Raw genomic sequence first — 126,703 nt, forward strand, 5'->3', positions numbered from 1 at the left:
GACAGAAGAGCCTGTTGGTTTACAGTCCATGGGTTTGCAGAAGAGTCAGACATGACTTAGTGACTAAACAACAACATTATTAGAATTAACATTCATTCATTCTTTCAATATTTATTAAGCTATGTATCAAGCACCATGCTAGGTTCTTGAGATTCAATATAAAACCGAGCATAGTTGTACCAAGGAAGCCATCTGAGGAGACAGTCACATAAACAGACCATTCTGATATAAAACATGTACAAATTATGTTTTTAAATTTTAATATTTTATGATGTGTGACATCTTCGGGGGAACTTGCTAGCTGGGGAGGGACTGCTGCTTCCAGAGCTAGTTATTTCCTTGAAATTGTAACAACTTGTTGTGAGCCAGACTTTTATATACAAAAACCCCTCAATCCCAAGTCCATATCCCTAGTTGCCTCCTTGTGGTTCTCTTTCATTGTTAATAAATGAAATCCTTTGCTTTCTATATTATTCAAGGGAGAGAAAGAACAAGGATGAAAGAACAATTGAAAACCTTATGCCATTAAAGAAAAAAATCCCCTTTCCCTTAATGCTGTAGACATCAATACCATAGATAAGAGTTTTTGCTAGATTAGAGTTTTGGCTTTCTCTCTTCCCCTGCCTATGACCCCTTAACCTGACAGAAGGTGATGAGTGAGACCTTGATCCACTAATGGGCAGCCAAAGGAGATGAAGTCATCAAGGACCTATCTGCCGATCATTCCCTAAGCAGTCCTGAATTGATCCATGGCAGAGAAGAGGTTAGGCCGTTCTCGCCCTGCACTGAGTCACTCAGGGACTCACTATCAAAGTTCTGCATGTGACCCACTCACTGATGAAATTCCAGAGTCATGCAATTTCCTGTGAAAAAGACAACACTGTGGGGAGTCTGACTGGTCAAGGCCAGAATGACCTGCTATTTATATTCACTGTCTCCTGCTGTCACAGTGGTGGTTGCTTTGTTAATAATTCTGGAGACATAGGGTAGAGGTTAAGAGCCAGTTCTCACGAGTCAGCAAGAGACAAATTAGAGGACTTCCCTGTGGTCCAGTGGTTAAGAACTGCCTGCCAATGCAGGGGGCGTGGACATGGGTTCAATCTCTGGTTCAGGAAGATTCTACATGCCGAGGGGCAGCTAAGCCCACACACCACAACTATTGAAACTGTGGTAGAGCCCAAGAACCACAGCTACTGAGCCTGCACTCCCTAGAGCCTGTGTTCCCCAAGAGAAGCCCCATCAATGGGAAGCTGCACACTGCAGCTAGAGAGTAGCCCCTGTTCCCTGCAACTAGAGAAAGCCAGTGCACAGCAACAAAGACCCAGCACAGCCAAAAATAATTAATTATTTTTTTAAAAAGAAACAAATTAGAGTATAAGCATGAAGATGGTTGGATGTCATCACCGACCCGATGGACATGAGTTTGAGCAAGCTCCGAGAGCTGGTGATGGACAGGGAAGCCTGGCGTGCTGCAGCCCATGGAGTCGCAAAGAGTTGGACACGAATGAGCCACTGAACTGAATGAATAGTGGAGGTAACAAAAAGACTGCGTCTTGCCAGCCAGATACAGCTGGAGCGATATTCTGTAGCCATTCAGAATTTTGATTGCTAAATGCAGAGAAGAACCACCCAGTCCAGAAGTCTTTCTGTTGACAAGAAAAAAAATTGTGGAAAATAATGAAGAGTTGTGATATGTGGGGATTCCCTGGTGTTCAAGTGGTTAGGACCCTGGACTTTCACTGTTGAAGGCTTGGATTCAATCCCTGGTTGGGGAACTGAGATCCCACAAGCTGAGGCCTTCGCTCCCGCTACTCGCAAAAAAAACCCCCAAATTTATATATAACTCTACTTGGGTTACTAAATGGTTAACTCGGGAATACAGTAATTAATTATAACAAGCTACAAAGTTATACCTTGGGGTTCTGAGGTAAAAATCTGACAGGGACTTCCCTGGTAGTCCAGTGGTTATTTAAGACTTGCCCTTCCAATACAGAGGTTGTGGGAAAACATAAAACAGAAACAATATTATAACAAATTCAATAAAGACATAAAAAAAAATCTAAAAAAAAAAAAACCTTCTGACATACACAGCTAAGAGAATGGCTGTTTGATCCAGTTTAGAGTTCTCTCTTCTCTTTTTCAAAAATGCCCTAGGTCAGCTAAATCTCTCCTGTTGGTTCCTCTGCCTTCTTGCATCATCCTAGTCTATGCCGAGTGCAGAAATTCTCAATTGCAACATTATTCAAAGTTCACCCTTGAGTACCAACTCTGGAATCACTGTAAGGAGGTTCTTTAGGGTTAACTGCCCACAACTGGCTACTTACTAGGGCCCAGTGACCTCGCCTCTTACTGAGACAGCCCTGAGGTTCACAGCCGTCTCCCCACTTCCTGAAAGCAGCTACTTGCGTTTTAACTGGAAGGTCAACTGTCTCAAAACAGGACAGAAATATGACTTCCTGACCCTTCCTGTATTGCACCATAAAATGTTTACTTGCACTGGTCAAGGGTGTTACTGTTTAACCGTTTCATTTCAGCACAGTTATGAGTGCTATGGGCTTCCCTGGGGGGCTCAGATGGTAAAGAATCTGCCTGCCATGCAGGAGACCTGGGTTTGATCCCTGGGTTGGGAAGATCCCCTGGAGAAGAGAATGGCTACCCACTCCAGTATTCTTGCCTGGAGAATCCCTTGGACAGAGGAGCATGTCGGGTTATAGTCCATGGATTCACAGAGTCAGACACAGCTGAGCGACTAACACTTGATGAGTTCTATCAGGATATATTCTGGAGCCTTCAGCTCAGTAACTATCTGAGCATGAGTAGAGGGGGAGGGTAGAAGTTTCTGGAAGAAGTGACTTCAGGACTTGTGCGGTGCTCTGAGCACCATCCTTCCATCCTACAAGGCTGAGTTTGAACATAGAGTAGAAAATGAGTAAGAAGAAAATGCCTGGAAACTCAGATGAAAGGGAACAAAATGGGCTCACCTAAACTGGAAGGTATTTTGAAACTAAAAAATGAGACAGGCAGCTCCAAATAATCAGTGAATCCATCTGCTACAGGATAATTTACTCACTGAGTAGGATTAGGTGCACAATGACCCAGAAGCATTTATAGCTGCACTCCACATCACTGAGGGGCCATTGAGGCAATTTTATAGTTAACCTAGAATATGGAAGGGCTTCCTTGGTGGCTCACACAGTAAAGAATCTGCCTACAATTCAGGAGACCCAGGTTCAATCCTTGGGTTGGGAAAATCCCCTGGATAAGGGAATGGTTACCTCTCCAGTATTCTTGCCTGGGAAATCCATGGACAGAAGAGCCTGGTGGGCTACAGTCCATGGGGTCACAAAGAGTCAGACATGACTGAGTGGCTAAGCATGCATGCATGCATGCATGCATGCAACTGGTCTCATGGTTCACCAGGAATATGTCAGAAAAGGTCTTCATCATTGGAGGCTAACAGAGTACCGAGGCCACCTGGACCTAACAGTCATTAAACAATATCTATTAGCTACAAAGCCCTTGATGATAGAGAAGTGATTTCCCATGTACTACAGTCCTGGGTAGGGTCAGTGGAAGGACAGGAGGAACTGTATGAGACCAAGATGGCATCAGTTATGTCAGCAGCCATACACTCCACCCTCAATATTGTGATGGGTCAACAATCTTATCATTATTCTTGTTGAGAGACCCTAGGGTCAGATACCAGAGGTGGCTTGTGCCCCAAACCCACAGTAACAATATGAGCAGCAGCAAGAACAAAAAATTCCTACTGATGATAAAAGAATACTAAGAACTATGCTTCCTCATTTAGCTAGAGAGAAGTAAGCCAACAATAAAAGCATCAGCAAAGGGAACTGACTGATGGCACATGTTTCAGTTCCTTGCTGGAACCAGATGCATGTTTGCATCTTTGAAAGTTTGCAACTTGAAGGTTCATATGTAGGAGACTTACTGTATTTTATAAAAAAAAAAACAACCTCAGGCATCACTTCAGTCTTACCAGTACACATCATTCCCAAGAACTTTAGTGACTCTCCTGGTCCTTGCACCTTGTCAGCATTTGCCTCCCATCCCCTTGCTTTTAAATATCCCTGAGGTGATGCAGCAGCTTGAGAAGAGACAGCAAGTCTTCATGGGTTAATGTGATGTCATCAGTGTAATGACAGAGAGAGAAAGAGGGAGGGAGAGCCCATTTCTCCAAGTCCCAAGCCAAATCCCATGACATATAGTAGGGCTGTGCAGATAACCTTGGGCTAAGACAGTAGAAGTGCATTGCCTCCCTTCCCACATTAAGACTAACTGCTCCTGATACCCCTTATCTAAGAGAATACTGAAAAGGGCATTAGACTATGGGACTTCCCTGTAGCTCAAATGGTAAAGAATCTGCCTGCAATGTAGGAGACCAGGGCTCAGTCCCTGGGTTGGGAAGATCCTCTGGAGAATGATATGACAATCCACTCCAGTATTCTTAGAGAATCCATGGACAGAGAAGCCTGACGGGCTACAGTCTGTGGGGTCGCAAAGAGCTGGACATGACTGAGCAACTAACACACAATTGTAGACTCAGTGATTTGTCTTGAGAGAAAAGGAGATTTGTGTCCAAGAGTTCAGCTGTATTTGGAACTGCTGCATAAATACGGGGTGTTATTGTGTTTAATTCTCTACAGTCTATTGTCATGAGCCAGGTGCCATTTGTTTTTTTCCACTGGCAACATAGGCTTTGTGCAGTCTTATAACCCTTACCTTCTCTAATACTATGATGGTAGCCCATATTCCGTCCTGTCCCGCTGGTAGGCGATACTATTTTATTGTCACCACTCTCCTAGGGATGGACAACTCTACAGGGTCCCATTTAGTGTTATCCACCACTACACACTTGACAGCATGGATTCATAAGCAGAACTTGCTGGTGGTGATTGTGAAGTCCAGGTCTTATAGGACATCTATACCCAATAACATATCCAGGTATGGGTATTACGGATGTGAGAGTTGGACTATAAAGAAAGCTGAGCGCCAAAGAATTGATGCTTTTGAACTGTGGTGTTGGAGAGGACTCTTGAGAGTACCTTGGACTGCAAGGACATCAAACCAGTCAATCCTAAAGGAAATCAGCCCTGAATATTCATTGGAAGGACTGATGCTGAAGCTAAAGCTCCAATACTTTGGCCACTTGATGCAAAGAACTGACTCATTGGAAAAGACCCTGATGCTGGGAAAGATCGAAGGCATGAGGAGAAGGGGACGACAGAGGATGAGATGGTTGGATGGCATCACTGACTCAATGGACATAAGTTTGAACAAGCTCCAAGAGTTGGTGATGGACAGGGAAGCTTGGCATGCTGCAGTCTGTGGGGTTGCAAAGAGTTGGACGTGACTGAGCAACTGAACTGAACTGAACTGAACTGAACTGATGAGTGAAATATAAACCAGAAAGGGATAGGGAGGCAATCTTCCAATTTGTAAATACAAGTTCATATGTTTCATCCATACCGTTCAGCCTCCATATCCATCAGTGGGTCATATTGCCCCTTGGAACTTGGATGGATTCCCATAAATCTGGGTGCACTGGGCACAGATACCTCTTAAGCCAGAGTGGTCTTCCTATTGGTGCGAGACTGATAAATAGTTCAACATGGGGCCTCCACAGTTATGTATCTGTGGCCCTATGGCCCACACTAAGGAGCAGCTTTTACCCCAGCCCTGATCCCCAGAACTGAGAGTATCAACCCCTATTCTTCATCTTCCCGAAGTGACAGAGTGCAGGCTTGTGCCTCTTCCTCTTGCTTTCAGTAGAATAAACGGTTTTTCTTTGAATAACACTTTCCATAAGGTTAAAAAGACCCCATAAGATTGTTTATATTCTTTTCAGGGGTCCTGATTAATACAAGGTCTTGCCATAACTGTTTGTAGGAAATTCTAGTCGAGCCCCCTTTAATTTCCTCACTTTTGTTGTTGTTTTTTCTCTCTCTTTGGCTTTATCTACCTGTTTATTTGAGCTTCCCTGGTGGCTCAACAGTAAAGAATCCACCTGCAATGCAGGAGATGGGGATTCAATCCCTGGGTTAAGAAGATCCCCTGGAGGAGGGCATGCAACCCACTCCAGTATTCTTGCCTGGAGAATCCCCTGGACAGAGGAGCCTGGTGGGCTGAGGTCCATGGCGTCACAAAGAGTTGAACATGACTGAAGCGACTAAGCATGGCACCTGTTCATTTCCCTCGTGCCAGATCTTTTCAGTCTCACTTAATTCAGCTGTCATAGCCACCATAGTCTGAATGGGTTGATGAACCATCCCAGTCAAAACTGAAACTAAGGTCCCTATCTCAGGTCAGCAACCAAGCTCCTGGAGTGGACTGCAGGATATTATCCTTCATACCTGCTACAAATAACTCCTCAACAGGTCTTGGAAATTAGGAGCATAGATAGCATGCTTCATTCCTGATTCCCTCACTGTTTCTTGTAAATCTTGCAAAGATGCCATCCTAAGGGTGGGTACAGTATGCCTCACTCATTTGGCTAAGCCAGACAAATGCTTGCATGTACCAATTCAATCAAGTTAGCTAGGCCACCTTGGCCACATACAAACATTGCCAGAGGCTGCACTATAACTGTGGTAATTTTAGACATCTTAGACATTTCTGACCCATTTAACATGATGCCATCTCCCCAAGTATCCCAAAATGGAGCCCCCAGGCTGCCACTCCTTCTCTACTATTTTGGTTAAACCTGACAGTTAATTCTATTAACTCGGGAGAGGAATATGCTGGTACTGCTGTTTTGGAGTTTGTGAGGGTCTCCTCTCAATTATCTCCTGGTTCCCTAGCGGCCTGTGTTTCAGCTTGTATCAGAGGCCGTGCTTCTTCTTCCTCCTCTATAATTATGTCCTCATCTTCTGACAAGTCTTTATCCCAAAGATCACACCTCTAGGTCCCAGTTCTGCTGTGAAATAAGAGTCCTCACCTTTGAGCCTACTGCCCTGCATTTTAGCTATCTTACCTGCCATCACTTCAGTATGCTCTTCCTGTTGTATTTTCTTTGATATGAAGTCAGAAGTGGTAAAACATGGGTTTCCCTGGTGGCTCAGTGGTAAAGAATCTGCCCACTGATGCAGGAGACACGGGTTTGATCCCTGGTCTGGGAAGAGCCCTTATGCCATGACGCAGCTAAGACGGGTGCCACAACTGTTGAGCCTGTGCTCTAGAGCCCAGGAGCTGCAACTACTGAGCCCATGCACTGCAACCAGTAAAGCCCACATGCCCTAGAGCCTGCACTCCACAACGAGAGGGTAGCCCCTGCTTGCCACAACAAGAGAGAGTCCACATGCAGCACACTGAGACTCAGCACAGTCAAAAACAAATAAATCAATAAAATTATTTTTTAAAAAAAGAAGTGGCAGAACACACCCTCTAGTCATCCCCCTCTAACACCAAAATCTCTTTCGTTTTCTCTGGTTTCCTGCTGAACTGTAATTCCTTTTCTGTGCTAATCCTTATAGGATATAACAAAGGCCATGCAATAGCTAAAATAGTTTGCTCACTTTCTTTTTTTATCCACTTTCCCTTTCCCACCATTGCAGTTAATATATCTAGGAAGCGCTTTGACATTTTCCAGGTGTCCTGAACTCACACAGTAGCCCGAAGAGTCCCATGAACATAGCTAGGTCACCCCACACAGAAGAGATGGCCAGCCTGGGTTTACCCCACCGCACCTGGCTTTCCCCCAGCATGGCCCATTCCTGTCTCATTTTCAGTCTCCTGGCTGGCTCACCAATTGTTGGGGCATGGAGGGGACAAAAAGTGCCCATGAACTGAGAAGGTATCTTGACACCAGAAAATGAGGCAGGCAGCTCCACATAATCACTGGATTCATTTATTATAGGGTAACTTACTCAGAGGATAGGATGGAGGACAAAGAGAGAGAGATCCAGAATTCACAGCTGCTTTCTGCACCACCCAGGGACTATTGGGACAATTCTACAGTTAACCTAGGGCATCAGGGTAAGTGCTTGGAGACAGAAGGTACAGTCCTAAGTCAAGAGTTATGAATGTGTAACTAGTCTCATGGACACTGGGAATACATCATGAAGGTCTTCATCACTGTTTGGAAGCTAATAGAGCATAGATGCCACCTGGACCTAATAATCATTAAACACCTATTAACTACAAAGCCTGTCGTGACAGATATGTGATTTCCCACATAGTACAGTCCTGAATAGGGTCAGTAGATGGACAACAGGAACTGTACAGTTCCCAAAGTACATCATTTACACCATCAGCCATACACTGGCTCATACAGGGGCTTCATGCCAATTAAAAAGCACCCTCTCTAGGAGAATGAACTGCTAAAAGAAGTTCCCTCTGTGTGGACCATTGGGAAAAAGGAGCATTTCTGGGCACCAAGTTTTAAAAAGAACAACAGCATCTTGCAAGACACAGGGTTTGGCCAGTGGAGTCTGGGCAAGATGTTAGCCCCATTCAGGTCCCCTCAGCAGGCATGAGGGCACAATTGCTTAAGGTGACTCTAGAAGGAGGTCTTGGGACATTCTGGGCACGGTGACTCAATTTTCTGTATCAGGACAATTAGTTAAGATTATTGCTAGAACATTATTGCTAGGTGAAAGGAACATCTCCACTCTGCGACCTAACGGGTCATTTTAAGTAATATGATCAACAGCCCTCTGAGACTGATTTAAAGACGAGGAAAATGAGGCTGGGGTCAAGTATATGTCTTGCCTGGGGTCATATGGTGTCATCAGATTTTTATCTTCATACTGCTATTTTCCTCGGCATTTATTAGCCTCATTCATTGCTGCTAATATGTACTAGATATTTCACCCTTCATATGTATATCATTGGTCTCTCCCCAGTAGAATATAAGTTGACAAGCATAGGGATTCGTGTCTGTTTTATTCCCTGCTATACCCCCACAGTGCTTAGAACAGTGTCTGGCACACAGGGGGTTCATTCAGCAATACTTACTAAATGAATGCATTGTTTGAACATTGGGGTACTTCCTCCTGTACCAACTATTTCTAAAATCCCCATTCAGTAAATACTTATGTAATGCATTGAAGTATTCTAGAGAAAAAGCTCCCATCATCATAAAATGTGCACTGTCATCAGGATTTTCTTCACCTAAAAAATAAAAAGTCTTTCACGCCAAAATTCATGTCCACATCAAAGAGAGAAATTCCAGGTTAATAAACTAGGTCTTGGGCTTCCCTGTTGGCTCAGGGGTAAAGAATCCACCTACCAATGCAGGAGGCATGGGCTCCATCTCTGGTCTGGGAAGATCCCACATACTGTGGAGCAACTAAGTCCATGTGCCATAACTACTGAGCCTAAGTTCTAGAGCCTGGGAGCCGCAACTACTGAAGCCCACCCACCCTAAAGCCTCTGCTCCACAAGGAGAAAAGGCACTCAATGAGAGGCCCACGCACCGTAACTAGAGTAGCCCCTGCTCACTGCAACTAGAGAAAAGCCCATGCAGCAATGAAGACCAAGCACAGCCAAAAATATGCAAATAAATAAAATAAACGAGGGCTCTGTCCATTTACTAAGGGCAACTTTTGCCTTTAAAGACAGGTTTATTTGTTTCTGATTTTTTCAATAACTAAAACAGTGTCTTCAACTCCCATTATCCTCTGCTAATTATTTTTACATAGTGATACACAATAATCTGATTAACTCTCTATGTAGATGTGTTTGGAGCTTACAAAATAAGTAAAAGTTTCCAAATAAATTGTTATTTGGGGGTACTTAAATTTGGCATGCTAAATATCATGTTTTGTGTCTTGAATATGTAACTAGGTTATTGTTAGACTTTTCCAAAGTAAAGAGCTGCTTATTTTGATTCATTTTGCATAATTTTCATCCCGATGTATTAAAAGTTCACTGTGTGCAGGGCATTTTATTGTAGCATATTGTTGGAAGAACAAAGGGAACATTAAGACATGATCTCTGCCTTCCTGGAATTTACACAATGAATTGTAGAAACACAGACTTATGCACACTCCAGCGCCTCCAACAATAACTGTTGACTTTTTATTTGTAATTAGAGAACCCAGGCAGTGGAAAACTAGGTTTTTCCTGGGTTTACGAGAACTGAACCAAAGTGGAAAATGTTATTTGCTTTAACGAAATAATTCCATCTTATGCAACATAACATTCTGTCAATCAAGCAAATAAAGAAAGAAAGCCTTATTTATAAAGTTGCCTGCTTCTGATTTCATTCCATTGCTTCTTGGGCTCCAAGAGGGGAAAAAAAAATGAAGATTTTCTTGCTCTGTATTTTTCTAATTTTATGTGGTACCTCAGCCTGGGCGAAAGATAAGCATTATTACATTGGAATTATTGAAACAGCTTGGAACTATGCCTCTGACCACGGGGAAAAGAAGCTTATTTCGGTTGACACGTAAGTCATTGGTTTTTCTTCTTTATAGACCAAACCTAAATTATCAATTAAAAAATAAAGCCAATAAGATGAAATATTTCTTTAATTTGTTATATACAAAAACTGGAAAATATGAACTTGAAACTCTGGACACTAATAAATCTCTAATTCCTGGGATTTTGTTTGTTTTTTGGGATGCTGCCTTATTCCTTCCCACTTGGTCCTGAGGAACTGTGTGGGTTTCTTTTAACCCCTTCTGGTCGTTACATCTCCCATCATGGTTCAGTCTTTTTGTCTGTTTATGCAGGAGTTCTTTCATCCAAAGAATGACTGCATAAAAATTTCTGTTTACTATTCCATTTCTGATTATTAGAGGTAAAAATTAAAGGCTTTTTTAATCCTTCAAAAAAATATTTATTTTATATATCAAATACAATCTTAATATGACTCCACCTAATACTTGTTGGATGACTCTGGACAGATAATTACATTCATCTTTCTCAGACTCAGCATCCTAATCTGTTGACAAAGACAATAAGAATACTTCATAGGGCTGTTTAACGAGTGGTGCCTGGAAAGCTCTTCTTACAGTGCTCGGCACATCATTCATGTGCAAAAAAGCTCTATGTAACTTACAGGTTTTCTTTACGGTTTTCTTTCTTAAAGGTTTTCTTTGTTTCAGTTGAAAAGCCCCTTATTTCAAGCAAAGTTCATCACACAAAAAAACAGGTTCTCCTTGAAGATTTTTGTAATGGAAGATGATCTATATGAAGGTCATCACTTTTAATAATGTTAATTAAACATTTAACACCAAATTAAAATTTGTTACTCAAACCCATATTCATTATATTTAAAGATGTATTTTCAGAGAAGGCAATGGCACCCCACTCCAGTACTCTTGCCTGGAAAATCCCGTGGACGGAGGAGCCTGGTGGGCTGCAGTCCAAGGGGTCGCTAAGAGTCCGACACGACTGAGCGACTTCACTTTCACTTTTCACTTTCATGCATTGGAGGAGGAAATGGCAACCCACTCCAGTGTTCTTGCCTGGAGAATCCCAGGGACGGCGGGGCCTGGTGGGCTGCCATCTATGGGGTCGCACAGAGTCGAACACGACTGAAGCGACTTAGCAGCAGCAGCAGCAGCAAAGATGTATTTTAATGGTGAAAGTGTATTTTAATGGTGAAAGTGTATTTTAATGGTGAAAGTGTATTTTAATGGTGATAAATGTGTTTTAATACTGATACTTAAAAATGCAAGTTAATGGTGACAAATGAACCCAATGACCATTTGCTGCTAACACTGTATCTTTGAAAAATAGCTTAAAAGGTATGCCAAATTTCATAATGTTGACTCTGTTGATGGGTATACATTATTCTCATTAATTTTATGTATGTTTAAAGTTTTTCAAAGTAAAAAAAATAAATAAATGCATAGATGATAATACCTAATTGCTAAGTTATTAATTTAGTAATAATCAGTGAGGAATGTTTCTGACCTAAGAATAACTGTTTGTAAATAAAACTAGTATATTTTGCAATTATGTTTTTAAAATATTCACTTATTTGACTTTGCTGGGTCTTAGTTGCAGCATGTGGGATCTAGTTCCCTAACCAGGGATCGAACCTGGGACCCTGCATTGGGATCACAGAGTCTTAACCACTGGACCACTAGGGAGGTCCCTGCAATTATTTTTATAAGCTTGGTTTTGAGCTAGTGTTCTCTTCTTTTGGAGATGGCATATTCTTAGGCTTCACAAGAACCATTATTTTGTATGACTTCAGCATTTTCCCTAACTAAACAATTATACACGTTTTTTAATAGGAAATCTAGATACATTTTTTGAAAAGGTCAGATACATTAGGAAAAAAAATACTGTCATACAGTCCTACTCCATGCCCTCACCCATCCTGCTGCCATTATTCATGGTCAAAAATCCAATCAGTTTGATTGCACATCAACCAAGTGCTAGACATTGCCCTGACCATACTTTAACAAAGTCTCTAATTCTAGACATTTAGAAAAGAAAAGGGCTTCGGTAAGAATTTTTTTGCAGGGAGGGAAGAGAATTTTTTATTTTTAAACAGCCTAGCATCCTGCGTATGCCGGGGAGGTTATACAACATTGGCTCGATCATCTCCTGCTTCAACAACAGCCTACAGTTGTGCAAACTATAGCTGACACTGCTCACTCTGTCTGTGATATTTTTTAATATATCTGAACAGCAAATATTAACTAGATCTTCAGCAATTTTGCCAATACTATGCTAACGTTTGCATCAGATTTGCAGAATGTCCAGCTGCTAATACATTCAGCCTTCTATAACAAAATACACCAGACAGGATAGCTTAGCAACAACAGAAATCCCTTTCTCACAGCTCAAGAGGCCAGGAAGTTCAAGGTGCCAACATGGTCATGTTCTAGTAAGATCTCTCTTCTGGGTTCATAGCCTTTTCACTGTGTCCTCACTTGGTGGAAGGGACTAAGAATGTCTTCGGAGCCTCTTACTCCATTTATGAGAGCCCCACCCTCATGACCTAACCACCTCCAAAGACCTCATCTCCTAATACCATCACATTAGGGATTAGGATTTCAATATATAGTGGGGGATAGGACATAAATATGCCAAAGGATGATGTGATATAACCAGATACAATTATTGACACTCATTGTGTGAAGGCTAAAAAGGAGTGCAGATATATAGGCTGAGAAACAGGTTGAAAGAGGTCAAGATGGTTGTTAGGCAGAGAATTAGGTTTAAGCTGCTGTTGACCTTGAAGATCTGGAACAAGGAAGAGGAAAGTATGTATTGAGATGGCAGAAACTCCATCTGCTAAACTCACTGGTGATCACTAGTACCTAGAATTTGGAAACACTAAAATATTTTTTAATTAATGAAAATGAATGTATAAAAGGTGTGTAGGAAGCTAGACAAAATTATAGGCTGTGTTGTCAAAATTTCCCCTTGTTTCTAATGTAGAGAGATATACACCATAGAATAAATCAGAAGATAGAATGAAATAAGAAAAGTCAGTTTATGGAGTTATACATCAGTTAGTGGAACAGGAAACATTGGCAGATAGAAAGGAAAAAATGTGTGGATTCTTTTAATTAGGAAAATAAGAGTTCACTTCTTTTTATTCTATCAGAAGTATTTCTTTCTAGTGGGGTAAGTTCAGTTTGGTTGCTCAGTCGTATCCGACTCTTTGCAACCCCATGGACTGCAGCATGCTAGGTTTCCCTATACATCACCAACTCCCGGAGTTTACTCAAACTCATGTCCATCAAGTCTGTGATGCCATCCAACCAACTCATCCTCTGTCATCCCCTTCTCCTCCTGCCTTCAATCTTTCCTAGCATCAGAGTCTTTTCAAATGAGTCAGCTCTTCGCATCAGGTGGACAAAGGATTGGAGTTTCAGCTTCAGCATCTGTCCTTCCAATGACTATTCAGGACTGATTCCCTTTAGGATAGACTGGCTGGATCTCCTTGCAATCCAAGGGACTCTCAAGAGTCTTCTCCAACACCACAGTTCAAAAGCATCAATTCTTTGGCACTCAGCTTTCTTTATAGTCCAACTGTCCCATCCATACATAACTACTGGAAAAACCATAGCTTTGACTAGATGGACCTTTGTTGGCAAAGTAATGTCTTTGCTTTTTAATATGCTATCTAGGTTGGTCATAGCTTTTCTATGGGGTAAGGTAGAAAGTAATTTCCTTATATTTATCAGTGCCTCATCTATCACTTTAACACATCAATAAACTGTTAAAGATCTGTGAAATATACCTTCTGTTCCTAAGTTGAAGTGAAAATTAGAGTATTAATCGCTTTAGTAGTGCCCGACTCTTTGTGACCCCATGGACTATTATGGCCTGCCAGCCTCCTCTGTCCATGGAATAAGTTATTTGTATTTAAGGGCGTCTCTGGTGGCTAAGACAGTAAAGAATCCACCTGCAATGAGAGAGACCTGGGTTTGATTTCTAGGTTGGGGCATGGCAACCCACTCCAATATTCTTGCGTGGAGAATCCCCATGGACAGAGGAGCCTGGCAGGCTATGGTCCATGGGGTCACAAAGAGCCAGACACGACTAAACAACTAAGCACAAGAATAAAAAGGGCTTCCCTGGTGGCTCAGTTTGTGAGGAATCTGCTTGCAATGCAAGAGACTGTCTGCAGTGCAGGAGACCCAGGTTCGATTCCTGGGTCAGAAAGATCCCTGAAGAAGGAAATGGCAACCCACTCCAGTATTCTTGCCTGGGAAATCTCATGGACAGAGAAGCCTGGCAGGCTACAATCCATGGGGTCGCAAGAGTGAGACACAGCTTAGCGACTAAACTACCACCACTACCAAGAATAAAAGACATACATATAAAAACAATTAGCAGACGCAATACTGTGATCTGGGCCCATGGTAGACACTAATTAAATGTTTATTGAAAAAATAAATAGATAAATGTTTATTGATTTTGTTAGCTGTATAGTAGCAATAAGTAAAATGGTCCAGTTTTCTTCAGATTACTTCTTTCTCCTGGTGACCTTAGGAAGCTAGAAGTAAGTGAAAACTTCCTTAAACAGAAGAACTATCACAAAACCCTTTTACACTAACTTCATAGGCTCTTATTCAGGCTTGGTGATTTTAAATACAGTTCTTGCAAACATTGTTAAACCTAGTTTTCCAGCCCATTGTAGGTTTGAAAAATAAATCAGAAATACTACAGTGAAGTAGTATGCATAAGCAGACTCATTGACCAAGAAAAAAATGAAAGCCCAAATTTTGACCAAATGGAGAACAAGATAACAACATTGCACTCTATGATATAATCATAAGTATTATAATAGTGAGTGATCAGGGTACCATAACCATTCAGTAAATGTTTATATTTACTATTATCATCATAACAGAAGTTGAATTTTTCCCAGTACATGATGTTTAAAAAAACAAGGATGCAAAGAAAACATTTTAAAGAAAAAAAACTTGCGCAAAGGCATTCATTTTACCCCTTCCAAAACGGTCTTAAATTTTTAAATGATTCTTAAAGAGGTAAAATTATGAGCTAAAGTTATCTGGAAGTCATTTATGATGCCTTATACTCCGAGGCTGCCAAATAAAAAATAGTAAGCAAAATCTGGTGTGGTATAAACATTTCACATAAGACCGTCCACATGCAGAAGCTAATGAAGTAACTATACCATTTCACACTTTTTAAGCTCTACAATTTATTATCACAGTTGCTATTTTTCCCTAAGAACATATCCAAAAGAGGGCTAACAGCTAGATAGAATTTCCATGCTGTGCTAGTGAAGCCAGGCTAGTTAGAACCTACAGCTCACTCAAGTGTGCGCTGTATAAACCCAGGTTGAGTCTTTGCCTACCAAAGTAGTCTTTGCCTACTTTTGGACTTTTCTTTGTGATTCCTGTGTGTAGTAGGCAGAGTTTTTTTAATTGCCCCCAAAGACATCCTAAACCTAAAATTCTAGAACCAGTGAATCTGATGATCTATCACTCCCATGGTTTATGTTATATTCAAGGATACAGTTGACTTTAGGGACATGATCTGGGTGGGCCTAGTCTAAAGCAGAGAATTCTCTAGCAGAAGAGGAGGAAGTCAGAGAGATTCAAAGAGGTTTGAGGGGGATTCAACAAACTGTTACTGACTTGGAGATGGAAGAAATCACTTTGGAAGGAATACAAGTGGCCTTAAAGAACTGGGAGAAGTCTTCAGCTGTGAGCTAGCAAAGAAGCAGGAATTTCAGTCCTATAACCACAATGAACTGAATTCTGCCAATAACCTGAGTGAGCTTGGCAGTGGACTTCTCCACAGAGCCTCCAGACAAGTACTTGGACAAGCCAACACCTTGATGTCAGCTGTGATAACCTGAGGAGAGAATCCAGTCATGCCATGCCAGACTGCTGATCCATGGAACCGTGAAATTAATAAATAGGTGCTGTTTAAAGCTGCTTTGTGATCATTTGTTATGCAGCAATAGAAAACTAATATACTGTGTCTCAATTAGTAAAGCCAAGAATCCAGAGACTTTTCACATACATTACCCACACTTTAGTAAATCATGTCTAAACATAAACCAAGACCTCCTTGAGTGCATTCTGAATTTATGGGAGGGAATAGCATTATTACTGTTTTACTAAGGCAGTGTAAAAATTGTTTTAATTACCCTACCATTAAAAACTCACTTCTGGGTCTGAGCTTACCAGAAATTAGAGGAATTGCTATAGGATTATAGGGCTTCCCTGCTGGCTCAGATGGTAAAGAATTTGCCTGCAATGCAGGAGACCCAAGTTCGGTCCCCTGGAGAAGGAAATGGCTACCCATTCCAGTATTCTTTTCCTGGGAAATCCCATGGTCAGAGGAGCCTGGAAGGCTATAGTCCACGGGGTCACAAAGAGTCAGGCATGAATGAGCGACTAACACTTTCACTTTCACTATAGAATTATAAGAACTGGGGAAGCTAAAAAAGTAGAATGTGATTACTGAGAGGGAGACATACCTATTGAAATGAAGTAAAACAACATATCACAATTTCCAACAGAAAGAACAACAATTAATGTGAATCATTTGTTCCGGTCAAAGAACAACCATAATAGATCCCTTTGACTGGATGTCTGACTGGCAAACTTCCTGCAAGCTTCCAGTAACTGACCCTTTGTCCCCAAAGCTGTGCTCTTGATGTTAAATAGACAGTCCCTAATGACCCTTTGATGTGTCTTTGGAGACACAGCATAAACAAACAGACCTCCCCCAAGTTATCGCATTATGTGAAATATTTACCAATTTGCTTAAGACTTAATTTTGTTTCAGAAAAAAAGACAAGATGGGAAACACATTTTGCACATTGCTATGTGTATACAAGAAATCCAAATGTTAAAATTTCTGAATAGGTTATAAATTCAGATCAGTTATTTTTATAGTATTTTTCACCACCTCCCCCCACCTCCAAAAAAATCTTTGTATACACAAAAAGAATCCCAAAGCTTAGGCAATACTCCCCTTATTTCAGGAAATAATGAATACAGGAGAATTTCAGTGCAATGAAAGCATTTTGAGAAAGTCCGCTGCAGTTTATTGAAATGAAATGTGACATATTCCTTAATTAGATTCAGAGGCACATTCAGGAAATATAAATACACATTGTATCTAAAGGAAGCCTCAAGAATTTGAGGGCTATTTTTAAACTTTGGCTTTATTTAAAATGTGGATCAGGCTTCCCTGGTGGCTCAGTGGTAAAGAATCCACCTGCCAATCCTGGAGATGAACGTTCAATCCCTGGGTCAGGAAGATCCCTTTAAGAAGGAAATGGCAACCCACTCCAGTATTCTTGCCTGGAGAACCCCATGGACAGAGAAGCCTGGCAGTCTACAGTCTGTGGGATCGCAGAAGAGTCGGACATGACTTAGTAAATAAAACAGCAAGATGGGAATCAACAGTGCATGGTGAAACACAGATTAGAATCTCTATTTAAATATCATTGAAGGTGAATCTCTTAGATTCATAGACACTGGTGAAAACTTTCCGCTAGGCTTAGACAGGTCTGTGTGAGACTGAGTGGCCCAGGTTCTGATGTGACCCGAGAGGAATTCCATCTTTGAGCTATAAGCTTTCCAGCTGCCATTGTGTGCTTGACTGAACTGCCCTCTTCCTGACCTCCTCTCAGCAAAGTGGACTGGATGAATCTGTCTTTAATCTCAGTGGCCTTCAGGGCTTTGGAATTTTGCTGCTGTTACAACATCTATTCATTAAGATTACTCCTGTCTGTACTAATGTGGCAGTTTAGGGGGAAGAAGTCACACCCCTTCTCATTGTTTTTTCATGTATTTTAATGTGCTTAAAGTCTCTCAGAGCTTTTCTCAATATTTTTTTTTTTTTGGTTTGTTTTAACAAAATGGAAATTGCAACAATTAGAAAATGAAAACAAATATGACGAATAATGGCTTAATCATGGATTTGCTGTATTGGTTATAAAAGATGTAACTTTATTTTTCTAACTTCCAATTTGGCCCTTCTCCCACCACGATAGGGGAAAGAGACTCCCATCTCACTCATTTTTTCAGTGAACAAGTTGAGAATCCCAGGGCTTAAACAATCCAGCATGACAACTATAAGGTGCTCATTGTAAAAGCTCTCTGGTCAATCCAGAGCACAGGGCTCTGCTATTTTCAACATCTGTTCCTGCTGCCCAAATGCAGCTCAGAGACCCTTCTTACTGGTCCCCTCACTCAAGCTCAATTTGGTACCTCCATGCCACCATGCCAGGAGAGATTTGGCCACGACCGGAACCAGCCACCTTTCTGTCTCAAGGCATCCAGGAATCCCTCTGTCCCTGGGATTGGGCCGCTTTCTCCCCCTGCATCTGGAGCCTCCCCTACTCGGGTTGCCCATGAGCACAGAGAGGCATCAGAACACATGGGGGTTATTTGTTAGTAAATGCAGATGCCTAAACTCCACCCCAGCAGCACAGAAGCAGAATCAATGGGGCTGGAGCCTAGGAACTTGCATTTATCAAGGTCCTCAGTAGATTCCTATACATGTGAAAATTAAGAAACACTGGGCCAGAGCCTTAGATTTAAAAAATAAAAACAGGCCTTTAAACTCTGCAACAGACAAAGATCAGCATTCCCACACAAGCTCTGCTCTCATCTGGAAAAAAAAATAAAAAGGAAAAATATTCACTCTTTCTGATGAGCTTACCACTGAGAAAACAAGCCTAAATTTATTCCTTAGTCAGGTTATACAGCCTCACAAGGGTTGAGTGGAAAATAGTAAGACACCAAAAGTCACTGAGATCAAAGCAGGCAACACACACACACACACACACATGCACACAAACCATAGATCATTAGCCAGAATGTTAGCATTTTTTATTCTAGTGGAGGAGACCTCAAGTGTGGAAGGGCTGCCAAAGCCCAGGTTTTAAGTGGGTTCTCCTGAACGACTAGAAGCCACTGCCCACAGGTAGATTCCACTGACCTATCCCGGCTTCCGTCAAAGACAATAACTTAAGAATCAGTTCAAAAGTTTGAATATCAAGCTCAATTTCTTTCTTTTCCTTTCTTTTCTTCTCTTTTTTTTTTTTTTCCTGGCTACTATTCACTTTGCTGATATTTTCAGGAAAGTTTTAAGCAACTATTAATCAGGCACTAACCAGAATATAAACTTTCAATGTTCAAGTACTGTTGCTAGCAAGGGATTAAAAAAACCACAGGGGTAATTTGAAATCAAAGGTAATTAAAAAACCCATATACATTATATGCATCAAGTCCAACTTTGATTTAGTTTTGCTAAAAGAAATTAAAACAATAGCATTACCTTAGCATTATTAGCTTTGCTGTAGGAAAACAAATATATACACACAATTTGACATCTCACACATCCAGATTGATTGCTTGTAAACTCAAGTTTTCTTCATGACTGAAAGAGGTGCACAAGAAGTGAGAAATGTCTTAGCTCTATTTTAATAAATTTATATATTTATATGTATTCATAAGGTCTCTGTGCTTTAACATTAAAATCTTGTAAGAAATACTCTGGTAAGATGTATTATATTTTTATGGAGCATTCACACATGGTTGTCTGCCATATAGCTAATGTAGGACACCTCACATTATTAAAATAACATGGCTAAATGCCAGCTCTTCTCTTCATTTTTTGGAAGCATCCTTACAACAACGGCAAACATTTAATATCATATGGTTATTCGTTTCTCTTTCATTATAATGTTATCCCTGGAAATGATGGCTTCTACTAAGGTTGTCTTCTTTTCCTTTGCAGGGAACATTCCAATATCTATCTTCAAAATGGCCCCAATAGAATTGGAAGCGTTTACAAGAAGGCTGTGTATCTTCAGTACACAGATGAAAACTTCAGGACTGTTATAGAAAAACCTGTCTGGTTAGGGTTTTTAGGCCCTATTATCAAAGCTGAAACTGGAGATAAAGTTTATGTACATCTGAAAAACTTTGCCTCTAGGCCTTATACATTTCATGCACATGGAATGACTTACTATAAGGAGCATGAAGGTCAGTTCAACTCAAAATCTTGCTGGAATCCTCTCTTCCTTTTCAGTAGCGCCATTTTTTAACTTCCAAGATTATGGACTTTCCTCCTGGATAAGACCTGTAATAATGTTCTTTAGCTCTGAACTATTTTATGAATAAGTGTTTTGGTTCATCCTAATAATGCTGTGCTCCTCTTGGTTATGCTTGCTTATGTAGAGTGTGAATGTGATAGGATTTCTGGAGTCAAAGAGAGCTGGACTTCCTTCCCAGTGCCCTACACCTTTCCAGATAAATAGTCAAACTAAGAGAAATAGTGCACATTAAAGCCTGGAAAAGACAAAAATCCTGAAGGAAGAAACAGGACTCAAGATGGGGATTGTCTTATCTCTAAAGTTCCTACATGTGAACTTACTGTAACAATTGTCACCTTCCATCCTAACTTTGTCCCAGCTAAGGCAGCACAGTCATCTCACACAGTAACCAGATAGTGCACATGGCTGGATGATCCTGGAGTCATACCTGAGACACAATTAACCAAAAGGTCACTTAACTATAGGACTTGGAATCCTTAAAGACGGTACGGGAAGAACAAAGATTATATTTGGTGCTTGTGATCTCATTCTTAGTAGATGGTGATGGTGATGATGGTGATGATGATGATGGAGACGAAGATGATGACAGGAGATGATGTTTTATTGTGGTTAAATGCAAGGACTTCAAAATTAACGGACCCGTATTTCAGTGCAGCATTGGCTTTTACTTGGCTGAATGACCTTGGACAAGTTACTTAAATTCTCTATGCTTCAGTTTTCTCATCTATAAAATAGGAACAGTGAGAGTATATAATAAGAGTTCTATAAATGTCAGTTATAAAAAAAATGCTGAGGCCATGCTACAGTTCATGGGAATTATAAGGATCAAGCTTGGAAATAGACTAAAATTCACCTTAACTAATTATTGGCTTTGTATTTAAAAGAGGGATTGCTTTACAAGGTCAATGTTTTGATCTTTTATATATTTATGTGTTTTTGTAAACAAAATAATTATATTCATAGCATAAAAGTTTACTGCCATCTTATTTTTTACAATTTCATGTCATATTAGGATATAAATAATTTTTACGGATGATCATTGTATTGTGGCTGTGTTAGACGAAAAAAGAGTACTTAGCTTTCAGAGACACATACTCAGTTATTTATAAATGAAATGACATGAGTCAGGGGCTCACTTTAGAATAATTCACTGATGATGGGGATTAGAGTGGGTGAGAGTATAGATGAAACAAGATTGGCCTTGAGTTGATCACTGGTAAAGCTGAGATTTTGGGCACATGGAAATTTATCACATTATTCTCTTAATTTTTGCATATGTTTGGAAAAATACAAAATTAAAGTAAAAATTAAAACAATTTCATGGTTATTTCATAGGCAAAAATCTGATATCATACAAGAAACTTCAAATTATAGCAGAGGGTAGCCATTTTGCTCTTACTTCCATACCATAACCCCAGGGCAAAAACATTTTTTTGTTTTTGTTTTTTACATACAGTTGTATGGCATTTTAACATGACCCTAATTCTGAACTCTCAGAAAAAGTGTTTTTTTTTAAATTGCAAACCCATAGTCACTATGGGGCTTCCCAGGGGGCGCAGTGGTAAAGAAGTTACTTGCCAATGAAGGAGATGGGAAGATTCTCTGGAGAAGGTAATGGCAACTCACTCCAGTATTCTTGCCTGGAGAATTCCATGGACAGAGGAGCCTGGCAGGCAGGCTATACAGTCTGTGGGGTCTCAAAGAGTCAGACATGACTGAGCACCCAAAGTCACAATGCTCCTAATTCATCTATTACTGCTTCTTGAAGACTCAGTTCAGTTCAGTTCAGTCGCTCAGTCGCGTCCAACTCTTTGCGACCCCATGGACTGCAGCACGCCAGCCTCCCTGTCCATCACCAACTCCCGGAGTTCACTCAGACTCACGTCCATCAAGTCAGTGATGCCATCCAGCCATCTCATCCTCTGTCGTCCCCTTCTCCTCCTGCCCCCAATCCCTCCCAGCATCAGAGTCTTTTCCAATGAGTCAACTCTTTGCATCAGGTGGCCAAGGTATTGGAGTTTCAGCTTTAGCATCATTTCTTCCAAAGAACACCCAGGACTGATCTCCTTTAGAATGGACTGGTTGGATCTCCTTGCAGTCCAAGGGACTCTCAAGAGTCTTCCCCACTCAGTCAAGTATAAAAAATGACATTTTCTATGAAACTTCCAGACCTTGTTGCCATTAGCTTCTTATTCTTCTGTGCTCAAGTAGAATATCACTGCATTCCCAGGGGATACATACTAGATATTGAATAAATGTTTGCTGAATGAATTAACAGACCATCTATTTTTTTCTTTTAAGTTCAAGCAAATTCAAATTCAACCTGTCATTTCATTGCATGTCGTTTCCTAGGGGCCATTTATCCTGATAACACCACAGATTTTCAAAAAGCAGATGACAAAGTGCAGCCAGGTGAACAGTGCATGTACATACTGCATGCCAACCCCGAACAAGGTCCTGGTCAGGAAGACAGCAACTGCGTGACCCGGATTTACCATTCCCACATTGATGCTCCAAAAGACATCGCCTCAGGACTCATTGGGCCTTTAATACACTGCAAAAAAGGTACATTTTCTCATTATTAGTCTCAATAAATTACCAAAGACAGTAGACAGGGAGGTTTATTCTTTAAATATACATTAAGTCTTCTGTGTTATGACTGAGTAGGGAAGGTAGAGGGGCGGTGAGTCTAGAAAAAAAGGAAGGGAAGGATAGGCAAGGGTAAGGAGAAAAAAGGGTGCATGAAGCAACATTTAGGTTACTGAACATAAATTCCCTAAATACTTCCAAGTCTATAAAACAGGAATGACTGGTCCAGATTTCTGGTCTGTTCGGAAAATAAGTACTAAAATTGTTTAAAGCTATATGAATCACATGCTAAAATTCATGCTAAAAATTAAGGTCTACTGAAATAGTAATTTTCACTTCAGATTCTCTGGATGAAGAAAAAGAAAAAAATATTGACAAAGAATTTGTGGTAATGTTTTCTGTGGTGGATGAAAATCTCAGCTGGTACCTAGAAGAAAACATTAAAACCTACTGCTCTGAACCAGAGAAGGTTGAAAAAGATAATGAAGACTTCCAGGAGAGTAACAGAATGTATTGTAAGATTACACAGTATCTGTTAACTTTATCTTATTTTTCTCAGTCCATGAATTATGCTAACCTTATTCCCTTACATGAATAAGTAGTGTATTCTAATCTATGCCCTTGGTAACAAAGCATATTGGGTATGCAAATAGATATTCAGCTAAACAGGTCCAATCAGAACTCTAAGCCAGGTAAAGCCAGATATATCAAACTATTTCAAAACTAATAAGGATAAATCAATATCAGTTATGGTTAAATATATATGTGTGTTATATCTACATATTTTTTATTCTCCCGACTCCTAAAAATTAAAGCAGCCTAAAATTATTAAATTATATTTTAAAGCATTGCACTATAGTTAAGAAAATAGTTCAAACCATTAAGTCTAAAAGATTTCTTTTACATACATATTATCCTTCACTACCACCCCCAACTTTGTATCATTTTCCCCTACATTTTAGCTCACTTTATTTCTTCTAAAAATGCTTTCTTTACTGCCTAGGCTTCTCCTTAATTCTCAGACACAAAATAATGGGTTTAGTAAGATAATCTATCACTTAGAATTTGCATAAAATTTCAAATCCCTTAATACCTACTAGACCAATAAGTGTAGATTTTTGTTTGTGTTTAGCTTCTCAAAAATAGCTCTTAGGCAGAAACTGAGAATGCAATAATAACTGTACTATCAAAGCAGAAAAATAAACAAATTAAACACGGGACAGATTTTTGTTTCCAACTTCTGCTTATTTCTGGCTGGAAGATCCTCTTTCCATACTTTAATCCAGCCTCTGTTCTGTGCTAAGCAAAATAGATGTTAGAGACTCAAACATCCAGCCTGGCTAAGCCTGGTTTGGTATCCCTGTTGCATTTGGTTCACTCACAGTACTTCCCAGAACTGATTTCTGCTTAAACTAAGACCTCCCAGTTTGAACAGTGACTCTCAGTTTTTTAGAAGAATCTCGGGCCATCCTGCTTTTGACCTTTTAGATCTTTTCCTCCTTCACATTTCTTCCAATTTTGTCTTTCAAGTTAAAAAAAAAAAAAAAGCTTACTTTGTGTTCTTATTGAAAGAGCAATTCACATCACTGTAGAAAATTGGAAAAGTTCTCATAAATAAGCGAGAAAACTTTGACATCATCCATACTGCCACTACCAACATGATGCATATGGTTGATTCATAAATAAGCATGTCTTTTTTCTATTTACTATATATGTGTGTGCATTTATATGTATGTATGAGTACACACATTTGTATTTGCAAATATACACTTGAACATACCAAGGTGTATAGTTTATAACAAGGACAGCGAATAGGTTTCATCTTCAGTGTTCATGTGCTAATACTGTGTTGACAAAAAACCTGAGGCTGAATTCAGGTCCAAAATGAAGAGTGCTGTGATTGATTAATAATGTCTGATGTGGGTACAGAAGGGAAGAATAGTGACGTGTGTGCCAGGTATTTTCAATCTCAAATTGATTTTATTTTTGTAGCCGTAACTATCAATACTCCAGGCACCAATATATATTAGTCACAGTCTCTCCTCTTGACTTACAGCTGTGAATGGATATGCTTTTGGAAGTCTCCCAGGACTCTCCATGTGTGCTAAGGACCGAGTGAAATGGTATCTTTTTGGTATGGGTAATGAAATTGATGTGCACGCAGCTTTCTTCCATGGGCAAGTGTTGACTAGCAAGAACTACCGTGTTGATACAATCAATCTCTTTCCCGCTACCCTCTTTGATGCTCTTATGGTGGCTCAGAACCCTGGACAATGGATGCTTAGCTGTCAGAATCTAAACCATCTGAAAGGTAAGGCATCTATACCTGAAATTAACTGTCAGTTGAGAAAAGAGACATGTCTCAGTTACAATATTAATGGGTTGACTATTGGAAATTAGAATCTAAAAGCTAAATATCTTTGGAATGATCTGAACTTTGAACTGTTAATTTTATTCCTCTGAAAGTATGGATCATAATGTAATTTTTTTAAAAAGACAAAGACTGGAGCAATTATAAAGTAATTAAAGCTGAAAATACGTTAATTTTTGGAAAACAAAAATTGGTCCTGAAGTATAGTCTTACCGTAAAAGTATAATACTGCTTGTAACTACTCAGATTTGTAAAATATACAATATCTTAAACACCAGAAGATGTGTATATTGGTGCTGAAAAGTAACTTGTGTTTTGACTTGATTCTGTTAAATACAACCAACTTTGTTCTTTATGAGTTCAGCTATTCCTTGTTTTTACATGCTAACTCTCTTTTCCATCTCTTTAATATAAGGAAAAGAAATACCCCAGTTCTTGGAAAATATTAGTTTGTAATATGGGTTTCCTGAAGAAACTAGGTCTAATGTGGGTCTTTGAGTAGGTTACTTTGAACTTCAAATATAATCTCACTCATCAAAGGTGACCTTGGCTGCAGCAGGCCCAGCACAGCAGGTGCATAACCATTTTATCCAAGGGAGCGATACAAATACATGATCACTCTATTCCTCCTCCTCTATTCCATCACATCCCTTGAAATATGGCAAAGCTTCTCTTCACCACTTACTTTTTCTCATGAAAGCATTGTCTATTTCAATGCTGACTCACTGATAACATAAAAGAGTGAGGGATTCCTGGCAGTCCAGTGATTCGGACTCTGCCGTTTCACAGCAGAGGGCAAGGCTGCAATCCCTGGCCAGGGAATTAAGATCCCACAAGCCACGTGACATAGCCAAAGAAACCCCAGTGAAATAAAATAGTGAAAGTGCTTTCTCCCCACATCACTGATCTATTAATGTGTCCTATTCTTTTTTCTCATCAAAAGATGGTCACAGTGAAATCCCACTGAAGTTCATTCCACATTTTTGAAAACACAAGTAATACCACTTCTCTGTGGCATATAGGCTTTTTTCCACTGCTTGAATTTTCCATGACTGATTCATTTGCAGCTGTTTACTCGTTCATAGTATTGTTTGTAGCTGTCTATTTCTTCAGTTTCTGTCTGTTGTTTTACCGGCAGCATTGATAAGGCAATAGGAGAGAGAACAATGGCTTCATTAAACAGTGGCGCCTCTGTGTGGTTTTCAGCTGGTTTGCAGGCCTTTTTCTGGGTACAAGACTGTAAGAAGTCTTCATCTAAGGACAATATCCATGGCAAAATTAGACACTACTACATCGCTGCTGAAGAAGTCATCTGGAACTATGCACCCTCCGGTATAGATGCCTTCACCAAAGAAAATTTAAGAGCACCAGGAAGGTAATTCAGAAAAAAAATGATATTATTTCAAAATATGACTCCTCCTCAAAAAATCATAAAAGGCTATTCAGCAATTAAAATTTTAACTGATACTTGAAGTTAACTAGACTTCTAAGTAATTATTGAGGTGTTTGGTAGTGAGTTCAAGTTGGAGAAATAGGACTTCTGAGTCCATGAAAAAGAATAGAAATGTTGTCAGATTCTCAAGAAAATCCTCAGAAAATGTTGAAAACAAGATTGATTCATTAGCTTTCCATTCCTGAAACCAGCCTTGTATAATCTAGCAGCATTGGGTATATTCACAAGGTTGTATAATTATCAGCACTGTGACTCCCAGAGCTTTTTCATCATTTCAAGTAGAAATTATGTTCAACAGGTCAATAGCTGAGCTCTACCCAAGCTTGTGACTTCTGAAGCAGAGATTTAAGTCCCTGCTACACTGACAGCCAGATATAATGACTCCCTAAACTGTATCTCCAGCCCAGAAGGCTCTTATAAATGGCAGATTTTCATTCTGAACTTCTTAGTGGACACCTCACTCGGATGAGGCCCTCTCCAAATCAGTATGTCCAAGCCTGAACCCTCTGACTTCCCCACAATTCTGAGCTTTCTCCTCTACACGAATGGTACTGCCATTCATCCATCACTCAAATCCCAATGCCTGAGCATTACCCTTGACTCCTTCCCTCCTTCACCAATCCCTCCTTCTCTCATCAAATGCTGCCTCATTATATCCTAAATATTTTGGGAAATTTGTTTGCATCTCTCTAACCTCTTTGCTAGTACCTCTGAAGTCATTACTACCCTCATTGAGATTTTAAGAGAAGCCTACTGACTTGGCTCCCTACCACGGTCTTCCAACCACTTAAGGAATCCTCCTAAAACACTAATCCTTTTAAACATTTTTACCATGCAGTGTGGCACATGGGACCTTATAGTTTCCTTACCAGGGATCAAACCCACACACCCTGCATTGGAAGCACAGAGTCTTAAGCCCTGGACCACCAGGGACATCCCGTAAAACACTAATCCTTACTGCTTACATGTTTCAAAGCCTTGAGATGTACTGAAACTTTAACTAGGTCCTCCCACCCATCCCCCATTTCTCTAAGCCTCCTTCTCCAATCCTCTGTCTTACCCTGCATGCTATGGTCCTGCCCTATGTTATAAGACATGCTATGCTCACTCATCTCTGAGCCTTCCCACAGGCTGTTCCCTCTTTGTAAACACCTCCCCCATTCTCCCCACCACACGTATTCCATCTTTTTAACGCCACTTCTCCTCTAGCTAGTTCTTAAAATCTCTTCCTTTGGAAAGCCTTTGAGGCCTCTCCCCGCTCTCCATAACTCCAGGAGAAATGTTTCATAACACCCTGTGCTTGTTACATGTTGTTATATTGAACAGTCTGTAGTTTGTCTTCTGGGACAGATGCAAAGTCCATATGCGGACAATGATGGGTCCATTTGCTTATGGGTATGTCATCATCATATGGCAGGGTTCCTGGCAAAGAGCAGCTGTTCAGTACATTTGTCTGTACAGGAGAAGAGATAAACAGGGCAGCTTTGTCAGGTCAAATGCCTTTCTGAGATTTAATTTCTTCATCTGTAAAATGAAGAGACCGGGGAGGGAGTGATTAAGATGGCAGAAGAGTAGGACCTGGAGCTCACCCCCTCCCACAAATACATCCAAACTATGTCAAGATGTGGAACGATTCTCACAGAACATCTACCGAATGTTGGCAGAGGACCTCAGACTTCTGAAATGGCAAGAAAATCTCCACATGATTGGGTAGGACAAATGAAGAAAAAAGAGAGAGAGAGAAAGGAATTGGGACAGGATCTGTGCCCTCAGAGGGAGCTGTGAGAGAAGAAAGGTTCCTGCACCCTGGAAGTCCCCTCACTAGTGGGACAGAGGGGGAGCTTCACCTCAGAGGAGAGCGCAACAACCAGTTTGCAGAAGGAAAAATGGAGAGAGGCCTGCCTGCACAGACAGTCAATACCAAGGCCCTGAGCTCCCCAGCCTGAGATGCCTGATACAGACAGGGGCTGGGTGCTGAAGCTCAGGCTTCAGAGGTCAGACCCAGGGAGAGAACTAGGGTGGGATGTGCCGGAGACAGCCTGAAGGGGCTGGAGTGTGAGTGACTGAGAGTGTAGAGCGCCATTGTTGGGGGCTGTGAGAGGGGAGGGGTGGGACCCCCAGAGGAGCATCTTTCCTTGCATGCTCTCAGGCAATGGGACACATCACAGGATCCCAGGAGTGCTGGCAGGCCACTGCATCTGCACACCCTCCTCAAGGGGATAATGGGGGCATGCCCTGAGCAAAGAGGTGGAAGGCATCCAAACTCAAAGCAGCCCTTGGGCCAAAAAATATTAAACCCACACAAGCTACGCAGGAGCGCTTCCACATGTGTACAGCCTTCCATGACTACGGTAGATGACTGTTTCTCCTAAACTCAGAGTGAGGGAAATGTAAGTACAATGAAGAAGTAGAGGAACCACTTCCAATTAAAAGACCAAGAGAAATCACCTGAAGGAATAAAACAGACCACTTCAGTGTAACAGACACCAAGTTCAAAAACGTGGTCATGCAGCCATGAAAAGGAACGAATTTGAGTCAGTTCTAGTGAGGATGAACGTACAGCCTGTTACACAGAGTGAAGTAAGTCAGACAAATATTGTATATTAACACATACTTATGGAATCTAGAAAAAATGGTACTGATTAACCTATTTGCAGGGCAGGAATAGAGACTCATATATAGAGAACAGACTTCTGGACACAGCAGGGGAAGGAGAGGGTGGGATGAATTGAGAGAGTAGCATCAAAATATGTGCATTGCCATATGTAAAATGGATAGCTAATGGAAAGTTGCTGTATGAGACAAGGAGCTCAGCCTTGTGGTCTGAAACAGCCTAGAGGGGTGGGATGGGGTAGGAAGTGGAAGGGAGATTCACGAGGGAGGGAACACATGTATGCTTATGGCTGATCCATGTTGATGTGTGGCAGAAAGAAACACCACATTGTAAAGCAATTATCCTCTAATCAAAAATAGACAAATTAAAAAAAAAAGAAAGGATATCATGAAAATACTGAAGAAATTAAGAAAGACTATCAACAGAAATGCAGAGTACTGTAATATGGGGAGAATAATACCAATTTTGTTGCATCGTCATGTGAGTTTCAGACAATAAATGAACGTTTCTGAGTGCTAACATGCAATAAACAGTAGTTACTCTATTTTTAGACAGTTCATAATTTATTTAAAAGATTCTATTGTAGGACAAGTTATTATCTGTTAGGGGTCGACATGGGTCCTCTTGAAATTTTTTTCACTTCACTTGAAAAAAAAATTAAATCTCTGTGCCATGAATCTCCACCCGCAGTCTTAACATCTTTCTACAGAATGCCTAGTACTATCTGCTTGTTTGAGTATTTGGCAAATCATGGGTAATAATTCTAAGCCTTGGTCAGAACTTTTCAATTAGTATCCCGTGTGACTACTGGGCTCTGTTCTGCTCTCAGCTCCAGAATTAAACCCTTTCTTTTTTGGCAGTGCTTCAGAGGCATTTTTTGAACAGGGTCCTACAAGAATCGGAGGGTCGTATAAAAAGCTGGTTTATCGTGAGTACACAGATGCCTCCTTCTCTAATCAAAAACAGAGAGGCCCTGAAGAGGAACATCTTGGCATCCTGGGTAAGTCTGCACAGAATACATAAATACTAGCGTACTCTTGGGCTTTCCCGGTGGCTCAGCGGTTAAGAATCTGCCTGCCAATGCAGGAGATGCAGGTTCTATCTCTGGGTTGGGAAGACCCTCTGGTGAAGGAAGTGGCAACCCACTCCAGTATTCTTGCTTGGGGAATCCCATGGACAGGGGAGCCTGGGGGGCTACAGTGCATGGGGCCACAAAGAGTCAGACACAACTTAGCAACTAAATGACAACAATGTACTCTTCCTCTAAACTACAACCAACTTAAGAACAGAAGCTTCAGAACCTGAAGCATGATTTCTACATACAAACTATTCATGGAGGAGCAAACATCAATAAAATGCAGTAGCCAATCACTTTCCCAATGTAAATTTACTCACAGTAAATCTTCAATATGAAAAGCCAGGCTGACTTCAATTGAGTGTCTTTTTTCTTTCTTCAAAGAGGTAAGGGGTGACTTTGTTTTACTAGACAGTGAAGCTATTAGCTTCTGCTTTTAGTTAAAGGTACATTCCCTTAGAAATAAAATCCAGCTGCTACTAATGAGACAGGTGGGTTTGTTTTAGAGCCTCCTTCTCCCCAGGCAGAACCCAGAGATCTTTTCTTGCGAAGGCACATGGGCAGAATAGCAAGCGCGTGGATTCAGTCTGTTCTCACTGTCTGTCCTCACCTATTAGCCATGTGACCTTTGAAATACTCAACTCTCTGTGCCTGCCCCCTTTCTATAAAACGAGAATGATAGTAACAACAGTATCCCTACCTCATAAAGCAGTCATAAGGATTCAATGAGTTAATTCATATAAATACTCAGGAGAACATATAGGAAACTCTCAATAAATATCATTTTATATATTACATAAAATACTTGTGTACTATGTATCTGTTTTTATTCTTTTTTTAGTAATAATATTAATTTTGGTGATGGAAAATACACAACAGTGTTGCTTTTCACAGCCAAGACAAATTTAACTTACCCCCTTTGGGTGGTCAATGTTTATGGCATTCTCTTAGAGGTCCGTCTAGTCAAGGCTATGGTTTTTCCAGTGGTCATGTATGGATGTGAAAGTTAGACTGTGAAGAAAGCTGAGTGTCAAAGAATTGATGCTTTTGAACTGTGGTGTTGGAGAAGACTCTTGAGAGTCCCTTGGACTGCAAGGAGATCCAACCAGTCCATTCTAAAGGAGATCAGTCCTGGGTGTTCTTTGGAAGGACTGATGCTAAAGCTGAAACTCCAGTACTTTGGCCACCTGATGCAAAGAGTTGACTCATTGGAAAAGACCCTGATGCTGTGAGGGATTGGGGGCAGGAGGAGAAGGGGACGACAGAGGATGAGATGGCTGGATGGCATCTCCGACTCTATGGACATGAGTTTGAGTGAACTCCGGGAGTTGGTTGATGGAAGGGAGGCCTGGCATGCTGCGATTTATGGGGTCTCCAAGAGTCGGACATGACTGAGCGACTGAACTGAATTGAACTGAACTTGGCTCTTGGGACCAAATAGCACACGTCTGGTCCACAGTAAACTAGGATGAGGAGATGCAGGTACTGAGTAGTTTTATAGATGTGTGAAGCTTGTGAACTGACTTGGTTAAACATGGTAACACATTTCATTACTTGAAGTTAACTCAAAAAACCCTTCTCATCTCTTTCCAGACTCCCCATGTCAAATTGATAATGGACTTTAAAAAAACCAAGCTTTCCATTTGCCACAATAAGCATGTTGCTTCCAGAGGTTCTTTTTAGAGTACAAGACAGAGGAATCAATTGTCTTATGTATTCTGTAGGTTAGATATCAGGGAGGATAATAATTCTCTCTTTATCCCCAGGTCCCTGTCATTTCTGCAGAGGTGGGAGATACCATCAGAGTCACCTTCCATAACAAAGCAGCACATCCCCTCAGTATTGAGCCCATTGGAGTGAGAGTTGATAAGAAAAATGAGGGCACATACTATTCACCAAGTGGAAGTGAGTACAATGTTTGGTAATCAAGCAATAATGTTTATAACCCACTGTGCTGGTCACCTCAGGAAAACGGCCCTGAAAAAACCAAAGTCAGGAACTTCTGAGCAATCTTCTCATATACCATCCTCAGGCATCATGCCAGGAAGCAAGTCAATCTCCTCTCCTACCATTTGCAGTTGGTTTGTAGAATTCTGTCCTATCTTAATCGGGTGATTATTGACAATACTGAAAGTAACTTACTTGGATTGTATCAATTACACATTTCCAGAGTTCTATTTGGGTAACTGCTAAATTTGAAAAAATATTCTTATAGTTATAAGATTAGATGTACATTTTAGAATGTTTTAAAAATATAAAATTTGTAGCCAAACATTATATCCATAGTTCTATAGCCAACCACTATTATATTTTTGTATAAATCCTTCACTCTTCCATCTGTGCACATAATATTTTGATATCATAGTATTTAAATATGAAAAAGTGAAAGTGTTAGTCACTCAGTCATGTCTGACTCTGTGACCCCATGGACTGTAGCCCTCCCTGACCCAAGCTCCTCTGTCCATGGGGTTTTCAAGGCAAGAATAATGGAGTGGGAAGCCATTCCCTTCTCCAGGGGGTCTTCCTGACCCAGGGATTAAACCCATGTCTCCTGCTTTGCAGGTGGAGTGTCTATAGTCTGAGCCAGCAGGGAAGCCCTAGTATATAAATATACTTATTGCTATAATTTTGTACCCAGGGTTTGGTTTCTTAACATTATAAATATTTTATAGGTATAATTTTAACGATACAAAATATTCCACTATATGGAAGTATTTAGGTATTTTTGTAGGTCAAGGCTAGCCAATGAAGACACTCTTCTGGGTCTTTGATTTCTTATATCCTCACATGTAGGAAGAGGCTAGGGAGTTTTGTGGGATCTCTTTTGTAAGGGCAATAACCCCATTCAGAAAGGCTCTACTCTCATAACCTAATCACCTCTCACCTCAAATACTATCATATTGGACATTAGGATTCCCATATATGAATTTTGGAGAAACATAAACATTCAGACCATAGCAGGCACCAATCTCAGACAGAGGTGTAGAGAAGACTTCCTGGGGGAAATCATACTTATTTGTGACCTGACACCAGTGAACAAGTAGGATTCTAGTCTAATTTATAAAGGAGCACAAAAGTGGGTTGTCCTAGACTAAACCCAGTCTACTCCATGGCTCAAATGACCACATCAGAAAGCAAACTTAACCTCCCCCATGTGACCTTTCTTATAGGTGGGCCTCCTCCTTCAGGCTCCCATGTGGCACCCAAAGGAACATTCACCTATGAGTGGACTGTCCCCAGGGAAGTGGGACCCACCTACAAGGATCCTGTCTGTCTAGCTAAGATGTATTATTCTGCTGTGGATCCCACCAAAGATATATTTACTGGGCTTATCGGGCCAATGAAAATATGCCGGAATGGAACTTTACTTGCAAATGGGAGACTGGTAAGTCCAATGAGGGAAAATGAAAATGATTTTCAAATCCCTTTGAATTATCATTATTATAAGGAAGATTCTGCGGTTTGAGGCAGTGAGGGTTCCACGTGCATGCATGCATGCTCAGTAGCTTTAGTCATGTCTGGCTCTTTGTGACCCCAAGGACTGTAGCTCACCAGGCTCCTCTGTCCATGGGATTCTCCAGGCAAGAATACTGGAGTGGGTTGCCGTACTCTCCAGGGGTTCTTCTCTACCCAGGGATCAAACCTACATCTCCTGCATTGGCAGCAGATTCTTTACCACTGAGCCTCCAGGGAAGCCCAAGGGTTCCACACATAATATTTGTTACAATTTTTTCTTAGGCTTATATCTATCTGTATTGTGTGGAGACTCTCTGACTAACAGGATTGCTTCAAAATGAGTTGGAAACAAGATTTTCCTTGGAATCCAAAGTCTTTTATGATACAATTCAACACACACATTTTAAAAAATCACCTAAGTGTCTGGCTACAATGCAGGAGACCTGGGTTCGATCCCTGGGTTGGGAAGATCCCCTGGAGAAGGAAATGGCAATCCACTCCAGGACTGTTGCCTGGAAAATCCCATGGGCAGAGGAGCCTGGTAGGCTACAGTCCATGGTGTCGCAAAGAGTCGGACATGACTGAGCGACTTCACTAAGACTAATGATAATAAGTCAGTTAAGATTCACTGAGGAAAATATTGCTTTAAATATTTTTTATATTTGTCTGAAGGAGACTGGCATATTACTATTTAGTTATACTGCTAATTAACCTTCAATTATTTGTATAACATGTAAGAAATAACACTGCTCACACATCCATAAATATTTTTTAGAAATGGGAAAATGACCCTCTGATCTAGAAATAGAAATACTTAATCTAACCATTGTTTTTATCTCTAAAATAAATATTGCAATATAAATCTTTAAAAGAGAAAGATTCCTTTGAAAATGCATTCAATACAATTACCACACCTTAAAGCATCAAAAAACATACATTTTTATTTGGTTTTGCTTAAAATAAAACATTTCAGACTCTCAGTTTATGTTTAATTATATTCCATACATTATGACTTATAGTATTCTCATAGACATTACTTATTAAATTCTTAGAAATTCATTTTTGTTTCTTCTTTGATCTAAGAGTTACTTGAACCAAATATGATCTTTTACTTTTTAAACTCTTTGTCCTTTATGAGTAATTTTCAGTTTTATTGCCTTATAATTAGGAAATATGACTTGTAAACTTTTCTCTGTTTTCAGAGAAGTTTATTCTCTGAAGAAACTACAGAGAAGTTTTCTCTGTAGGTCAGCATGTAAGAGATTATAGCAGCTCCCTTCTGGAATCCTGACACATCTGAAAATGTCACTTTGTTGTTCTTTGCTTGGTGTCAAGTTTTTCTATCATAATCTTTTCCCCTCAAAACAGTACTTGCTACTCCATCTTACCCTGACATTTATTGTTCTAGAGAAGCCTGATGTTCATAACTTTTAAAATGGATTATTCTAGAAATTTGTCTATCTCTGAAATCCAAAAATTTTAGCAGGATATTTTTAGGTATAGGTCTATATTACTAATTTTGTCTTGCTTTCAGTGAAGTTTTTGGATCTGAGTAGTCTTTCCCTTTTATAGTGGTGAACATTTCCACTATTATTTATTACTATTAGGTAATAACTTCTCTCAAATAATTACTATGTGCATATTTTTCATCTTTAAATCTTTTCTTCTGACTTACGGGAGCTTTCTTAAGACCATCTGCATCACTATTAATAATTCAGTTTTTTTACAGGGTCTAATCTTAGATTTTTAAAGTTTGATAATCATGTTTTTTTCATCTGCAAAAATGATCTCAGGGAAAAGATATGCCATTAATCCCTCAAGTTTTCTCTTCTTTAAGAAAGTACTTGTTCTTGGGGACTCATATGCTTTGATTCCCCAGTCCAATTGCCTTCTGATCAACTACTGAATTATTACAGATAGCATTTCCACTTCCTTACTTTTCACCAGGGACAGGGAGGGGAGGGGAGAATGTCTAGAATGTGTGAATTGTTGCTCCAAATCACTTGCAGGCTACTTCTTCTCTTAAGATGTATCTGCTTCCACCTGCTCTGTCTTACAGGAATTTTTCAAGCTTTCATGACTATGGATAACACGTTCTCTAATTTATAGCACAAGTACATATCACCCCTCCCCTTTTTAACAATTTTGAGAGGCAAGTTCAAGTGGAATGAAGAGTGTCAGAACTTTTAGGTGCAGAAAGAGGCTTAGATTATTGTGTTGAACTAAAAATCCACTACGCAGGTATCAGTCAGCAATGTGGATGGACCTCAATAGAGACTGTCATACAGAGTGATGCAAGTCAGAAAGAGAAAAACAAATATCATATATTAAGCATATATGTGTAACCTAGAAAAATGGTACAGATGAACTATTTGAAAAGGAGAAAGAAAGACACAGATGTACCGACATCAAAGAGGGGAAGGGAGATGGGATGAACTGGGAGACAGGGATTGACATATATATGTTACTATGTATAAAATAGATAACCAATGAGAACTTATTATATAGCACAGGAAACTCTATTCAATGCTCTGTGGGGACTTAAACGGGAAGGAACTCACAAAAAGGGGGTGATATATGTATCTGTATGGCTTGTTTACTTTGCTGTTCAGCAGAAACTAACACAACATTGTAAAGCAACTATACTCCAATACAAATAAAAAAACTCTGGTGGTCAACAGGAGTATTTTGTGAGTTCCATTTACAAAGTGGAATGGAAACTTGAGTTCTTGTCCTTCTTTTAGCAGGTTTATCCATAAATAGTATTGTGTATATGGAAGTGTTTCTGCTTTACTCATTCTGTCTTCACCTCATTGTTCTTTATTTTGATTTTCAGAAAGACGTAGACAAGGAGTTCTATTTGTTTCCTACAGTGTTTGATGAGAATGAGAGTTTACTCCTGGATGATAATATTAAAATGTTTACAACAGCACCTGATCAGGTGGACAAGGAAAATGAAGATTTTCAGGAATCTAATAAGATGCACTGTAAGTACTGCATCATCCACCAATATCAGGCTATTTCAGCACTGCACATGTAATGCTTTTAATTAAGCTGATACTAATAGCTTTGCCCACTGATTGCTTTAATAAATGATTAAATACCATAGTGCTCTAAGGGTAATACTGTTAATTATTTTATATATCAGTCAACTGAATCTTAGTTTCACTTAACTCAGAATAATAAAACATATAATATATGCCAATTAGATCAGTTCAGTTGCTCAGTCATGTCCAACTCTTTGCAACCCCATGGACTGCAGCATGTGAGGCCTCCCTGTCCATCACCAACTCCCAGAGTTTACCCAAACTCATGTCCATTGAGTCGGTGATGCCATCCAATCATCTCATCCTCTGTTGTCCCCTTCTCCTCCTGCGTTCAATCTTTCCCAGCCTCAGGGTCTTTTCAAATGAGTCAGCTCTTCGCATCAGGTGGACAAAGTATTGAAGTTTCAGCTTCAGCATCAGTCCTTCCAATGAACACCCAGGACTGATCTCCTTTAGGATGGACTGGTTGGATCTCCTTGCAGTCCAAGGGACTCTCAAGAGTCTTCTCCAACACCACAGTTCAAAAGCATCAATTCTTTGGCGCTCAGCTTTGTTTACAGTTCAACTCTCACATCCATACCTGACTACTGGAAAAACCACAGCTTTGACTAGATGGACCTTTGTTGGCAAAGTAATGTCTCTGCTTTTTAAAGTGCTGTCTAGGTTGGTAATAACTTTTCTTCCAATAAGATTCATAGTCCTTAAAATGTAGTCCCTAGGTCAGATGTTTCAGCATCACCCAGGACTTATTAGAAATCCAGATTCTTGGACTCCAATCCCAACCTACTGAATCAGAAACTTTAGGTGCAGGGCTTGAAACTTGTGTTTAACAAATCCTCTCTGTTATTCTGATGTATGCTTAAATTTGAGAGTTACTAGATTAGATACTTTTCTTATCTGTGGCTTAATAAAGACAGGCTTCTTTTTGGTTTCTACTCTTAAATGATTCTCATCTTTGACTACCCATAAGAATCCCCTGAGAGTTAAAAAAAAAAAAACCCAAAAACTATTAAAACTGTTTTTTAAATGCTCAGCACAATCTACAGATATTTTTATTTCACTGAAACAGCATCAGATTTACTTTTTAGCTCCCAGTATAATTCTAAAATGCAGTTAGAGTTTAGAGATAGTGAACTAATTGTTCAAAATATCCACACTACTAATGCACAACATGTGAAAATCATTGTAACTAGAAGGAAAAAAAAAGTAAATTTGTATTACAAACTGAACTCCTCCTCTTTGAACTCCTTTTTATGGTAAGTCATGTCCGACTCTTTGGGACCCCATGGACTGTAGCCAGTCAGGCTCCTCTGTCCCTGGGATTTCCCAGGCAAGAATACTGGTGTGGGTTGCCATTTCCTCCTCCAGGAGATCTTCCTAACTCAGGGATCGAATCTGTGTCCCCTACATCTGCACTGGGAGGTGGATTCTTTGCCACTGTGCCACCTGGGAAGCCCCATACAAACTGATGTTGTTTTCCAAATTGGATTGATAATAGTCACACTACCCATAACAATCTTTATTTTGCATTTTGGAGGAGTCAAGAATATTATCTATTAAAAAGAGCAATGAGAGGAAACTTCCTGCACATACTCTTCCCTGTTATTCAAGATGAATCAGAGAATTTTCCATCTAGGGCAACAAACACATTCGCAGTCTACAGTGCCTAGGAAGAACTGTTATTATTCATCCATTTGGGTGCTCACAAATATGGCCCTTGGGAGAACTGAAAAATGACTCACTGAGAACAGTGAGATTCCCAGGGCCCAGAACTTTAAGAACCCAGCATTCACGAGACTTCCCTGGTAGTCCAGTGGTTAAGAATCCTCCTTGCAACGCAGAGGACATGGGTTCTACGCCTGATCGCAAAACTAAGATCCCACATGCTGCAGAGCAACTAAACTCTCGCGCTACAACTGCTGAGCCCATGCACCTCAGCTACACAGCCCATGTGCCACAACTAGAGAGTCTGTGGGCTGCATCGAAAGATCCTGCGTGACACAATGAACAGTCCGTAAGTAAGACCCTACACAGCCAAATAAATATTTAAAAAAAGAAGAAGAACCATGCATTCAGCTCTATGTCTTCCACCCAGGGCTTGCCTGGAAGTGTTGAGTTCAGCAGGAAGTTCTAGAGACATTGTTGACATGTAAAGGGGTGGGCAGGCCCAAATGGGTCTTTTAAAAATTAAATAAACCCAGTTGGCTCTGGAAAGTCCGAGAGGTTGTCATGAAGTAGGACATATGGTTAAACCAGTTTCAAAATATCATTTTCCAACTTTTATAGCCATGAATGGATTCATGTATGGGAATCAGCCTGGTCTCAGTATGTGCCAAGGAGATTCGGTCATGTGGTACTTATTCAGTGCTGGAAATGAGGTCGATATACATGGGATATACTTCTCAGGAAACACTTTCCTGTCAAGAGGAGAAAGGAGAGACACAGCAAACCTCTTCCCTCAAACAAGTTTGAGTCTCTTCATGAAGCCAGATACTGCAGGTGAATTCCGTTAATGTCAAGGCAAATTTCTGTTGGGTCTACTTGTGTGGTTTTGGTTCAAAATGCTGTGTTGGATGTTAGCTCATCCCTTCCCCAAGCCTCCTAACTACCCTTTCTTTACTTGATTACTGTCAACTAAGTATTTGCCAGGTAGGTCCATTTTCTGTTTTTGTGGTGGGGAGAGAAGGGAGTGACAAAAGAGGACTGAGGTTTCTCCCACTGGTGCTCAGTCACTCAGTCATATCTGACTCTGTGACCCCATGAGCTGGAGCCCATCAGGCTCCTCTGTCCATGGGAGTCTCCAGGCAAGAATTCGGGAGTGGATAGACATTCACTTCTCCGGGGATCTTCCCCACCCAGGGGTTGAACGGGTGTATCTTATGTCTAACCTGCACTGGCAGGCGGGTTCTTTACCACTAGCAACACCTGGGAAGCCCATTTCCACCCAGTCAAACCCTCAAGATGGTCTCCTTTTCAATTATGTGCCTTTAAAGATAGCTGGCAAATCAGACTAGAAAGGAAATGTGTCCCATAAAGGCGCTGCATCTAAACTCTGTGTCATGTCTCTGTATCCTACGTGTGTGTGTGTGCTCAGTCGTGTCCAGCTCTTTGCAACCCCATGGACCGTAGCATGTAAGGCTCCTCTGTCCATGGGATTTCACAGGCAAGAATATTGGAGTGGGTCGCCATTTCCTTCTTCAGGGAATCTTCCCAGCCCAGGATCAAACCTGCCTCTTGTGCATTGGAGAGGAAAGGCCACCACTGCACCACCGGGGAAGCCATCCTAGATGTAGTGTTGGCTTATTGCTGCTGCTGCTACTGCTGCTGAGTCGCTTCAGTCGTGTCCGACTCTGTGCGACCCCATAGACGGCAGCCCACCAGGCTCCCCTGTCCCTGGGATTCTCCAGGCAAGAACACGGGAGTGGGTTGCCATTTCCTTCTCTAATGCATGAAAGTGAAAAGTGAAAGTGAAGTTGCTCTAGGGAGGGCCAAAAGGAAAACACAGGGGTGAAGGGTCAGATTCATAAGAAATGTTATTCTTTCAAATAAGAAGTTGGAGACTATGGAGTCAGAGAGAAGCTGGGAGTGTTTTGTTTTTATGGGGTTAGGTGGGATAACTAAGAAACTGAAAGGATAAGCCTCAAGAAGGAAAAGTATAGAAAAGAAATTAGGTATGCTCCTTTCCATACAATCTGGCATATGTAGTCTATGTCCTGAAATGTGACTAATTCCTAATTCTTGTTGATGGGGCAATGGGTCTTAAACGTAGAGGGCAGGTTGAGCAAGTCTTGGTGAGGCCATTCATTCAAGACAACTGGATTTGAAAGACCAGATGTTCTATTCCTTCATCCCTCTTTTGGCCAAATATCAAAATATGCAAGGAAATTGGGATGTGAAGTTGGATTTCTGCTTTCTTGACTCATGGGTTTGTGTTATGTCCCTTCCCATTTCTATCTTAAAATGACAAAATCTCCTCAAACTTGTGCTGCAAGATGATAAAGCTTATAACACATTTTCTATTTTAAATATTTCTGGAAAATTTCTTCTCGGAATTATTGAAAAATGTTACTCGAAGCACTGATATCCTGGAGTCAGTCATTAGGCCCTCGCCCTCAGCCTACTGAGAGCAGGTTTAGGTGTGTTTGTGAAAAGATGGGGTATTGTTAGTAGCAAACAGGTTGCAGAAAGCCCATTAATCTTAGTAGAAGACTCTTCTACTAAGAACGTTGTATGATTAGGCTTGTTGGCTTATTAGTCATCTACAATTGAATATCCTATATTAGAACTATAGATATGCAAACTCAGAGATACGGATAGAAGTGTCTCTGAATGAATAAAATAAAAAACTAAAACAAAAGAGAATTTTACCCAAACATGAAAATATGCTAACTTGCCTCAGGCTTTATTTGGTTCATCAAATGCCACTAAAATGCAAGACAGGTCCTATGTCACCTTTTCCTTTATTAGACAAATGTAAATACAACATTTAACAAAAGAGATAAAGGTGTCTGCTTTCATGGAGCTGAAATTCTAATGCAGGGAGACAGACAATAAGCAAGTATATTAACATACACACACACATACACACACATATATATATAAGTGGTTATAAGTGCTAAAAAGAAAAATAGGGCACGGGAAGGAGCTGATGACAGATGAGGGAAAGTGGTCAAAAATACTCACAGGAGGTGACATGCCTTTTTATTTACCATTCCAGGGACTTTTGATGTGGAATGCCTCACAACTGATCACTACACAGGTGGCATGAAACAAAAGTACACTGTGAGCCAGTGCAGCCAGAGGTCTGAAGATTTATACCTCTACCTGGGAGAAAGGACCTACTACATCGCAGCGGTGGAGGTGGAATGGGATTATTCCCCAAGTAGGAAATGGGAAAAGGAGCTGCATCATTTACAGGAACAAAAGTAATTCTCTAGACTCTGACTCCCAATTATTTTTTAGCTTTTTCTTTCAGAGAAGTAAGAATTATGCTAAGTTAAGAAGCAATGAACAATTGCATTACACAATAACAACAAAACAGCAACAAAATGCTTTCTAGGGGCCCTTCCTCATTCATTTCTGCTTCTCTCAACTATCTCTCAGAAAAATTTCCATTGATCTCCTTTGATTCTTTGTAGTCATTCATCTTACTCTCTTTTCTGTTAGACTGTCTTCTCATACCTGCATACTCCTGTCATTGTTTTCAAACTTAAACCAAAATTAATGCCTACATTCAGAGCTAAAATAATTTTCTTTACTAACCATTTGTTGCTTATGTTTCTTCCAAAGATTTTATTATGAGTCTAGTAATCAGTTACTTCATATTTTTCAAACTATTATGTATGGAAGCATATTTTAAATTCTTGAGGGCACTAGAGCAGATATGGTCTCTGCCCTACAAGAACTTACAGGAAAATATGGTTCAAAACTACCAATAACATGTACACTATGAAAATATAAAAGTGAGTTCAGTGAATAAGTGTAAATAAAGGGTGGTTATTGGAGCTTCAGAAACAATACATTTAGAGACACATCACCTGACACTTCTACGTATAGCTCTTCTATACTTTGCCAAGTACTCTCCCCTTTACCATCTCTCATCAGGCACTAACCCTTGGGGGATATGATTTAAGAGATTGGGGTGGAACGTGTTCAGAGCTGAGGTGTACAACATGACTGGTAACTTGCAGCTAAATGATGCCTAGCTGGTTAGTTTGATTGCCATGAGAAGTATGATTTCTTGGGGGATGTTTGTTGTTTGTTTTTATTTGGCTGCCCTGGGTCTTAGTTGCGGCATGCAAGATCTTTCAGTTGTGGCATATGGGATCTAGTTCCCTGGACAGGGATTGAACCTGGGCTCCCTACTTTGGAAGCATGGAGTCTTAGCCACTGGACCACCAGGGAAGTCCTATGAGTATGATTTGTGATGGAAGGGAGTAGATAGCTATTTCAGTGATTAAGGTATAACTGTCAAAATATACAGTCATTAGGAGTCAGTGAAAGCTTCAGATCAAGGGAATGGCTGGATAAAAGGGCCACTCAGTTCCTATAGTCTAAAAATACTACAGTAACCAGAGAACACTTCACTGATGAAATCTGGACTCATAACATTTCAGAGCCATAAAGTAACCTTAGAGACAACCTCACTGAATACCTCATTTTAGAGGTGAAGAAATGGAGGCTCCAACAGGCAATGAGTAGCTGGAGGTCATTTTAGCCGGTGACAGTCAGGGCCAGGACTCCTAGGGCTCCACTGCTAGCTAGGTGTAAAGACTAGCTACACTTTCTACCACACCTCTTTTTGTGGGGCTATTTTGTTTTTTATTTTACTATTGTTTTTTATTGGAGACACTTGTTTATTGCTAGTCTTCTTCTTTCTTGTTCAAATGGGACAGTGATATTAAAAACTAGCATAATGAAAACTATTTTTATTCAAAATTTAAAGCTCAACTTTCACTTTTCTTAAGCCAAATACTAACCTTAATTGTGTGTGTGTGTTTTAGTCTTTCAAATGCATTTTTAGATAAGGAAGAATTTTACATAGGCTCCAAGTACAAGAAAGTTGTGTATCGGCAATTCACTGACAGCACATTTCAAGTTCCTGTGCAGAGAAAAGGTGAAGAAGAACACCTGGGGATTCTAGGTACTGTCCTAGCTCCAGTTTATCAGGTGTGGGTTGGTGATATGGTGCTCTGTGTGGTGAGTCAGTCCCTGTCTATGGGCTTAATGTTCTTAGTTCATATATTAATGTCATTCATAAAATGAATTTTTTATTTACTCATTTATAAAAATAAAAAACAGAAGCTACTTAATACAATGAGAAGCCTATACTTAATAAAAATATTGCATAAGAAAATATACAAAAAAAAGAAAATATTACTTATTTCTGTCAGAAACAATGGCATTATATCCCATTTACTAATAGAATTATATATATTTGGTGTTTATCAAATTGATGCCTGTAGTTTTGATGAAATTGCTAGAGATCCCTTTCTACCGAGATTCTTAACCAAATTCTCCATTTTTCTAGTCCACCAAAAATAAATCATAGCTATTTACTTTTAAAATTAAGAAGTAAATGATTAACCTCAAGAAGAAATATACATATAAACAAGCAAATAAGGAAAAGGAAAAAAGTGTTATGATGCACACAGCCAGGGGAAAGTTGCCTTCAATTTTTCAGGAATCACTTTAGGACCGAAAGTCTAAGAACTTCTCCAACACTGGTCTTGGGAATATTCTTGAAAACTGTCAAGTGCAGGGGAAGCTAGTCCGAAACCCACTAACAGAATTCCCTGGACTTTCTTATCCTCAGTCCCAGGAGTAAGACACCCAAGGAGAGTGGCATTGTTGTTGGGTCACAGAAATTTTTTGTCAGGAGAGAAGCTAAAATTGGCTAGAAGGCAGGAATGGGATGGCTACCCCACCCATCCTTTCAAAGGCAGCACTGTCCTTAATTCACAGGAAGGGCTAGAAGTTCTGATGATGAGAAATGACTCCCGGCCAGGGTAGGGTCACAGCTGATGGCTATGATTAGGCCACTATCCTGCAGGAAATTTCAGGCTAAAACCTCCCCTAGGACCCTTGATTAGAGATACACCCATAGTCTCTATCTTTAGAGACAGCCATAACTAGTGTTTTTATCCTGAATCGTCAGGGACCAGGTATCAATCCAAGAGTACAACTGCATGAAGCCGGAGGGGAAAAACAAAAACAACATCCTTAATGACTTAAAAAAAGTTACCTGAGTTAGAGCTTCCAATCTGATGGGTATATAAGCCAGTCTTCCTTTTCACTTTTCCCAGGTCCACAACTTCATGCGAATGTTGGAGACAAAGTTAATATTATCTTTAAAAACATGGCCACAAGGCCCTATTCAATACATGCCCATGGGGTGAAAACAGAAAGTTCTACAGTGACTCCCACTGCACCAGGTATTCATGGTAGGGGGAGGGATATGTTTTAGTAGACTTTACAGCTTTCCACAAAAAACTGCTATCCAGATGAGTGCGTCTTGAGGGAGTGAAGGAGGTGGTAAGAGGGCACAAAGGCAGTTGCATCTGTGTGAATGTATACACATACCAAAAGTTTAAAAATCCACAGAATTGTAAGGAAAAGAATCTGATGGTTCTGAACACATACTCAAGGTTGCATCAGCAGAGATGATCTCTGCAGGCTCAGCTAGAATACATCCTGGACAGCACCTACCACGTGGCTGACTGTTTCCATGCCTCTATCCAAAGACAGGGTCCTAAGGGCAGAGGCTGCCATTTGGAACTTTAAATCTTAGTCCAATATCTGGCTTACTAAATGTCTCTTTAATTCAGAGTTAAAAACTGCAATCGATTAAATATATAAATATGCATTTTCTTTAATAAGAACTATAACTTTCTTCTATTCATTCGAAAGTTGGCTTCAAGGAAAGGGCCATTTCTCAGTAACTTAGCAGTTCTCAAATTTATCAAGTGAGAAAAAATACTCTCTAGAGTTGGTCTTGTCAATACAAGGAAACAGAAATAAAAAGCTCTGCCCACATGATCCTCATATTCTTCCAAGATAAACAGCAAATAAATATAGATATAATATCAAGTCGTAGAAAGTGCTATGAAAAAGATTAAGATGGATGAGAGACAGTAAATAACAAGGGTGCTATTTTAGGTGAGGGGGGGCAGGGGGGTTGGTCAAGAGGTCTTTGAGGAGGGGCCACTGGTAAAGACACATAAACGATGAGAAGTAATGAGTCACAGGGAGTTGGAGACAGAGAGCATTCTAGGTCCTGAGATGGAAGTAGACTTGGTGTGTCTGAGGAACAGCATGGAGGCCAGAGGCCAGGGCAGAGTAAACAGGGGCAGAATGTGAGGAGATGGGATCCAGGCAGGGCAGGGAGCCAGGTGCAGGAGGAGGGAGGAGGACCTCAGAGGCCGTGGTTACAATGTTGTATTTCATTCTGAAATCCCATGTGAGGGTTTAGGTTGAAGAGTGATGATCTGATGAATAGTTTTTAAAGGACTGGTCTGGCTAGTATGTGAATAAGTGACCATAGGGGATAAGGGTAGAAATCAAGGGTTGGTTAGGGGACCATCCCGGAGAAGGCAATGGCACCCCACTCCAGTACTCTTGCCTGGAAAATCCCATGGACGGAGGAGCCTGGTAGGCTGCAGTCCACGGGGTCACTGAAGGTTGGACACGACTGAGCGATTTCACTTTCATGCATTGGAGAAGGAAATGGCAACCCACTCCAGTGTTCTCACCTGGAGAATCCCAGGGACGGGGGAGCCTGGTGGGCTGCCGTCTATGGGGTCGCAGAGTCAGACACGACTGAAGTGACTTAGCAGTAGGAGCAGGGGACCATCCCAATAATTTGGGTAAAAAATTAGTTATTAGTTGGACCCAAGTAGAAGCAGTTGAAGTGGTTAGTTGTATTCTGGGTCTATCAGGTTGGCCAAAAATTTCATTCAGGTTTTTCTGTAATATCTTACAGAATGCCTGGCTAACCCAATATTTTAAAGGTGGTGTTAAAAGGACCTGCTGAAAGAGTGGTCATTAGGGAATGTTAGGAAAGGTGGAGTCCAGGAAAGCCCAAGGTTTGAGCATTGACCATTTATGGCAGAGCAGGTTGGGGCAGGGAAGGAAGAAGAGAATAAAATGCTATTTTCTGGCTTATGAGAATAGGAGTTTAATGAAAAGACAATATGTTCAGGTAATAAATCTATGCTTTATATTCTCAGTGAAATGTTCTGCTTACAAAAGGGTGAGGACACAGGAGCAGGTAAAATGGAGGACTTGACTAAAAAGGAAAAAAAGTCTGCCATATCCTCTAACATTATCCCTACGTCCTGCTTGATTCCCTAGTAAAGGTTTGTCAGATTCCAGTTAACTAAACTCTGACAGCAGGAATATATAATGGTGAGATCTGGATAAATAGAGTGGACAGTAAGTGGCCATGGCTGCAAGTCAGGGTCTTGTGAGCAGTTGTGCAGGAAGCCCTGCAGTGACTGGCAGCAAAGATCAGGTTGGAGAGGGGACCAGAGCAAATGGAAGATGGTAAAGATGTTGGTAAGATAGGAGGGTGGAGCAACTGGCTGTCTTCAAAGTGTGAAGGTCCAGGGTGTGGTCATGTCCTGTGTGTGGCACAGTTGGAACGGAACAGTGTATGGTATGACAGAAGGGGGCAGACAAGAGAGGTCACCGACAGGTCAGTGACCCATGAGATCAAGAGGTCTGATGACTCCTTGCCAGAAACTGAAATCACTGACGATAATGGTGATAAAAGAGAAAAGGCAGGTGGTGGTGAAACTGAAGGAGTTACACAAGGGCAGTCCAGAAACACAGACACAGAGAAGACGGTAGGGAAGAGGTTAGCACTCTTATTTGAGAGCTGAAAAGAGAAAAGTGTATTAGAAAAACACAGTAACGTGGAAGCTTACATTACCATATGTAAAATAGATAGCCAACGGGAATTTGCTGTTTGGCTCAGGAAACTCAAACAGGGGCTCTACGTCAACCTAGAGGGGTGGGATGGGCAGGGAGATGGGAAAGAGTTTCAAAAGGGAGGGGATATATGTATACCTATGGCTGATTCATGTTGAGGTTTGACAGAAAGCAGCAAAATTCTGTAAAGCAATTATCCTTCAATAAGAAAATAAATAAATTTAAAAAACAGACTCCAGATGAAGGAAAGTTCTGTTGCAAAGTTTTTACAAATTTTGATATTCTCATCTCTTACTTTGTGATGTGGCTTCTGTGTCAAGGTAGTTAATTCACAACCAACAAAGATGATATTAAAGTGTGTCTTATAGGTGTTTTTAAAACTAAATTCTTTATTTTTCAAATTCAAACAATTTATTTAGAAAAATTATTTTTTAATTGTTAGTTTCATTATCCTTTAGGTCAGAGGTGTAACAATTTTCTTTTTAATATTCTTCTCATCATTGGAGACATTGAAACTTCTGCCTATTTTCTGAGAAGCCATAAATAGTAACAGAGAGTCACAGATCTTGGCATTGGGATGCCTGTGATCTAAGTTGTACTTTTTGCTATTTATTACCTCTATATCTTAGAGCAAATATCTTGTGTGCTCCTGACTTTCATCATCTTTGAGATAATGAAGGTTATTATGTTTCCTTCTAGTAAAACTAAATTCTTGTAAACAACTTTGAATACTTCTACTTTTTTAAATGAATTACTTTGTGACATTCCCAGTTTCTGGGTCACTGTTTTTCAAGGCTTTGATAACAACTTGAAATACATGTATCAAGCACATATCAAATGTAACCAGATACGTTAACACTTGATTAATTTAGGTGAAACTCGCACTTACATATGGAAAATCCCAGAAAGATCTGGAGCTGGAAGGGATGATTCTCCTTGTATTCCATGGGTTTACTATTCAACTGTGGATCGGGTTAAGGTAAACTTTAAATCATTTGTGTTTTGTGCAGACTCCCAAAATAGACACACAATTGAAGGAAGATGAGGTTAGGGTTTTCCTGTGGTCCAATTCTATGTTAAAAATCACAGGAAAGTAAGCTGCTCTGCAATTCATTTCAGCTTTTCTTTTTTATGGTTTAAGGTTATACATTTACAGTTATAAATGTATCAACCTTATAACTGCTGATTAAGGATATCACAGAATTAAATATTAATACAGTATCTTATTTCCCTTTTGATATGTAAATATATTAAACTCAAAGAACTGAGGTATATGATTTCAGAGTTTTATTATTACATGGTAATAAAAGTGCTGATGTCAACATTCAATCAGCATAGCTAAAGCTGCTGTTTGATTAAATATTTTGAAGCCAAAAAGCCCTCAACAACTAAAAATCAGAACATGTACCAAGACTCTTTTGCTGAATTAAGCCTCTAGTCCAAATCTCTCTTCTGAGTTCCAGACCTGTCTATATACCTGCCTATTGAACACCTTTACCAGCATGTTCCACGGGCACAGAAACTCGGCAACTCTACAACAGAACCTGAGGTCTTCATCCAGCTCTTTCTTCTTGTATTCCCAGTTGTGATAAATAGCACAAGAAACAAACCTAGTCATTTGTTCAAGCTAGAACCCTGGATATAGAATATCTAACTCTTACCCTTGGCTCACCTAAGCAATTTGCTCACCAACACAGAGCTCTGTCCATTCCTTCTTATCTGCACAGATCAGGTGCTATTAATTTTCCTCAACTACTGCAGTGGCCTCCTGGTCTCCAGTCTTTTCCCCATCCAAGCCTTCCTTCACTCTACCACTAGGATCACTGGTTTAAAATGTAAATATACTGCCACTCCATGTTCAATTTTTCAATGGCTACTTATGACCCACAAGACAAAATCTAAAATGCCTAACATAGTACAGCTCAAAGGCCATTTAAGATCAAATCTGCATTACTGAAGCCCAGTCAAACCAAACTTCTTGTAGTTTGAGTCCATTACAATCTTCCCCATGTTCATTATCATTTTATGTACCTCCACTGCAGAAAGTGGGCCATTTCTTCTATTCATCTGTTTTCCCTACTAGATTGAGTTCCTGAAGGCAGGGGATTTGTTTCCTGTCTGGCTTTTAATGACTGGCATAGTGCCTAGGTTATGGAATAGGCAAACGAGCACTGTTCATTTGGGGTTGTATTCAACTGCTGCTCATTACTTGAGCCAATATTTGGCCTTTGCAACACATTTCTGTTACTTGCACCATCAACCACACAACCTACCCATGACTCACCCTTGTTCCAATTTACTCCAAGTGGAAAGTTACTGACTTGACTGAACCACACTGGGCAAAGTCTATTAGTTATATCAGTCTCTGACTTAAGTAGTAGATTTACTACTTCAAGTAGTACTTACTTTAAGTTCTACTTAAAATCCTGAGGTCACGGGGGATAAGGTCCCAGTTCTCTGAAATCCCAACCTGTATCTCAAAGACAACTAAGTTTTTGCTTGGTTTCAGGATCTCTTTAGTGGATTAATTGGCCCACTGATTGTTTGTCGGAAGCACTATTTGAAAGTATTCAATCCCATAAAGAAACTGGAATTTTCCCTTCTGTTTCTTGTTTTTGATGAGAATGAATCTTGGTACTTAGATGACAATATCAAAACATACTCTGATCACCCTGAGAAAGTAGACAAAGCCAATGAGGAATTCATGGAAAGCAATAAAATGCATGGTATGGTACATTATTCTAAAACTTACTTTTTCGCTTTTCTTCTTTCAAATAAAATTACTTGGGAAACTATTCATTTGTTTTATTTTATAATAAACCATTTCTGCCACACTTGCATGTGAAAGAATTCTATTCAAAGCAAAAAGGGGGCTATATTAAAAATCATCAATCAACTTCTCTCACAACTCCAAAGTCTCACTCCTTCTTAAACTCAAACCTAAGAAGACTTTTGGTGCTAAGTGACTAGAAAAGCAGTGTGGTGTTATTGATCTTAAAGTACCCATTTCCCTTATCTGTAGTGAAATAAGTTCTATTACATAAAAAAAGATCCCATATATTAACCAAATGGGGTTTCCCAAGTGGCACTAGTGGTAAACAATCCACCTGCCAATGTAGAAGACGTAAGAGACTTGGGTTTGATCCCTGGGTCATGAAGATCCCCTGGAGGAGGGCATGGCAACCCACTTCAGTATTCCCGCCTGGAGAATCCTATGGACAGAGGAGCCTGGCAGGCTATGGTCCATAGGGTTGCAAAGAGTTGGACATGACTGAAGCAACTTAGCACAGCACAGCACATTAACCTCAAAAACCTCTTTTCTGTGAAATAGTTGTTGGTTTAAAATATCCTGGAAGGCAATAAAAACGTGTATTTTTCCCCAGCTATTAATGGAAGAATGTTTGGGAACCTGCAAGGCCTCACGATGCATGTGGGAGATGAAGTCAACTGGTATCTGATGGGAATGGGCAATGAAGTAGACTTGCACTCGGTACATTTCCATGGCCACAGCTTCCAATACCAGGTAAGGGCCAACCACAGTCGTTATTCCTGCTCTATTTGAAAATGCTTTAATGCAAATGAAGGCTATATTGCCTCAGACTTAAGAAAAGTTTAAGGTTTCAACAGACAAATTATTTTCAAAGAGTGTGGCACACAGCTATTTCAATTGGCATTCCCAACCTTTGTTACACCTTGGGCTTTCCCTTGGATTTAGTTTTTACTGGCTTTTCTTAGAGTTCTGCTCACATATCTATGGAAGGTATTGGAATAGAATCATTAGCAGAGCGGGTAGGAATGTTCACGTAATGAAGGATTAGAGAGTAGAAACAACAGACTTTATTATAACCTTTGCCTGTTCTAAGTTCTGGATTGTAAATAGCCTGAAATGAACAAGATCAGCAGTTTGGTGTCCAACAATTGATTGGTTCCCAGGTCTCAATCCCACTTTGACTTCTCACCTAGCACTGGTTTCAGCAGGAATATACAATCCTTTTGGAAATGCTTTTGTCTTACCTTTGAGTTAATGTAGAAAATTCAGAAGCTACCACAAAGCACAGTACAGAACCATTTTATTACCACTTTTTGTTTTATTCCTTAGCAGACTTTCAGTTCCATCCCTGTAGAAATCCCAAGTACTCTGTCAAGACTCTACCTGAACTGCTCCCAGTCTTGGCTTCTCCACTGGCCTCCTTTCCTACTCCCCTCACTACCCACCAGTCTTAAAGTTTCACAGACAGTCAGCTCATCTAGGATAGGTTTAGCAAGAGTGATATTAAGACTGAAATGAGGTCATGGCTAAATTCCCTTGTGTAACTCCAGTGCTCTGATAAAAAGACAGAACAGTGAGGTGTTACTGACTGCTGAATTCACTTTTATCACATCTTTCCTTCACATCCATTTATTGGTCCATTGTGCCAAGGGTTTAGCAAAGATCACACATCTTTGTATTACGCACAGAAATACGCTGGGGCTCTTTCTTTTTTTAATGGATTTAGTCATTTTTCTAATATCCCTGAATTGGCCAATGAAAGATTATTTGAATGAACTCTCGTATAATAAAGATTATATACAATATTGGTCATTTTTCTAATTAAGCACAGGGGCGTTTATACTTCTGATGTATTTGACCTCTTCCCTGGGACATACCAAACCGTAGAAATGACTCCAAAAACACCTGGAATCTGGTTACTCCACTGCCATGTGACCGACCACATTCATGCCGGAATGGAAACTACTTACACCGTTCTACCAAACGAAGGTGAGTATTCACTTAGTGATTCTAGAAGGCATATGTCATGAATATAATTAAGATGCACAATTTCGTCTGTATACTTGCTCCCAAATGAAACATTTGTGAATTTGCTACCCTGATTTCTTCTTTCTCTACCTCCAAGCAGGATTCTTTTTTTTTTTTTTTTTACTGTTAAATGCTGTGGGACACTGCTTATCTTCTGATAGCTGGTACTGATACAGCACCAATAGTTTCTTGAGTAATACAAATTGACACCAATTTGATGCAGTGTAATCCACAGTCCTAAAACTGACATGTGTAAGAGAGTAGTTGTGATTTAACAAAAGGCACATTTAAAATTTAATGTCTTTTTAAATAGAAAACATTCACTTTTTTTTCTAGGTAGTAACTGGTACAGGAAAAAGCCCCCCACCAACCTCATATAACAAATATAATTTCAAATAGTCAATCAGGCAGAACAGAGTCTTTCTGTGCTTCTGTGGGAAGGGGAGGCATTACTGATTATTGTTTGACAATGACTGTCTTAGTCCATTCAGGCTAAGTTTTGTTGTAACAAAAACCAGTTAACAAAACTCAGTCCACCAGTTAACAAAACTCAGTCCATTTTGTTGTAACAAAATACCAGACTGGGTAGCTTATACACTGTTGTGTCTGGTAGCTTATACATTGTTGTTCAGTCGCCCAGTTGTGTCCGACTCTGCAATCCCATGGACTGCAGCATGCCAAACCTCCCTGTCCCTCAGCATCTCCCAGAGTTTGCCCAAGTTTGCCCAAGTTCATGTTACAAAAATTTATTTTCACCGTTCTGGAGTCTGTTAACCCGAGATCAGGGTGTCAACACAGCTGTGTGAGGGTCCTTTTCTGGGTTAAAGATTCACTATATCTTCAAATGGCAGAAGGGACAAGCTAGCTCTCTAAGGGCATCTTTTATAAGGGCACTATTCCCATTCACCAGGGCTCCAACCTCATGACCTAACCACTTCCCAAAGACTTTATCATCTTGGGCATTAGGCTTTCAACATATGAATGGGTGGGGGGAGGATACACAAATATTAGACCATAGCAATGATCCAGGAAAAAAAAATGTAAATTCCCTGCTCTGCCCATCCCAGCAAGAACAATCCCTCCTGTGTAAGCACATGCATACAATAAAATCACAGAAAAACAAATAGCCCTTTGACAGCTAAACACTAAATACCAAAGAAATGTGTTACATAACGAGTAAATTCCTGCTACCGACAAGGGATCAATGTCCAAAATATACAAATAGTTCATACAGCTTAATATCAAAAACCAAACAACCCAATCCAAAAAATGGGCAGAAGATCTAAATAGACATTTCTCCAAAGAAGATATACAGCCAGCCAACAAGCACATGAAAAGATGCTCGATATCACTAATTATTAGAGAAGTGCAAAACAAAACTATAATGAGACATCACCTCATACCAGTCAGAATGGCCATCATCAAAAAAATCCTCAAATAATAAATGCTGGAGAGGGTGTGGATAAAAAGGAACTATCCTACATTTTTTATGGGAATCTAAATTGGTGCAGGTGCTATGGAGAACAGTATGGAGGTTCCTTGAAAAACTAAAATAGAGCTACCACATGACCCTGTAATTCCACTCCTGGGCATATATCCATAGAAAACCATGATCCAGAAGGTTACATGCACCCCAGTGTTCACTGTAGCACTGTTTACAATAGCCAAGACATGGAACCAACCTAAATGTCCATTGACAGAGGAATGGATAAAGAAGATGTGGTATATACACACACACGGGAATATTACTCAGCCATAAAAAAGAAATAATCTCATTTAAAGCAACATGGATGGACCTAGAGATAATCATATTAAGTCAGAGAAAGACAAATATCATGGTATCACTTATGTGTGGAATATAAAAAAATGATACAAATGAACTTAAAAAACAGAAACAGACCCATAGACATAGAAAACAAATTTATGGTTACCAAAGGGGAAGTGAGGGGGCAGGAGATAAATTAGGAGTTTGGGATTAACATATACACAATACTATATACAAAATATGTAAACAAGGACCTATTATATAGCAGAGGTCCTATACTGTACTTAATATAAAAACCCATCATGGAAAAGAATCTGAAAAAAATATATACGTATATATATATCTGAATCACTTTGCTACTCACCTAAAATTAAATATTTTTCCACTTTAAAAGTTGAGATTAGAAAAAAGGAAAATTCCTGCTTTATGGTTGCAGGCTTTGGTGTTTCCTGAGTCTTCTGAGTTCAAAACTGTTGGAATTGGCAACAGCAAATCCAATGAGGGGAAATGATGTAGAGAAAACAACTCCTTGTACTTCCCCATCAAACTGGTATAAAAGTGAACACATAAATGAAAGAAAATATATAAGTAAATATATTTCAAATACTAAAAATCACTGAAAGATTACTCACTGGTATAAATGAAGTTTTCTGTTCCTGTTCCTACACAAAGACCTCATTATATGAAAAACTATTTCCATTAAAACCCTTTATTACAAAGTGTGGTACTGAGAGCATCAGAACACCAAAGATCCAGACAAATACCACTGCATGTAATGCCAGTAACTGCTGAACAGGGCAGAGTCAGAGATGAGAAAGAAAACCTTTCTTTAGACGGTTTAAAGAAAATTAGCACACATGGAAACCACAGGAAAGGATGACCCTGCTTAGGGAAATAATCCAGAGTGAAGGAATACCGAGGCAGGCATTCTGGAAATTCAAGTATGCAAATGCCTGATATGCAGAGAAAGCTGCTATAGGCTAAGTCTACACAACAGAGACAAGGAAGAGAGTCCTCTTGTAGGATAAGCCCAGGAGGAGACGAGGGAGGTGACTTTGCTTGGTTAGGAAAAGGGAAACTGTTTTAAAAAGTCCTGCTAAAAACTGTGGAACAAACAGCAAATGTGAAGGCAAAACATGAGTTGGAAAAAAAGATTAAAGAGAAATTTGGCTTTTCAAAGATTGAAAGAAGCACTTATGAACAAAAAAGATAGTTTGAATTATTCACAGAAAAATGGGGAGCCACATTTGTCAGTCTGAATTATCTTTAAATGAAAGTCTGATAAAGCTTTGGCCAAGTCTACCTTGATTCTAAATCTTAGGAGAATTTCAGCCTCCCATGACACAGACAAGGGAGAAAATCAAGTTATAGTGAAATTTTTCAGTAATATGCACGGGGAGACAGACAATTTCCTCCACAAGGAAAAAATATCATTGGAAAAGAACTGTGGATATCCTGTCATGCTTAAAGTAATGCCTCATTTCCTCTACCCGAAGAAACATAATAAAGACCTCCCCTAATAAATACAAACAGTACTTTGTTTAAACTGACACTGCCACAACAGCCAGATAACCTCTCGAAGCTGTCTGAGGAGAAAAGCTTATTTGGTTTTAAGTTCCTGATACACAGGGAGTGTATATTCTGTACTTCTAGGAGATGCCCAAATCCAGTTCAGTGCTCTGCATGGCAAATATCTAACCACATACTAACTCAATAAAAAGGAATTTTTGACTTCTTTGGACACCATGTCAGACTTACAGAAAAGTTGCAAGGGCAGTACAAAAAAAATCCCTGTATATTTTTAACCCAGATTCCCCAAATGTTAAGTTTGCCCAGCATCATCTATTTTCTCATCCTTTCTCCTATCTCCCTAACCACAAAGACTACAGATACTATACATACATATACTCCTATTTCCTGAAAACAAGACAGTTCTTATCAACACAGTATACCTACCAAAATCAGGACCCTTTTCGCATTTCCTCAATTATTCTACTCATGTTCCTCATAGAAAAAGAAATTCCTATTCATGTGCTATGTTTGGCTGACATGTCTTCTTGTCTCCTTGGTCTAGAGCAGTTCCTTGGTCTTTGCCTTTTACCACTTTGACATTTTTAAAAAATACAGGGCAGTCACTTTGTAGAATGTCCTTCAGTTTTGGTTTGTCTAAGTTTTCTTGGACTTCCCACGTGGCTCGGTGGTAAAGAGTACACCTGCAATGCAGGAGATGCAGGTTCAATCCCTGGGTTGGGAAGATCCCCTAGAGAAGGAAATGGCAACCCACTCCAGTATTCCTGCCTGGAGAATCCCATGGACAGAGGAGGTTGGCGGGCTACAGTCCATGGGGTCGCAAAGGGTCAGGCAAGACTCAGCGACTAAACGACAAGGTTTCCTTATGATCAGATTCAGGTTATTCATTGTGTTTTTCTCAGCACGTCATGAGACACAAGATGCTGATCTGCTCAGTTACTGGTTGTGTTCATTTTGAGCATTTGATTAAGGACACGTCTGCCAGGTTTCTCTACTATAAAGTGACTATTTTTCCCTTTATAATTAATAAGGTTCTTATGGGAAGGAAAGTTAATTTTTCTTTCAATAAAGCAGTACTAGAATGAGAGGCAGAGAAGGCAACGGCACCCCACTCCAGTACTCTTGCCTGGAAAATCCCATGGACGGAGGAGCCTGGTAGGCTGCAGTCCATGGGATTGCTAGGAGTCAGACACGACTGAGCGACTTCACTTTCACTTTAATGCATTGGAGAAGGAAACGGCAACCCCACTCCAGTATTCTTGCCTGGAGAATCCCAGGGACGGGGAGCCTGGTGGGCTGCTGTCTATGGGGTCGCACAGTCGGGAACACGACTGAAGCGACTTAGCAGCAGCAGCAGAATGAGAGGTGCGTTTTAAACATATAAAGAGCAGAAAAATATAAATGAATCAAGAATAATTAAACAACATAACCTTTAAAAATTGGAATACACTTAAAGCACCATGTGCTAATCTTTTTAACTGCATGATATACGCTCTTTTTAATAATGGTCTTAAAATTTCTTTTTCTATAGAGATCAAGTCTGGATGAAAGAAATAAATTGGTGATAAGTGGAAAAAAAAGAAAAAACAATGATTTGTAACAATGTATGTGAAAGTGTTGAATAGAAGGCTTACTTTGGAATGGCTATACCCGTTTAAAAAAAAGACTGAAAATACACGTTGTACATTTGTGCAGAAAACTGTCACACTGTTTCATATCTAAAGATCAATAGACTGTATTTTGACACAACTGACTCAAATACATCTGGTAATATAACTGATTAATATAAGTGATTCATATCACCACCATTAGGTAGGGCTTTACAAAACTGTATTACAAAAAAAATCTATGACTAGATGTTGTCCTGGACAGTCCTTAAAGGATCACTATTAAAGATTCAATGATTTCAATAAAAATAAATAAGATTCAATGAAATGTTTCCAAAATTTGGCTTCTCATTAATCCTTCTAATGTACTACTGACTTCATTCCTAATGGACCAGTGGAGAGAGGGGCATAGATGTAGAGGAAGTAAAATAAAAAATCAAACAAGACAAAATAAAATAATAAAATTTCAAAACAGTGAGACCAACATTGAACTTCTAATCTACAAAACTATAAGATAATTTTGTGTTGTTTTAAGCCACTAAGCTTGTGATGATTTGTTACAGCAGCCATAAAAAATCAATAAGATACTCTTCTAAGATGTGCCATTTATTTCATGTCATGCGTGCTAAGTTGCTTTAGTTGTGTCTAACTCTTTGCGACCCTGTGGACTGTAGCCCATCAGGCTGCTCTGTCCATGGGTTTTCCCAGGCAAGAATACTGGAGTGGATTGCCATTTCCTTCTCCAGAGGATCTTCTCGACCCAGGGATTGAACCAGCATCTCTTAGGTCTCTTGCATTGGCAAGTGGGTTCTTTACCACTAGAAGCTATTATATATCAATTATATATCTGGGAAGCTATTATATATCAATGATACCTAAATAAAGCTGTTAAAGGAGTTTCCCTGGTGGCTCAGAAGTTAAAGAATATGCCTGCAATGTAGAAGAGTTGGGTTAGATCCCTGGGTCAGGAAGATCCCCTGGAGAAGGGAATGACTACCCACTCCAGTATTCTTGACTGGACAATTCCATGGACAGAGGAACCTGGTGGGTTACAGTCCATGGAGTCGCAAAAGTTGGACACAAATGAACAACTAACACTTTCAAAGCTGTTAAAATTTTTTATTTTTTTTAGTTAAAAATTTTTTTAAATAAAATAAAACAAGATTTAAAATGTCTTAAAAATAAAATATTTATTTAAACATTTAAAAATAAAATGTTCCCTATCTGAATTTTGTGAACCCTTGAAGTCAAAAGGATGTTAATCTGGAACTGGAAAAAGACAGAGTTGAGAAATAATCTATAAATTAAATTCTGGTAAAAACAAACACTGCCATCATGAGAAAAGTTTTCATAATATAGTTGTAGAAACACCAAGTGAGTAGCATTTTCGCCCAGTCTTAACTAAAGTCAAGCACACAATCAGTGAGCTGAACTTGGACTCAAAATTGTTTAATAAGAAGCTAAAAAAAGAAGACACAGGTCTTTATATTTCTTTATTTTTCACATACACTCTAGCTAAAAGAGCAAGAGTACACATCAACAAAAAATGGAAACAAAACTTTGACTGAAAGACATGCATTCAACAAATTACAGAAGTAGCCAGACAAGAAGAAAGTCAGCTTTGTAAACTTTTATTTCATTTGATTCAGAGAAACTCAGCATGAGCTTTGAAAGTAACAAGAAAATAAAGTTTGATATCTTTTACTGTGGGAAAACAATAAAATCTTTCTCAAGGAAAATTATTGTTTTTTAAAAGTGACACAGTAGAAAAATCTGGAAAAATCAAGAAGGTTGAGTTCTGGACTGCTTGGAATGACATTCTTTTGAATACACTTACAAACTGTTTTGTGTTCCTGGGACGAAAAAGACTGTCGTGGCTCCAACCACAGTAAACTGACGTTTCTTGGTATAAAAGTCAGCCTCTACCTTTAAAAATATATGCTTTCTTTGAGGGAATTCCAATGTCTTGTAGCTTTTTTTACATTCTGGACAATTAAATGGACTCAGGTCATAAATTATGAAATTAGTAATAACACTGAGGTAAGTAGACTGAAAGCATTTGCAGTATATGTACATATTCAATATAAAATCCTTTATATATATAGTTTATATGGCATTCAGCTTTTCAAGATTCAGTGTCATGTGCCATTGTGGTACACTTCAAACGATACTTTCAAGTCAATGATTTCTTTCGACTGCAGTAAAGAAGATACGGCAAGAAAAACGCTGCAGTGCCATCTTCTGGGAGGACGTTTAAGAAATCCCTTAGTTCTAGTTCCACAGCAACAACTGACAGTGTTTCTGTTTGTAAGAAAGAATATCTGAGTTAGAACTGAGATTCTGCCTTTCACCCAACTCTCTTACCACTCAACCAGTGAGAAGCTAATTCAGGCAGCAAAATGTTATAACTATGGTAAGAGAGAGGGAAAAAAAACAGTCTTTTAAATCTAAAAATGCTTTACAGTTCTAACAATTTACTCTCTCTAGAATCATTTATAGGAAAATACAATCAACTGAACACTGTTTTTAATGTTAAGACTATACTGCAGCTCCTTTATAGACTGTCTGCGTGGCGCTAGTGGTAAAGAACCTGTCTGCCAGTGCAGGAGACTCAAGAGACATGGGTTCGATCCCTGGGTTGGGAAGATCCGCTGGAGTAGGAAATGGCAACCCACCACAGTATTCTTGCCTGGGAAATTCCATGGACAGAGGAGCCTGGCGGGCTACAGTCCATGGGGTCACAAAGAGTCAGACACGACTAAGCATGCATGCATGCACACACGCGTACGTACACACGCGCACACACACACACACACACACACACACGGCATTAACTGTTAGATGAAAGTGAAAGTGAAAGTCAAGCTGCTCAGTTGTGTCCCACTCTTTGTGACCTCATGGACTATAGCCTACCAGGCTCCTTTGTCCATGGAATTTTCCAGGCAAGAGTACTGGAGTGGGTTGCCATTTCCTTCTCCTGGGGATTGTGCCCACCCAGGGATCGAACCCAGGTCTCCCGCATTGTGGGTAGGAACTTTACCGTTTGAGCTATGTGGGAAGCCCTAACTGTTAGATGCCATTTTCCTAAATCTGTTCCTCTCTATTGGGATTTTCATGTTAATAAGCATAAATCTGTTTTCAAGACTATTTACTTTTTTTCTCAAACTGCAAAATGTGTTATAATGAATATTAAATATTAAGGAAATTGGTAAACATTTTTACAAAGGTAACTAATTTTACGACTCTATTTTTCTTGATACACGCCCTCTGCTGGGAAGAAAAGGGAATGACATTTAAGAACAATGTTTCTAAACCTTCTGCAGTGCCATTCTCTGTTTGATTTTTATATGCCTACCACTTATCCTATTTGCAGAGTAACTGAAATATAAAAATTTCTGCTCAGGTATGTGTGGGTCCATTCAAAGCCAGCTGTCCAATATACACAAGCTAAATCACCCCTTACACAAAGGAATGACATGCTCTTGTTGCTAAAAAGTTAGTGAATGGTATGACAGGAACATGTGAAAAAGATCCCTGGCTCTGGAATCAAGGCAGACTTGGACAGGGATCACTCTTCGACTTACGCCCTGGGTGACTTTGAGAAGGTCACACTCCTGAGTCTCAGATTCCTCATCTATCATGCAGTGGTACCACCTACTAGCTTCCGGAGTCCTTAGAGAATTATTTTAAAGACAATGATGCAATCTGACATACTGACATGAAATAGAATCTTAATAAACAATAACTACTAACTTGCAAAACTCATGAATTATCAACACTTTCCTATTAAACTAGTTTGATTTGGTCTAAATGTGGAACCTGTAAGAATAACCTACATATATAAAAACTGATTTGGGAACCACTGTAATTATAGAGCCAACATAAATCTTGCCACTGCCCTATTCTCCTCTTCTGCCAATTAGTGAGGGGCTTATGCAGGTTAGGACTTCCCTGGGTGGCTCAGATGGTAAAGAATCAGCCTGCAGTACAGGAGACCTGGGTTCGATCCCTGGGTTGGGAAGATTCCCCTGGAGGATGGCATGGCAACCCACTCCAGTATTTTTTGGGGGGCTTCCCTGGTGGCTCAGACGGTAAAGTGTCTGCCTACAATGCGAGAGACCCAGGTTTGATCCCTGGGTCGGGAAGATCCCCTGGAGAAGGAAATGGCACCCCACTCCAGTACTCTTGCCTGGAAAATCCCATGGACTGATAAGCCTGGTAAGGCTACATCCATGGGGTCACAAAGAGCTGGACACGACTGAGCGACTTCACTTTTCACTTCACTTATACAGGTTACAAGAACAAGGTCAATATCATAAATCCGTACAGTACTTTAAATCCTCCAGTGTGTCTAGAAAATGTGTGTTGAATGTTGAAAATGGTTCTCTCTGGCTAGTAGAATTTAAAATGACTTTTTAAACTTCATAGTTTACTACAGTGCTAGAACTTTTACTAAGAAGTACAGTTCACTGACTCAAAAATAGTAATAAGTATTTCCTTGAAACAAATTAAGCCAATCACTAACCCCATTTTTAGTGGCTCTGTTTTAGTGCAATGGTTCTCAACAACTACAGTTTTGCCCCACCCCCAGGGACATCTGGTAATGGCTGGAGACATTTCTATTTCACCTGGGCAAGTGTTACTGGTATTTAGGGGGTAGAGGCCAGGGATGCTGGTAACATCCTAAAATGCACAGGAGATACCTACACACAAATTATCTGGTCCAAGATGTCAGTACTGACAAGGCTGAGAAATGCTGCATTAGAAAGCAAGAAATCCAAGCTAAGTATATTGGTGGTGGTTTATTATATTAAACTTTATATATCTATATTACATTTATATTAAACATTTATTATATTATATTAATAATAGTATATTATTAATATATAAATCCATGATCTCCATCTCAACCATACCATCTTGCAATTTTTGCCTAGTATTTTACTCCATAGTCAGTCTTGAACTTCTCATTAGTCCCAAGCACTTAAAAAACTGGTTTGCTTCAGGCTTACTCAGTAAGTAGAAGGCTTGGAACTCACCTCCAATTCTAACTCCAATCCTGGTCTCTTCTAGATATACCACAGGTGCCAACATAAAGACAACCCCCTCCTCCCCAGTAAAAATGGACTTGAGGTTATTCAGGTATCTTCCCTTCAAATAAGTATCTAGTTAGAGACTCTTCCTATGGGGAAGCACATTGCTGGCAAGGAAAGTGTAACATGAAAAATGTTAAAACATGATTCCAGCTCTGAAGGTATTACAATCTGATAAAGGTAAATTGCACACAGCACTTAGTTCTGTGAGCCACACATACACTATATGCACATGTGTGTGAACACACACATATTAAAGATACAGAAAAATGAACATGGGGAGGAATGACTATGCGTAAGTTACGGGTAGAGAGTTTGTGAATGTGGATCAGAAAAGGAAGAAGGAAGAGTCTTGCCTAAGATAATGACACTACTGGGGTACGAAGATGTGAGGTATCTGCTCCAGAAAGAGATCCACCAACAAGAATAATCAGCTCAAAATTATGTGATAAATCTGATGCAGATGGGACTGGGCAATCAAACACCTGACACTGCTACCTTCCAAAAATGAAAATATCACACAGACAGATGGGTAGGACAAGTAGCATAAACATTCCTCATCTTCCCAGTCACAAACATACACCTTTAATTAAATGAGGATCTCCAGAAACCACCATCCAATGGCCACTAGCTTTGCCTAACACTCAAAGTCAGTGACCTCAGCTGGAAAATACAATTTCCCACACTGTCAACTTCTAATATTTCAGGCACATTGGTATCAATAGAACCATACCTTTGTCATCAAGCCAACCATTAACAAGTGATATTAACACATAAGAGAAGAGAAACAAGACCATATAGCTATCAGTATTTATAAATGACTACAAATTATAAAAATTCAAACAGTAACTACCTTTGCTATACAATACTGTGTAATTTAGAGATACTAAGCTTCTAAATCTTTGAGAAACTTGTCATTCCTCAGTACTTGCTTATAATTACAACTAATAATAAATAATCTTAATTTCCGCATGAAGTAAATTAAGCACCCAGATCATTAAAACAAAATGGACTTGTCTTAATGGCTATTCCGATTCTTAAAATACTGAGGCTGTGAGTTTCTCTATGATAAACTGTTAAGTGTTTGAAAAAATTAACTTAGAGGAATCAGCTCTAGAGCTAAAAGTGAAGTGAAGTGAAGTCTCTCAGTCGTGTCCAAGTCTTTGCGAACTGCATGGACTGTAGCCTACCAGGCTCCTCAGTCCATGGAAACTTCCCAGGCAAGAGTACTGGAGTGGGTTGCCATTTCCTTCTCCAGGGTATCTTCCCGACCCAGGGATCACACCCGGGTCTCGTGCACTGCAGGCAGACGCTTTACCGTCTAAGCCACCAGGGAAGCCCAGGGAAGAGCTAAAAAAGATAAATGAATATCAAATGTGGTGAAAGGGAAGCATATGAACATTAAAGGTAAGCTCTCCAGGTAATTCTCAGACCCTCAAGCTCAGACCCTCTTCACCATACTTGAGAATCACATAAAATACATGAGAAAGCAAGGTTTCAGCAAATTACGGAAATGAAGACTCTCAAATTTATAATCAAGCAAAAAAGATTATTTTACCTTTTAGTGATGATAAGTAAAGTTGATATTTCTCTCCACCACATTTTATTCTCTGACAAAGTTCAGGCAGCAGTTTTTTCCACCACAAAGTCTATCTTGGGAAAAAATGAGTACTTTTAAAGTTTGATGCATTTTATACTCAGATTTCTAACAGGAAGAAAAAGATTGTGCAAGGAAGTACAGGGCAAAAATACATCAACTTGGTTAAGGCAAAGACTTTGTTCAAAGTCTTCTGCTTAAACTATAACGTAAGTCAGATTTTTACCTTGAAAATCTTAACAATATGTATACTGTACATATATATGTATACCACTATAAAATCAAAAACTCTTCTAATCTTAAAGACCAGATAACCCACAAAGGATTTTCTCATCATTCATTATGTTTTCAAAATCTTCAGATAATAGGGGACTTCATCTCCAAACAACAGATTTTTAGTGAAGATAACATACCAGCACAATACATGTTAACAGCCTCTAATAGTACTCAAAACATGTAACCTATTAAACATACATGCTCTTCTGACCCACACAGTCCTGTGAGGTTGGACTGGCATAATCTGTCCCCATTTTGCAGAGAAGGCAACAAAATTATCATTTGATTATCAGAGATAAAGACTAAAAAACATAATCTGAAAAGCATACCCGATTCTCTTCTTTCAGCTCATGATTAGCATACGGGATGACTGCCTCCGGGCATCTCTCTAACAGCCTGTCTATGCACTGGTCATACTCTTTCAAACGCGTATGACACAGAACATGGACACTGAGGCCAGCAACAGTATCTTCTGAGAGTGGCTCCAAGAATGGAACGATGGAAGCTATGTCAAATGAAGGACCACATATAAGAGACTATGAACAGAAAAGTGAAATGTTATGGAATGAGGCACCCAAAAAACTAAAGCACAACATACCAGAACACAATTTTTTAAAAAAAATCTCACTTGTCAAAAAAAGAAAAAAACATGCAATTTTAGAGCACATGCTTGCTTTGAGTGGACTGCGTACTTAAATGAATGGGAAAGCTTTAAGACTTTATCTCAAGGACATAATCAACATGGTGGTCAAGATTTATGTCCAATGATGTTTAACTCAAGAATATCCATAATACTGAAAAACGAGAAGAAATCTAAACATTCATCAAGAAGTGATGAGTAAATAAATTATGGTACATTCAAATGATGGAATATTTTGTAGCTATCAAAACTGTTTTCAAAGGCAGTTAAGGACAAAATGCTGCTCATGATCAAATCAGTTAAAAAAAATACAAAACTATATTCAAAGCATGATCAATTTTGTAAAATCTACATAGGTACATGCCTTTGGAAGAGCATCAAAATTTGAAATAGAAACCAGTTCACTGCAGAGAAGGACAACGTCCAATTTGCTTTCCTTTTCACACTTTCCAAGGTTTCTATAATACGCATGCACCATATAAAAACCAAAAATAAAATTTAACACTTAAGAAACCTAAGCAAACTAAGAACTAACAATCTGTATCAATACCATTTGCTGCAAGCTAAATGACTTAGAGCAGCTGTTATTTCAGTATTCAGAACGTGACCAACATTTTACTTTTAAGCATTTAAACTACTAATATTAATACTGCTTTTGATTATACCACCAAAATAATCTCCGCTTCCCCTTTATTCTGGATAAAAATGAAATGGTCATATCCTGATTTTCTCCTTCTTTTATCCTTTTTACTACAGCATCTTCTCAGACTCACAGGAGAATGTGGAACATGAACTATCCATTTACAGTCAGCATTATGATTTTACTCCAAATATCTATCAAAGAATGGCTAGGAGAATAAGGTTGGTCTGTTTCCTTCCTGCAATATTCACTTTCATCTCAATAATTTTCTGACAGTAACGTAGTAAATATGAAATAAGATGATTAAAGTGAAATGAGTCAAAGCTTGATACAAAATGGGTTACCCAGGAACTTTTAGATATTGAATCCATATCATCAAGAAGTTTAAAAATAAGAAACACCAGACACAGAATTCCCTGGAGGTCTAGTGGTGCGCCCACTGAGGGGACACAGGTTTGATTCCTGGTTGGGGAATTAAGACCCTGCAACTGCAAGATGTGGCCAAAAAACAAAAAACCACCAGACAACCAGACATGTATCACTGGATAAAAAATGGCCCACAGGTTATTACGACTCTTTAAAATATTCAATGTTGTCTGCTCCTCACCAGTTCCTTTTTCCCTCCCCAATATTGGAAATGGACTCTCTACCCTCAACACAGGCACTATTTATTCCCTTTTCTGATCTCCTTGGGACTGGAATTTACAGAATTCTCTACACAATCACACCTGTGGCTCCAAGAGGAGGGAAATGGCAAAAAGGTGAGGGGAGGGGACCAGGACAATTCTGGTAAAAGGCAGGCATTTACTAGCTACCGTGTTCTAAACACAGTAGTGTTTTTTTTTTTTTGATAGATTTATAGATTGTTTTTATATTAATTTTTGCACAAATATACTATTACAATGTTTTTTGAGGACAAGAGACAGAGACATATTAAATCTGTGTGGTGGTGGTGAGCTGGTGGGTAGAGGGAAGTCAGACAATTTTGAAAAAGCTCTTTAGGTGATTCTGAACCTCCTCATTCCGAGGTAAGAAGAGACGAGATCTTTTTGTTTCTTGATAGTTCTTTTTTTTCTAAATGACAAGATTGATTGATTGACCCCAGATAATTTAGAAAAGAGTTAGAGTTAGGAAAAGGATTTAGAAAAATTTAGGCTAACAACCTTCTATCCTGTATCAGTAAAGACTCCTTTTTAAATACTTTAAAATGGATTCTAAAGGTCAATGAATTATACTTTTTCAAGCATAGATTTTAACTATGCTTTGAAGCTTTATAGGGGATACTTAATAGCACATATTATGACTTTAAATATATAATTAACACATATATTCTAGGAGGGCAAGGTCTTGCCTGCCTCATTCAATGCTATACATCAATCACATGTTTATGATCTAGGAATATTTGTGGAATGAACACATCTGAGATTTAGCCCTCAGCAGCCTCTGTATCATAAGGGTACTAGAGATAAGAATCTGCAAGAATCTTCTTTGGTAATTTTTTTAAAAGTGTAAGTAATTCTCTATCTGGAGACATCATAGGCTGACTAGAGGCTAAGACTAAGCAATATGGTCTCTTGAGTTTCCCTTCCTGACCTCCACTCCCAATTTGACATTTTGGTTTCTAAAAGCAGTAACTACACTTACACCAAGTTCCCCGCATAAATCAGGGGTTGCAAAAAGCCTAACGAGGCCAAAGCAGATGACGAAAATGTACAGAGGCAGCTGGGTATAAGGAAAATGGACGCCAGACACTCCGCCTCTGGACCAGGGAGACGAGACAAGCGTGGCAGCCAGGACTGCGCGAGCCTGCGTAAGGAGGGAAACCACGAGGGGCTCCAGCCCACAGGCCTCAGGCAGTGAGGGCCCAGGATTACAGCTGAATCAAAGTGCTGCTGAGTTTTTCAAAGAGAAACTTGAAACTCAACACTTCTTCATTTGAAATCTCAACTTTCACATGTTAGCAGGTACACTGGGCAGACCAAACACAACAGATGTGAGCATTATGTTCAGTCCTCAGGCCACTGACTCCATCAAATACAATCCCGTACACTTGCAGCCCAGCCCCACCCACCAAGTCAGATGTGGACTTCATTTCTCACTTTCAGTCAAAACACTGTCGAGGTCAGAATTCTTGCAGCATGGGCTACATTCTCTTGATCATATTTCTTACTTTAAAAAAAGTCTGGGGCACATGTGTGCCCGTGGCTGATCTGTGTCAATGTGTGGCAGGGGCCGCCACAGGGTTGTGAAGTGACTCTCCTCCAATTAAAATAAATTAATTAATTACAAAAAAAAATCTGGGACTTCCCTGGTGGTCCAGTGGCTAAGCTCCAAGCTCCCAGTGCAGGAGCCTGAGTTCGAACCCTGGTTAGGGAACTAGATCCCACATGCCACAAGAAGACTGAAGATACCACGTGCTGCAACTAAGATCCATGTAGCCCAATATATAAATTAATAAATATTTGGGGAAAAAAATCCTTTAAGGAACCAGATGAGCTGGCCACTTTAATCTATTTCCTATAAGATAGGTAGGAGTGCTTGGCTTGGGCTAGAGGCCTAAACTGTATGAGTGAACGCTAAAATTTTAAAAATTAATTAATTAAATTAAAAAAAAAAAGTGAATCACAATGAAAACACCACGAAGCATTTGCCATACTTTCATTTCACAAAGCATTTTCAAGCACATCCTGAAAATGAGGCAAGACTGTCACAGGACTCGGTGAAGCTCCTCACCCACCCACCAGCAACAAAACCAGCCTTCCCGTCAGCAGTTTCAGGCAGAAGCAGCAGGAATTCCCTGCAGGGCTGCTGAGGATGCCTCACTGTAGATTCTGTCACCCAAACTATACACTCTCAGTTAACAGGACAACCGGGAGCATACCAAATTTAACTCCTATACTATATTATACTATACAAATTGATAAGAAAAAGAAGCATCTTTATTTACCTGTAATTTTGAAAGGTCTTCCATATAATTTTTGTCGACTAAGGATTCGGATGAGATTAAGACATTAACCCATGGATTGATTAAGCCATAATGACTACAGGTATTTATCTAAAATGTAAAAGAAATTTATTATAAACAAAGTACAATAAAACAAGGTTTTCTTCATCTATCCCACAAAAAGCAAGCAGTCTCCAACTTTCTGCTGTGTCTCAAAATTAGTTATACATTTTCTTGGGAATGGGAGGAAAGTCTGAGAATGTATTCCCCTGGGAAATGTTTCAGCCTTGGTGCTTCTTAATGAACAAATCTTTACTAAATATTTCCTAATATTTTAACTTTCAAAAGGGTGCAAAGAGACAGTGTCTAACAAAAAGGGTAATACTTCTTTTAAGCTAATTACATTAAAAAAAAGTTAATAAGGGCCTGACATGGTGGTCCAGTGGTTAAGACTCCGTGCTTCCACTGCAGGGAGCACAGGTTCAATCCATGATCAGGCAAGTTCTGCATGCCATGCAGTGTCGCCAAAAAAACCCAAAAAGTTAACAGTAACATTGAAAATGATTTTTATTTCTACTACTTTCCTTGGGAGGCAAAACCTCTTCCATAAGTTCTGAAGAGAATTCCCATAAAGACTCCCTTATTCAAGAAAATCCACATTAGCCTTGCATCCATAAGGGGTAAAGGGACTCCCTGGGGTGAGGAGACCAGGAAGCCTAAGAGCAGAGTTGTCAGAGCGGCTCAGACTGCAAAAGAGCTCTAGACTGTGCAGCTGACAGGAAGTGGGAGTCTAGGGAGGAAGTCTCTCTCCCACAGGCCTTCTGCAGTTCCTCTCCCAGCAGGGAGGTCGGCAGGTGTCTCTTCTCTCATGTTCTATTTCATGACCATCACCTACGGGAGTGCAGATGGGTTTCGGGGAAAGCCCTATTCCCCACACTTTGGCTACTGAGGCACCACTACAAGGAAGTAATAAAGAAGTGGTAGGAGGTGCTCCTTAGAATATAAAATTTCAAATGTGGATGTCACTTACAGGCAAATTACAGGTGTGTTTTTAACTCCTGCTTAAAGAAAGAATCTGGTAGAACTTCCCTGGTGGTATAGTGGATACAGATCAGCCTGCAATGCAGTGGACATGGGTTTGATCTCCAGTCCAGGAGGATTCCACATATCATGGAGCAACTAAGTCCATGCACCACAACTATTGAGCCTGCGCTCTAGAGCATGTGCTCCGCAACAAGAGGTGCCACTGCAGTGAGAATCCCCTATAGTGCAACAAGAAAGCAGCCCGTGCTTTCCGCAATTAGAGCAAATACGCACACAGCAATGAAGATCCAGGGCGACCAAAAGTAAAATTAAATAAATAACAAAATTTAAGAGTCTGGTAATATTACGTTTGATGTTATACTGTTAAAAATAAGTGTCATTATCATAATGTGTATAAAGTTTGATTCACTGTAGTACTCCATTATCTTACCAGGTCCTCTGATGTTCTCAATGGTGTGGTGTCAGGAGGCTGCCTCTTCGATAATCTCCAGATGTACTGTGATGTGAGCTTGAAAAAAAGTTCCTGAAGCACCACATCTGGGAGACAGGCTACCAGCTGAGCTTCCCAAAAGTCCACTAAGAGCTGAGGGATCGTGTCTCCATCTTTACCACAAAGCACCTTGAGAACAGTGAAACAAGCCCCTATGGCTCAGATAAATATAGCACTGATCAAGTTACAGCTGGTCTGAAAAGCACTCCATCACACGGGCCATGTGTTCAACAATTTATCCACTAGCATTAGTGACGTGGAAAAAGCCAATTTAAACATTTCAACATACTCCAGGTTGCATGAACAGAATTTTTCAAGAAACATTTTTTTAACCTGTACTTTTTTAAGTGGTTATGTGTAAGTCTGGTATTTCAATAAACAATGAAAACTTGCTTGTCTTATTCTATTCCTCACTTCCCACCAACTTCATCAGGCCATCCAAAATAACATGTTCAAAGGGACAAACCTTAAAGAAGGAATCTGCTTCTTCTATTCCAATTTTGTTGTTCTTCTGTAAGGCCAGGACTGAAGCAACAAGCAATCCAGGCTGAGTCTCCTTCAAGTGAACTGCAAACTCAGTTGGAACAATCTGTCCTTTCCTCTGCTGAATCAATAGCCGAGGTTCCAGAATGAAGCCACATACCAACTTCATCTTCAGATTAAAAAAACAAAATTTAGGAACAGAATATACATTGCATTCATCTTGGAAATACATGCTACTGCATTCAAGAATCACTGATAAGCCATTAACAATTTATTGTAATCTCAGTTTTTAATTACAAAGACAATTCTAAGGACATCATTAATAACTGTCTTCTAGAAGTTATTATTACATAGTTAAGCATCAAAGTGTCAAATATTATAGACAGCTTTAAATTTAGGTCTACCTAGGATTCTTCAAAATTATGAAAATTCATCTTCCTAGAATTCTACTCTTCAAAGTAGAGGACATCTCAGTGTTGACTTGCTCTCCTCACCATAACAAAATGTGCCATTTGTACAGCAATAAAGAACTTCTGCTCTTCCTGGTTACACCTGAGAGATAAGTACTCAACTAATGTCACTTCTTCATTTCTTCCTCGACTGATTAACTTCTTTGGCTCATGTCCCTACATGGCCACTCTTCCAGGGGGAAGCCACCTTTTCTTTGATACATCATTCAAATGCCCAATCTTTCACAGTCATTTGTGATCTTCCCAAGGGCAGGCTATTTCTGCAACTGCTGGACACCTAAGGCTCAAGGTTAACATCCCACTTGCTGTACTTGAATATACACCACTGTTCTGTTTTTAGGGACACACCCCACACCTCCTCAAGCCAGGTCACACTGTCAGCTTAGGGCAGAGCCCATATGCTCTTCATTACCAAGCACTGTACTCTGAATAAATCTGACACTAAGTTGAAAAGTCTTTGGATACCCCTAGCTACCATTTATCATTTATTATTCTTTCTCATTTCCAAATCCAAAGCCCAAGCATTCCCACTTTGGGTCACTTCCTTTTAATATAATATTAAGTCTATTTTCCTTTACCACTAAGGAAAAATGAGCTACACAGAAGCCAGAAAAAAGATAAACACCTCAGGACCACTGGGTCCTACGTTAGCTGGCTATTAATACTAGGTACGGCGCCATACCTCTGAATGGCTTTTCATTTCATTCCTGTGCATGTCAAGATCTCCCATTTTCAAAGCCATTGCTGCCTTGGCCAATGTCACTAAAACTGATGAAAATCCAGAAGTATCCAGCTTCCTTAAATATTTTATGGCAGTTAAAGGATCAATATTCTTCATAGAAGGACTACAGAGAATATGTGGCAGTTGCTTCGGCTCAGCCGCATAAAACATCTGAACTACTTTTGCTGATAATTCCTTTGGTGAGCAAAGTGAGAAATAAAAGGTCAGTCAGCCAATAGAAAGCAACAAAATCTGCAAAAAAAAAAAGGATAAAAAAGCAAGATACGACATTCCAATTAATATAAAATTTCGCACTATGTTTTGATTTAAAAAGAGAGTTGATAATAGCATGGGAGATCTGAGGTGACCTAATGTGATCTCTTTGTACCAAGTTGTGGTCAGTATTTCTAATACTAACAGGTGTTCAGAAGACGACAAATACTGGATTAAATTCCACTCCAAAGTCCGTTATACAAAATTACTACTTAGTACAAAATATATTTAATATACAAAAATAATATTTATAGAAGAAAATTTCATTTCTCTTAAAACCTTAAAATATTTGGAATCACAATACCCAATTCTGCATATTTGTATTCAACTATTTAAAAATACATGAAAGGGAGGACGTCCCTGGTGGTACAGCAGATAAGAATCCACCTGCCAATTCAGGGGACACAGGTTCAATCCCCGGTCTGGGAAGATCCCACATGCTGTGGAGCAACTAAAAGCTCATGTACCACAACTACTAAAGCCCATGCTCCGGAGACCAAGAGCTGCAACTGACGCCCGGGCACCCAAGAGCCTGTGCTCCACGAGAGAAACCACCACCATGAGAAGGCCATGTACCACAACAAAGGGTAGCCTCTGTACAGTGCAACGAGAGAAAGCCTGCACAGGAACAAAGACCCAGAACAACCGAAAAATAAAAAATACATGAGGGGCTAAAAACAATCCTTAAAAACGTCTGAAGGTTGCTGGGCCAGGATTTTATAAAAAAGTTTTAGACACTTGGAGAGAGGAGCAACTAGGGTTTTGTAAAGGGCTGTGGATGAGAAGAAGGCAGGCAAGGCCCAGGTTCTCTGCCATTCTTCTAAAGACATGCCACTGTCACATGGGCAGGTCACTCAACCACAGTGGCCCGCATCTCCCTGTCTATGTAATGAGAAAGTATGAGAAGATGATTCTAAGTTCTTTTTCAAGCTGTAATTCTATGAGTATTATTAATGAAGAAAAAGTGCACCCTAGTTACCTTTTTTAGAAAAAAAAGACTATACTACCAATGAAAATACTTGGAACTTAATTTTTAAAACAGAATTGCATAAAAAGCTAAAGTGAAAAGTTAAAAATACTAGATCTAACTAAGCAGGAAGTTGTATTCACTTCACTTAATTCTTCATCCAGGTTTTCATAAAGTGAATGATTAATGTAGAAGATTAATCCCCGCTCGTATTTCTGTGATCCATCCTCTACTGCCCAGTCCACTCGGTTCAAAACTTCCGCCATAGACAAACCAGACATCTTATAGTATGGCAAGGCAAGGTGGGAATGCTGGGTTTCAAGCCTAAAGGGAAGGAAGTGGGAAAAACAAAACCCTCAGATTTGTCAATTTTAGGTTTGGATGTCTAACACATTTGATAATAAACCAGATCATGCTTTCCAGAAGACACAAATACTTTTCTGTGGCCAATAAGAGCTGGAACAAATTCCTAAGTTTTGTTCTGCAAAGTCATTCTAATTAATGTAGCTTCTTTTTGCTTACTTATAATAAAATCAGAGAAACAAGTGAATTTTAATATTCATAATGCAGCTCTACAAGAATGGTGTTTATAAACAGGAAAGTGTTAGTTGCTCAGTCACGTCCAACTCTGTGTGACCTCATGGACTATAGCCTCCAGGCTCCTCTGTCCATGAAATTCTCCAGGCAAGAATACTGGAGTGGGTAGCCATTCCCTTCTCCAGGGCATCTTCCTGACCCAGGGACTGAACCTGGGTCTCCTACACTACAGGCAGATTCTTTACCATCTGAGCCACCAGGGGAAGACCATAAGTAGGAAAAGCCTTTCATTAATTTATAATGACTCCCGTGGTTCAAGTAAGCCTTTAAAACAATTATATTAAAAAAAATTGTAAAGATCATTCTCAAAAATAGAAATCATTATTCTTCCTAGTGTCCTTTTCTGACATTATAAAACCATTGATTACTACGATTAAAACCACAGACTGTCCAACTAGGATCTCTCCCTCAAAGCTAACAGGCAATAGATGAGTAATACAGTTGTCTCAGGTATTTTAACTGGTCATGCCCTACCACCTCCCAAAGGCCTGAAAAGAAACTTCAAATTTCTAAATTAACTGATGGGAGACATAAACACTGCTCATCTAATAAACTATAAGTCCTTGAGTAGGAACAGGTCATGTTTATCTCTCTAAGCTTAGCACGGTACCTGGCACACAGGATGTGCTCAACAAGTGCTGAGAAATAAATGAATAAATAAATCACAGCCCCTCATGTGTCCTCCCATTTGTCAGGTAACTGCCGGAAGTGGAAAAGTTGGTAAGTTACACCTGAAGCTCAGGTGGCTTCTTTAGCGAGCTTCCAAGCAGCATCACCAACCTGCTGTAGCAGTCGCCAAGGTGCCCACAGCTTTCTTTAAATGCTTCTAAAAGCTCTGCCTTTTCTCCAGGTTCCAGCTGACTGGCATCCATCAGGGCCGCTCTCACTAATAGGTGAGCCTCACTGAGAAGGTGGACGCAACTCTGGGTTTTTGCAGTCTTGTAGGCGTTACTGTAGTCTACCTAACACACAAAGAAGGCAAGCAGTTCATGATGCTGAAGACATCGCCCCAAAGTTTCCCAGGTCTGCAAGTTGTTTATAAAGTTACTATCTGAACACATTAAATCCAAAGAAATAAAAAGTGGTTATTTACCATTCTGATAAGGCTTAGCTAAAGTGGCTTTCTTTTCCCCCACAACCAGTTTATGGTATGAGCCAGATTATAAACATACAACAGTATGAGCCAGTTTATCACATACATGATTGTAAATACTCTGTTACACAACGCTAACCATCAGAGAAAGCACAATTAGTACTATAATACTAATGATACTGTTAACTCAGCAATAATTTGATCACAATTTGATACAGCTAATGAACATATCTGAAAGACTTAACTATTTTTAAAGTTCTATGATTTAAATCCTTCTCAAATTTAGATTCAGCATCCTTCCTTTATCTTAGTTTCAATTGGTGAATTTAGATTCTGCTGCATCTAATTCTATAACTCAGTGGGCTTATACAAATTTTCACTAGCTAATCTGAGTCAATCAGTATTTTTAGACTCCAATAGGCAAATCATCTGGATGATGTCTAAGACTTCCAATTAAATAAGACTGAAAACACAGGACAAAGCTGATAAATTATCAGCATTAAAATGCCAGGGACAAATCAGGCAAAACCTTCACCTGATGACCAAAATGAACATTACTGGTGAAGGACAAATGAATATTCTGCACCTCCCCATGTGAAACTCTGAGAAAGATACAACATCATCTACATAGAGTTCTGGCCCAAATCTTTGTGACCCATGGACTGCAGCCCGCCTGGCTCCTCTATCTGGAATTCTCCAGGCAAGAATATTGGAGGAGGTAACCATTCCCTTCTCCAGGGACGCCCCCGACCCAAGAATCAAAGCTGGGTCTCCTGCATGGCAGGCAGATTCTTTACTATCTGAGTCACCAGGGAACCCAGCCAAGAACACATAACCTCAATCTAATCATGAGAAAAGAAAAAAAATGAAATGAAATGAAAAAATAAATGTTTAAAAGGTAGAGGAGGAGAAATATTTTTCAAAACTATCTGTTATAAAACAAAGAGTGAAATCTAAAAATGCAACAATATAGTGAAAAAACAAAAAAGAAACAGTCTTACAGATACAGAGAACAAACTGGTGGTTACCAATGGGGGAAGGAAAAGATAAAGGAGTAAGAATAAGAGGTACAAACTACTACATATAAAATGAATAAGCTACAAGAATATTCTGGACCACACAGGGAATATAGCCAACATTTTATAATAATTATAAATAGGCTATAACCTTTAAAATTGTGAATCACTATGTTTAGACCTGTAACTTACAATACTGGACATTAACTATACTTCAACAACAACAAAAAGAAAACAAGAAAAGTTTTTTTTAATAAAACAAAGGCTATGAACGTATTTTGGATGAAAGGAAGCTAAAGAGACATGACAGTTAAATACATTACTTGATTCCTAGACTGGATCCTGGACCAGAGGATGGGGGAAATGCTACTAGGCTATTACTGGATCAATCAACAAAAATGGAATATGAACCATAGACTAAAGTATTGTGTCATTGTTAAATTTACTGAAAGACATGTGTGTGCTATAATTGTATAAGCAAGTATCTAAATTCTTAGGAAACATGCATTGAAATATTTAGGGGCATTGGGCTAGGATGTATGCAATATACGTTCCAATGGATCAGAAGAAAATATGCAGGCATGATTGTGCATTTAGAAAGTACAAGAGTGCAAAAAGGGAGAGAGCGGCTTCAGAATGAAGTTGAACATCTCTTTCTGATCACTGGTTTCCAGAAGCTCATTGAAGTGGATGATGAACAAAAATTTTGTACCTTCTATGAGAAGCTTATGGCCACAGAAGTTGCTGCTGAGGCTCTGGGTGAAGAATGGAAGGGCTATGTGGTCCCAGTCAGTGCTGGGAACGATAAACAGGGTTTTCCCACGAAGCAAGGTGTCTTGACCCATGGCTGGGTCTGTCTGCTACTGAGTAAGGGGCATTTCTGTTACAGACGAAGGAGGACTGGAGAAAGAAAGTGCAAGTCTGATGGGGTTGCATGGTTGACGCTAACCTGAGTGTTCTCAATTAGGTCATTGTAAAAAAAAGGGGGAAAGGATATTCTTGGACTCCCTGATACTACTGTGCCTCATCGCCTGGGGACCAAAAGAGCTAGAAGAACTCAAAAACTCTTCAGTCTCTCCTAAGAAAATGAAGTCCGCCAGGATGTTGTAAGAAAGCCCCTGAACAAAGAAGGTAAGGAACCTAGGACCAGAGCACTCAAGTTCATTGTCCTGTTACTCCATGTGTTCTGCAGCACAAACGTGGATGTGCTGCTCCAAAGGAACTGTACTAAGAAATATAAGGAAGAGGCTGCAGGATATCCTAAGCTTTTGGCCAAGAGAATGAAGAAGGCCAAAGAAAAACATCAGCAACAGACTGTCAAGAGACAGAGGCTGGGCTTCCCAGGTGGCTCAGTGGAAAAGAATTCACTTGCCAACACAGGAGACATGGGTTCGATCCCTGATCCAGGAAGATCCCACATGCTACAGGACAACTAAGCCTGTGCACCACAACTACTGAGCCTGTGCTCTTGAGCCCATGTTCTGCAACTACTGAGCTTCCATGCCGCCAGCTACTGAGGCCTGCGTGCCCTAGAGCCCATGCTCCAGAATAAGAGAAGCCACCGCAATGAGAAGCCCTTGCAGCCCAACTAGAGAGCAGCCCCTGCTCGCTGCAACTAGAGAAAAGCCCGCACAGCATCAAAGACCCAGCACAGCCAAAAATAAAAATAAATAAATAAAAATATTTGAAAAGAGAGAGAGAAAGAGATGGAGGCTGTCCTCTCTGAGAACTTTTACTTCTGAGTCTGAATCCAGTCAAAAATGAGATGTTCTAAGAGTCACAAATAAATAAGATCAGATATCAAAAACAAAAAAAAGAGAGAGAGAGAGACAGAAGCATAGCGGGTATAATGTTGACTATGTTGACTACGGGTAAATCTATGTGGGGAATATACTGTTTTTATTTGTACTATTCTTATTCTTGCAACTTTTCTGTTGATTTGAAATTATTTCAAAATAGTTTATAAAAATCATCAGGGATAAGTAGACAGCTGTCACTCTTAGAAAAGGAATAAAGATCCCCACAGGACAATACCACAAGTGCTGTGGTGCACTAGGACCATCTGTTAATATTTCAAAGAAGTGTGAGACACAGACATACGATCTGAGATTTCTTTCCGCTCCATTTCATGATTCTCTTGCCAGGGTTCAAAGTAAAGGTCGAAGGCTATTTATGTTTAGACTGGCTAATCAATTCCCATAGGAGAGTGAGTATGAATAAGGGAGTCCTATTTTAGTGATGGGAATTTCTCTTAGATCCTCAAATGTCATGAGCTGTGAAAACAAGAAGGTGAAGATATACAGTCCTCTGTAAGAGCCTTGAAGCTGGCTGGTTGTGGCATTCTGACTGTGTGATACTTAGAATCAATTTCTAACCATCAATTAGACTCTAAATTTCTACAAAGTAGAAGTCTGAAAGGAATACCATTTCTTTGTACAGTTGCACCGGTGAGATCGTATTCACAATATACAAATTCCACCCAGCTTCAGCTACAGGAGGTGTCTTGGGATTAACACTGGTACCTTTTCTAGAACTAAAAGCAAAACAAAGGACAAGAATTGTAAGACAAGACATATTATTAATAAAAGGCAATTTTAAATGGTAAATACCAGATACCTAAAATATTGTAACTCTGATACCATTTTCATTTAGTATTTTCTTTGGTGATTTATGCGGGAGACCCAGGTTCAATCCCTGGTTTGGGAAGATCTCCTGGAGAAAGAAATGGCAACCCACTCCAGTATTCTTGCCTGGAAAATCCCACGGACGGAGGAACCTGGTAGGCTATAGTCCATGGGGTCGCAAAGAGTTGGACATGACTAAGCGACTTCACTTTCACTTTGGTGATTTAACTACACAGTAGATTTTTAGAGAACATTAGTGTATAACACTATGTAGGCCTAACAGCAGTTAACGTTCTACACTCACGTGGACTGGTCAACCAACCACTTCCAATTCATTCCACAAGTATTCTTAAGTGGGCAATAAGCTCAAAGAGCAGGCAAGACCTCTCAAAAAGAACACAGACTTGGCTGTGAAAATCCCTGCGACCTGGCTCTCTCCAGCACGTAGCCTTGGTGAGGCCAGGGCTGCTGGGAAAATGTAAAACACAGAACTGTAAGTCAACTTAAAGCACTATCTTATTTCCAGCTTTCACTGTATGAAGCATTTTCTGCAGTATGCAGTCTTTTTTAAAATGCAAAGTTTTGGCCAAATGAATTTTCAAATACATTAAAATTTTTAAACCATTTAAAAAATATAATACTTTTAAGACATCAAATGTATAAGATTGCAAGTTATTTTTCCTCTTGCCAGAAAGCTTTTAGGATCAGTCAATTTTAGACCACTTTGTGCACACTCTAAGTGACCAGTTACCCATGGCAACCTGGTTATTTCTGCGGGTGGAACAAAGCACAGACACAAATAATTCAAAAATGCAAAAACTACAGTGTTTGATTTGAAATACACTGTATGTTCCTTGCCCCCTGCCCCCAACAGATTTCTCTCCTACTTAAAATTTCCATAGAGGAATGTTCAAATTAGATTGCATTCCCTACCACTAAGTTCACAGCATAGGAAACACAGACTAGAAGCATAACCACTTTGGAGTTAACCATTTTATCCCAAACAATGTGAAAGCAGAGAACTGAAGTTAGAATTAACCTGAGATTAGAAGAATGCACTTTTATTTTAAGGTAGATTAACATAGAATTTATACATCACAAATGTGCTTTCAGGTAAGAAATGCATTAGTTAATTTCTCTTCAAGTTGAGATACCAGAAAAAAAAAAAAACTTTGGATAAAAATATCGCCACTGAAAGGTCAAGGAAGAAAAATAATAAAGAGCTTTGTAGTTTGGATTAGCCTAAGGGGCTCAATCTCGCTCATTAATAACACAGAAAAACATATCCTTTAAATTCTTATTATATAATACCACAGACTTTTACTGAAACAGTTTTATAATTTATTTTCTTCTAAAAGCTCACAGTCAATTACAAAGGATATTATAGAGAACATTAAAACCTTCTTTTCTTACTCTGGAAAAAGAACAGCTAGAAAACCCATCTGATCATTCAAATTTTTGATTTAAAAAAAAAGATTAGTGAAGATATACACAAAATATACCAGTAACACAATTCATTCCAGAAACTTTGGCAAGGATGTCTGGGGGTGAAGGGCATGCTTACAGAAACCTCTTGGGTGACTCTCTTCTCTCCGGAACGGTTTCAGGGTCTGCCTTGGTCAGAAGTACAACGTGGTTTTTAAAGTGACAGATGGCTTTCAAGCCTATGAAAAGCTGTATTCTTAAAGCACAGACAGCCATACTGATAGGTGGGCAAGCCTAATAAGGAAAAATTCACAAATTTAGCCAAGGAATGAAGTACATGAACTTCAAAAACTTCCAAAATCAATCTATTGGATACAATCTCTCCTTTCCTGTCTCTCTCCGCTACTCGAATAATCCAAATTCCTATTCTTATCAGAGCAAGAGGCTATCTTATCTAAACTATATAACTGAATATCTCATTCATGTGTCCACCAAAGAGCTCCATAGTATGTGTTGACATTGACTTGAAAAAAGCAGAGAGCCTCCAGGAACCCTGCCCTGAGCTGGTTACTGCCACCCAGGGAATTCCCCACTAACAGTGGGCTGGTTCAGGTGGTACCTTCAAATGGGCTTTTAGCCAAAATCAGACACTATAAAAGGGCAGTCTACTGCTCGTAAAATACATAAAAAGGTTTCTTAGTGGATGGGTGTGTGTAGAAATACGGGCACATTCAGATGGCCCCTGTTAGCTCTGCAGGTATGAACACTGCCTGGAATGGCTAACAGGCTGGAGGTTTGCCAGGCAACTGGAGGAAACCCTGGACCAGCAGACAGGCTCCTGTCCTTGTAAGGAAACATTCACCCAAGCAGAATGGATAAGAAGCTAACTGAGGAGCTCTTTCTGGGACTCACAAAATGAGGCTGCCAGGTCTCCCTGGCTCCTCCATTAATGGTGTTTCGATTCCAAAGTCATCTTCCTTGTCCCTTTTGTACAAAGTGCACGGGGATAACCCTCCATCTATTTTTGTCATTCCTATGAATAGTTGAGGTGGCCTTGGTGATGCTGAGCCAGAGTCTCAGGGGAAAGGGAAATAAAGATAGCATGCCTTATGGCCCTCTCTCTGAGGCTGTGAAACCTTTCTCAGACACCACAGCTTCCAAAGCCTGAGTCAGCAAGGGAGCAAAATGACGGCGTGCTCGTTCAGGGGCATCTAGGATTTCAGGGTGGTGGAACTGCAGGGAAGGGGGAGCCAGGAGGTGTGACCTGTCCTTCCCTCTGCCACCTTCAAGGACTAGCCTCAGGGGCAGCATCCTCTACTAGCTGCCCATCTCCCCTCTTTTCTCCCGTTCTCTGTGTTTCTTCCTTCTGGTTTTATGAGACTATGAGAAGGCCTGGAATTGAGATTTATTTTCAAATGCAGATTGATGCTGCCTCAATGTGTTATGTACCCCTCACTCCACCATCACTACCTACACAAGCCTCGGTCTTCCTGATGTTTAAAACAAAACACAAGGCAAGATGGGGTGGAGAGAGAGGAAGCAAGAGACAAAGAGGCTGTCACCTTGCCATGGGTACTAGGGACATAGCCATTATTTTTAAAATAATCTCTTGAAAAGGCTATGTGTATATCTTAAACACAGACAGAAGTCATGGGAAAGCTGTGATTCTGGTTTCCCAAGAGGCTGAAGGTAGGCAGTAAGCCTGTCAGCAGCAGAAAGTGACAGGCAGCCCACAGAAGAAAAGAAAACTTGGATGTGATTTCCAGAAAAAGGCAGCACACAATTTGGGTAACAGTGAGAGTGGAAAAGTGTCTCAGACACATTAAGCACTACACACCATCATCACTGGACACTCATTTTTCCAGAAAAAGGTGTTCTGGGTGCCAGATGGACAATAATGTGTGAACAGAGGCCATCATGATTAGGGGTTCCCTGAAGCATGGATACGCACAACAAACACCCATCTCAGAGGTGAAACTGCACATGATGGACATGGTGCAAATCATCAGTGTATTTCTGAGAGCAGAAATTCAGGGTCGGAAAACGGAGAATTGCATCATAAAATTGTCTATTTGGTGGTCAAAAGCTTTTAGAGACTAAGCAGATTACTTCTCACTAAAAACGAGGTTACTGACCTAGAATATCAATTAACACGAGATCAAAACTATGGAAGTACAGAACACTTGTTGAAGGCTTTGTAAAATGACAAAAGAATTATCAGTATATCCGATAATGGTATAAATAAATCATCTGAATGCACTGCATTCACTTCTGTGCTCTTAGATACACAGATTTCTGAACTGTTTTCATAGCTCTATACAACTGCCACCAACACTTCTGATCAAAATGAATAAAACTGTAGTATACTATAGTTGTGATGTGCCCTCTCTGAAGTTACACTATACATATTCTTTACCAAATTTTAAAAACATGCATTGTGTCTAAATTCTGAATGACGTTTTCAAAGCAATCTTAAAAATTACCATCTAAACGACAAACTGCGAAATGCTTACCATTTTACATCCCAAAGCTCTAACTGAACAAACAAGACTTTACTGTCCGCCCAGCTTAGATGCAAAGAGCGTCAATTTGCAAGCACTCATGTTTGATCTTTAGGTTGCACTGTCATTAGCCAGCTCTGACCTTCAGGGTGGTGTCCACATACGGGTCCTCCTCCCTCGCGGCCGCCGCGCTGCACCGCACTGTGTAACACTGCAGGTTGTTACTGAGGAAGAGGAGAAAGCCCACTGAGCAAAGCGGAGGCCAGGGACCAACACGCCACTGCGGGAGGATGTCACAGGACCGCAGTGCAATGAGGCGGGCGGCGGAGCACCCCAGTACTCATCACACGCTGACAAGTTAGGCTGCTTCTCAACAAGGACATTACCGCAGAAATCCTATGGAGTGCTTTTTTGAAACACATAACTGGTCCCCACTGCATCCCTACCAAATCACAATCTCTGGGGGTTGAATCTGTGTTGTGCTTAGTCACTCAGTCGCACAGACTCTTTGTGACCCCATGGACTGTAGCCCACTAGGCTCCTCTGTCCATGGAATTCTCCAGCCAAGAAAACTGGAGTGGGTTGCCATGCCCTCCTCCAAGGGATCTTCCCAACCCAGGTATCCCTCTCTGTAAGTGGATTCCTTTCCATCTGAGCCACCAAGGAAGCCCATGGGGGCTGAATCTAGACACGTATATTTCTACAAAGCTCCTGGTGTGACACACACTCCTAGTTAACAACCATGGATCTGGGTCAATACCCTTATTTTATTTACAAAATGATGGCTCGGGAACCTGCCCAAAATTCAGACAGGTGACTATCAAAGCCAAGGTTAGAACCCAAGTTTCCCGATTTATTATTATCTCAGGATGAAATCGGAGAAGGCACTGGCACCCCACTCCAGTACTCTTGCCTGGAAAATCCCATGGACAGAGGAGCCTGGAAGGCTGCAGTCCATGGGGTCGCTAAGAGTCGGGCACGACTGAGAGACTTCACTTTCACTTTTCACTTTCATGCATTGGAGAAGGAAATGGCAACCCACTCCAGTATTCTTGCCTGGAGAATCCCAGGGACAGAGAAGCCTAGTGGGCTGCTGTCTATGGGGTCACACAGAGTTGGACACGACTGAAGCGACTTAGCAGCAGCAGCAGGATGAAATGGAGCCTGGGTTGTGCTGAGCAACACATTTAGATTACACAAACTCTCTGAAGGAATCTTCAGAATCATGTAGTCCAGAAGCTTGTTTTTAAAGACTAGAGCCTACAAAGTACATGGTTGGTCCAATTCCTCTTTGGAGAATGGAAATCAAATCAGACCCAGGTCTCCTCATTCTTCATACTCCTCTTTTCACAACTCCAGGCTACATTCTGCACAGCAAAGCAACCTGGAGACTTCACAGTAAGTGCCTGTGTCCAAAAACCTTGATAGGTTTCCTTCTGATATTCCCTAAGCACCTCGAACTCCAATATCTAAACCAAACTTTTCTCCTGCCCCATACCACACCAGCCTCCATTCTTTCAGAAAAGTAGGCTTGGGACTCCCCTGGGCAGCCAGTGATTAAGACTTCCACTTTTCAATGCAGGGGGTGCAGGTTTGATCTCTGGTCAGGGAGCTAAGATCTCACAAGCCTTATAGCCAAAAAAACAAAACATAAACAGAAGCAATACTATAACAAATTCAATAAAGACTTTAAAAATGATACACATCCCCCCTCCCTGCAAAAAAAATCTAAAAAAAAAAAAGAAAGCAGGTTCAAAACTGATGGGTTTTCTCATGTCTCCTCCATCCCCAGTATCCCACCAGACATCAAGTCCTGTAATTCTCTCCTCTCCGTGCTTCCTTCTCTTTTCACTGCTACTGCTCTGCCCAAATACAATCCCTCACTATCCTCACTGAACTATCCCAACAGCTCATTAGTATGTTCAAGCCATCCTCCACTGTGGCCACCATCCATTTTCCTAAAGTAATGCTCTATTCATATACTTTTCTTTGATCAAAATCTAAAAAAATTCCTTAATTTCCAAAGCCCCAAGTTCCCTCTCAGGCACTATTTTCCCCACTTTTCTTTGTTTCAGCAACTTTACATTTATAGGACATTACTACACAACCCTTTGGAAACTGAAAAGACCAGAGACCTCTACACTGTTCCCCATGTCAGAGAGTAGGAAGAGAGGGAAGTATGCTCACGGGGAGTGGGTGTCAGAATCTTCAGCTGGGTCCTGTGCTGGTGTGAAATACACCACAGCACCTGCTGGAGATTCTGATATTACCACTCAATTGGGAAAAATAAAAAGAAGCACTGTCCTATGCAATTACTTATCAGAAACTCCAACAAACCTGGACATAGCTTTGCTTGTAGCTTCCCCTCTATCTGGAATGCCCTCCACTTTCAGTCTCCATCTGTCAAATCTAACTAGCTTTCGGGCCTCACTTTCAACACAGAAACTTTGCCCGCGTGACTTGGCCAGAAGTAACTTCCCTCTTCCCATAGCCTACAACACGTCCATGTGGTCTCAGGACATTTTTCACAAATCTCCTAGTGTTTGTGTCCCTTGTACGTGTCTTTCATCCTCTCTTACATTGCTGTTTGCATAAACAGAGGCTGTGCCTTATTCATGGTTGGCTGGCCAGAGGGCTCAATGCAGTGCCTTGCCTAGAACCTGAATTCAAAAAAACAGGAAATCAAACCACAAGCATTACTAGCTGCTGAGATAAAAGGAAATGAGATTATATTTAGGAACCCAGTTTACATGCCAGCTTACTAGGAGGATAAGGCAACTCAGAAGACACTCACCACTGATTAGCCACATGACCCTGACCAACCCCAACCTCTGGACTCTCTCCCCATCTACACTACTCCCTACTCAGAGGGTAGAATCAGGCAGGCTTTCTGGACCCTTTACAGTCCTAAACCATATCAATGAACTCAACTCACATAGAAAAGATATGACAGCAGTGAAAAAAAAAAAATTTAGGAAATCTAAAACTAAAAAGATGCCCTGACTGTTGTCAAGAGCCCCCACTGACTTTTCATTAGAATTCCCTATGAACATCTTCCGTCATGAAGAACCTTACCCGTTCTTAGAAAGATTCCCATCCAGTTTAAGAAAACAAAACAAAGGCAAAACCAGAATTTAAATCTCTGATGTTGAAAAGGCAGTTATGAGCCATTATTTAAAAAATAAATAAATTAAATAAACCCCAGGTGTATATCATTAATTTATAGTGCTATCCACTGGTTCACATACTTTTCATTTAAAGATTTAGAAAGCACCTCAGGAAGTCAGAGAGAAATAAGTGACTCAAAAGCCAGCAAGGGACTGGAACATACCTTGTGATGACATGCAGAAACTGCGGGGTAAGCACCGCCTGCTGAGATTTCTCGGGATATTGGTAAACCGACAATAATTCAACAGATTTGACAATCATGTACAGGTAGCCCACATGAGGTAATGAGAAAAAACAAAAGAGGCTCAGCAACACTTTTTCCTGAGATGAATTTTTTCTATCAGAAGTAAGAGACCCTGCATGCAAAAAACAAACAAACAAACCATGAAGCCAGTAAATAAAAGGAATCAATATTTTGACTTTTCTGTGCAAAAACATCTATAAACAGATAACCAAAGAGTTGCTGAGGTGCTTATATAAGAATGCCAGTAAAAAAATGAAAAAAGAGTGATATAATTAGAATATCAACATTTTGAAAACCCTAATAAATTAACAGATCTAGGTAATCATCATTGATAGTCATTAACATCACAAAAAAGAGCCAACCTGATACAACGTACTTCCAAGAGAACTCAAGACTATTTGCATTATCAAAAAAAAAAAAAGATCATCACCATCATCTGATCAAGATTTAGACCAGCACTGTCAACAGAAATAAAATGTGAGCCATATATGTGAGGCAAAGTTTTCTAGCAATTGCTCATTAAAAAATAAAAACAGGCAAGATTTATAAAATAGATTAACCCAACATATCCAAAATATTATCATTTTGATACATAATCAATAAAAAATTAACAAGAAAGTTTACATTCTTTTTTGTTGTACTAAGTCTTTAAGACCTAGTGTGAATTTTACACTTAAAGCATATCTTAATTTAGACTAGTCACACTTCAAGGTGCTCAACAGCAACACTGACAAATGGATACCACACTGAACAGTACAGCTTTAGATCACAGAGAAGTATAGGAGATACAAGAAACATGTTAAATGACACTGTGGGGAGTCAGTCAGCAAAATTCAGACTGTGGGAAATTCTGTACTAACAGTCCAGTTTCCTGCTAACAAACCCGCAAAGAGAAACAAGAGAAGAAGGCAGAGCCTATAGAGCAGAGAGACATAAAAGACATAGGAGCCAACTGCAGGTATAGAACCTTACTTGGAATCTGATAAATTGCAGAAAAAAATATTTAGACAATCAGGGAAATTTGAGTACCTGATGGGTATTGGATGATATCAAGTAATTTCTTAAAAATGTGAAATGACATTTGGGGTTTTTGTTTAAATAAAAGAATTCCTTTCCTTTAGAAACATATGCCGAAATGTTTATAAATGAAAAGGTATAAACTCTGGGATTTGCATCAAAACAATCCGACACAGGGCAGGGGGTGATTACAAGGCAACACTGTTGAAGCTGTGTGATGGGAACCTTGGGGGTCACTGTACTGTTTTTCTATATCTGTGTGCCTGAAACTTTTCATAATCAAAGTTTTTTTTAAAAAAAATATAGCTCTGATTGATGCCCTTCAAGGACACATTAATAACAGAAGAATGTATAAAAGAGATAACTAATGAGAATCTACAAAAAAAAAAAGGAAGAAAATCCAATTACTACACTCTCCACAATTGGCCTAAAACAACTGATCCAGTTTCTACTTCCTCTTCTTTCATACACACATCTGTGCTCTAATCATACAGAGAGCTGCTCACTTATCTCCAAACATACATGATCTTTCACCTTGCACATGTTGGCTTCCCTGAGGTAGTATCTTACCAGAATCTCCATCTTCTAAAAAAAAAAAAATTTTTTTTTTATCTTCTAAAAATTTTACTCATCCATCAGGGCCCAGCTGACATGGGCACTGCCCAACCCCTCATCTGTCCACTAAGGAAACATCCATAGGCACCTACAATATGCCACTGTTCTGGGTTCTGGGGATACCACAGCGCACAAGAGAGAGTAACTGCATTCATTCTAGTGAGAGGTCTGGGGTGGAGAATAAACTCTGCAGTGTGCAGGGAGGGAACGGTTTAAACTGAGAAGTGGGAAGTCCTCTGTGGCGAGGTGATACTTGAGCTGTGAGCTGAAGACACTACTCTCGCAAGCTATGAGGGAAGTACTATGTTCTGAGCACTGGAAGAGTAAATCATAGATCTTAGACACGAGTGAGCTTGGTGTAACCTAGCAGCAGACAAAAGCCATATGGATGGAGAAATGTAAGAGCATGAGCAGGACAGAAGGAGCTCAGGGTCAGGGTGATGCAGCCCATGGAAAGGATTTGGGGTTTTATTCCAGGTGCTGCAGGAAACCCCTGGATAAAAGCTAACCCTCTAAGGTGGCTGTGGGCCCTTGTCTCCTGCCTTGTGTTACAGCTCCCTCTCCCTGGCTTCTTTCAGTTCCTCAAGCAAAGACTCTCCATTGGCCACAATCAAACCTGTCCACCAATCAGCCCCATTCATTCTACAGATCCTCTTTCTCAGGAAGCCTTCCCTGACCCCCAGTGAGGTCAGGATCCTTTGTTATACATGCTCAAGGCAGGGTTCTTCTCTCACAGAGCACTCCCATCAGTGTGTAATTGTATACTCCTTCTAATGTTCATTCCATTCATGCCTGCTTCCCCCCACAAGACAGTAAGCTCCAAGAGTGCAAGTACTTTGCCTACTTTTGCTCATTACAGGAGCCCTAGTATTCAGCACAAGACCCAACACAGTAGGTACTCAATACATGTTCACTGCAAGAAAGAAAAAAAATAAATGTATAAGTTTAATCAGAGTAATATTTATACCTTTCCCTAGCCATCACCTAAACATGTGAAGCAGGCCAGCACTAAGTACAGAATTCAATAATGATTCTTAATCTGGGTTGCCCATTATATTTCTGTGGAGGTTTTATTTTATTTTTTCTGTGGAGGTTTTAAAAAACACTGATGCCCTGGGACTTTCCTGGTGGTCCAATGGTTAAGACTCTGTGCTTCCACTGCAGGGGGCACAGGTTCCATCCCTAGTCAGGGAACTAAGATCCCACATGCCATGCAGTGGGATTTAAAATTTAATTTTAAATTAAACTATCTTTTAAAAAGTTTAAAAAATATATATATACTGATGCTCAGGCATCAGTTGACCAATTAAGTCAGAATCTCCAGCATGGGGAGTTCCCTGGCCATCCAATGGTTAAGATTCTATGCTCCCAGGGAAGGGGGCATGGGTTTGATCTCTGATTGGGGAACTAAGATTCCCATATGCTGCAAAGCATGGTTTAAAAAAAAAGACTCTCCAGTATGGTGAGACTGGGCATCAGTGTTTTAAAAAGCATCCAAGTAAGGCCAATGTGCAGCGAGGCTGAAAACCATTGCTCTTAAGTGAATTTCCATCCAGCCCACATTTTCTCATTTGGCTCACAAAGCCATCATTAGCAGCTCTGCCAAATGACCCAGCTGGAACCCAGATGAACCTCAGCTGTAACAGGGCCCTGATTTTCTTTTGGGGGCCTACTGACCATTTCAAAAAGAGAAGTGGGTTTTGTCAGTCATTTCCTCTCCATGGCTTCTCCTGGCAGACATGATTTCCATTTTGTGGACTCACTGTTATTTGCTAAGGAATCTGTCTAAGGCCACAGGGAAACTCAGAAAAACCATTACTCACATCGGACTCCCCACTCTGCCCAGTGCCCTTCCAGCTCACCGTACTGCAGCACTCTCATACTTACCTGTTTGGTAAATGGGTAGAAGCTGAAGTGAATGCAACCTGACGTCATCAGACAAGAGACAGGAAGAAATATCAGGAGCGAAACGTCTGTGAATTTAAAGAGAGACAGAGGAGAGAAGATCTAATTTCCATTGCATTAAGCAGGTAAATATATATTAACTTCTGGTGAATAAAAAGCTATCTATTACCTATAGAGCAGGTGCCGAACGTGGAAATACTTTATTTTTTCATCAGCTAATCCCGTTGACTCCAGTGTAACAGATATTCCTGACTGTTTGCTTTTTTCACCAAGAAGTTCCATGGGCTTTTGGCAGATAACAAAATCATCTGACTCAAGCTGTGAAGTTTCATTACTAATGCCTTAAAAAATAAAATTGAAGAAAATTATGTACTAACTCCAAGTAATTTTCGAATGCCAATTAGATTTCACCACATCCCCCCACCAATTAAATATAGTATTTATGCACACACATCCCATGTATTTATAAGGCGCTATGGTTTTGAAATGTCTTAGCACTTGCTCATTCCTTCCTCACAACTGACAAAGTAAACAGGACATGATCATCATACCCACTTTATATATAAGGAAACAGAAACTCAGAGATGGTATTCCTAACCCAAGGTCATTCGACTAGTAAATATGAGGACTGGAACTAGAAACTGCTCCTCTAGCAATAGATGTTTCATTATTTTTAATGACAAATATATGTTGAAATACATTTATATGCTACAGAATACATCACATGTTACAGAATACATTACATGCTACAGGAGAAGATATGGACAGCCAGATCATAAACCCAAGTCCCATGTATCAGGAACATCTATTTGTGTGAAAGTCGCTCAGTCGTGTCCAACTCTTTGCGACCCCATGAACTATACAGCCTGCCACGCTCCTCTGTCCATGGAATTCTCCAGGCCAGAATACTGGATTGGCTTGCCATTTCCTTCTCCAGGGATCTTCCCAATCCAGGGATCGAACCCAGGTCACCCACATTGCAGGTGGATTCTTAACCATCTGAGCCATCAGGGAAGCAACCACACCATAAATAATGTGGCTTGTCAATATACATACTAGAGCCTTTCAGAGATTGCCAGAAATAAAGGTTTTTCTCTATACCCCAAACAAGAAAGTAAGCTAAATTCATTATTTACCTTCTGCCTGTTTCGTGGGATTGGTGGTCTTATGTGGACGGTAGTTAACACTCTCTCTGTTTTTGGGATCTGACTCCAGTTTTACGATTAAGACTTCTAACTCTGACATGACAGCAACATATCCAACACAAAAAGAAATTTCAGCAGGGGTGATGTTATCTATGTGGATAACTAAAGAACGTTCAAAGTCCAAAATTGAGAATTCTTCATTAATGATCTGATACTTCAAACTAAATAAGACTAAATTATTGGTGCAGCCAACAAGAAGGTCTCCTTTCACAGGGCAGCAGGAAATGCACAGGGGGGCCTCAGAAAGTGGCATTTCCACAATAGACATCTGGTCTCTGAAGGTTTCACTGAAGGGTGCCTCCACGTCGTGTCCAACCATCCGGATACACACTCGGGAGTTTTCAGTCCTTTTACTTCTCCAGTTCACATAAGCACGCAGGAATGTAGCTTTGTTCTTCTCTTCAATTGCTACCAAATAATCTCCTGAGAAGGAAATAAGATTACACTTAGAATTTCTAATTAGAAACCACAACTTACCTTGCATCATGAAAAGGAACTAAAACAGAATCCTAATGTGAATGGTTGAATTAAAGATTGACAGAACAAAAAGCTCAACACTTTGCCCATTTGATGGGAAGAGCCGACTCACTGGAAAAGACCCTGATGCTGGGAAAGACTGAGGGCAGGAGGAGAAGGGGGTGACTGAGGATGAGATGGTTGGATGGCATCATCAATTCAATGGACATGAGTTTAAGCAAACTCCGGAAGATGGTGAAGGACAAGGAAGCCTGGTGTGCAGCAGGCCATGGAGTTGCAGAGTCAGACACAACTTGGTGACTGAACAACAAGAGAACAGAACTCTAAGTAACAGGATCTTGGGTGTATTTTTAACTCACAATAGGCATTTATTTAGGTTCTGAAATACAATCTCACCCCATTTTAACGTCTTCTTATTTAGTTGCTAAGTCGTGCCCAACTCCTTTGCAACCCCACAGACTGTACCCCACTAGGCTCCTCCATCCATGGGATTTCCCAGGCAAGAATACTAGAGTGGGTTGCCATTTCTCCAGGGAATCTTCCCTACCCAGCTATCGAATCTATGTCTCCTGCATTGCAGGCGGTTCTTTACCACTGAGCCACCTGGGAAGCAGTTAATATCTTAAGATGACCTATTAAATATTCATGTAGCTTACAGAGAAATTCTATGACTTATGTCTATGATAGCTCTACAAGTTATTGTAGCTCTGAATTTACAGCTCAAACAAAGCTCTCCTGACATAAAGAGTTCGATCTCAGAGTGATGCTAAAATTAGGTATAAGGAACTCTGAAGAAATCAGTGGAATATATACTGCTACCTCTCCCATCCCCACAAGTCATATTTTCATGTCAACTCTGAGAAATAGCTAAAGCCACACATACCAAGTAAAATTTCAATCCAAGCCAGTTTTCCCTTAATTGTTGATTTTCTTGGATTTTCTAAATTACAAAGTAATTTTGGAATTGTTGTTTATTGTGAGAAGTCAAAGTGATGAAGAGATACAAAATGAAAAGCAGAATGACCTCTCCCCTGCAGTCCAATCCATGAGGAGCCAGTGTTAATACACACAGCTTGGTATGTGTCCTTCTAAACCTTTCTTTCATAGAAACATAGATCACAGAGTGGTAGTTTGTCATTCCTGCTTTTAACTAAATGGAATCACATTAAACATATTTAACAATCTGCAACTTAAAAAAATTACCTCAAGAGGGAGGGGATACATGTATAATTATGGCTGATTCACATTGTTATATGGTAGAAAGCAACACGACATTGTAAAAATTTAAAAAATAAAAAATAATAAAATGATTTTTTAAAATTACCAATTTATTACCAAGATTTCCATATTTTTCCCTCCAGGGCAGATACATGGATATCTAACATCCTTTTCAATATCTGCAAAATATCCTGTATATACCTGGGTCATAATTTATTCAGCAGTCCCCCTACATTTAAGTACTGGGTTGACCAAAAACTTTGTTCGGGTTTTTCTATATTGTCTTACAGAAAAACCCAAACGATCCTTCTGGCCAACCCCAAATTTCCAGCTTTTTTGTTTTTGCCACTGTAATTTATGCTGTAATAAATAGGCCTATACCTACATATTTACTTGAAAGTAAAAGTGAAAGTTGCTCAGTCATGTCCGACTCTTTGTGACCCCATGGACTATACTATAAAGTCCATGGAATTCTCTAGGCCAGAATACTGGCGTGGGTAGCCTTTTCCTTCTCCAGGGGATCTTCCCAACCCAGGGATCAAACCCAGGTATCCCACATTGCAGGCCGATTTTTTACCAGCTGAGCCACAAGGGAAGCCCAAGAATACTGGAGTGTTAATTTCAATGGTGTAGATTTTCAAAAGTAAGACAATCAGTCAAAGCGTCAGTACATTTTAAAATGTAATAGATATTGCCAGATTACAATCACAATTACACATTACAGATTCAAATTTCCACCAGTGCTGCTTAAACAGCCCTGTTCCCCCACATCCTCACCAGCACTGACTCAATATGATGGAGGAAACAGGGACTCTCATGGATGTAAATATCATTTATATTTTCCAGACCACTTATAAAGCGGTTATATGTTTATACAGCCATGTACAGTTTCTCTTCTACAAGTTATCCACTTTTTTTTTTAATTATATTGGTTTGTTTTTCTTATCAAGGAATAGCAGCTCTCTGGGTAAAAAGGATATTAATCTTTTGCTGGCCATGAAAAGCAAATCACTTTTGGTAGTCTGTAGTTTGACTTTTGACTGCTATGGTTTGACTTTGTCTGATATCTTTTACCATATGGAACCAGATATGTATCTTTTCCGTCTTGGCTTCTGTGTTTCCTGACTTGTTTAAAACAGTCTCTTGCATCTGTCAAATTACATAAACACACTCTTACATATTCTATTTGGGGGGTGGGTAAATTAAATTTTTAATCTTTAGAACTTTCTGGGTTGGAGGGGAGAAGTCAAGGTTCTTTCAAATAGAGAATTCACTAAATGCTAGACATTATTATGTAAACAAGCCCTTCTCCAATGAACTGACACTGAAATGCTGTGGTTAGCACAACTGCTTCCCACATACAGATGCAGCAAGCAAGCGGGGGCAGCCGTTTTCTGAAGACACTCAGTGGGCTGGCCAGGCCCCTCTCCTCTGGACTGAGCCAGGCTTCAAGACAGGCAAACCTTCTCCTGATGCTGGTTCCTTTGATGCCACAGATGTGAATCCTGCATCTGTTTTCTCCCCAGAGATCCTGGTTGTGGTTTAGTCACTAAGTTGTGTCTGACCCTTTTGAGATCCCATGGACGGTAGTCCACCGTGCTCCTCTGTCCATGGAATTTCTCCAGGCAAGAATATTGGAGTGGGTTGCCATTTTCCTCGTCAAGAAATCTAGGTGGAATACCTAACTATACCCTGTGGGTTCCATACACTGGCTCACTCTGTTCCAGAGAAGGTCTGATGGAGTTGAGAGCAGAAGATACCATGTGGCCTCCATCTTCCTTAAACTCTCCCAGTAAATACACTAAACAAAAAAATTTTTTATTGTGGTAAAATACACATAACATAACATTTACCACTTTCACTATTTTTAAGTGTACAATTCATGGCATTAGATACATTCACATTGTTATGCAGCCATTACCACCATCTTGAAAACTTTTTCATCTTCTCCCAAACTCTGAATCCACCAACAATAACTCTACATTCCCACCCTCTGTACATGTATGTCTTTTACTATTTACATAATACAATAAAGCATCAATGCTGAAGAGCATGGGTTATGTGCAAATACATAAATATGAACTATTTGTACACATCTGCAGATCTAACTCAGAACTCAGGTACATAAAATTGAAAGCAAAACTAATTGTGTGTAGAGTAAAAGGGAAAACCAGGACTGAACATCAGAAGTAGTGCCTTGTGAACACAGACTTGGGCAACCACCATTCCACTTCTGTCTCTATGAATTTGACTATTCTAAGGTACCTCCTAAGTAGAATCACACAATATTTGTCCTTTTGTGTCAGGTTTATTTCACTTAGTGTAATGTCTTCAAAGTTCATTTGTATTGTACACATATCAGAATTTCATCCCTTTTTAAGGCTGTATGGATACACTGCATTTTGTTTATCTGTCGATGAATACTTGGGCTGCTTCCACCTCTTGGCTCTGAAAAATGCTATGTATACTGGTGTACAAATGTGTGCACAAGCCCCTGCTTTCAGTTAATCTGTGTATATACCCAAAAGTGAAATTCCTGGAGAAGTATACAGTACCAGTATTCTGGCCTTGAGAATTCCATGGACCAAGGAGCCTGGCAGGCTATAGGCCGTGGGGTTGCCAAGAGTCCGACACAACTGAGCGACTTTCACATGTGGAAATTCTATGAATTTTTTCAGGAACCATCATACTGTTTTCTACAGCAGCTCTATCATTTTACTCTCTCACCAGGAATGTACAAAGGTTCCAATTTCTCCACATCCTCATCAACACTTATTATTTCTATTTGTTTTGATAATGACCATTGTAATGGGTATGAAATGGTATCTCTTCATGGTTTTGATTTGCATTTCCATGATGATTAGTAATGTTGAGCATCTTGTCCTGTGCTTGTTGGCAACTTAGATAAGTATCTATTCAAACTCTTTGCCAATTTTCAAATTGGGTTGTTTGTTGTTTGCTGAGTTATGAGAGTTCTTCTGAATACTAATCCCTTATTGGGTATACGCTTTGCAAATATTTTCTGCCTTTTCTGTAGACTGCTTTTTCAAATCAGTTCATAGTGTCCTTTGATGCACAAAATTTTTTAATTTTGATGACAGCCAAATTTTCCATTTTTTCTTTGTTGTCAGTGCTTTGGTGTCATATTTAAGTTACTAGTTACTTAATGAACTCTAAAACTAAGAATATTTGTTTAGTTATAATAAAACGTTTTATACACTTTATTTTATTTTAGAAAAATATAAGTGTTTTTCATACATCTACAAATATATGCCTATTACTGGTAAAGTCTATATAATCAACATTTTATATGTAATTTGCAAACTATAGATAGTACCTATGCTGGAGAAGGCAATGGCACCCCACTCCAGTACTCTTGCCTGGAAAATCTCATGGACGGAGGAGCCTGGTAAGCTGCAGTCCATGGGGTCGCTAAGAGTCGGACACGACTGAGCGACTCCACTTTCACTTTTCACTTCCATGCATTGGAGAAGGAAATGGCAACCCACTCCAGTGTTCTTGCCTGGAGAATCCTGGGGACAGGGGAGCCTGGTGGGCTGCAGTCTCTGGGGTCGCACAGAGTCGGACACAACTGAAGCAAATTAGTAGCAGCAGCAGCAGCATGCTATCTTATGTTTTCAAATTAATAACTTGTTTTATAAACAATGAACTAGAACTTGCTAAGTGTGTCTTCCTGATAAGCCTTATAAACAGACCTTTAGAGTTTTCTCAGTTAATCCTCACAACCCTTCAAGGCAAAATCCACTTCTCCATTTTATAGATCAGGAACCTGAGACTCAAATAAGCTAAGTAAAGTAAAGTCACTCAGTTGTGTCTGACTCTTTGCGACCTCATGGACTATACAGTCCATGGAATTCTCCAGGCCAGAATACTGGAATGGGTAGCCTTCCCTTCCTCCAGGGGATCTTCCCAATGCAGGGATGGAACCCAGGTCTCCCATATTGCAGGCAGATTCTTTACTAGCTGAGCCACAGGGGAAGGCCTCAAATAAGCTAAGTATCTTGCTTAGGCAACACAGCCAACAAATGATGGCACTTGGGCATAAATCTGGATCTGGTTAGTTGCAAAGTCAATGGTCATTCCATGCATCTCTCAGAATATTAGAAAGGAGATATAAGTCTAGAGGATTCTAGCCCTTCGTAAGAGAAAGGAATTAAACTTTCCAAAGCATTATGTGCTCAGGGCTTTATTTTACTTATTTTATGACAGCTTCTGTCTTTATTAAGTAAATTTAAAAACCAGTATTCTATTTATTCTCAAGCTGAGAGTGATGATTAAAAAAAAAAAAGTAAACTTTTCCTTTTATGCTTCAAGATCATAACCCTGGTTAACACTAATCCGTAAACTAAAAGGCTGCACTCCTATGACAAAACAATTATCAGAAGGAATAATATATGATGAATCAAAATATGTTTTATGACTTAAAAATTTGAGGGAGGGTAGGGCTTTGTTGTTCAGTCACTAAGTCCTGTCTGGTCCAACCCTTTGCGATCCCATGGACTATAGCATGCCAAGCTTCCCTGTCCTTCAGTATCTTCCAGAGTTTGCTCAAACTCATGTCCATGGAATCAGTGATGCTATCTAACCATCTCCATCCACAGTAGGGCCTGCTGCTACTGCTGCTGCTAAGTCGCTTCAGTCATGTCCGACTCTTAGTGACCCCATGGACTGCAGCCCACCAGGCTCCCCCGTCCCTGGGATTCTCCAGGCAAGAACACTGGAGTGGGTTGCCATTTCCTTCTCCAACAGTAGGGCCTAGGGGGAGATAATAGACATTCTTGCGGCTCTTTCATGCACTTGTGCTATGTGGTCTTGTTCTCTCTGCCCCACAGCTCCAGACATCCCATAAACAAGTGTCCAGCACCAGAAGTCCCTACACAGCACTCAACTCTGGCCAAAGAGATCTTTCTTCCTTGAGAGCAATGAGTTTCCCAATCTCTTCTTTCTCCCTTCACACACAAAACCTAAAATAATTTCAATTACTGATGATGATATTAGGGGCTCATCCTTCAAAATTTCAACCTACATTCTACCACCTCCAATCTTTATGAACGGAGCCTGGCATCCTGCTAATTAGAGACAAAAAGAAATTGAAAATGTTTTCTTCTTGTGTAAGAATCTGCAAAGCATTTATAGTGAATAGAAACTGCTGATCTAAGATTCACTTACTTTTTGATGGGGTGAGAGTAGGGGAGACACTGGGCTTAGAGCAAGAATCCCCAAGTCCAAGCCAGTGTTAGTGGGAGGAAAGAGGCCAAAAGGAAATAGCTGAGATGTGTAAGAGGAGTTATCAGCATATCAGCATATCTAGCAGTCCTCTACCTACATTTTGGAAGCTGCACCCAAGCATTAAGTTCAAGCTAAAGGAAAAAGCTGAGATATGTAAGAGGAGTTATCTGGATATCAGCATATCTAGCAGCCCTCTACCTACGATTTCGAAGAAGCTGCACCCAAGCATAAAGTTCAAGCTGAAAGTTACCCTTGAGCTATCTGACTTATGCTAACACCATACCACATGACTCCCGAACTTTTTTTTAAGACAGTCAACGGAATTACAAAAACATCTTTGTTAACTTCAAGGCATGAGTACCACCATGCTATTCACTGCCTACAGCAGTCAATATGGCTCTAGGTCAGTGATTCTCAATCCTGACTAAACAGGAGACTCACCCAATGCTGAGCCACACCCCAGGAAACTATTACCGTTTCTCTGAGGTCCAGTAATCTTTTTAAGCTACCCTAGGTGATTCTTAAACATCAGTAGAGGCATCAAAGGATTCTCCAGAATCACCACTACTGACAGGCAAGAAAGCTAGAGGTTTACACAGTGCCAGTCACTTACAATTCTACATTAAATGTCCATTTGGAAGAATGGGGCCAATCATGTAAACAGTGGTTATCTGTCCCCCACGAGCACACATACACATACTAATGTTGAAACTTGTGAGCTTGCCACTCAAATAGAGCTCCTGAAGGTAAAGAATTCATAGGTCTAAAAAGGAGGTGGGGAAAACTACTAATATTGTGAAATGATTAGAAGAGCAATATCATTAAAAATACCAAAATCAGAGCCTTCTGCTGACAGAGAATTTACAGATCTAATTAAGTGTTTTTCAAACTGGTCTGTAGACCCGAAGGCCCCTATTGATGTCTAAACTATTCAAAAAGAAAAACTAGTAACAATATAATAAGTTGCTCATAAAGGCATCCAAAGTTTGGAGCTAGCTGTTTTTATGTAAATAATGACAGTAAATAAAAGGACTTTTCATTTTTTCTAACATGTAGCTTTACTCGACAAAATGAACAGTCAGATACCGCGTATGGTAGCCCCGCAGTTTTTTTGCTGACCCACAAAATTCCAAGGTCTAGAAACCACTGATCTAGTTTTCCACTTTCTTTTTTTTTTTTTTTTAAACACAAACGGAGACCCAAAAGTTTCTATAAACTCACACATAGTCAGTTGTGGACAGAGAGTTTAGACAGAGCTCTACTATCCTCCAGGTTCATGCTCTTCACTTTATTAGTAAATACCTCAGTCACAGGCTTTTCCATCTTAAATACTGCAATTTACACCCCTATTGAAAAGCAGAATTCAAATTTTAAGTGTATTATCAGAAGTTAAAAGAATCCTATGGTGAATTCTTCTGTAAACTGAAGCATCTATTTCGACCTTTTTGCATCTTTTCCTGGGGGTGGAGGGGCTTGCACTTGGCATGCAGGATCTTAGTTCCTCACCAGGGATCAATCCACGCCTTCTGCAGTGGAAGTGAAGAGTCTTAACCACTGGACCACCAGGAAAATCCCAAAGTACCTATTTTTAAATGTTGGATGTTTCTAAAATAGGGATATGCCCACTCAGTATCCCCTCGGTACTGCTTCACATTTCTAGTGGGAAAGGAGTAGTGGATGCTACTTTTCTGGGGGGAAAGGGGCCTAAGACCCGAGTTCTACTTACACAGATTTAAAAATCAGCAGGTCATGGGAGCTTTCAAAAATCGACAGGAAATAGATAAAGGACTGGCCATGAGTTGGCATAATTGTTGAAGATGGGATTAACTGGGGGTTCAGGATACCATTCTCCCTACTTTTGTATGTACTTATTTTCTATAATAAAAGAATCTTACTTGGTTTGTTTCGGTTTCAAGTGTCTGAGTTGAGTGGAATCCAGTCACCCAACCAAGGGCCTTTCCAGCGAGGACACCAGAAGAGCAAAAAAACCCAGCATTCCCCCGGCCCACCAGAGGTCTGCTCTCACCTGTGGTTGCCAGGACAACTGCACAGCTCTCACCTTCCTTTAGCCGCCGGACTGGGCGAGACCATCCTACAAGCAGTAAGTCCTTCCCTACCCAGAGCTGCTGGCGTCACTCGGTCCTCTAAGAAAGAGGCCCCAACGAGGGGCCGAGGCGCCCCTTCCCCCGCCACTACTTACCGGCTTCACTGTAGGCTAGGCGCAGCACCCTGCCCAGCGTGGAGAAGACGCACCTCGGCTGGCACAGCTCCTGGCCGACCACGGTGAACGCCTCCACTTTGCAGCCAGCCGCCACGAATAGCGTATCGCGTCCCCCGCCGCAGAAGCGCTCGGGCTCCAGCTTGCAGGGCACCACCTGCTGCGAGCCAAACGGGTGCAGGTTGTATAACTGCACCATCCTGGCGACCGGCTGCGGGCCTCCCAGCGGTGCCCGCTCCGGCCAACCAGCCCCGTCGGGCACCGGGAGACCCCGCGCGGTCCGTAGAGACTGGACCACTTCCGCGAGCGATTGCACGGAGCCGAGTCACGTGAGCACCAGGCGGACCAGCCGGCGGCGCCGATTCTTAAAGAGGCAGCTACACCTTGAGGGTGGAGCCGAGGTGAGGACGCGGCCGCGGCTCGCTGGACCTCGGACCGCGCCTCCACGCCCAAGAGTTTAGCGGGCACGGGAACCAGTCTGTCTTTCCCTGCATGTTTTCATGATACTGCTTTGGGCCAGGCGAGATGTTTAGGCCCTTGAAGCCGTTTAAACACTTGATCATCTGTTGTACCCTTTTCTACTTGCTGCAGCCTGTGAGCTTCTGGAGAACAGGGCTGCAAAAACTGAAGTGGAGGGCACACAGCTCAACTTCGGGCTAAACTGAAGAGTTGCTCAGAAGCACTGGTCATTTCAGAATGGTTTAGTTGGAAAGAGGAATTCCTAGAACGTGCTTGGCAAAATAAATAAATATTTGCTGAAGAAGCGTGGATATCATCTAATGAACTCCAAATATTTGAAAAAGATTAGTTTGAGCCCAAAGAATAGAAGGACTAAGGATGTAACCCACTGGTTCTCACTCCAGTGCGCCCAAGACTCGGTTCAGTTCAGTCACTCAGTCGAGTCTCACTCTTTGTGACCCCATGGACTGTACCACGCCAGGCCTCCCTGTCCTGGAGTTTACTCAAACTCATGTCCATTGAGTTGGTGATGCCATACAACCATCTCATCCTCTGTTGTCCCCTTCTCCTCCCGCCTCCCATCTTTCCCAGTACCAGGGTCTTTTCCAATGAATCAGTTCTTCACATCAGGTGGCCAAAGTATTGGCATTTCAGCTTCATCATCAGTCCTTCTAATGAATATTCAGGACTGATTTCCTTTAGGATGGACTGGTTGGATCTCTTTGCAGTCCAAGAGTCTTCTCCAACAGCACAGTTCAAAACCATCAATTCTTCAATGCTCAGCTTTCTTTATGGTCCAACTCTCACATCCATACATGAATACTGGAAAAACCATAGCTTTGACTAGATGGACCTTTGTCGGCAAAGTAATGTCTTTGCTTTTTAATATGCTATCTAGGTTGGTCATAACTTTTCTTCCAAGGAGAAAATTTCTTTTGATTTCATGGCTGCAGCCACTATCTGCAGTAATCTTGGAGCCCAAAAAAATAAAGTGTGTCACTGTTTCCATTGTTTCCCCATCTATTTGCCATGAAGTGATGGGACCAGATGCCAAATCTTAGTTTTCTAAATGTTGAGTTTTAAGCCAGCCTTTTCACGCTCCTCTTTCACTTTCATCAAGAGGCTCTTTAGTTCTTTGCTTTCTGCCAGAAGGGTGGTGTCATCTGCATATCCGAGGTTATTGATATTTCTCCTGGCAATCTTGATTCCAGCTTGTGATGATCCAGCCCAGCATTTCTCATGATATACTCTGCATATAAGTTAAATAAGCAGGGTGACAATATGTAGCAGCCTTGATGTACTCCTTACCCTATTTGGAACCAGTCTGTTGTTCCATGTCCAGTTCTAACTGTTGTTTCCTGACCTGCATACAGATTTTTCAAGAGGCAGGTCAGGTGGTCTGGTATTCCCATCTCTTGAAGAATTTTCCACAGTTTGTTGTGATCCATGCAATCGAAGGCTTTGGCATAGTCAATAAAGCAGAAGTAGATGTTTTTGTGGAACTCTTACTTTTTGATGATCCAACAGATTTTGGCAATTTGATCTCTGGTTCCTCTGGCTTTTCTAAAACCAGCTTGAACATCTGGAAGGTCACAGTTCACAAACTGTTGAAACCTGGCTTGGAGAATTTTGAGCATTACTTTACTAGCATGTGAGATGAGTGCGATTGTGTGGTACTTTGAACATTCTTTGGCATTTCCTTTCTTTGGGATTAGAATGAAAACTGACCTTTTCCAGTCCTGTGGCCACTGCTGAGTTTTCCAAATTTGTTGGCATATTGAGTGCAGCACTTTCACAGCATCATCTTTTAGGATTTGAAATAGCTCAACTGGAATTCCATCACCTCCACTAGCTTTGTTTGTAGTGATGCTTCCTAAGGCCCACTCGACTTTGCACTCCAAGATGTCTGGCTCTAGGTGAGTGATCATACCATCGTGATTATCTGGGTTGTGAAGATCTTTTTTGTATAGTTCTGTTTATTCTGTCTAATCCGTATTCTGTATCTATTCCTGACATCTCAGTGTGGAGCTCGTGGTTGCAAATTAAAAAAACAACATGATTTAGATTAAGCAGGTATTGGAGCTATTCTTTCCAATTCATCGGGGGTGGGGGGGAATCTAAGTATGGATTGAGGGATGTTGTCTTACTTTTGGCATGCAGGTACAGGACTGAAAAGAAAAAGCAAAATTTCCTTTTGTCACCCTCATGACCTTTTTTCTTCTAAGAATTTACAAATTAGGTGCAATTGGACTAAAATGAATTAAATCCTACCTCCATTTCCTAAATCCTCTTGATGAATAAAGTTGTCCTCAGTAATAAACTCTGCTTCACCCAACCACTAGGAACTCAGTGAAATAACAGTTCACCAAACTCAGTGAGACCAGGAAGTGAACAAGGAGGTTTGCTCTGGTCAGCCAATTAGGGCTGAAAACTCATGGAAGGCTCTTATAGAAAATAACCAGCCTAACACAGCCCACAACTCATTCTTTTGGATACAATACTCATGCATACTCCTTCACAAATATTTGTCTTATGATCCTCTTTTCATTTTCTCCTGTAAGGCTGAAAATGATAATTTTAGTGCTAAATTAAAATTTTGAGACTAAAATTACAATTTTATTGTCATTTCACCTACATTAAAATATTTACTTAGGGGAGGGGACATACGTATACTTATGGCTAATTCATGCTGATGTATGACAGAAACCAATACGATATTGTAAAGCAATTATCCTTCAGTTAAAAATAAATAAATGTTTATTAGGGGTAAAGAAATGTAATTTGCTCAAAGTCTGGAACTCCAGTCCCTTCCAGAGACAGCCACTTCTCCCTTACACCTGTGTCTGGCTCATCTAAGATTCTTAGAGATCAGACATGCTAACAAAGGGAAGGTGGCAGTGTGCCGGGTTCTACATTTGTCCATAGCTCTAAACAGGGGCTGCCTATTTGCCCTCCTGTAACAAATGCAGAGATAACAGTGGGCATGCCATCATGGCTAGGTTAGTCTGCTAGGGCAGTCATAACAGAATAACCACAGAATGAATGGCTTAAACAACAAAAAAAATTGTTCACAATTCTGGAGGCCTGAAGTCCAAGATCAAGGTACCAGCATAAACGGGTGAGAGTCCTCTTCGGTTTGCAGACTGCTGTTTGCTCTGTACTCTCTAGCTGGAAAGGGCTAGGGAGCACTGTAGGATCTCTTTTGTAAGAGCACTAATCAGAACCTGCAACCCACTGTCCATAAATCTTGTCTGGAGAATTCCATGGACAGAGGAGCCTGGCAGGCTACAGTCGGTGGGGTTGTAAAGAGTCAGACAGGACTGAGCAACTAACAGCTTATAGGATTTCTGTATGTTGCTCAGCATCATTAATCTTTAGAGAAATACACAACAAAAGCACCATTAGAGACCATGATACATTTACTATAGACTAAAAAGATCCATCACAATAAGCTTTGATGAGGATATAGAGAAATTGGTGTGGGTGTCAAATGGTACAATAGCTTTTGAAACAGTTTGGCAGTCTCTTAGAAAGCTAAACGTGTACCTACCATATGATCCAACCGTTCTACTCCTAGGTTTTTACCCAAAAGGACTGAAGGCACATATCCTTAAAATCACTTGTACACACATTTTCATACACAATTAACATTATATGTAATAGTAAAAACCTGAAAAAAAACAATTATCCATCTTCAGATAAATCAGTTCATTTCAGTTGCTCAGTTGTGTCTGACTCTTTGCGACCCCATGCACTGCAACACTCCAGGCTTCAACTCCCAAAGCTTGTTCAAACCCATGTCCATCAAGTAAATGATGCCATCCAATCATCTCATCCTCTGCTGTCCCCTTCTCCTCCTGCCTTCAGTCTTTCCCAGCATCAGAGGCTTTTCCAATGAGTTAGTTCATTGGATCAGGTGGCCATAGTTAAGTGTCAGCGTCAGTCCTCCTACTGAACATTCAGGACTAATCTCCTTTAGGATGGACTGGTTGGATTTCCTTGCTGTCTAAGGGACTCTCAAGAGTATTCTGCAACAACGCAGTTCAAAAGCATCAATTCTTCAATGCTCAGCTTTCTTTATAGTTCAACTCTCACATCCGTACATGAATACTGGAAAAACCATAGCTTTGACTAGATTGGCCTTTGTCGGCAAAGTAACATCTCTGCTTTTTAATATGCTGTCTAGGTTGGTCATAACTTTTCTTCCAAGGAGCAAAAGCATCTTTTAATTTCATGGCTGCAGTCACCATCTGCAGTGATTTTTGAGGCCAAGAAAATAAAGCGTGTCACTGTTTCTATTGTTTCCCCATCTATTTGCCATGAAGTGATGGGACCAGATGCCATGATCTTAGTTTTCTGAATGTTGAGTTTTAAGCCAGCTTTTTCACTGTACTCTTTTACTTTCATCAAGAGGCTTTTTAGTTCCTCTTCACTTTCTGCCATAAGGATGGTGTCATCTGCATAACTGAGGTTATTGATATTTCTTCCGGCAATCTTGATTCCAGCTTGTGCTTCATCCAGCCCAGCATTTTGCATGATGTACTCCGCATATAAGTTAAATAAGCAGGGTGACAATATGTAGCCTTGACGCACTCCTTTCCCAACAAGGAGCTAGTCCGTGGTTCCATGTCCAGTTCTCAATGTTGCTTCTTGACCTGCATACATATTTCTCAGGAGTCAGGTCAGGTGGTCTGGTATTCCCACCTCTTGAAGAAGTTTCCAGTTTGTTGTGATCCACACAGTCAAAGGCTTTAGCATAGTCAATGAAGCAGAAGTAGATGTTTTTCTGGAATTCTTTTGCTTTTTTCGATGATCCAACAGATGTTGGCAACTTGATCTCTGGTTCCTCTCCCTTTTCTAAATCCAGCTTAAACATCTGGAAGTTCTCAGTTCATATACTATTACAGCCTAGCTTGGAGAATTTTGAGCATTACTTTGCTAGCATGTGAAAGGAGTACAATTGTGCGGTAGTTTGAACATTCTTTGCATTGCCTTTCTTTGGGATTGGAATGAAAACTGACCTTTTCCAGTCCTGTGGCCACTGCTGAGTTTTCCAAATTTCCTGGCATATTGAGTGCAGCACTTTCACAGCATCATCTTTTAATCTTTGAAATAGCTCAGCTGGAATTCCATCACCTTCTCTAGCTTAGTTCGAAGTGATGCTTCCTAAGACCCACTTGATTTCACACTCCAGAATGTCTGGCTAGGTGAGTGATCACACCATCGTGGTTATCCGAGTCATGAGTTCTTCTGTGTATTCTTGCCACTTCTCCTTAATATCTTCTGCTTCTGTTAGGTCTGTACTGTTTCTGTCCTTTATTGTGCCCATCTTTGCATGAAATGTTCCCTTGGTAGCTCTAATTTTCTTGAAGAGATCTCTAGTCTTTCCCATTCTATTGTTTTCCTCTGTTTCTTTGCATTGATCACTTAGGAAGGCTTTATTATCTCTCCTTGCTATTTGGAGCTCTGCATTCAGTGGATATTTGGCACTGTGCTTGGCATGTGGTAGATGTCTCGCACATTCCTTTATTCTATTACATGTTTGTGTCTTAACTGTTATTTCTGATATTTTTCTGTGACCAAGACTCTTTCCCCCGATTTAGGCAGCAGAAACCAGGGAATTATATACTGACTGCCCTCAGGGAAAGAATGAGAGAAGAACCAGAGAATCTAATTCATATCTTTTAAGTTTTAAAATTGTGGATGGATTTGTAGTACAAAAGGATGTGGGAAATTATGCCATCAGGTGGGACCAGTTGCCTCCCAAACCACTCTGACTGTTCAAAGTGTGCTAAACTGAGGTGAGAGAGAGGGTTTGAAGGGAAAAAGGAGTTAAAACCATGTATGTGTCCCTTTGAAGGGATACTGGCTCTACTCAAACCCACCTTCTACAGCATCACACAAGAGGGGCGCAGGAAAGGATGAAATAACAAAAATCTGAAACTCAAAGAATCTAAGAGCTAAGGAGTAGAAAACAACAACAAAATAAAGAGGTGGCAGGCAGAGATGCCAAAGGCCCTGCAGAAGTGGTTCTGAGGTGAGGATAGACAGACAATGGGATCTGAGCAGCCTCATGCCTCCGTGTGTACCCCATGCCACCAAGGATAGTGGGGAGGTGATGGGGGCCATACTCAGCCCCTCTGGTTTCCCACAGTCCTGGACTGGAGGGAAAGGAAATAAGGATGGAAACAGCATCAGAAAAACCTCACAGCCACAAGGAGAGGAACTGACTGCGGAAAATCAATGGGGAAAACAAACATCTTAGTAGATGGCAGCCTGAAGACTATATAGACTAACTTTTCTTCTCTATGGGTTTGCTGAATGCAAGAGCAGTAATCTCAGCTGAAACCTTAGGACATGTATTATCTTAATAGAACCTTTGCTATTATTAGGAATTTTAGAAGCCTCAAGCAGGAGTGAGTTTCAGCTGTAGAGATCTTGGAAGATTGCTAGGGACTCACTGGGCATTCTTTGCCTCCACTGATGATCTGGCACTTAGACACCAGAAGGGGCAAAGCTAGGGCATTCAGAGGTTGGCACCTGGACAATAAGGTGACATAAGATACTAATCTCTTACTCAAGTAAGTCTTACTACTCTTAGTGTTTAGATCAGCTTGATGGCTTCTACAGAAATGGAGAGTTGCTCTCAAAAATCACACCATGCCCAATTCACTGTTTTATATATAATAATGTATATCTATTAAGGGGCTTTCTGGTGGCTCAGATGGTAAAGAATCAGCCTGCAATGCAGGACACCCAGGTTTTATTCCTGGGTCAGGAAGATCCCCTGGAAAAAGGAATGGCAACCCACTCCAGTATTCTTGCCTGGAGAATTCCATGGACAGAGGAGCCTGGCAGGCTACAGTCCATGGGGTCACAAAGAGTCAGACATGACTGAGCAACTTTCACAACAACAACAAATCTATTAATCCCCAATTCCAAACGTGTCCCTCTCCCTTTTTGTCCTTTGGTAACCATAAGTTTGTTTTCTATGTCAGTATGTCTATTTCTGTTTTATAAGTAAATTCATTTGTATCATATTTTAGATTCCACATATAAGTGATCTCATATGATATTTGTCTTTCTCTTATTTACTTAGTATGATAATCTCCAGGTCCATCCACATTTCTGCAAATGGCATTATTTCATTCCTTTTTATGGCTGAGTAATATTTCACTGCACACTCACATAGGCAACACACACACACATACTGCATCTTCTTTATTCATCCATTTGTTGATGGACATTTAGCTTGCTTCCGTGTCCTGACTTTTATAAATAGTGCTGCTGCAAACATTGGGATGCATGTATCTTTGGAATTACAGTTTTCATATTTTCTGGATATATGCCCAGGAGCGGCATTGCTGGGTCATATGGTAGATCTATTTTTAGACTTTAAAGGAACTTCCATGTGTCATAGTGGCTGCACGATGTTTACATTCTCACCAACAGTATAGGAGGGTTTTCTTTCCTCCACACCCTCTCTGGCATCTATGATTTGTAGACTTTTTGAGGATGGCCATTCTGACCTGTATTAAGTGGTACCTCATTATAGTTTTGATTTGAATTTCTTGAATTAGTGACACTGAGCATCTTTTCACATGCTTCAGTATTTTTAAACATTCCAGTGTGCAACAAAGTTTGGGAACCACTGTCTTAACAGACTTCTCTGTCTTTTTTGATTAAGGGTACGGTATAAATCAAAACCTTTACCTAAGACATCATTTGATTTTTCTAAGTAATATGTATTAAGCTACTGAAAGTAACAGGGCTGTTTTTCAAGTGTGACTAACTGCTCTTCAGACAAATAGTCAACAGTGACCTCTGGTGGTGTGCTGAGAACCTAAAATAACAATCTAATTTTGTTCCTACCTGAATACTCTTGTTCTTTGTTCAGTCGCTCAGTCCTCTCTGACTCTTTGCCACCCCATGGACTGCAGCACGCCAGGCCTCCCTGTCCCTCACCATCTCCCGGAGTCCACTCAGATTCATTCCCATTGAGCCGGTGATGCCATACACCCATCTCATCCTCTGTTATCCCCTTCTCCCCCTGCCTTCAATCTTTCCCAGTATCAGGGTCTTTTCTAGTGAGTCAGCTCTTCACATCAGGTGGCCAAAATATTGGAGCCTCAACTTCAGCACCAGTCCTTCCAATGAATATTCAGGGTTGATTTCCTTTAGGATTGACTGGTTTGATAGCCTTGCTGTCGGAGGGACTCTCCAGAGTCTTCTCCAGCACCACAGTTCTAAGGCATCAGTTCTTCGGCACTCAGCCTTTTTTATTGTCCAGCTATCACATCCCTACATGAACACTGGAAAAACTTGTAGGTGAAGGAACTTTGTAGGTGAAGGACAAAGTAGGAATACTCTTAACACAGAGAAAAGGTGTCAATGACCTCTCTCCACTACTCCATGCCCCTCTATGACATACACATATTATCTAGAAAGGAAAATCAAGGCCTAGAGAGTACGTTGACCCAAGATCACACAAGAATCATTGATAGCTATGGAACTGAAACTTGACTGGTCTTTCAACTTCCCCTTCCTCTCAAGGGCACCCTCCCTCAGAATGATCTCATCTTTAAAACTTCCCAGTATGAGCACCACCAGTGTGCATCAATAGCTTCCAGATTCTATTTCTAGCCTGTAAGCATGACCTTGATTCTTGCAAATGCCAAGTGGTCACATAACTGATATCAGCCAGAAGTGCCTGGAGTGATGATCTCTCTCTTCTATGCCCTCCAGTTTTGATTGCTCCTGTGGAGTAGGAGGCAAAGGGTGTGGGGCTGGTAAGGGAAGTCTGATGGACTGAGCCTTCTGGTTAAGGATAACCATTTTGCAAATAAAGAGAATAAGGTTCAATGAGAAATATTACCTACACCATCCATCTCATCATACTTCTTTCTCTCTGTCTTGACTCCAACACACTTCATATCAAGTGGGGAAATTAAGCCCATGAACTGTTCTCTTCAGGCAGGCTTCTGAAAGCCCCTGGCAAATCTGTAGCTCCAACACTAATGGGACATGAGAGATGTGGCATTCTCAATATAAAGTAATGAGGAGTGATGCTGGAGTACAAGGACAAAGTATGGAGTTGAACTGTCTGAAAGAGAAGCCAGGATATCAGTAGAGGCTGAAGATTTAGGGACTGCGGGGTGGGGGTGGGGTGGATCCTTACACACAGACTGTTACAGTTGAATCCCTGAAGCAAAAATAGAGTGGACAGACTTCCCTGTTGGTCCAGTGGTTAAGAATCTGTCTTGCAATCCAGCAGATGTGGGTTCCATCCCTGATCAGAGAACTAAGATCCCACAGGCCCAAGATCCCAGCATGCCACAACTAGGAAGGCTGCTCTTGCAACAAAGACCCAATGCAGCCAAAAAGAGAAAAAAAAAACTTAAAAAAAATTAGGATGGAATTTGTGAGTGAAGATCAAGAGCAAGGGAGAATGGGAGTCTGGAGTTCCATTCAAGTAGTTTCTTTGGAGACTGAGAATAGCCAGTGGTGCCACTACCTTGACCTCTCCTTCCGGAATGGATGCCCAGTGGCCACCAACGTGTAATGCCTAGGGAACTAGGACCCTGGGGAACCAAGAGACCTTTCAGGCCAGCATGAGTTGGAGGAAGACCGACCCCTTACTCTTGTAGCACCTGCCTCCACTAGGTAATAAGCAGTTTCAGGAGCTGCTGTGGCAAACCTCACCTCTTCTACTCCCTCTCCAATTTCCATTTCTCGGAACTTCTAATGCTGCCAGCATGATCTAACAAATTGTAACAAGACTAAAGGAGGCTTCATAAAAGTCATCCCAAAGAAGGTGGGGACTGCCTCGGTTTCCAAGGTAGAGGGAAAGATGCGTGTTGATCTTACCATTTTCATCCCCTATGAAAGAAAAACTTTCAAACTCTGAGTGAAGCCAGAGGCTTCTGTGAAATATAGTCCTGGATGAGGAAGATACATTCTCAAAATCATCTGGCTATGCTGCTGCTGCTGCTGTTGCTGCTAAATCGCTTCAGTCGTATCCGACTCTGTGCGACCCCATAGACGGCAGGCCACTAGGCTCCTCTGTCCCTGGGATTCTCCAAGAAGAATATTGGAGTGGGTTGCCATTTTCTTCTCCAATGCATGAAAGTGAAAAGTGAAAGTGAAGTTGCTCAGTCATGCCCAACTCTTCGAGACCCCAGGGACTGTAGCCTACCAGGCTCCGCCGTCCATGGGATTTTCCAGGCAAGAGCAGTGGAGTGGGTTGCCATTTCCTTCTCCAGCTAGGTGCTAAAGAAACAAAAATATCTTCTCTCACAGCACTGACAGGTTAATGGGGAGAGACAATGACATTATATTGTTAGGTGGTGGTGAGTGCTATGGAGAAAAACATGGCCTGGGAAGAAGAGAAGAAAAAGCTTAAGGAAAAAAGACAGAAATGATCATTTATTGACCACCTTTGAATTACTGAATGTTCTACATAAGTCATTTCCCTGGAGCTTCACCACCCTTTCATTGTACCCTCCTTTCTTAAAAAAATTGTAACATCCCAATTTACATGTAAAGAAACTGAAGTTCCACAACACTAGAAACATGGCTCAAGCCATGATGTTAATTAATAGTGGGATGGCACTGACCTTCTTCACTTGTTGTGGGAACAAAGCCCACAGCAGATTTGTAAAGGAGACTGCCCACACTTGCCCTTCCTCAACTCACACTCCCACCTTCTCCAGGACCTGTAATGCCACACAGAATGTGCTCGACTCACCTCTCTCCCTTCATCTTTCGCTTGTTCTCACTCTCTGAAACTCTTATTTCACTCTGTGCTAATTCCATAAATGGATTCTCTTGCTAGCGTGGGAGAGTTTGGTGACTGTTAATCTCTGCTAATCCCATAAATTAATTTTTTCCATCAGACACTACTGAAGCGACTTAGCAGCAGTAGCAGCAGCATAATTTAATTAGTCACATCATCATTACCCAGGTTAGATATCTGAGGGGGACCCAGGGCTTCCCTGGTGGCTCAGATAGTAAAGACTGCTTGCAATGCAGGAAACCTGGGTCGGGAAGATCCCCTGGAGAAGGGGAAGGCTATCCACTCCAGTATTCTTGCCTGGAAAATCCCATACACAGAGGAGCCTGGTTCATGGGTTCTCCAAGAGTCGGACACGACTGAGCAACTAAGCACAAGCCTTTCAAAAGACAGCCTGTAGGAAAACGTTGCAGTCTCAGGTCAATAGAAGGGCTCCAGAGAACCTATGAGCCATCTATGAGCCATTAACAGAGTGTGTGAGCAGCTTCCTGTGAACAACAGCTAAAGCTTTGGTCAGTTTCCTAAAGCCTCCAGCGACTGTGCAAAAGTCAAATGTGTTGGTTGCTTGTTTCGGTGAATCTTGAAATCTGGGGACATTACAGAGAAAATTTTAAGGAATTCTTCTTTGAGGACCTGAGTGTCCCAGACCTTCTGAAACATCCCTGGAATAAATTCATTCTGGCCAGAATTCATACAACCATCTCACACCAATGACCAGAATGTCATCTCAGAAGTCTTCTGAATGTGACCTAATATGTCTGATCTTGATTCTATATTCATTTTAATATATCACATATATTTAACTATTTTGGGGAGCAAGTTTCTGCAGATTTTAACACCTATGGTCCCTTCACATTGAAGGCAGGAGGAGAAGGGGATGACAAAGAGTGAGATGGTTGGATGGCATCACTTACTCGATCGACATGAGTTTTAGCAAGCTCTAGGAGTCGGTGATGGACAGGGAAGCCTGGCATGTTGCAGTCCATGGGGTCACAAAGAGTCAGGCACAACTGAGCAACTGAACTGAACTTTCTATGTGCTCTCAGTGGAAGTCAAGTAAATTACATTTGCAGACGCTCTGATGGTCACATAATATTTAATCATAATGTAAAAAAAGAAAAAAAACACACAGTGCCCCAGGGAAAAATATAGTGGTCACAGGTTTCCATGGGGAATACTATCATATGAATTTTTAATCAATTGCATCCTTAAAAAAGAATAAAAGAAACTTGAGTACACTATAAATGTACAAGTCCTAGCTCTCAACCGATTTGGCTGCAATGCCTGTCAGATTTACTCACCAGCTAGATCAATCCACTACATGAACAACGTGGTTGGCGCAATGCTGTCATCCCATTGATTCAGTTTAGTTCAGTTCAGTCACTGAGTCGTGTCCGACTCTTTGGGACCCCATGAACCACAGCACTTCAGGCCTCCCTGTCCATCACCAATTCCCGGAGTTTACTCAAACTCATGTCCATCGAGTCAGTGATGCCATCCAACCATCTCATCCTTTGTTGTCCCCTTTTTCTCGTGCCCTCAATCTTTTCCAGCACCAGGGTCTTTTCCAATGAGTCAACTCTTCGCATGAGGTGGCCAAAGTATTGGAGTTGCAGCTTTAGCATCAGTCCTTCCAATCAACACCCAGGACTGATCTCCTTTAGGATGGACTGGTTGTATCTCCTTGCAATCCAAGGGACTCTCAAGAGTCTTCTTCAATACCACAGTTGAAAAGCATCAATTCTTCTGCACTCAGCTTTTTTCATAGTCCAACTCTCACATCCATACATGACCACTGGAAAAACCATAGCCTTGACTAGACGGACCTTTGTTAGCAAAGTAATGTCTCTGCTTTTTAATATGCTGTCTACGTTGGTCATAACTTTCCTTCCAAGAAGTAAGCGTCTTTTAATTTCATGGCTGTGATCACCATCTGCAGTGATTTTAGAGCCCAGAAAAATAAAGTCAGCCACTGTTTCCCCATCTATCTGATTGATTTGACAGATTTGTTTAAGCAACTAATTGTCTAGGAAATTCCTTCTCCCCTATTTTGCAACTGCTTCTCTCTGTGTGTCCCCTCTGACAGTACTCACTTCCTGAGGAATACAGTGTACCCAAATATTAATTCACTCAACAAATATTTACTGTTTGGTCATCCATATGTTCTGGACATTGCCCTAGAGACTGGGGATATAGTGGTCAACAAAACAGACCAGGCTGCCAGCTTAGTGAAAATTAAAGTGTTTTGATCAGTTCACACTGCTGCCAGCAGGACACTGCCTTCCCACTTTTCCACATCCTAGCTGACCCTTGGTGTTATAAGTCTTTTGGAATTTGCAGTTTGATATAAGTGAAATGTTATGTTACTACTATTTTTTTTAATGTTACTACTATTTCATTTCCATTTTCCTAATTAGTAACAAGGTTTGGAAATTATTTGGCACCTAGTTTACCATTCTGTAAAATTTCAGTGCATATCCTTACCCCACATTTCCATTGGATTGTTTTTCTGATAGATTTGCAAGAGTTGGCTGTGTTTTGAATGCTAACTTAGATCTGGTGTCCAGAAGCAGATCCTGATATAAGGCTTCATGTACAGATGATATACTAAGAGAGCATTGTTTAAGAAAAGGATTTTTTAAGGAAGTGGATATTTAGAGGAGAAACTGGCGAGAGTCGGGGAAGCAGCATTGGAAAGTGGAAGAAATAGGAAACGTGCTGTCGGGCAATATCCCACAGAAGGTAGTCTCTGCCCGATCCCACAGTGGACTCTGGAATGTGAGTTAAGGCCCACCTGTAATTGGACAAAGTCATGGCCTAGGATGTAAACTCCTATGCATTTCCAGCTCTCTTGTGTATGGGGGCTGCTGCTGCTGCTAAGTCACTTCAGTCGTGTCCGACTCTGTGCGACCCCATAGACGGCAGCCCACTAGGCTCCCCCGTCCCTGGGATTCTCCTGGCAAGAATTCTGGAGTGGGTTGCCATTGCCTTCTCCAATGCATGAAAGTGAAGAGTGAAAGTGAAATCGCTCAGTCGTGTCCAACTTCTAGCGACCCCATGGACTGCAGCCCACCAGGCTCCTCCGTCCATTGGATTTTCCAGGCAAGAGTACTGGAGTATGGGGGCAAAGTGATCCTAACGATCTAACTCGAGAGAGACGTCCAACTCCGCGCATGCGCACTGAGCTTTGGAGCCTGGCGCTTGATCACAAGAGGCAAGTACGTGAGGTCGCTCCCTGAGGCTTGGATCTGTGCAGCCTGCAGGCAGGCTGGCAGGCTTGTGGCATTCTTACTTCTTTCTCTGTCTCTTAATGGAGGCCTTATCTGACCTTCCTACAATATAAGCTTCTTTCCCCCAAAGCTCACAATCCGGAAAGAGCTAACAAGCAAACTGGCAAAACAATGTTAGTAAGGGCACGTGTTTTAATTGTTGCTCTGGACTGCAGTGCACGAGTTGGGAAGGTTTCCTGAAGCAGTTGAGGTTCTTGCAGAAACCTGAAGGACCTGTAGGCAAAAAGCTAGCAAAGCGTACGGCCTGGGCCAGGGTCTGTGGTGGAGGAATCACCCACAGGTCCAGAGACCAGAGCGAAGGTAATCAACAGAGTTTCACCGTCTTGTAGGAAGAGAGATGAAATTAAGGGGAGAGGCATAGGGAAGAAGGACCACGTAAAGTGGCACTGAGCAGCTTGAACATTATCTGCACTGCAGCAAGGAGGCAGAGGCCTTACCTGTTCTGAATTAAATACTAGGAATATTGGGCACCACTGTGAAACAGATTGGAGGGGTGAAGTTGGGATTCAGGGATTCGTAGGAAGAAATGATAGTGATCTGGGCTAGAGTAGGAGCAATGGAAATAGAAGATGAAATTATGGGCTAGAAAAAGAATGGGTATTAATGTGTGAGGGATGATCAATTACTTTGTGCCTCCAAGGGTCTGAATCTGCCCATTTCAGGATAGGGAAATTCACATACGTTTACCTGAACATTTCATATACCTGAACATTTTCATACAATGATATAAATGAGGATATTTATAAATTATCTCATAGTAAAAATATACTGAAGAATGTTGTTGTTTAGTTGCTAAATCATGTCCAACTCTTTTGCAACCGCATGGAATGTAATCTGCCAGGCTCCTCTGTCCATGGGATTTTTCAGGAAGAATACTGGAGTGGGTTGCCATTTCCTTCGCTGGGGGAATCTTCCCAGCCCAGGGATCAAACCCAGATCTCCGGCATAGGCAGGCGAATTCTTTATCACCGAGCCACCTGTTCCTAGCCATAATAATAATTATACCCATTTGCAATGTCCTGATAAACAAACGTTCACACAGATGAACATGTTGTGTTAGACTAGGAAGAGCACAAAGAATCAAACCTAGTTCCCAGCTCTAGGATCTAAGCTCCTCACCCTTCCCCTTACACATAGCAGGGTCTGTTCCTTTTCACTGTGTGTTCTTGAGTTTAGTTTTAAACCTCTCTTGGTTTAGCTTCCAAAAGGCAATTGCTTAGGGAGTGACTTTGTAATGAGGGTGTGACACTTTAAGCATGACTTGTAAATACTAAAGTCACTAATGTGTCTGTTCATGGTTGATGGCACCTGGAGCTCAGAGATGCTAGTTAGAGGAACTCAGCATGTCAGTTTAAGGAGAAGTAGAAAGAAGGGTTGAGATAACACATCTTTCAAATTTTGGAAATGCAAATATAGAGGTGAGGGGGTGAGGTCAGGAGGTCAGGATTCACTTCGGTGATTTAACCAGAATGAAAGTGTGGTGATGAAATTAACAAACCCAGTTTTCATCTAATCACAGAACTGATGTGGGCACGGAGGGACAAACTGGGAAATAACAGAAAAACCAAAAAGTTTTCTTCTCATCTCAGGCTCTCCCAGAGGCAGGATGGGGCCACAGCCAACGCTAGGCTGAACCAGTGGAGGGAAGAGCCCAGTTAAGCAGATTCTTGTTGGCCAGGCTGAGGAGAGGCTCCACAGGGCTAGTAGCACACGTCCTTGGCATGAGGAAAATAGAAGGGATCTAGTTTACCCATGGGGACAAAGAAGTGAAAACTAGACTAATGGTTTTATTCCAATCAACCATAGAGAAGAGTACAGAGGAGACCTCAGGTTGAACAGAGAGGAGGGAGCTTCCATTTTAGAGGCCCTAAATCTCCAGCTCTCTCTGGGCTGGCTCCCAGATGTGAGGTAACTAAAAGGAGCTTATAACATGGTAAATCCTGGCTTCTTGGCTTGGAGGAGAGGGTGGTAGACTCTGGGGACTGTATGAGCTTTTTAAGTTCCTGAGGGATTTCCTCTTGTAGAGGAATCTTCCCTGATAGAAAAGGCCTTCCTTACTGCTAGTGTCTCAGACCTATCCACGGGTTCAGGTTGTGTTGGGTGTGTTAGGGAAAGGAGGGATTGAGGCTGCATTGGGCAGTGGAGCGGGGAGGGGTGTCATTCAGCAGAACCTCCCATATAGCTAACGCTTGAGAAGCCCTTGTAGCCCTCTAACATTTATTTTTCTAAATTGTCCTTCTTCCCAGTGACTGATCAATAGGGCAGCCCAATCTGTTTTCCTCTGACAAACAAATGAGAATTGATTCAATCTGACAGTACTGTGGCCTCCACACATAAACTAGGTTGCCAGCTACTTGACACCTTCTATCTAGTAGAAGGCTCTGTCACATAGGAGGTGACCAGTAACTGTTTTTCAAATATCTAAATGAATAATTGAATACAAACATTATTCATTGCTATCTTAGCTAATGCAATAAAATAGAGGCCTGAGGGGGGAAACAAAAAGTTTCAAGAAAACAAGAGATACCAAGGAAACATTTCATGCAAAGATGGGCACAATAAGGGACAGATGGAATGGACCTAAGAAAAGCAGAAGATATTAAGAAGAGGTGGCAAGAATACACAGAAGAACTATACAAAAAAGATCTTCATGACCCAGATAACCACGATGGTGTGATCACTCACCCAGAGCCAGACATCTTGGAGTGCGAAGTCAAGTGGGCCTGAGGAAGCATCACTACAAACAAAGCTAATGGAGGTGATAGAATTCCAGTTGAGCTATTTCAAATCCTAAAAGATGATACTGTGAAAGTGCTGCACTCAATATGCCAGCAAATTTGGAAAACTCAGCAGTGGCCACAGGACTGGAAAAGGTCAGTTTTCATTCCAATCCCAAAGAAAGGAAATGCCAAAGAATGTTCAAATTACCACACAGTTGCACTCATCTCACATGCTAGTAAAGTAATGCTCAAAATTCTCCAAGCCAGGCTTCAACAGTTTGTGAACTGTGAACTTCCAGATGTTCAAGCTGGTTTTAGAAAAGGCAGAGGAACCAGAGATCAAATTGGCAACATCCGTTGGATCATAGAAAAAAGCAAGAGAGTTCCAGAAAAGCATCTCCTTCTGCTTTATTGACTTCGTCAAAGCCTTTGACTATGTGGATCACAACAAACTGTGGAAAATTCTTCAAGAGAATTCTTTTTTTTTCTTTTTTTTTTTAAGTAATAGCTTCTAATTCTTTTTTTTCTTTCTTTTTTTTTCTTTAATAGAAAATTATTTAATTAGTATACATGTGTTCCCTTTAGAGAATTCTTAAAGGGAATACCAGACCACCTGACCTACCTCCTGAGAAATCTGTATGCAGGTCAAGAAGCAACAATTAGAACTGGACATGGAACAACAGACTGGTTCCAAACTGGGAAAGGAGTGCATCAAGGCTGTATATTGTCATCCTGCTTATTTAACTTACATGCAGAGTACATCATGAGAAATGCTGGACTGGATGAGCACAAGTTGGAATCAAGATTGCCAGGAGAAATATTAATATCCTCAGATACACAGTTGACACCACCCTTCTGGCAGAAAGCAAAGAAGAACTAAAGAGCCTCTTGATGAAAGTAAAAGAGGAGAGTGAAAAACCTGGCTTAAAACTCAACATTCAAAAAACTAAGATCATGGCATCAGGTCCCATCACTTCATGGTAAATAGTTGGGGAAACAATGGAAACAGCAACAAACTTTATTTTCTTGGGCTCCAAAATCACTGCAGGTGGTGACTGCAGCCATGAAATTAAAAGATTCTTTTGCTCTTTGGAAGAAAAGTTATGACCAACCTAGACAGCATATTAGAAAGCAGAGACATTACTTTGTTGTCAAAGTTATGGTTTTTCCAGTAGTCATGTATGGATGTGAGAGTTGGACCATAAAGAAAGCTGAGTATTGAAGAATTGATGCTTTTGAACTGTGCTGTTGGAGAAGACTCTGGAGAGTTCCTTGGACTGCTAGGAGATCCAATCAGTCCATCCTAAAGGAAATCAGTCCCAAATATTCATTTCAAGGACTGATGCTGAAGCTGAAACTCCAATACTTTGGCCACCTGATGTGAAGAACTGACTCATCAGAAAAGACCCTGATGCTGGGAAAGATTGAAGGCAGGAGGAGAACGGGAAGATAGAGGATGAGATGGTTGGATGGCATCACTTACTCAGTGGAGATGAGTTTGAGCAAACTTTGGGAGTTGGTGATGTACAGGGAAGCCTGGAGTGTTGTAGTCCGTGGGGTCGCAAAGAGTCAGACACAACTGAGCAACTGAACTGAGCTGAACTGAACTGGGGGGAAATAAAGGTATGTTCTTGCCTGGGGAGAAGAGACCTCTCTTAACTTTGACAAATCCTGTATGAATCATACTTTCACCATCCATTACGCCCACTGACTTAATATTTTTTGAATAGGCTTAGTGTAGCCTTTATTTCAGAGAAGGCAATGGTACCCCACTCCAGTACTCTTGCCTGGAAAATCCCATGGATGGAGGAGCCTGGTGGACTCCAGTCCATGGGGTCGCTAAGAGTCGGGCACGACTGAGCGACTTCACTTTCACTTTTCACTTTCATGCATTGGAGAAGGAAATGGCAACCCACTCCAATATTCTTGCCTAGAGAATCCCAGGGACAGAGGAGCCTAGTGGGCTGCCGTCTATGGGGTCGCACAGAGTCGGACACGACTGAAGCGACTTAGCAACAGCAACAGCAGCAGCCTTTATTTATTACTTCTTCCTTTAGCATGTGTTTTCAGGTTTTCCTACCTCCAGCTTCAGAAGATAAAAATGTAGTAGCAGTCAGTGCCTATTTTAAGAGTCTTATAAATTTTCATTTGAAAGGCAAGTGGAATGAGTTTTAGATCCAGAGTCCCAAAACCACCCCACAACTTCCTCTCCCCGAAAAGATAATGTGAAACTTTAAAGTCAGAATACTTACTGCTAGATACACTGCTGCTGCTACTGCTGCTAAGTTGCACACCAGGCACTGCTGTCCATCACCATCTCCCGGAGTCTGCCCAAACTCATGTCCATTGAGTCAGTGATGCCATTCAACCATCTCATCCTCTGTCGTCCCCTTCTCCTTAAAGTGATTTCATAAATTATATCAAATGCAAGGAAAGTTTATTACTATATAGATTTAGTCAGCAAAATTACTGAGCACCCAGACTGTCTTTTAGTTATTGCAGGATGTAAACTGTGAATAACATAAAGTCCCTTTTTTGGTGGAGCTTATCTAGGGAAAGGAGACAGGAAGTAATCAAAAAAACAAAGTAATTCCAGTTAGTTGTAAGTTCTGAAGATGACACAGCAGGATAAGGTGACTGAGTAGGGACAAGCAAATCAAGTCCCGCTGTTTTGTAAATAACATTTTATTGAGAGACAGCCATTCCCACTCATTTAAGTACTGTCTACGGTTGCGTTTCTCTTATTGCGGCAGAGTGATGTAGGCAAAGGTGAACATATTTACTCTATAGCCCTTTACAGAAAAAGTTTACTGACTCTTGGGAGAGAGAGTAACTGAGCAATGAGTACTTTAGATCAGAAAGTCAAGGAAGGCCTTTCTGAGGAGGTGGTTTTGAGCTGAGACCTGAAACATAAGAACCCAGCAGGGAAAGGTCTGGGGGTCCACACAAAAGAAAGAGGAATTTCAGAAGCCTGGAGGCCTGAACAATCTTGGCAGTATGTATGCCATAAATGAAAAGAGGGTTGGTATTCCGAGAACATCAGGAGCCCAGGAAAACGTGGAATGATATAAAAAAGAGAGAGGCAGGACTAGATAATGTACTCTGGGAGAATCTGGATTTCATTTTAAGGCAAAGATAATTTATTGGAACATTTTTAGCAGGTGGATGATGGGATATAATTGATGGTATAAAAAGATCTCTCTGGCTCCTGAATGGAGAATGCAACTAGGAGTAGGGTTAGATGAGGAAAACAGAAAATAGGAAGGAGTTCAGATAGACCATTGCAGTATTACAGTTCAGCTGAGAGAACAGTGACTTAGACACAGTGATAATAATAAAGATGGAGAAAATTAGGCAAATTTGTGTTATATTTTGGAAGTAGATCTAATAGGAGGGATAAAATGTGTGGTGTAAGAGCAAGGGAAGAATCGACAAGTTTTTTCAGCATGCTCTTTACTAAAATGGGGGAAACCAGAAGAATAAGCATGTTGAGGAAGGGGAGAGGTGGAATTAAGAGTCCTGTTTCAGGAAATTTGCTGGCTGACCACTGGTTAGGATTCTGTGCTTTCACTGCTGAGGGTCTGGATTCAATCCCTGGTTGGCAAGCTAAAATCCCACAAGCTGTGAGGCGTAGCCAAAAAAAAAAAAGAAGAGTCCTATTTCAGGTTTGTAAATTTAAGATGTCCATTATATATGATTCTGGAGCTCAGAGAAGAAGGTGGATTAGAGATACACATTTGGGAGTGATCAGTATACAGATAGTTCTCAGGTAGCTCAGCAGTAAAGAACTTGCCTGCCGATGCAGGAGACATGGGTTTGATCCTTGGGTCAGGAAGATCCCCTGGAGAAGGAAATGGCAACCCACTCCAGTATTCTTGCCTGGAAAACCTGGGAGGCTTCAGTCTATGGGTCACAAAGACTAGGACATGACTTAGCAACTGAGCACACATGCATATTCGTGACAATGATTCTTGCTGCTGCTGCTAAGTCGCTTCAGTCGTGTCCGACTCTGTGCGACCCCATAGACGGCCTCCTACCAGGCTCCTCTGTCCCTGGGATTCTCCAGGCAAGAACACTGGAGTGGGTTACCATTTCCTTCTCCAATGCATGAAAGTGAAGTCGCTCAGTCGTGTCCGACTCTTAGGGACCTCATGGACTGCAGCCTACCAGGCTCCTCCGTCCATGGGATTTTCCAGGCAAGAGTACTGGAGTGGGGTGCCATCGCCTTCTCTTAACTGAGAATAATTTTGTCCCCCACGTGAAACAGACTTACCCGATTTACCACAGATTGGGACTTGAACCCATGTGGTTGTGCCCTGCCCCTTTCTTTCCTTCCTCTTACACAGGGACAACTTTGAAGTCAATATGAGAAAAAAAGCAAAGTGAAATGGCTTGAAAATTATCTCATGTATGATTCAGCCTCAGAACAATCTCATAAAACATCATTTTAAGGACGTGACATTTTTAAAGACTTTGCCAAAGTATGACATGTTTTAGTTTTCTGCTCCTACCTGAAATTTTTTACTTCATTTTTATAAACTGTTCATTTTTCAAGTACTTTCTAAAATACCTGGAGTTAAGAAAAACAGTTATGTGTCTTTAACTGAATTTAGTTCTATAGTGTGATGCCACATATCCACCCTCCTCCCCTTTTGGGGGGCATTTTTAAAACCTTTTGATTCTTGTGTGACTTTTTATCTCTCTTCGTATATTTTCAATTGTTAGATTAAATTGTATGATCTGGGGAAAACATTACACTAGTCTGGGAATCAGGAAATGAGAGTTTAGACCATAGGTCTTTTGGGATAATAAATCCTCAGTGATGATGAAGGAAAATGTGTCATTTTTTTGTGTTTGTTTTGGGACTTCCAACCACCTCAAGGATAGAAATCTGAAACAGCAATATGTGTAATGCTTTCCTTCCTCTTTGAAGGGGGATATTTTGTGAATAGGTAGCTATTTGTATATGATATAATCCTACTGGGACAACAGTATCCTAGCTATACAGTTGTATAATGGTAGGATTTTTAGTCTGATGTGGACTTTTATTTTTTGGTTTGCATGGTGTTTAATGTGAGGGGTGAAAGAAGGGTGAGGTAGCAAGGAAGTTATTAGCAAAAGAAAAGAAAGGATTATTTTTAGGCCCATCTTTCTTGGGTGTGGGCTTGGGTGGAGTGGGTAGGGAACCACAAGGGTTTTATCATGCAGATTGCCTGTTTCTCTGGAGGATTGAGAAGGCCAGCACAGATAACTGGTGCTTGAGCGAAATTTCCAGACTGGTTGATTAAGATTACATTATGGGAGAGGTTAAAACTGCAGTTAAATCAGGTATTAAAACTAGGATTGGTATCATAGGTTTTTTTTAGCGTGAGTGACACCATTTGGGGACTATGGTTTTCTTTTTCACAGACCAAAGCGATGCTTTCCTGAACCTGAGATGAGGATCCTGGGCAGGAGGCAAAGGCGGAGACAGATCACAGGGCAGGCCTAATGCTTTAGCCACTCTGGTCTTCCGGCACTTAGGAGCACAAACTGAGCCAAGGCCTAAAGGAGGAGGAAACAATTATCTCCTGGGAAAGGCCTCTGTAATCTGGAACACCACAGATTTCTCAGAGTGGGAGTTGAGAAAAGAATGTCTCCCGGTTCTTGATGAAACTTTTCAGTCTGTTTCAAGGACTTGCACCTGGGAAAAAGCACTGGTTTCTGGAAACAGTATTATTCTGTTATTTAGGAACAACTTGCTGACGAACATCAGGAAATCACCCTCAATCAACTATATTCCTTGTTAAGTGCTAGAAGACTCATTAGATAATAACTCTACTACAACAATAACAGTAATAAGAATGGGCTTTTAAGAGCAATTATTGAGTGTTTACTTCAAGGCAGGCACTTGATATTCATTGCAGTATTTAATTAAAAAGAATTTTATTTGGCATTCATTTTACCTTACTTCCTCTACCCTATCAGTTCTTGTTGTACTCACATATCTGCCCCAGAATCTATAGGGGTCCCAAATAAGTGTAAGAAAATTTGGTGGTAAATAAGTAAGCTACAAAAGACTATTTTCTATCATTTCTTCCGTCTTATTTGAAAAAATGGTTCAGAAATACTATTGTACAAATGTTGATTTCCTGATTTTGATAATTGTACTATGATTATGTATGTTGTAAAAGCAAATGGGGTAAGAGATATGAGGTAACTTTTTGTGCTAATTTCACAGCTTTTCTATAAGTCTAAAATTATTAAAATAGCAAGTTAAAAATTTTGATTTCTTTACAAGAATTTAGTTTATAGCTTTAATTATTTTCTTATTAAAAAAGCAATACATATTCAATATAGAGAACATTTCATATGCATATAGGCAAAAAGAAGAAAATGTAAATCCCCTAATTCAACCAAGAATTATCTGCCAAAAATACCTAGATGTAAATTCACTGAGATGTGTGTATATGGATGTATAGCATATACTAATTTCAATTACCGACTGTTCACGAAGACAAACTTTATAATTTTTTATTGAGTTTAATTTGTCTCACCCATCAGTTTGCCTAATGGAAGGTAATGATTTAGTCACTTCCAGGTACTTCAGTCATTTTAAGACTTTGTTGTTGTTTAGTCACTAAGTCATGTCTAACTCTTTTGTGACCCCGTGGACTGTAGCCTGCCAGGCTTCTTTGTCCATGGGATTTTCCAGGCTGGAAAATACTGGAGTGGGTTGCCATTTCCTTCTCCAGGGCATCGTCTCGACCCAGGGATCCAACACACGTCTCCTGCGTTGCAGGCGGATTCTTTACCGCTGAGCCACCAGGGAATCCTTAATACCAATTAAATTCAAGTTTCAAAATTCAGTTTTATTTCTTTTACCCTTTAGGGAACTTAATTTTGGGGCTTCATTCATTCGTCTTCTGTAGCCACCCACTGCTGGTATGATTTATCTCACCTCATCTTTAGGCACCAGTCTGCTGTTCTGCTTGCTAGAACCATGATCCTGGAGACTCATAAGAGACCCCTGTAGGATTTCCAGGACTGCCTTTGGGCCCCTTAACTGAGCCACCTCATTAGCATTAGCAATTACTCCTTTACTGTCGTGGCACGCTTCAGACCTCTGAGGCTCTCTCTAAGATCTGCAAAATCTTGAGGCTACTCTTTGGAAAACAAGGCAGAGTTTCCCTTTCTTATATTTTCATGAACTTTGCTGTTTTTCACCCCTCCTTCTGTGGTGCTTTGTGACCACATGGACTGTAGCTTGCCAGGCCCATCTGTCCATGGAATTTTCCAAGCAAGAATACTGGTGGGACTTGCCATTTCCTCCTCCAGGGGATCTTCCCAACTCAGGGATTGAATCTGTGTTGGCAGGCAGATTCTTTACCACTACACCACACTGGAAAGCCCTCTGTGGTGCTGGACCCTAAAAGCTACTCAGAGATTTGCTCTGTGAACTCTTTCTACTACATCATTCCTGAAAATTCTGTTATACTGAATTTTTGTCCTTATCTTCTTTTGGATGAATGAATTGAAAAAACAAGTTTTTACAGCATCATATATTCTTTTGGTCACACTGCGTGGCACGCAGGATCTTAGTTTCTGTGCCTCCTGCATTAGAAGCACAGAGCCTTAACCACTGGACCACCAGGGAAGTCCTAGCTTTATATATTCTTCTGGAATTCATTAGTTAATTACATAAACTTAGAAGTTTTTGTATTGAAGCCAGGCTTTTGAATAGTCAGACTCTTCTTTGGGGCTTCAAAATTCTATTTTGTTAAGAACCTGTGAAAGAACATTTTTAGCTTACTTTCTTGTTTGGGGTGTAGAGAAAAACCCTTATTTCTGGCAATCTCTGAAAGGCTCTAATATGCATATTGCCAAGCCACATTATTTATGATGTAGATGCTTCCCTGGTGGCTCAGACAATAAAGAATCCACCTGCAATGCAGGAGACCTGGGTTTGATCCCTAGGTTGGGAAGATCCCCTGGAGAAGGAAACGGCATTAAATGTTTTATGCAGGAGAAAGGCAATTGTGAAAATTGGATTATGAACTAGTTATTAGAAGACACCAAGGATTGATTTATTAATTTTGTTGGGTATGAGAATGGTCTTGTGGTTATGTATGCGAAGGTCATTATAGGCAGCGTGGGTTGGGAAGTGATAGGAGTGGGAAGTAGGGGACAGATTATAAAAAGCCACACATGCCATTCTTTGATTTCATGCCCATAGCATCAAACAGGGAAGTGACATGTTTAATTTGCATAGAGGGGGAAAGGATGAGCAGGCATGTTTATAACTAGGAGGCAGACGGTTAGAGGAATTTTTTATTCCTTCTCCTCCCTCAGCACCCATATCCAAATTTATTAGCAAACTTTCCTGGTCAGCTTAGCTTCATCACTTCCCCATTCCAAGGTATTATCATCTCTTACCTGGACACAATCATTTCCTGATTAACTAACCAGTCTCTCCATTTCTGTTCTTTTCCCCTATAATCCATTCTCCACAGAGCTGCCAGATTGAATTTTTTTAAGCCTAATTTAGATTGTTATTCTCCTGCATGAAACATTTAATGGCTATTACATTTAAAACAAAATATAAACGAGGGTCGGACACGGCTGAGCGACCTCACTTTCACTTTTCACTTTCATGCATTGGAGAAGGAAATGGCAACCCACTCCAGTGTTCTTGCTGGAGAATCCTAGGGACAGGGGAGCCTGGTGGGCTGCCATCTATGGAGTCACACAGAGTCGGACACGGCTGAAGTGAAGCAGCAGCAGCAGCAGCTACCATAGACCTTAAATTTCTATATCATCTGGCTCTTATGTTGTTACCTCTTTGTGACACTCTCCTTACACATCAGTCCAACACACAAGCCATTGTACAGTTGCCATTCTATTTTTTAGCTACAAGTTCATTTTTCAGAAAACATTATCTTATGTGACAGTTATGAATTTATAAGTGTAGTAACATTTTAATCAAACTAGTACACACTGCACTTTTTAAACACTAAAATAATAATGATTAAGTGAAAGAGTGCTCAAGTTGAAGTTCAACTGCTAGATCTGAGATGTAAAATAGTGACATTATGGACAAAAATGTTGATTTAGCAAATTTTTACTTCATTCAATCCACATTCTTTAACCATGGTATGGTCACTGCTCACAGGTTTCAAGTCTTAGAGGATCAGGTTTACCTGCATTGTGACATTTGAAATTTTATCTTTCAATCTGATGAGCATAACTTCCTCATTAACTTTATACACAAAACATCTTCAATTTGGGCATTTTGGGGCATATTTTCCAAGAACTTAGATCTGGCACACCCCAAATTGAACTATACTGCCATTTGCCTCCTAAGACTTCTAGAAGAAAGTAAATGACTGAAATAATTTGAGGGATTTCCTTGGCCATCCAGTGTTAAGACTGTGCTTCCACTGCAGGAACACGGGTTGGATCCCTGGTGGGGGAACTAAGATCCCACATGCCTTGTGTGCGTGTGTGCGTGTGCTCAGTCGTGTCCAACTCTCTGCAACCCCATGGACTGTAGTCCTCCAGGCTCTTCTGTCCTTGGTATTTTCCAGGCAAGAATACTGGAGTGGGTTGCCATGTCCTCATCCAGGGGATCTTCCTGACACAGGGATTGAACCCACATCCCTGAACTGGCAGGTGGATTCTTTACCACTGAGCTACCAGGGAAGCTCACATGCCCTGCATGTTCAGTAAAATGAAGTACTGAGTTGCTGCAAATTCTACTTCTCATTCTACACTGGGTTCATATTTACAGATTGTGATAGTTTAAGATAATAAACAAATGCCTCCTAAAAACCTGTTTCACTGACCACCTCTAAAACTCTGTTGTGTGTGCTAAGTCACTTCAGTCATGTCGGACTCTTTGCGACCCCATGGACTGAAGACCACCCAGGCTCCTCTGTCCATGGGATTCTCCAGGCAAGAACACTGGAGTCGGTTGCCATATCCTTCTCCAAATCCTCTGCTGATGGAAGTGTAAAATGGAC

At 40.5% G+C, this 126,703-nt stretch overlaps 2 protein-coding genes, 1 non-coding gene and 1 pseudogene across 7 annotated transcripts; 2 read left to right on the plus strand and 2 right to left on the minus strand.

The window, feature by feature from the left end:
- Positions 1 to 10,199: 10,199 nt before the first annotated feature.
- On the plus strand, positions 10,200 to 70,345 carry CP (ceruloplasmin). 2 transcript variants are annotated; one of them, XM_024984997.2, is made up of 20 exons: positions 10,200 to 10,411; positions 20,176 to 20,423; positions 22,847 to 23,059; positions 23,425 to 23,598; positions 25,140 to 25,394; positions 26,661 to 26,829; positions 30,382 to 30,523; positions 32,366 to 32,501; positions 33,767 to 33,981; positions 36,889 to 37,039; positions 39,386 to 39,598; positions 41,817 to 42,024; positions 43,603 to 43,742; positions 44,905 to 45,033; positions 48,403 to 48,509; positions 50,040 to 50,256; positions 50,914 to 51,053; positions 52,127 to 52,289; positions 65,593 to 65,697; positions 69,898 to 70,345. In XM_024984997.2, exons 1-19 carry the CDS (start codon positions 10,266 to 10,268, stop codon positions 65,694 to 65,696), a joined length of 3,270 nt encoding a protein of 1,089 aa, XP_024840765.1. In that variant the 5' UTR covers positions 10,200 to 10,265; the 3' UTR covers position 65,697; positions 69,898 to 70,345.
- Positions 11,994 to 12,065, minus strand: TRNAG-CCC (transfer RNA glycine (anticodon CCC)). The gene has a single exon. It is a non-coding gene; the product is annotated as a tRNA-Gly (tRNA).
- HPS3 (HPS3 biogenesis of lysosomal organelles complex 2 subunit 1) lies at positions 58,711 to 99,755 on the minus strand. Of its 4 annotated transcripts, NM_001191177.2 has the most exons (17): positions 99,424 to 99,661; positions 90,210 to 90,701; positions 89,243 to 89,414; positions 89,056 to 89,141; positions 85,456 to 85,648; positions 82,267 to 82,348; positions 79,763 to 79,917; positions 77,999 to 78,107; positions 74,246 to 74,427; positions 73,012 to 73,192; positions 71,590 to 71,823; positions 70,421 to 70,606; positions 69,895 to 70,083; positions 68,424 to 68,531; positions 64,526 to 64,732; positions 63,882 to 63,972; positions 58,734 to 59,531 (listed from the first exon to the last, which is right to left on the minus strand). In NM_001191177.2, the coding sequence occupies exons 1-17, from the start codon at positions 99,638 to 99,640 to the stop codon at positions 59,404 to 59,406; spliced, it is 3,012 nt and encodes a 1,003-aa protein (NP_001178106.1). In that variant the 5' UTR covers positions 99,641 to 99,661; the 3' UTR covers positions 58,734 to 59,403. The 4 variants fall into 4 exon arrangements, with proteins under 4 accessions (XP_024848568.1, NP_001178106.1, XP_059743124.1 ...); XM_059887141.1 differs by lacking the exon at positions 58,734 to 59,531 and having other exon boundaries at positions 63,883 to 63,976; positions 99,424 to 99,755; XM_024992800.2 differs by lacking the exons at positions 79,763 to 79,917; positions 82,267 to 82,348 and having other exon boundaries at positions 58,711 to 59,531; positions 99,424 to 99,755.
- LOC100847676 (small ribosomal subunit protein eS6-like) lies at positions 76,211 to 77,329 on the plus strand (annotated as a pseudogene).
- Positions 99,756 to 126,703: the final 26,948 nt, after the last annotated feature.

The sequence above is a fragment of the Bos taurus genome, chromosome 1, assembly GCF_002263795.3.
Source record: "Bos taurus isolate L1 Dominette 01449 registration number 42190680 breed Hereford chromosome 1, ARS-UCD2.0, whole genome shotgun sequence".
NCBI classification, from domain to species: Eukaryota; Metazoa; Chordata; class Mammalia; order Artiodactyla; family Bovidae; genus Bos; species Bos taurus.

Coding starts and splice junctions, on each gene's coding strand:
- CP (XM_024984997.2), top strand. CDS start 10,266: ATGAAGATTTTCTTGCTCTGTATTTTTCTAATTTTATGTGGTACCTCA. Junction 33,982..36,888: donor TACTTGCAAATGGGAGACTG/GTAAGTCCAATG, acceptor TTTGATTTTCAG/AAAGACGTAGACAAGGAGTT. Junction 45,034..48,402: donor AGTGACTCCCACTGCACCAG/GTATTCATGGTA, acceptor TGATTAATTTAG/GTGAAACTCGCACTTACATA.
- HPS3 (NM_001191177.2), bottom strand. CDS start 99,640: ATGGTGCAGTTATACAACCTGCACCCGTTTGGCTCGCAGCAGGTGGTG. Junction 89,142..89,242: donor GTTCGGCACCTGCTCTATAG/GTAATAGATAGC, acceptor TTAAATTCACAG/ACGTTTCGCTCCTGATATTT. Junction 71,824..73,011: donor TGGATGAAGAATTAAGTGAA/GTGAATACAACT, acceptor TGCTCACCAAAG/GAATTATCAGCAAAAGTAGT.